Source organism: Coregonus lavaretus (assembly GCF_964263955.1).
Source record: "Coregonus lavaretus genome assembly, chromosome: 8".
NCBI lineage: Eukaryota > Metazoa > Chordata > Actinopteri > Salmoniformes > Salmonidae > Coregonus > Coregonus lavaretus.
In genome coordinates, this window is record NC_139995.1 from 17,449,672 (window position 1) to 17,593,850 (window position 144,179).

The 144,179-nt window shown below is 43.1% G+C and overlaps 6 protein-coding genes and 1 pseudogene across 11 annotated transcripts; 3 read left to right on the forward strand and 4 right to left on the reverse strand.

Annotated features, from left to right (window-relative positions):
- Positions 1 to 57,062: 57,062 nt before the first annotated feature.
- Positions 57,063 to 69,359, forward strand: LOC311133173 (host cell factor 1-like). The gene is made up of 28 exons (XM_084166616.1): positions 57,063 to 57,170; positions 58,337 to 58,531; positions 59,378 to 59,526; positions 59,677 to 59,837; positions 59,966 to 60,174; positions 60,291 to 60,375; positions 60,515 to 60,621; positions 60,859 to 61,038; positions 61,176 to 61,412; positions 61,687 to 61,835; positions 61,928 to 62,107; positions 62,242 to 62,466; positions 62,847 to 62,954; positions 63,061 to 63,277; positions 63,365 to 63,495; positions 63,890 to 64,028; positions 64,172 to 64,380; positions 64,539 to 64,874; positions 65,025 to 65,457; positions 65,547 to 65,683; positions 65,928 to 66,189; positions 66,340 to 66,651; positions 66,761 to 66,855; positions 66,966 to 67,100; positions 67,182 to 67,367; positions 67,520 to 67,817; positions 67,948 to 68,011; positions 68,136 to 69,359. The coding sequence occupies exons 2-28, from the start codon at positions 58,342 to 58,344 to the stop codon at positions 68,173 to 68,175; spliced, it is 4,974 nt and encodes a 1,657-aa protein (XP_084022742.1). The 5' UTR covers positions 57,063 to 57,170; positions 58,337 to 58,341; the 3' UTR covers positions 68,176 to 69,359.
- Positions 69,360 to 71,403: 2,044 nt separating this feature from the next.
- Positions 71,404 to 76,029, reverse strand: LOC311133449 (ras-related protein Rab-7a-like; annotated as a pseudogene). Its single transcript has 4 exons — positions 76,022 to 76,029; positions 73,807 to 73,938; positions 73,469 to 73,664; positions 71,404 to 72,717 (listed from the first exon to the last, which is right to left on the reverse strand). The product of its transcript is annotated as a ras-related protein Rab-7a-like (transcript).
- Positions 76,030 to 77,313: 1,284 nt separating this feature from the next.
- On the forward strand, positions 77,314 to 83,969 carry LOC311133182 (GATA-binding factor 2-like). 5 transcript variants are annotated; one of them, XM_084166630.1, is made up of 7 exons: positions 77,314 to 77,417; positions 78,405 to 78,470; positions 81,124 to 81,634; positions 81,784 to 82,287; positions 82,431 to 82,576; positions 82,743 to 82,868; positions 83,166 to 83,969. In XM_084166630.1, the coding sequence occupies exons 3-7, from the start codon at positions 81,421 to 81,423 to the stop codon at positions 83,451 to 83,453; spliced, it is 1,278 nt and encodes a 425-aa protein (XP_084022756.1). In that variant the 5' UTR covers positions 77,314 to 77,417; positions 78,405 to 78,470; positions 81,124 to 81,420; the 3' UTR covers positions 83,454 to 83,969. The 5 variants fall into 5 exon arrangements, with proteins under 5 accessions (XP_084022756.1, XP_084022753.1, XP_084022755.1 ...); XM_084166627.1 differs by lacking the exon at positions 77,314 to 77,417 and having other exon boundaries at positions 78,336 to 78,470; XM_084166629.1 differs by lacking the exon at positions 77,314 to 77,417 and having other exon boundaries at positions 78,336 to 78,470; positions 81,137 to 81,634.
- Positions 83,970 to 99,630: 15,661 nt separating this feature from the next.
- LOC311133187 (bcl-2-like protein 1) lies at positions 99,631 to 103,726 on the reverse strand. The gene is made up of 3 exons (XM_084166635.1): positions 103,571 to 103,726; positions 100,655 to 101,324; positions 99,631 to 100,402 (listed from the first exon to the last, which is right to left on the reverse strand). The coding sequence occupies exons 2-3, from the start codon at positions 101,168 to 101,170 to the stop codon at positions 100,259 to 100,261; spliced, it is 660 nt and encodes a 219-aa protein (XP_084022761.1). The 5' UTR covers positions 101,171 to 101,324; positions 103,571 to 103,726; the 3' UTR covers positions 99,631 to 100,258.
- Positions 103,727 to 104,062: 336 nt separating this feature from the next.
- On the reverse strand, positions 104,063 to 111,088 carry LOC311133176 (activity-dependent neuroprotective protein a-like). The gene is made up of 4 exons (XM_084166621.1): positions 110,724 to 111,088; positions 107,512 to 107,628; positions 107,216 to 107,308; positions 104,063 to 106,978 (listed from the first exon to the last, which is right to left on the reverse strand). Exons 2-4 carry the CDS (start codon positions 107,617 to 107,619, stop codon positions 104,717 to 104,719), a joined length of 2,463 nt encoding a protein of 820 aa, XP_084022747.1. The 5' UTR covers positions 107,620 to 107,628; positions 110,724 to 111,088; the 3' UTR covers positions 104,063 to 104,716.
- A 1,449-nt stretch (positions 111,089 to 112,537) lies between these two features.
- LOC311133183 (DEP domain-containing mTOR-interacting protein-like) lies at positions 112,538 to 115,928 on the reverse strand (the record flags this gene model as incomplete). Its single annotated transcript, XM_084166632.1, has 9 exons — positions 112,538 to 113,212; positions 113,308 to 113,412; positions 113,521 to 113,591; positions 113,879 to 114,019; positions 114,161 to 114,373; positions 114,527 to 114,705; positions 114,959 to 115,082; positions 115,342 to 115,520; positions 115,879 to 115,928. The coding sequence occupies 9 exons, from the start codon at positions 115,926 to 115,928 to the stop codon at positions 113,087 to 113,089; spliced, it is 1,188 nt and encodes a 395-aa protein (XP_084022758.1). The 3' UTR covers positions 112,538 to 113,086.
- Positions 115,929 to 117,136: 1,208 nt separating this feature from the next.
- LOC311133110 (transcription factor MafB-like) lies at positions 117,137 to 119,238 on the forward strand. Its single transcript, XM_084166546.1, has one exon. The coding sequence runs from the start codon at positions 117,458 to 117,460 to the stop codon at positions 118,448 to 118,450; it is 993 nt and encodes a 330-aa protein (XP_084022672.1). The 5' UTR covers positions 117,137 to 117,457; the 3' UTR covers positions 118,451 to 119,238.
- The last annotated feature ends 24,941 nt before the right edge of the window (positions 119,239 to 144,179 follow it).

Below are 144,179 nucleotides of genomic sequence, written 5' to 3' on the forward strand. Positions count from 1 at the left end.
GGGCGGCTGAACTCACCGATTCTGCATGTTTTTGTGCTGTTCTTTAAGAAAAATGAGATTTGGGTCTTGGAGGTGTGGTTCGATGTGGGTGTGTTATGTTCACTATATTGTACCCTGGCAGTTATTGTTGTTTGTCCCTCTTGAGGCACGTTAGCAACATTTTGCCCTCAAAATAGTAAGACAATTAAAGATAAATCAAGAAATCGGTAATTTTGACATTTTTGCAGAGGAGGTCTTAGTCACACAATTTTACATCTAGCTAAGGTGTTTGGTGCAGTGTTTCTCAAGTTTACATGAAAACTAGTAGCGCACTGCAGACAGTATCGATTCAGCTGCTGCTGCACTGGATGAAAATACCATCAGATTAATGCTGACAGTCTGCACTTTAACCTCATAGTCATTGTTTGTTTTCAAATCCAAACTTATGAAGTATAGAGCCAAAAGAGAAACAACTGCTTTACTGTCCCAATAATTACGGAGGGCACTGTATTTGTGTGTGTGCGAACTTGCGTATGTGGGGTTTTTGTACACAAAGAGAGAGAAAGAGAGAGAGAGAGAGATAGGGGTGATCGATGACCCTGACCTATTCCAGCTAAACAAAGGGGGAAGACTGGTAGCCAACACAAACACCCAAGTGACTGAACAGCCAATAAATGCATGGATGCTCTTAAATTGAAAGTTACCAACAGGCTTGCAAATAACCAACCATCTCTCAAACGCCATTACTGAGAGAGACCATAAGCTCACCATACCTGCAATGACACATATATGTTTTAATATATATCATTTGTTTTCCCACTACCAATATCTAATAACTGCAAATATCTATTGCATTATAAAGAACAAAAACTAATTCAAAATGCGTTAATTGCCTTGTGTCTACCTCAGGAGCTCTAAAGTTGATCTGAAGCCCTAATGGGGTCTAAGTGGACTTTTTGAAGGCCTTCAGAGAAATATCACAGTACCCCACCCTCAAATGAAGGATTTCAAGTAATTTCCTCAACACACACATCCTCTCCCACAACCACACACACGTACACTACCAGTCAAAAGATTGGACACACCTACTCATTTAAGGGTTTTTCTTAATTTTTACATTGTAGAATAATAGTGAAGACATCAAACTATGAAATAACCAAAAAAGTGTTAAACAAAATATATTTTATTTTTCAGATTCTTCAAATAGCCACACTTTGCCTTGATGACAGCTTTGGACACTCTTGGCATTCTCTCAACCAGCTTCATGAGGTAGTCACCTGGAAAGCATTTCAATTAACAGGTGTGACTTCTTAAAAGTTAATTTGTGGAATTTCTTTCCCTCTTAATGCGTTCGAGGCAATCAGTTGAGTTGTGTCAAGGTAGGGGGGGTATACAGAAAATAGCCCTGTTTGGTAAAAGACCAAGTCCATATTATGGCAAGAACAGCTCAAATAAACAATGAGAAATGACAGTCCATCATTACTTTAAGACATGAAGGTCAGTCAATCCGGAAAATGTCAAGAACTTTGAACGTTTCTTCAATTGCAGTCGCAAAAACCATCCCGAGTGGCGCAGTGGTCTAAGGCACTGCATTGCAGTGCTAGCTGTGCTACTAGAGATCCTGGTTCGAATCCAGGCTCTGTCGTAGCCGGCCGCGACCGGGAGACCCATGGGGCGGGGCACAATTGGCCCAGCGTCGTCCAGGGTAGGGGAGGGAATGGCCGGCAGGGATGTAGCTCAGTTGGTAGAGCATGGCGTTTGCAATGCCAGGGTTGTGGTTTCGATTCCCATGGGGGGCCAGTATGAAAAATAAAAAAATTATGTATGCACTCACTAACTGTAAGTCGCTCTGGATAAGAGCGTCTGCTAAATGACTAAAATGTAAAACGTAAGCGCTATAATGAAACTGGCTCTCATGAGGACCGCCACAGGAATGGAAGACCCAGAGTTACCTCTGCTGCAGAGGATAAGTTCATTAGAGCTACCAGCCTCAGAAATTGCAGCCCAAATAAATGCTTCACAGAGTTCAAATAACAGACACATCTCAACATCAACTGTTCAGAGGGGACTGAGTGAATCAGGCCTTCATGGTCAAATTGCTGCAAAGAAACCACTACTAAAGGACACCAATAATAAGAAGACACCTGCTTGGGCCAAGAAACACGAGCAATGGACATTAGACCGGTGGAAATGTGTCCTTAGGTCTGGAGTCCAATTTGGAGATTTTTGGTTCCAACCGCATTCCAGGTGAAGCTGGTTGAGAGAATGCCAAGAGTGTGCAAAGCTGTCATCAAAGCAAAGGGGGGCTATATGAAGAATGTCAAATATAAAATATATTTTGATTTGTTTAACACTTTTTTGGTTACTACATGATTCCATATGTGTTATTTCATAGTTTTGATGTCTTCACTATTATTCTGCAATGTAGAAAATAGTAAAAAAAACTAAAAAAAAACTTGAATGAGTAGGTGTGTCTAAACTTTTGACTGGTACTGTATATAAGACACTCTCTGAACGTAATCTTCTTTCTGTGCACAAACAGCTGGATAATAAGGATGATACCATTTACATAGAGAGCAGTTCAGTGTTACTGCAGCCAACTAATCTGATTGCCAATGCTGTTAAGGTGGCTAATCGTACGCATTTCAGCATTTGTAATCCGCTCTCTGCTGGTTTAACTCTGGCTTTGTGCTGGATGTCTTGGTCTTTAGAGACTTAATCCGTAAATGCTTTTGACTGAGTAATCCTGCAGTGCCATCAATGCTTTATTTAGAAACAGAGGACTGGATCGCACAAACAATTGAAATAGGGTATCATAAAAAATTATAATCTTGAGCCCCTTTCACACAGAGGTCTTTGGTGTTTATGTAATAAGAAGTCCTGATTGTTTGTAATCTTTAAACATTGGTGAATGACTTTTAGACAAGTTCGTACACTTAAATGGAAGTTTCCCACTGGGCAAAGATGTAATTTCAATGTCTAGTTTTGATTTACATTTGGTTGAGACTAAATTCCCTTACGTTCAGGGACGCAACTTTGGTTTTAGAAGTGGGGGGGCATAACTTTTATGAAATGTAAAAAAAAAAAAGATCAGCTTTAATATTGCAGATAGATTGTGGCTTCCATCAATGTCATTGTCTGCATCATTTCCAATCCCCCATATGTTTTTTGTAAATATATATACAGTGCATTCGGAAAGTATTCAGACCCCTTGACTTTTTCCACATTTTGTTACGTTACAGCCTTATTCTAAAATGGATCAAGTTGTTTTCCCCCCTCATCAATCTATACACAATACCCCACAATGTCAAAGCAAAAACAGGTTTTTAGAATTTTTTGCTAATTTATAAAAAACTTAAACTGATATCACATTTACATAAGTGTTCAGACCCTTTTACTTGGTACTTTGTTGAAGCACCTTTGGCAGCGATTACAGCCTTGAGTCTTCTTGGGTATGAAGCTACAAGCCTGGCACACCTGTTGTCACGACTTCCTCCGAAGCTGCCTCCTCTCCTTGTTCGGGCAGGCTACGGCGTTCGTCGTCACCGGCCTTCTAGCCACTGCTGCTCCTCATATCTTCATTCCATTTGCTTTGTCTTGTTTATTACACACAGCTGGTTCATATATCCTCATCAGTACCTGTATAAGTGTTCCCTCTGCACCCTTGTCTTTGTGTGTGATTGTTTATTGTAGAGGAGATTATAGCTTGGTGGAGCTCGATTCTATTGTGTATCGCTAGGTTATTCACCCTTGTGCCTTTATTTCCCCAGTGCGCCGTTTGTCGGCACTGGTGTGTATTACGCATTGCTGCGTACCTCTGTTTATTGATTAAACCATTTATTCCGTGATTTCCTCTCCTGCGTCTGACTCTGTCCAACATCACCCGCTACACCTGTATTTGGAGAGTTTCTCCCATTCTTCTCTGCAGACCATGTCAAGCTCTGTCAGGTTGGATGGGGAGCATTGCTGCACAGCTATTTTCAGGTCTCTCCAGAGATGTTCGATCGGGTCAAGTCCAGGCTTTGGCTGGGCCACTCAAGGACATTCAGAGACTTGTCCCGAAGCCACTCCTGCATTGTCTTGGCTGTGTGCTTAGGGTCGTTGTCCTGTTGGACGGTGAACCTTTGCCCCTGTCTGAGGTCCTGAGTGCTCTGGAGCAGGTTTTCATAAAGGATCTCTCTGAACTTTGCTCTGTTCATCTTTCCCTCAATCCTGACTAGTTTCCCAGTCCCTGCTGCTGAAAAACATCCCCACAGTATGATGCTGCCACCACCATGCTTCACCGTAGGGATGGTGCCAGGTTTCCTCCAGACGTGACGCTTGGCATTCAGGCCAAAGCATCTTGGTTTCATCAGACCAGAGAATCTTGTTTCTCATGGTCTGAGAGTCCTTTAGGTGCCTTTTGTCAAATTCCAAGCGGGCCTTCATGTGCCTTTTACTGAGGAGTGGCGTCTGGCCACTCTACCATAAAGGCCTGATTGGTGGAGTGCTGCAGAGATGGTTGTCCTTCTGGAAGGTTTTCCCATCTCCACAGAGGAACTCTGAAGCGCTGTCACCTCCCTGACCAAGGCCCTTCTCCCCCGATTGCTCAGTTTGGCCGGGGGGCCAGCTCTAGGAAACTTATTCTATTTAAGAATGATGGAGGCCACTGTGTTCTTGGGGACCTTCAATGCTGTCTAAATGTTTTGGTACCGTTCTCCAGATCTGTGCCTCGACACAATCCTGTCTCGGAGCTCTACGGACAATTCCTTCGACCTCATGGCTTGGTTTTTGCTCTGACATGCACTGACAACTGATCTTAGTGACAACAGTACAGCAGACCCCCAGGGCCAGGACTGAGCAGCCCAGCAGCTAGGGATTTCCTAAATAGGTATCTCCCCTGACATGGGCATGTTTTCAATACAGACTCCTTTTATCGTACAGTATTCCATATAAGGCATCCAGACCTTATGAAAGTTGCACAGTATACCCTTAATCTTAAAACAAATCTAGTGATACTGTACATAACATGACATTTCTTCCATAAATTGTGGGAGGATAACCAACCTTCCAATTAATGGCAATGGATGTATTAGCCACTATAAATGCTAGGTTACACAGTTTCTTCTGATTACAGTCTCCAGTATCAATATTTCCAAGCAAACAAAAACAGGGAGAAGGGAGAATCTGTAGACCCACCAGCCTTCACAAGACCACAGCATATGCAAATATGTCCCCTTTTGTGCTTTACACCTCCAGCAGAATAATACAATTTCAAAGTGCGTGATATTCAGTTTCACTGGCATATACAGTGGGGGAAAAAAGTATTTAGTCAGCCACCAATTGTGCAAGTTCTCCCACTTAAAAAGATGAGAGAGGCCTGTAATTTTCATCAACTATGACAGACAAAATTAGCATTTTTTTTCCAGAAAATCACATTGTAGGATTTTTTATGAATTTATTTGCAAATTATGGTGGAAAATAAGTATTTGGTCAATAACAAAAGTTTCTCAATACTTTGTTATATACCCTTTGTTGGCAATGACACAGGTCAAACGTGCAGATGACCTGTGCACAAATCCTCCATGCAGATCTCCTCTAGAGCAGTGATGTTTTGGGGCTGTCGCTGGGCAACACGGACTTTCAACTCCCTCCAAATATTTTCTATGGGGTTGAGATCTGGAGACTGGCTAGGCCACTCCAGGACTTTGAAATGCTTCTTACGAAGCCACTCCTTCGTTGCCCGGGCGGTGTGTTTGGGATCATTGTCATGCTGAAAGACCCAGCCACGTTTCATCTTCAATGTCCTTGCTGATGGAAGGAGGTTTTCACTCAAAATCTCACGATACATGTCCCCATTCATTCTTTCCTTTACACGGATCAGTCGTCCTGGTCCCTTTGCAGAAAAACAACCCCAAAGCATGATGTTTCCACCCCCATGCTTCACAGTAGGTATGGTGTTCTTTGGATGCAACTCAGCATTCTTTGTCCTCCAAACACGACCAGTTGAGTTTTTACCAAAAAGTTCTATTTTGGTTTCATCTGACCATATGACATTCTCCCAATCCTCTTCTGGATCATCCAAATGCACTCTAGCAAACTTCAGACGGGCCTGGACATGTACTGGGTTAAGCAGGGGGACATGTCTGGCACTGCAGGATTTGAGTCCCTGGCAGCGTAGTGTGTTACTGATGGTAGGCTTTGTTACTTTGGTCCCAGCTCTCTGCAGGTCATTCACTAGGTCCCCCCGTGTGGTTCTGGGATTTTTGCTCACCGTTCTTGTGATCATTTTGACCCCACGGGGTGAGATCTTGCGTGGAGCCCCAGATCGAGGGAGATTATCAGTGGTCTTGTATGTCTTCCATTTCCTAATAATTGCTCCCACAGTTGATTTCTTCAAACCAAGCTGCTTACCTATTGCAGATTCAGTCTTCCCAGCCTGGTGCAGGTCTACAATTTTGATTCTGGTGTCCTTTGACAGCTCTTTGGTCTTGGCCATAGTGGAGTTGAGTGTGACTGTTTGAGGTTGTGGACAGGTGTCTTTTATACTGATAACAAGTTCAAACAGGTGCCATTAATACAGGTAACGAGTGGAGGACAGAGGAGCCTCTTAAAGAAGAAGTTACAGGTCTGTGAGAGCCAGAAATCTTGCTTGTTTGTAGGTGACCAAATACTTATTTTCCACCATAATTTGCGAATAAATTCATAAAAAATCCTACAATGTGATTTTCTGGAAAAAAATGTCTCAATTTGTCTGTCATAGTTGACGTGTACCTATGATGAAAATTACAGGCCTCTCTCATCTTTTTAAGTGGGAGAACTTGCACAATTGGTGGCTGACTAAATACTTTTTTTCCCCCACTGTAGTACGTTCTATGGATTGTCTCAAACTGCAGTAATTGATGTCTGAGATTATATGAACATGACTGGGCATTCTAACATTTCTATATCCATTCATCATCATCAATAGCATCACCCAGGTCTTCCTCACATTTCTGTTTTACATGTTTTGTGTCATCGGGAAAAGCCTCTATCAACCCTTGATACTGTTTGGAAATCAACTTTGGAGGTTTGTCAGACTGCCTTAAAATAGCATCTGGCTTGTCCAGTGTTTGCTGGACAGAGAGAATAAAGTGTTGTATCTGCAAAAATTCACCTCACTTCTGTCACAGACTGGTCTTCCCTGGCTGTCTGACCCTGCTGAGACCCCTGTCACCATCTGATCCTCCTAAAGTGAGGCATGACAAATAATTACCTTGGTGTACATTTATACATTATATTATCCAAGAATATAATAAATGGTTCAATAATTGAAATGACCATTATTCCCAGATCCCAGACTGTAGCTTTAGCTGCTGTCCTGTAGCTACTGTAGGTCTACCCATCAATTCAAGATGGAACTTTGTATCATTCACTGAATATACTGCAAAATTCACCTGAGCTCTGTAGACTGGTCTTCCCTGGCTGTCTGACCTTGCTGGGACCCTCACCATCTGATCCTGCTAAGACATGATGAGCATAGTGTTGTGTACTGACTGAACTAGAGATCTTTGTGGCGCGGTCAGCATTTTTCATGATGCAGGTGGGAGCGGGCAGTCAGACAGACGACTTTGGGATTAAAATATTTTTGTTGTCCCACAGATTATTTGGTAACGGTCCTCTCTCTGCTTTGTATGTGTTAGCCTACCTATTGTATTAAAAGCACATATTTTTCACATTATTCACACTCAGAATTCGAATGATTAGACTGTAGTTCACTACAGTGTCTGTAAATAAATACTGATAATGAAAAGAAGTGGAGGCCGCTCAACCAACGTGAGTCGAAGTGCATTAAAAAAATGTAATCATCATTGAAAAGGAAAAGGCACAACGTGTACATAGGTTAGGCTAATATGGCGAACGAACGTTGCGCCTTTTCATTTTCAATAAGTATGGATTACCCAATTATTTGTCTCTGCCTGCAAATCGTCCTCATAAAAAGGTAGGCTATAGCCTATAGAACTATACAAAACGTAGCAGGTGTCACTGTCATCATTCTTGCTGCTTCCAGTTCATTAGCCATACCTGCGAGATCAGGTGCACGTTTGGTCTCAATTAAATAAAGTAGGCTATAGCCTATGTATACATGGGTGGAGAAGCACGGGGCAGTTATCTTTTCAAGGAAATGTACTTCTTAAATAGGCCTCTGATTAGGCTATAGTTTACTACATTGCTTAGAAATAGTCCTAAATATTGATCACCCATATTTCTCTGTCTGAAAATCTTCCCATTCCTAAAAGGTAGGCTATAAAAATAGCTCAAGAGAAGTCTCTCCAACTCTGCTCTCTTCAAACTACATCTAGCATATTGGCTGATACAGTATAGCCCAGTAATACAATATAAGGGCCATGTGAGAATCTCTGGTAATTTAACCTATTTCTTAAGTTATTTTTGCGCATTTGATATTGCCTATAGGGCACAAAATTGCTGGGACCATGGCTGGCAAGTGAGCTGCGTCACATACGCCTAAAATAACAATGCGGGACTGTGGTTGGGTTTGGGACCAGTTCTTGTGGTAGCGGGTGTGAGTCAGACAGAAAGCCAGCGGGTGCGGGCGGGAGCGGGGTGAAGAAATCGGTCCCTCGCAGACCTTTACTGTACACCATGACAGTAAAGCCTGTAACGTTAGAGCTGTTTATTACTGTGTCAGTGTGAAAAGTAGGGAATTAGCTAGGGAAACTGACAGATCAATAACGTTACATTGCCATACTGACTAATACAACTCACATTGCACAAAAAAAATGTCAGAATATCAATCTTCAATCTTTTGGCCAATGGTTTCATCATTTGATTCAGGTCTAGTTTGATTGAGACAAAAATAATAGCTAATGTAAACCAACTTTTGGCCAGCTCTCTCTCTAACGGTAGATCAACTTGTGAAAGCTTGCCAAGTTCAATTACTTCTGAAACGTGACAAAACAAAGGCTACAAAAACATTTCCATACAAACAACTGCTGTTAGATAGCGATATGAGGTGGCCATTATTACTATCTGACAGATAACTAGAGGCTAGAGCTGACCTGGCTGTGGTAGCTACTCACTAGCATAGCTTATTCATTTACCTCAGTTGAAAGGGGATGAAACATTAGCTAAAGTTACATGTCAGTTAAAATACTAGCTCAGCACTGCGAATAAACACTAGTTTAGTTTTCTGTTAAGTAAACAAAGAGCGCAACGCGTACACACTCAACTATGCTCAACTGTCCCGTGCTGGTACATCCAGCCTTCCAGAAGCTTTGCCTTGCCTGTCAGCCCTCTCTGTGGTGTCCGCGTGGTCCTAAATCCAGTCAGTTAAACACTCCAAACAGCCCACCCGACCGCTCGGAGGCGTCCGCATGTTCCTAAAGCAAACCGGCACCTCGTTTTGTATCACATTCCAATTATAAAACTGGGGGGACAATGGGTTAGTTGCTAATGTTTACCTCAAATGTTGGCTTGAGTGTTGACTGTATGATCAATCCTTAGTTTTAGGTTAACAAACATTTGCAATAAAACACATTTCAGTTGAATGCATTCAGTTGTACAACTGACTAGGTATCCCACTTTCCCTTGCCCTTCGCTTTCTGTCTAATGAATTCCTGGAAAATATTTCTGTCCATTTAGAGGACCCTTTTTGGCTCAAGAGGCAAATATTCCATATAGAATTCACGCTTGAGCAAACAAAGGAAAGTAGGAGGACTGATCAACAACAATGACAGGAATCTAAGGATAGGGCTTAACCTGGAAAAACTTCCAAAAAGGACTAATGGTAAACAGGTGTTGGAGCAGGCATATACTGTATATATAACTATTTTTACGCTCAGGCATTATTCCATTATGAATACAGGTTTATATGAAATGTAATGATTCTGAGAATTTTCTAAAATGTTTGCCGCTTTGGAGTAATTCTCATGGATAATGTTATGATGATTTGTGATACAAGATTCATTAATGTATGGAGAGATCATAATCTGTATGTGGACAGAGAACAAGGACAAGCCATGTGTTATTGGTGTCACGAGTGAGTAACAGAAGGTCAGTGTGCCAAGATAGATTGGGGGCCACTGTTGCTAATCTTAGGATGGGTGCGTGATGGAATGGCATGGCTAGGGTGCCACATGACACCAAGGAGGTGGATGATATGGTGGTAGATAATAATATAAATATGCCATTTAGCAGACGCTTTTATCCAAAGCCAACTTACAGTCATGCGTGCATACATTTTTGTGTATGGGTGGTCCCGGGGATCGAACCCACTACCTTGGCGTTACAAGCGCCGTGCTCTACCAGCTGAGCTACAGAGGACCACATAGATGAGTGACAATCAATGATGGTTAGCAACTGTGTAAGATAAAAGTAGATTGGAAGGGCGTTATATAAGCTGAGACATTTTGTATGGAAGTCATTCAGATGGCAGGAGGCTATGTCCGTACCCCCTGTCATTGAATCCAATATTGTGACCATTAAATAATGACTGAATCCAATCTCCATCTGTGTAACTGCTCTCTTGCATCCTGAACTTCTCAATACCAGAAACTCATCATCACAGATAATAAGTATGAAGAATACAGGCCCTGACCTATGACCCAGCCACACGTAGAAAAAACATTGGCTGGCACAATCCACATACAAAATGTTTTATGGGGCTCTTAGGGCGCTTCCAAACTGTAACAATATAATTCTGCAGCCAACTCAATGGTTTTAAATGAGAGCAATGCGTTGGGGGAGGGCCTATGTTGTGCAGTGGAGGCTGCTGAGGGGAGGACGGCTCATAATAATGGCTGGAACGGCGTCAATGCAATGGCATCAAACACATGGAAACCATGTGTTTGATGTATCTGATACCATTCCACTAATTCCGCTCCAGCCATTACCAAGAGCCCGTCCTCCCCAATTAAACGTGCCACCAACCTCCTGTGATGTTGTGCTACCACGTAAATGGGAAACTTCACCGCTAGACACTATTTGGGGTGTTTTTCCAGTCTCCCTACATAATTACGAGTAATGAGAGGTGTTCCATACATAATTATGCACCATAGCGGTATATTTTCAATTTATGCGCCGGGAAAGTTCAACCAATGATGTTGTGATAGACATTTTAATGTTGGTGCTTTTCTATTCTATACATTTCTATGCTCTATGTGTGTGCTGTTCTATTAACCAATGTATGTGTTCAAGCAAGTGACTGATTGGACGAATCCTCACTTATCAGTATCTGCAATTTGGCAGTATGCCCAGACCTTGTTTTGAGAATGGAAGATATCTCAGTTTCAAGGTCTCAGCTTAGAGAGAAGAAGCCTCGTGAGGTATTGGTCTGTCACATGTTATGAACCCGTATTGGTCGGTCACTGTCACGGTTTCGGCCGAGGCTGCTCCTCCTCCTGGTTCGGGCAGGCTTCGGCAGTCGTCGTCCCCGGAGTACTAGCTGCCACCGATCTATGTTTCATGTTCGTTTGGTTTTGTCTTTATGTTGTACACCTGTGTCTTGTTAGTCCTCGTTAGTGTCCTATTTAGTTCTCGTTGGTTGTGTTTGTCTTTGTGTGTGATTGCTCTTCTGTTTTCGTGTTGGAGCTACGTACTTCCCTCCAGTGTTTTGGAGAGGTTTTTCGCACATGTTAGTGCGCCGTTTGTTTGACGCCTGTGTGCGCCGTGATTTCGCCTTCGGGCTAATTGTGCTTATTTTCTACGTGAATATTGCACTAAAGTCTTTTGGACTGAGCTTCTGCGTCCTGCACTTGATTCATGCACCACACCCACCTTCAGCACCCCTTGACAAAATCACACACCAGAATGGAATCAGCAGGATCTGCAGTTACGCCTGAGTCACTCGAGGAGCATGTCCGCGGCCAAGATGACCAGATACGACAACTGGGGACCGCTCTACAGGACGTCATCAACACCTTGCACCGATGGGAGGCCAGCGGGGTACCCACGCCTCCACCTACCCTGTCAACCCCATCGGCCGGTCCACCAGTCCCAGGTCCGGAACCCAGGGGGATTCGGCTCTCGCTCCCGAGGGCGTATGACGGTACAGCTGCCGGGTGTCAGGGGTTCCTCCTGCAGGTGGAGCTCTACCTGGCCACTGTACACCCGGTGCCCTCGGGACACGAGAGCGTTTCCGCCCTCATCTCCTGTCTCACGGGCAAGGCGTTGGAGTGGGCTAACGCCGAGTGGAGGAAGATGGACGCCAACACCATCTCCTACGCCGAGTTCTCCCGTCGCTTCAAGGCCGTGTTCGACCATCCACCTGAGGGCAAAGCGGCGGGGGAGCGTCTAGTCCACTTGAGACAGGGGAGGAGGAGCACACAGGCGTTTGCTCTAGAGTTCCGGACTCTAGCGGTGGACGCAGGGTGGAATGAACGGGCCCTCATCGACCATTTTCGATGTAGCCTACGGAAGGACGTTCAACGTGAGTTGGCCTGCAGGGATACCCATCTTACCTTCGACCAGTTGGTCGATATGTCCATCCGTCTGGACACCCTGCTGGCCACCCGTGGGCGTCCCGAGGGGGGTCCGTCCATTCCGCCCTCCGGCACCTCCGAGCCGAGCCCTATGGAGCTCGGGGGTGCCGGCGCTAGAGAAAGGAGGAGGAGGAGCCCGAGGGGGCCTGTCTCCTGCACCAAGTGCGGTCGTGGAGGGCACACTGCGGCCAGGTGCTGGGGAGGGTTCTCCGGGGGAGAAGACAACAGGCCACGCACTGGGGGGGCCTTCCAGGTGAGTAGACGTCCCACTTACCCAGAGCTTTCTGTTGCGCACTTTTGTATACCTGTTTGTTTTCCACAGGTTGCACCTCATTCCCAGCATAAGGCGCTAGTAGATTCAGGCGCAGCTGGGAATTTTGTTGATCGGAAGTTTTGTTTAAATTTAGGGATCCCTCTCCTACCTGTTGACAAACCTTTTCCCGTTCATGCCTTAGATAGCCGCCCGTTGGGGTCGGGGTTGATTAGGGAGATCACAGCGCCACTTAGGATGTGTGCGCAGGGGGGTCATGAAGAGACTATACAGCTGTATCTGATCGACTCTCCTGCGTACCCAGTGGTGCTGGGAATTCCCTGGTTAAGCACCCATAAACCTGCTATTTCGTGGCAACAGAGGGCTCTCGATGGGTGGTCTGCTCAGTGCGAGGGGCGATGTCTGGGTGTTTCCGTGGGGGCGACTTCGGTGGAAAGTCCAAACCAAGTGCCCGCACTGCACATTCCGCCTGAATATGGGGATTTAGCTCTCGTGTTTAGCAAAACTAGGGCGACGCAGTTGCCTCCTCATAGACAGGGGGATTGTGCGATTGATCTCCAGGCAGGAGCAGCGCTCCCACGGAGCCATGTGTATCCTTTGTCTCAAGAGGAGAGAAAAGCTATGGAGACTTACATAGCCGAATCTTTGAGACAGGGATACATTCGGCCCTCCACCTCTCCCGCCACCTCCTCGAGCTTATTTTTTGTGAAAAAGAAAGATGGAGGGTTGCGCCCGTGCATTGATTACCGTGGTCTCAATCAGATTACTGTGAAATACAGTTATCCACTCCCTCTGATTGCGACCATGACTGAGTCATTGCATGGAGCGCGGTTTTTCACAAAACTGGATCTCAGGAGCGCGTATAACTTGGTGCACATTAGGGAGGGCGACGAATGGAAGACAGCGTTTAGTACCACGTCAGGTCATTTCGAGTATCTTGTCATGCCATATGGGTTGATGAATGCTCCATCAGTCTTCCAATCCTTCGTAGATTACATTTTCTGGGATATGCAGGGACAAGGGGTGGTCGTGTACATTGATGATATTCTGGTGTACTCGTCTACCCGAGCCGAGCATGTAACCCTGGTGCGTTGTGTATTGAGGAGGCTGTTGGAGCACGACCTATATGTCAAGGCAGAGAAATGTCTGTTTTTCCAGGAGTCGGTCTCCTTTTTGGGTTATCGGTTGTCCGCGTCAGGGGTGAGAATGGAGGTGGATCGTGTGTCCGCTGTGCGTAATTGGCAAACCCCAACCACTGTAAAAGAGGTGCAGCAGTTCTTGGGCTTTGCGAATTACTACCGTAGGTTTATCCGGGGTTTTGGACAGGTGGCAGCTCCCATCACTTCCCTTCTGAAAGGGGGTCCGGTGCGCCTGCAGTGGTCAGCTGATGCGGACAGGGCCTTTGGGAGACTGAAGGACCTGTTTACGTCGGCTCCGGTGCTGGCGCATCCGGATCCCGCATTACCCTTTCAGGTTGAGGTGGACGCGTCTGAGGCAGGTATAGGGGCCGTTCTCTCTCAACGGTCCGGCTCGCCACCTAAACTCCGCCCCTGTGCTTTTTACTCAAAAAAGCTCAGCCCGGCGGAGCGTAACTATGACGTTGGGGACAGGGAGCTGTTAGCTGTAGTTCAAGCCCTTAAGGTGTGGAGGCATTGGCTTGAGGGGGCTCAACACCCTTTCCTCATTTTGACTGACCATCGGAACCTGGAGTACATCCGGGCAGTGAGGAGACTGAACCCTCGCCAGGCTCGATGGAGTATGTTTCTCACCAGGTTTGTATTTAAAATCACGTACATCCCTGGGTCCCAGAATGGTAAGGCAGATGCACTGTCCCGGCGGTATGACACGGAGGAGAGGTCCGTTGAGCCTACTCCCATACTACCGGAGTCTTGCCTTGTGGCACCGGTGGTGTGGGAGGTCGATGCCGAAATCGAGCGAGCGTTGCGTACCGACCCCAGCCCTCCACAGTGTCCTGAGGGTCGGAATTACGTTCCGCTCGAGATTCGGGATCGACTCATTTACTGGGCTCACACGTCACCCTCCTCTGGACATCCGGGTATTGGCCGGACAGTGCATTGCCTTAGCACTAAATACTGGTGGCCTACTTTGGCTAGGGATGTGAGGGTTTGTCTCCTCCTGCTCGGTGTGCGCCCAGTGTAAGGCGCCCCGACATCTGCCCAGGGGTAAGTTACAACCCCTGCCCGTTCCACAACGACCATGGTCCCACCTCTCGGTGGATTTTGTAACAGACCTTCCCCTCTCTCAGGGGAATACCACCATCCTGGTCGTTGTGGACCGGTTCTCTAAGGCCTGTCGTCTTCTCCCTATGTCGGGTCTTCCTACTGCCCTACAGACCGCTGAGGCCCTATTTACCCACGTCTTCCGGCATTACGGGGTACCCGAGGATATAGTGTCTGATCGAGGCCCCCAGTTTACCTCCCGTGTTTGGAGAGCGTTCATGGAGCGTTTGGGGGTCTCTGTTAGCCTTACCTCAGGGTACCACCCAGAGAGTAACGGGCAGGTAGAACGTGTCAACCAGGATGTGGGTAGGTTTCTGAGGTCGTATTGCCAGGACCGGCCTGAGGAGTGGGCACGGTACATTCCCTGGGCCGAGATGGCCCAGAACTCTCTCCGCCACTCCTCTACCAACCTAACCCCCTTCCAATGTGTGTTAGGTTACCAGCCGGTTCTGGCACCGTGGCAGCAGAGCCAGATCGAGGCCCCTGCGGTGGATGATTGGATGAGGCGCTCGGAAGAGACGTGGAACGCTGCCCACGTCCACCTGCAGCGGGCCGTCCTTCGTCACAAGGCGAGCGCCGATCTCCACCGCAGTGAGGGGCCGGTGTACGCACCCGGAGATCGAGTCTGGCTCTCTACCAGAAACCTACCCCTCCGCCTGCCCTGCCGGAAGCTGGGTCGGCGGTTTGTGGGGCCCTTTAAAGTCCTGAGAAGATTGAACGAGGTGTGTTATAGGTTACATCTACCTGTTGAGTATAAGAATATTAACCCCTCGTTCCATGTGTCTCTTCTCAGGCCGGTGGTAGCTGGTCCACTCCAGGACAATGAGATAGGAGAGACTCCTCCGCCCCCACTGGACATCGAGGGGGCTCCGGCGTACACCGTTCGGTCCATCTTGGACTCCAGACTCCGGATGGGGGGTCTCCAGTATCTCGTGGAGTGGGAGGGGTACGGCCCGGAGGAGCGGTGCTGGGTGCCGCGGAGGGACATCCTAGAGCCATCTCTCCTGTCGGAGTTCCACCAAAACCATCCCGCGCGCCCTGCTCCGCGTCCTCCTGGTCGTCCCCGAGGCCGGGGTCGGCGCACGGCTGGAGCCGCGCGTCAAGGGGGGGGTACTGTCACGGTTTCGGCCGAGGCTGCTCCTCCTCCTGGTTCGGGCAGGCTTCGGCGGTCGTCGTCCCCGGAGTACTAGCTGCCACCGATCTATGTTTCATGTTCGTTTGGTTTTGTCTTTATGTTGTACACCTGTGTCTTGTTAGTCCTCGTTAGTGTCCTATTTAGTTCTCGTTGGTTGTGTTTGTCTTTGTGTGTGATTGCTCTTCTGTTTTCGTGTTGGAGCTACGTACTTCCCTCCAGTGTTTTGGAGAGGTTTTTCGCACATGTTAGTGCGCCTTTTGTTTGACGCCTGTGTGCGCCGTGATTTCGCCTTCGGGCTAATTGTGCTTATTTTCTACGTGAATATTGCACTAAAGTCTTTTGGACTGAGCTTCTGCGTCCTGCGCTTGATTCATGCACCACACCCACCTTCAGCACCCCTTGACAGTCACATGAATGAAACAAAACGGTAATGATGAATTAATTATGCTAAATCATACAAAAATAACTTCTCTGTGTATAGCCGTATATAAGATAACTGCTGGGACTGCCCGGGCAGAGCTCCTGATTGACATGTGTACAATGGTGCATTGAGTTGGTTGGAACCTCTCCAACACGCTGACAATAAACAATTATTCATTTAAGATTGACTTAGAGTGTCCCTGTGTAAGAATTCCCACGACAATTTAGCGTCAACGAACAGGATGATTGATTCTGCCTGCGGAGCTTTCCAGTGGGGGTCTGCAAAGAAAACCAGTGGCGCATTTTATGAAGCATGAGGGAAATTCCTGTCTGACCAAAAGAGGACGAGGACCCGCCCAGACCAGACCCTTACTGTGAGCTGCCCAGGAGGAGACACATCATCCGCAAACAATTGAGGGACAGCAACTGATTTCAGTAAGTCAATTGAAATGAATTTCTATTTTTTTAAATATATAAAACCAATGAAACTAAACATAAAGATGTAGAAGAGGGTACCACAAGCCTTAAGTAATAACATGAGGTGCTATTCTATATGTATGGGAAGCGGCAAGACTATGGAGTCTATAGAGACCATAGCATTTATGACTTTATAAACTATTGATACTATGGATGCTGAGGGACTGCAGATACTGAGGGAATATAGATGCTGTAGGGACCATAGATGCTATTGGGACTACAGATGCTATTGGGACTACAGATGCTTAGGGACTACAGATGCTCAGGGACTATAGATACTGTAGAGACTATGGCGACTGTAGAGACTATAGCGGAACCGCAGAAGATACATATGATGTGGAAGAAGGCTAGAGCTGGTTTAGAGAGAAGACTAGAGCGAGGGCAAGTAACGGTACCATGGCCCGTAGTCATTTAGTCATTCCGTAGTCATTTATAAGAGAAACATCTACGTGGTCTGCAGCCACTGGTAGAGAATAGCATAAGGTGCACTCTGTGCTATTTTATATGTATAGTGAAGATACATATGGTGCATAGCAAGTAACGACAAGAGAATCGTTGACGATGCACATGGGGTAATGTGGGAGATTATGGGTGCGTGAAAGAATGGATACCCCAGCCAGTTCTGTGAGCTTTTAGATCTATAACATTATCTAGGGGTTCTGTCTACCACCGGCCATCGATATATACGGGTAGTGAGCACTGACAGGAGAAGCCATTGAAATGTTTGAGAGGGTAACAGCTGAGATGAGTAAGGGCTGAACAATGAAGTTCATTGATGCCCCTGGACACTAAGATTTCCTTGAGAAAGATACAGTTGAAGTCAGAAGTTTACATACACTTAGGTTGGAGTCATTAAAACTCGTTTTTCAACCACTCCACAAATTTCTTGTTAACAAACTATAGTTTTGGCAACTCGGTTAGGACGTCTACTTTGTGCATGACACAAGTAATTTTTCCAACAATTGTTTACAGACAGATTATTTCACTTATAATTCACTGTATCCAGTGTAATTCCAGTGGGTCAGAAGTTTACATACACTAAGTTGACTGTGCCTTTAAACAGCTTGGAAAATTCAATGTCATGGCTTTGGAAGTTTCTGATAGGCTAATTGACATCATTTGAGTCATTTGGAGGTATACCTGTGGATGTATTTCAAGGCCTACCTTCAAACTCAGTACCTCTTTGCTTGACATCATGGGAAAATCGAAAGAAATCAGCCAAGACCTCAGAAAAAACATTGTAGACCTCCACAAGTCTGGTTCATCCTTGGGAGCAATTTTCAAACGCCTGAAGGTACAACGTTCATCTGTACAAACAATAGTACGCAAGTATAAACACCATGGGACCACGCAGCCGTCATACCACTCAGGAAGGAGACGCGTTCTGTCTCCTAGAGATGAACGTACTTTGGTGTGAAAAGTGCAAATCAATCCCAGAACAACAGCAAAGGACCTTGTGAAGATGCTGGAGGAAACCGGTACAAAAGTATCTATATCCACAGTAAAACAAGTCCTATATTGACATAACCTGAAAGGCCACTCAGCAAGGAAGAAGCCACTGCTCCACTTCACAAAATAGATGGCATCATGAGGAAGGAAAATTATGTGGATATATTGAAGCAACATCTCAAGACATCAGTCAGGAAGTTAAAGCTTGGTCGCAAATGGGTCTTCCAAATGGACAATGACCCCAAGCATACTTCCAAAGTTGTGGCAAAATGGCTTAAGGACAACAAATTCAAGGTATTGGAGTGGCCATCAAAAAGCCCTGACCTCAATCCTATAGAAAATGTGTGGGCAGAACTGAAAAAGCGTGTGCGAGCAAGGAGGCCTACAAACCTGACTCAGTTACACCAGCTCTGTCAGGAGGAATGGGCCAAAATTCACCCAACTTATTGTGGGAAGCTTGTGGAAGGCCACCCGAAACGTTTGACCCAAGTTAAACAATTTAAAGGCAATGCTACCAAATACTAATTGAGTGTATGTAAACTTCTGACCCACTGGGAATGTGATGAAATAAATAAAAGCTGAAATAAATCATTCTCTCTACTATTATTCTGACATTTCACATTCTTAAAATAAAGTGGTGATCTTAACTGACCTAAGACAAGGAATTTATACTAGGATTAAATGTCAGGAATTGTGGAAAAACTGAGTTTAAATGTATTTGGCTAAGGTGTATGTAAACTTCCGACTTCAACTGTATGTTTACCTCTCGGCCTGCTGCGCTGTGATTGTTGCTGTCGTTTGGAGGTGAAACCCTAAAGATTTATAACATTATAAAGGGATTCTGTATGGAGATATGAAAGGAGAAAGTATTATTTCCGAATATGCTGTTACATAGAACACTAGTGAATATTTAAACCCCTGTATGAATAGAACACTGATGTAGAGGAGGAATTTGTGATGTAGCACAAATGTATAATGGGTTACTAGAGATCTGATGAAGTAACAATATAAATAATAATAATAATATACAACTTGCACACCCACACGTAGACGTACATAAGTGGTGTAAAAAGTATTCTGTTCAGAGTGGTCCCTTTATGGATCATTTGATGAAAATGAGGTTAAAGCATTGTAAGGGACTTGATTTACCCCTAACCAATAAAACTATACACGCTTATGAGATTTCCTCCACCCTGGTAATACATTTTGAAATAAGCCCATACCCTTTTAAATAGAACCAATGATTTTCTGTATTCACCTACTCAACCGTTTAACGTGCTAGGTAAATACTTATTATGGACAGAGCATGCCATCTACAGGGGACTGATAGACAGTTAATACATATTGATCCCTCCAAAGCATTACATATGAATCTTAAAATAATAGACATTTAATAAATATTGAAGCAGAAAGTGAATATCCAACAGAGATTGGTACTAACAATATAGAGTAACTTTTTGAAGGTATACTAAAATGAAAACAATGCCTTCCAATATGGAGAAAGTTATATTGTTTTGTTTTGTTTTAAATCTTGAAATAGGGGGAAAAGCAGAATGTTGTTTGAGAGTGATCCATGTGTTTAAGTAGTAGTGATTGAGTTCTTCCTATATGGAAGGAAGTCCAAGTTGAGGGAAACATATGGAGACTAGTGAAAGTAACAAAGTGAATGGTAATTGGCTTTCAGATAGCAATCCAATAATGCAATATCTTAGTAATTTGAAGAAGTAAGAAAGAGGGATTGAGCATTGTGACTTAAATTAGAGGCCACTCACTCTTCAAAGCCTGGTCCACTGCTCTCGTCTTTAAGCCATCTGGTGTTTGGGTTAAGAGATAAGCTTCCTGTGGAACAATAAATAGCCACCAGTACACACTCAACTCAAACAAGCTGTAAGAGAGACAGTGGGAAATTTGGGACAGAGGTGAATAACTGAATAAGACACGTTTTTGGGTAGCACCAGGGATTTAAGAGGGGCTCTGGGATTGTTTACTTTAGAAGGTGCCTAATTCAGCTTTAAGGGACACCATTTCATCTGATGTTTCTGAAGTATAAGTGTGTCTGAAGTATAATTCTGTATACGCATGGGTTTATTAAGACTCCCTGCTCAAGATGCAGTAAACTCGATTATGTTTATTTTCTTTCTTCCAGGACTGATGAATGTCCGCTACCAAGTTTTTTAAAACATGTTTATCAATGATTCTGTATCTCTCCCTCTGAAAGGCTTCCTGAGGCAGATGCCTTAGGAGAGCAGTCAAAAGTACCCAGATCCAGCTGTTAAGGGAGCTCCCAAATTAAGCAAGGCCTGCATGTTTACCCTACGATTTTTGCCACACACACGCCAGCACCCACCCACAACACACCTGTTCATTAATATTTGTTAGTGGTTAATACTCTGTTTGATTTAGAAGTGTGGGGTCTTTTTATTTTTTGGTTTTAGTGGGGTTTTCACAGGTTAGAAAGGATGCTGTACACAAATGAAATGTTCTGAAGTTTCTATTGTCTGAGTTTTGGGTGCACACATGTACATTCTCTTGATTAGAAGAAATGTACTGAAAAACCCAATGTAAACCTGATGCACAAAATGTTTGAAATGTTTGAAATACCTTGAAATAATGTCTGAGGTACAGGAAAACAAACACTCACTTAATAAGGCTGACTGACCTCTGACCTCTGTTCTGACTTCCTGGTTAGGCCTGATCACCCTCACTAGAAAGACAGGATACATTATTTTTTTTGGGGCTATGTAAACACTAAATAATTAGGAAGAAGTTTATAGTTTAGCAATAGTCCTATGTGTGATGAATGAGGGACACCTGTCTCTAGTCTATTTTACCATTACCTTATGGGATACAATAATTTCCAGAGTTGTAATTCTAATTTGATTTATTTTAATTTGTTTATTTTTGATTTAACAGGCAGTGTTGTTGTTTCTTTTGGGCGCAAAGGGGGAATTACCAGTCCCCTGGGGCCCTTTGGTAAATATAAAAATTGATGTTCTTCACATGCCTGCCAGTAAAAGGAAAAATATATGTTGGTAATGGTTGACAGTTACTTCAAACGGATTGAAGATTTCCCACCTCTAGGTTTATATAAAGAAGTATATTGCTGTTGTTGTGTTTGTTTGTTTGTTTTTGTCTTGCTTCAATACAAATCTCACCAGATTGGGTCTGCTGGATGGTCGGGATTTCTCTCTAAGGATTAGCCCTCCAACTCCCTGACCTGTAACTCTGCAGTGAGATCGCCATGATGATAGGGCAGTATAAGCCAATTTGGAAAAATAAAAATAAAATGTTTCAACTGTGTTGTTATTTCCTTTGACATTTGTTTTAAAAATCTGAATTTCCTGAATCAGGTAGTAGTAATAACTTGTCATACAGTAAATCATTTGTCTGGTTTTCCTAAGTCAGAAATGCCCTAAACTAAACTGTTGTTCTGTTCTGTCCGCTCTCGAGGTTATGGTGAAGGTGACCACAGATGGTATCTAGATGCATGGAAGATAATTCGGCTGAAAACAGTGTGAACCTCAACCCCCTCTAACTGGCTGAAGTAATGGCGTTCGCTATGGTCCTTCAACACATGGAACCTGAGTCCGAGCCAGCAACCTGTACACAGCATCCAGTCGAAGCTATCAACTGCCTTTTCTCTCATGCCTTTTCTCTCAGAAGTGCGACATGGGTCCACGTGGAGTGAGCATGGAGAGAGATCCCATACAAGCTCCTCACATGCTGCTGGTGTTCTGGTAGGAAAATGGACAAAGACATAATGGACTGGAAAGGACAGTAGCGGCTCAGGTGAGAGACATTATCAAGGGCCATCCACTTTGAACATGTGCCATTAAAAGGACGAACTGAAACACTATCTGAAGAAGAACATGAAGAAACGCCAGAAGGATGAGTGCCGGGACAGAGGGGGGTGGTCAACCGTGCCTGTAATTGATTTAGGCTTATCCAAAATTGTTTATTTGGGGAATTGGGTTGATTGTGGAGGTCTGCACACTGCGAAATGTATAGTAATTTAAACTAAGAATGCATTGAGATACCAATCTGTCATTACCACAAGTGATGAGAAAAGTTAATGCTAGAAATGATGAGATTAATATACTGTATGAAAATGTAAATGTACATTCTGCCAGTATCGGTGTGTGCTAAGTTGAGGGTCTTAAATTAAAGTGATAGAACCAACGTGAAGCACTAAGGACTGTCATTCTAAATTTGGGTTGGATAATTTAACAATAGTTATAATTATGATTTGGAAAGGCGAGGCTTTTATGCCCCTAAAATGTGAGGAGAGCCACTGGATTGGAGCTTGGGCTAACCTTGCCCCAATCTCATTCTTATTAAGGTTGGTTTGAAACTGTTATAACGTGTTATCTCTTTCTTCCCTGTGAAATATTATTAACATGCTGTAAGGTGATCTGTGCCTCTCTGGCTGATAAGATTTCAGCAGCTATCATATGTTCTGCTCCTCCAGAGGATGGTGAAGCTAATGAGCTGCCAACTCAGGATGAGCTCCCATTTCCCCCTGTAGATACGGACGATGAGTAATGATTGAAGGTTGTTTTTGTTTAACAAGTTCAGGGTAAGGTCATCTAAACCCTTAACCTGTTTACATTATGTGGAACACTGAGCTGATGAGCCAGCATCAACCTTTTGAAGGTCTTAGCAAAATTGTTAAACAACAGGGTTTATATTTTGACTAAGTTGATGTCCCAGGGACAGTTAGTGAAAAACATAGGTCAATCCAACCCGATTGTGATATGGAAACAATGGTTAACATTGAAAGTTTTCTTCACCTCTAAATCTACAGATCCCTTGTGTATGTATGTGTATTTTTGATACTCACTCCCATTAATAGAAATATAACCTTTATTATGATTATAGTATTACCATACTAATTGGATTGTACAACCCAGAATGAAGGGTTTGAAATGATGAAGTGTCTTTTTTTCTGTGTTGATTTCCCTTACTTTAATAGGAGTATAGAATATTTTGATAGAACCTACTTTGTGGGAAGCTAAAATCTAAATGATTACATTAAAATGTAATTATTATTATCACACAAGTGAATGTTAATGTTGGTGCTTTTCTATTCTATACATTTCTATGTGCTATGTTTGTGCTGTTCTATAAACCAATTTCTGTGTTCATGCAAGTGACTGATTGGACGAATCCTCATTTATCAGTATCTGCAATTTGGCAGTACACCCAGACCTTGTTTTGAGATAGGAAGATATCTTAGTTTCAAGGTCTCAGTTTAGAGAGAAGAAGCCTCATGAGGTATTGGTCTGTCACATGTTATGAACCAGTATTGGTCGGTCACATGAATTAAACAAAACTGTAATTATGAATGAATTATGCTAAATCATACAAATATAACTTGTCTGTGTATAGCCGTATATAAGACAACTGCTGGGACTGCCCGGGCAGAGCTCCTGATTGACATGTGTACAATGGTGCATTGAGTTGGTTGGAACCTCTCCAGCGCTGACAATAAACAATGATTCATTTAAGATTGACTTCGAGTGTCCTTGTGTAAGAATTTCCACGACAATGTCATTGGTTGATTGAGCCTGCTGTCTGATCTAAAAATGAATGGAGTCATGTTTTGTATCAATTATTGTGGCCTTTGTGTTTCACCGATTGCACAATCACGCTATTAGCGAGTAGATATGGTTGTCCTTGTTCAACAGAGCTATTGGACTTGTCTCAACGATGTTCTTATCTGCCACGTCATTGCAGGATATCTAGGTTGACCTATTTTCCCTGGCTTTGTAAAGACTCCAGCCCTAATTCCTTGTCCAATTGTGTTCCCACACTCGAAGGCAGGCTTTTCAAAACAGGGGCGGTACTAGTTTCTACAGGTTCACGCGAGCTATGTTACCATTAACTATCTATCTGAGATGGCTAGCTAAATAATTACAATGGCTGCTTCTAGTGATCCCTCTTTCCAAGAAGAGCTGGACGACAAAACAGTTTTTGATGATCTTTTACATACTAACATAGGAACATACTGCCCTATTTACATTTACATTTTAGTCATTTAGCAGACGGTCTTATCCAGAGCGACTTACAGTTAGTGCATTCATCTTAATATAGCTAGGTGGGACAACCACATATCACATCAACATTTTCCTCAATAATGTAGCTGTCAATGGAGTTAGAAGGTGGGGTGGGATCAAGTTATGGTTAAGTGTTTTTGTTTTTTTGAGGAGGAGGATTATTTAAGATACTGTTTAAAGAGGTAGGGTTTCAGATGTTTTCAGAAGATGGGCAGGGACTCTGCTGTCCTAGCTTCAGGGGAAAGCTGGTTGCACCATTGGGGTGCCAGGACAGAGAAGAGCTTGGACTGGGCTGAGCGGGAGCTGCCCTCCCGTAGGGGTGGGAGGGCCAAGAGACCTGAGGTGGCAGAATGGAGTGCTCGGGTTGGGGTGTAGGGTTTGAGCAAAGCCTGGAGGTAGGGAGGGGCAGTTCCTCTTGCTGTTCCGTAGGTAAGTACCATGGTCTTGTAGTGGATGCGAGCTTCAACTGGAAGCCAGTGGAGTGTGCAGAGGAGTGGGGTCACATGAGAGAACTTGGGAAGATTGAAAACCAGGCGGGCTGCTGCTTCTGGATAAGTTGCAGGGGTTTGATGGCACAAGCGGGGAGCCCAGCCAACAGCGAGTTGCAGTAGTCCAGACGGGAGAGGACAAGTGCCTGGATTAGGACCTGCGCCGCTTCCTGTGTGAGGTAGGGTCGTACTCTACTGATGCTGTAGAGCATGAACCTGCAGGAGCAGGTCACTGCTTTGATGTTTGCAGAGAAGGACAGGGTGTTTTCCAGGGTCACGCCAAGGTTCTTTGCACTCTGGGAAGGTGACATTGTGGCGTTGTCAACCGTGATGGAGAGATCTTTGAGCGGGCAGGCCTTCCCGGGGAGGAAGAGCAGTTCCGTCTTGTCGAGGTTAAGCTTGAGGTGGTGGGCCGACATCCAAGTTGAGATATCTGCCAGGCATGCAGAAATGCGTGTCGCCACCTGGGTGTCAGAAGGGGGGAAGGACAAAAATAGTTGTGTCATCTGCATAGCAATGACAGGAGAGACCATGTGAGGATATGACGGATCCGAGTGACTTGGTGTATAGAGAGAAGAGGAGAGGGCCTAGAACCGAGCCCTGGGGGACACCAGTAGTGAGACAACATGGTGCAGACACAGATCCTCTCCACGTCACCTGGTAGGAGCGGCCTGCCAGGTAGGATGCAATCCAAGTGTGTGCATAGCCTGAGAAGCCCAGCCCTGAGAGGGTGGAGAGGAGGATGGTTCACGGTGTCAAAGGCAGCGGACGGATCTAGGAGGATGAGAACAGAGGAGCGAGAGTCAGCTTTGGCGATGCGGAGAGCCTCCGTGACACAGAGAAGAGCGGTCTCGGTTGAGTGACCTGTCTTGAAGCCTGACTGGTTAGGGTTCTTACTGGAGAGGGTCAATGTAGACCCCATGGAACGTGTGTGTGACAGACCATCGAAGTTGCGACGCACATATGGATAGATGTTGTGCTGGAGATGTTCTTCAGAACCTCCAAGATCAACTGGCGGCAGCAGTCTAGACCAGCTGGACCAGGAGGGCAAATGACAAACGAGTAAGCTAACTAGCAATATAGCTAAGCTCTCTTTTCACACGAGGCAGTGTTGTTCAGTACAGTATAATTTTGTGATCGATTCGGCCATAACAGGGCTTGCTAGTACTTCTACAAGCCAAGCTAGCTAGGTTTGTTTGCTATACCTAAAATGTACTGTAGCCTAATGTTATAGCTAGCTAGCTAGCTAACATTAGCTAGCTAGCCTACCTAGCCTCAGTGCATCTCATTAGGAGGACTGGGAGCAAAACTGGAGATATGTTTTGATGATGATGATGAAGAGTATAGGAATGACAAATATTAGTCTTTCAGTAACTATACCTGTGTGTTGTAGCTAGCTAGCTAACGTGTGTCTGTGAGATGTGTAATATTCTACACCATGCTGCTACAGTAGGAATACAGACAGTACACAACGATTGCCCATGAAAGTCTACTAGTGTTTTTGTCATTCTCTTGTCATTCGCTTAGTGCCCTACAGATGCTTTTTGGAGTTTGTTCTATCTGGGGAGAAGCTAGGCACAGGACACCGAATCTCCTTGCCTGCGTGTGTTGTTGGGGCCATTCGAGCAATTCAAGAGATGTGAAAGGTCCATAACAACAATCTCCCATTGTATCAAAGTGACTCTGAACACCTCACTGCACCCCACAAACACACCATAAGATATGCAAGTATTCCCTTTGTAGACATGTAGTATTTATTATAAGCATTAGTACTATGTTTCTTCTACTGTATATATGTCATACATTGTCTTGAATACAAGCCATGTCTTATTTGCTACATTGACAGACTAATCTGTTTTATTGAAATATGTTTACTTGCCAGCAAATGAAAGTTGAAATGATACACCAACTCCCTGCATCATGTTTTACCAGTAGAACTGTAGCTAGTTACTTCCAAATACACTGCTCAAAAAATAAAGGGAACACTAAAATAACACATCCTAGATCTGAATGAATGAAATAATCTTATTAAATACCTTTTTTCTTTACATAGTTGAATGTGCTGACAACAAAATCACACAAAAATGATCAATGGAAATCAAATTCATCAACCCATGGAGGTCTGGATTTGGAGTCACACTCAAAATTAAAGTGGAAAACCACACTACAGGCTGATCCAACTTTGATGTAATGTCCTTAAAACAAGTCAAAATGAGGCTCAGTAGTGTGTGTGGCCTCCACGTGCCTGTATGACCTCCCTACAATGCCTGGGCATGCTCCTGATGAAGTGGCGGATGGTCTCCTGAGGGATCACCTCCCAGACCTGGACTAAAGCATCCGTCAACTCCTGGACAGTCTGTGATGCAACGTGGCGTTGGTGGATGGAGCGAGACATGATGTCCCAGATGTGCTCAATTGGATTCAGATCTGGGGAACGGGCGGGCCAGTCCATAGCATCAATGCCTTCCTCTTGCAGGAACTGCTGACACACTCCAGCCACATGAGGTCTAGCATTGTCCTGCATTAGGAGGAACCCAGGGCCAACCGCACCAGCATATGGTCTTCAGGCTACCTCTGGCGAGCACATGGAGGGCTGTGCGGCCCCCCAAAGAAATGCCACCCCACACCATGACTGACCCACCGCCAAACCGGTCATGCTGGAGGATGTTGCAGGCAGCAGAACGTTCTCCACGGCGTCTCCAAACTCTGTCACATGTGCTCAGTGTGAACCTGCTTTCATCTGTGAAGAGCACAGGGCGCCAGTGGCGAATTTGCCAATCTTGGTGTTCTCTGGCAAATGCCAAACGTCCTGCACGGTGTTGGGCTGTAAGCACAACCCCCACCTGTGGACGTCGGGCCCTCATACCACCCTCATGGAGTCTATTTCTGACCTTTTGAGCAGACACATGCACATTTGTGGCCTGCTGGAGGTCATTTTGCAGGGCTCTGGCAGTGCTCCTCTTGCTCCTCCTTGCACAAAGGCGGAGGTAGCGGTCCTGCTGCTGGGTTGTTGCCCTCCTACGGCCTCCTCCACGTCTCCTGATGTACTGGCCTGTCTCCTGGTAGCGCCTCCATGCTCTGGACACTACACTGACAGACACAGCTCACATTGATGTGCCATCCTGGATGAGCTGCACTACCTGAGCCACTTGTGTGGGTTGTAGACTCCGTCTCATGCTACCACTAGAGTGAAAGCACCGCCAGCATTCAAAAGTGACCAAAACATCAGCCAGGAAGCATAGGAGTGGTCTGTGGTCACTACCTGCAAAACCAGTCCTTTATTGGGGGTGTCTTGCTAATTGCCTATAATTTCCACCTGTTGTCTATTCCATTTGCACAACAGCATGTGAAATTTATTGTCAATCAGTGTTGCTTCCTAAGTGGACAGTTTGATTTCACAGAAGTGTGATTGACTTGGAGTTACATTGTGTTGTTTAAGTGTTCCCTTTATTTTTTTGAGCAGTGTACATTTCAGCCCTGATTCCAACCCAAGTTAAGCGTGCATAAATGGAACGTAATTCCCTTTTATGCGCTTTTCTATCTATGCGTATTCTGATCTTGAGCATATTATTCACCCACTATTCATTTGAGGTGGAGCTCAAATAAATGAAGGTGTGGCAGAGGTGTCTACAGACACGCCATATTCTGACCTTGGCTTAATTTCCTCATAATTCCACCACCTTTACGTGCGAGGAAACCATGAGTAAGGTCTATCGAACCTGCTGGTTCCAAGTGGATTTTATTTTTCAGATAGAAATAACAGCATTCTCCATGCACTGTAATTTATCAATTGATAATAGCTATTGATAAGAGCTAGGCAAATGGGTAATCAATTTGGAGAAGGGGATTGTAAATAGACAGCAATGGTTTTAGATGATTTTTCCTTATGATCCCTGGAGACTAATGTGAAACCAGCCATATGGAAGCAAACTGAAAATCATAACACAGTGGGGATGACACTTTTCCACAGTGAAATAGGATATAAATAGCTATGCCGTTATTCCGAATTTTAATTGTGTGTCCTCATAATTTGTGTGGATGAAATTTGGAGACCCAAGCTATACGCTTCTGTAAGGCTGAACCTACCGAGTTGATGTATACACATTAGAATGTTTTGAATATATGCCTTTCTCCATTTTATATTACAATTTGTAGCATGTTAAATATTAGCCACTATCGGGAGCCACCGTCAGTAATAACCACAGACATGTATTTTAGCATCATGCCATTCCATTCCGTTTACCTTTCTCTCCTCTGTCACGTCGTTGTAAGTTGTTCCTGGGGGTCGCTAGCATTAGTGGATCATATTAGGCTAACATTGCACAATAATTTGGGACCTGTAAGCTATTTGAATCATTATGGAATTCGGACCACTGGACCACATGTAGCAGGTTAAACCTGGAGCATGGCGCACGGTTCACAACGACTGGACTGTTGTCATACTGTCACGCCCTGTCTCTGGGGACGCTTGTATGTTGAGCCAGGGTGTGAGTGTTCTTTGTTTATTCTAGTTCATGTATATCTATGTTGGCCAGAGTGGTTCTCAATCAGAGGCAACGAGTGTCAGCTGTTGCTGGTTGTCTCTGATTGGGAACCATATTTAGACAGGCTGTTTTCCCACAGTGTTTGTGGGATCTTGTTCCTGTGTAGGTTTGTGTTTTGCACCTTTGGACGTCACGTATCGATTTGTTGATTTGTTCGTGTAATCATTTAATAAATAAGTATGTTCACCTTCCACGCTGCGCCTTGGTCCTCCTCCTTCAGCGAACGTGACAGAAGATCCCACCTAGACTGGACCAAGCAGCGTGTCCAGGAGCCAACGCCAGAGGTATCGCTAAAGGACATCAACCTCGACTGGGTCAAGCCGCGGGAGGAGGAGAGAGGCTGGACTTGGAAGCAGAGGAGCGAAAGTCTGGCGAGAGCTATGGAGGCCTGGCCCACGGGGAGGAGAGACCCCCAGAATTTTTTTAGGGGGGGGCTCACACCGTGGACGACGGGGCAGCAGGAGGCCGCGATAGAGCGGTCCAGCGGGTTTGCAGAGGAGGCCGCCAGGTTAAGGGGGCCACTGGTCACAGAGGAGAGGGAAAGTGTAGAGGCACGGCGAGAGGTACTGGGGTGTGTTACCAGTCCGGTCCGGCCCGTTCCTGATCCCCGCGTAGGGCCAGTGGTGTGTGTCCCCAGTACGGTCCGGCCTGTTCCTGTTCCTCGCATCGAGCCTGTGGTGCGCGTCGTCAGCCCGGCCCGGCCTGTTCCTGCACCACGCACCAAGCCTATAGTGCGCATCGTCAGCCCGGTTCGGCCCATTCCTGCTCCCCGCACCAAGCCAGTGGTGCGCGTCGTCAGCCCGGTTCGGCCCATTCCTGCTCCCCGCACCAAGTCAGTGGTGCGCGTCGTCAGCCCGGCCCGGCCCGTTCCTGCTCCCCGCACCAAGCCAGTGGTGCGCGTCGTCAGCCCGGTCCGGCCCGTTCCTGCTCCCCGCACCAAGTCGGTGGTGCGCGTCGCCAGCCCGGTCCGGCCTGTTCCTGCTCCCCACACCAAGCCAGTGGTGTGCGTCGTCAGTCTGGCACAGCCCGTGCCTGTTCCACCGGTGCCTGGTCCGGCACCGGTCAGCTGCTCCACGCCGGAGCTAGAGCAATCCGCTCCACCGGTGTTCAGTCCAGCTCCTGCCAGCAGGGGCAGACCGGACCAGGGGTACTTTGGGGGGTTAGAGAGGGAGTGGGAATCATGCCCGGAGCTGGATCCGCCGCCAAGGCGGAGTGCCCACCCGGTCCCTCCCCTGTGGTATTTGGTTGGCGCGGTCGGAGTCCGCGCCTTTGGGGGGGGGGGTGTACTGTCACGCCCTGGCTCTGGGGACGCTTGTATGTTGAGCGAGGGTGTGAGTGTTCTTTGTTTATTCTAGTTCATGTATATCTATGTTGGCCAGAGTGGTTCTCAATCAGAGGCAACGAGTGTCAGCTGTTGCTGGTTGTCTCTGATTGGGAACCATATTTAGACAGGCTGTTTTCCCACAGTGTTTGTGGGATCTTGTTCCTGTGTAGGTTTGTGTTTTGCACCTTTGGACGTCACGTATCGATTTGTTGTTTTGTTCGTGTAATCATTTAATAAATAAGTATGTTCACCTTCCACGCTACGCCTTGGTCCTCCTCCTTCAGCGAACGTGACACATACAGTTCCATGATTAGTGAGAATTAAGGTAGATTTATAGGATTATTGTTCAACACCTATTGTAGAATTTTTTCCACCTTCCAATATTTTATGGCTTACATTTGAATATAACAACATTCAGGATGAATCAAACCACTGTGTTTTTTTTATTCAGCAATATATTTTGTGCTAAGGCTCTGCAAACCGTTTTTTTTTTTTTATTCAAACATACATTCCTAAACCTAAAATTTGCCTAAATAATCTACAAGATCAGACTATTTTTAAATCTACCAGTTGGTGCTGAAACAGAGACAAATATGCATAGATGGCTTTCTTTCATTGATCCCTATATTCTGACCCCATTATCTCAATGTACTCTATTGAGTCTGTCGACAAAATCCTAATTAAAGGTACACCATATTTAAAGGTATGGTTTAAGATAAATGTATTGAAAACCCCATTGAATGAAAACTCCACGAGAAAATATGATGGCCAGGAAGTGGGAGGGTTTTCAGCGGTGGAATTACATATATTCATAGTGCGCAAGATAGCCACATCTGCAGAGCACGTTACGTGACTGAAAAAGGTAAGTCTGAATACCAAATACTGAGAAGTGCGTAGGAAAGGCATAAATTAATGAATTGGGGTTGGGCACTTCATGAATATCACAATGAATTTATCCAGAAGTTGAATCAACACTTTATTGGTTTCTAATGCAACTAGAATAATTTAGTCACTTGTCAGTACATTTTATATCTAAACAGTGCATTCGGAAAGTATTCAGACCCATTGACTTTTTCCACATTCTGTTACATTACAGCCTTATTGTAAAATTGATTAAATCGTTTTTTTCCCCCATAATGACAAAGCAAAAACAGGTTTTTAGAAATGTTATCAAATGTTTTTTTTGTGTGTTTTTTTTTTTACATCTATATGCAGACCCTTTACTCAGTACTTGGTTGAAGCACCTTTGGCAGCGATTACAGCCTCGAGTCTTCTTGGGTATGACGCTACAAACTTGGCATACCTGTATTTGGGGAGTTTCTCCCATTCTTCTCTGGAGATCTTGTCAAACTCTGTCAGGATGGATGGGGAGCGTCACTGCACAGATATTTTCAGGTCTCTCCAGAGACGTTTGATCAGGCTCAAGTCCGGGCTCTGGCTGGGCCACTCAAGGACATTGAGACTTGTGTGCTTAGGGTCGTTGTCTTGTTGGAAGGTTAACCTTCGCCCCAGTCAGAGGTCCTGAGCGCTCTGGAGCAGGTTTTCATCAAGGATCTCTCTGTACTTTGCTCCGTTAATCTTTGCCTCGATCCTGACTAGTCTCAGAGTCCCTGCCTCTGAAAAACATCCCCACAGCATGATGCTGCCACCACCATGCTTCACCGTAGGGATGGTGCCAGGTTTCCTCCAGACATGACGCTTGGAATTCAGGTCAAAGAGTTCAATCTTGGTTTTATCAGACCAGATAATCTTGTTTCTCATGGTCTGAGAGTCCTTTAGGTGCCTTATGTCAAACTCCAAGCGGGCTGTCATGTGCCTTTTACTGAGGAATGGCTTCCGTCTAGCCACTCTACCATAAAGGCCTGATTGGTGGAGTGCTGCAGAGATGGTTGTCCTTCTGGAAGGTTCTCCCATCTCCACAAAGGAACTCTAGAGCTCTGTCAGTGTGACCATCGGGTTCTTGGTCATCTCCCTGACCAAGGCCCTTCTCCCCCGATTGCTCAGTTTGGCCGGGAGGTCAGATCTAATAAGAGTATGGGTGGTTCCAAACTTCTTCCATTCAATAATAATGGGGCCACTGTGTTCTTGGGGACCTTCAATGCTGCAGAAATGTGTTAGTACCCTTCCCCAGATCTGTGCCTCGACACAATCCTGTCTCGGAGCTCTACGGACAATTCCTTCGACCTCATGGCTTGGTTTTTGCTCTGACATGCACTGTCAACTGTGGGACCTTATGTAGACAGGTGTGGACCATTCCAAATCATGTCCAATCAATTGAATTTACCACAGGTGGACTCCAATCAAGTTGTAGAAACATCTCAAGGATGATCAATGGAAACAGGATGCACCTGAGCTCAATTTCGAGTCACATAGCAAAGGGTCTGAATACTTATGTAAATAAGGTATTTCTGTTTTTCATTTTTAATACATTAGCTAAAATTTCTAAAAACCTGTTTTTGCTTTGTCATTATGGGGTATTGTGTGTAGATTGATTTGGGGAAAAAACAATTTAATCCGTTATAGAATGAGGCTGTAACGTAACAAAATGTGGAAAAAGTCAAGTGGTTTGAATACTTTCCGAATGCACTGAATATCATGTTGTGAGCTACACACTTGGCTTTGCTGTTTTTCTTATTCACACTTTACAAATCACAATAAAGACTACCATAATGGCTAGACCCTCAATCAATGGCACCGAAGGGGATTGCTGCCGTTTTACGTGCTCCTAACCAACTGTGCTATTTTATTTGTTTGTAACTTATTTTGTACATAAAGTTGCTGCTACCGTCACTTATGACCGAAAATAGCTTCTGGAGATCAGAACAGTGATTACTCATCTCGAACTGGATGAAGATTATTTCTTTAATGACTCCGACGCGAAGGATATACTGCTCTCCAGAGACAATGCCCAAATCCCTATCATTTGCGTGAAGAAAAGGCGGAGATACAGAGGGAGAAGGTCGGGGTGCCTTGTTAGGATTCGTAGGCGAGTGAGTAAATCGCCATTACCTTCAGTTCTACTGGCCAACGTGCAATCACTGGAAAACAAACTCGATGATCTACGGTCGAGACTATCCTACCAACGGGACATTAAAAACTGTGATATCTTATGTTTCACTGAGTCGTGACGACACGGATAATATAGAGCTGGCTGGGTTTTCCATGTATCGGCAGGACAGAGCAGCTACGTCTGGTAAGACGAGGGGTGGGGGTGTGTGTCTATTTGTCAATAACAGCTGGTGTGCGATGTCTAATATTAAAGAAGTCTCAAGGTATTGCTCGCCTGAGGTAGAGTACCTGATGATAAGCTGTGGACCACACTATCTACCAAGAGAGTTCTCATCTATATTATTCGTAGCCGTCCATTTACCACCACAAACCGATGCTGGCACTAAGACAGCACTCAACGAGCTGTATAAGGCCATAAGCAAACAAGAAAATGCTCATCCAGAGGCGGCGCTCCTAGTGGCCGGGGACTTTAATGCAGGCAAACTTAAATCAATTTTAACTCATTTCTACCAGCATGTCACATGTGCAACCAGAGGAGAAAAAAAACTCTAGACCACCTTTACTCCACACACAGAGACGCATACAATGCTCTCCCTCGCCCTCCATTTGGCAAATCTGACCATAATTCTATCCTCCTAATTTCTGTTTACAAGCAAAAACTAAAGCAGGAAGTACCAGTGACTCACTCGATATGGAAGTAGTCAGATGATGCGGATGCTACGCTACTGTTTTGCTAGCACAGACTGGAATATGTTCCGTGATTCATCCAATGGCATTGAGTAGTATATCACCTCAGTCACCGGCTTCATCAATAAGTGCATTGACGACGTCGTCCCCACAGTGAACGTACGTACATATCCCAACCAGAAGCCATGGATTACAGGCAACATCAGCACCGAGCTAAAGGCTAGAGCTGCCGATTTCAAGGAGCGGGACACTAATCCGGACGCTTATAAGAAATCCCGCTATGCCCTCAGATGAACCATCAAACAGGAAAAGCGTCAATACAGGACTAAGATTGAATCCTACTACACCGGCTCTGACGCTCGTCGGATGTGGCAGGGCTTGCAAACTATTATGGACTACAAAGGGAAACCCAGCCGCGAGCTGCCCACTGACGCGAGCCTACCAGACAAGCTAAATGCCTTTTATGCTCGCTTCGAGGCAAGGAACACTGAAGCATGGATGAGAGCACCAGCTGTTCCGGATGACTGTGTGATCACTCTCCCCGTAGCCGATGTGAGCAAGCCCTTTAAAAGAGGTCAACATTCACAAGGCCGCGGGGCCAGAAGGATTACCAGGACGTGTACTCAGAGCATGCGCGGACCAACTGGCAAGTATCTTCACTGACATTTTATACCTCTCCCTGACCGAGTCTGTAATACCCACATGTTTCAAGCAGACCATCATAGTCCCTGTGCCCAAGAATGCGAAGGTAACCTGCCTAAATGACTACCGCCCGTAGCACTCACATCGGTAGCCATGAAGTGCTTTGAAAGGCTGGTCATGGCTAAAATCAACACCATCATCCTGGAAACCCTAGACCCACTCCAATTCTCATACCGCCCCAACAGATCCACAGATGTCGCAATCTCAATCGCAAAAGGAACACCTATATGAGAATGCTGTTCATTGCCTACAGCTCAGCATTCAACACCGTAGTGCCCACAAAGCTCATCACTAAGCTAAGGACCCTGGGACTAAACACCTCCCTCTGCAACTGGATCCTGGACTTCCTGACGGGCCGCCGCCAGGTGGTAAGGGTAGGCAACAACACATCTGCCACGCTGATCCTCAACACCGGTGCCCTTCAGGGTTGCGTGCTTAATCCCCTCCTATACTCCCTGTTTACCCACGACCGCGTGGCCAAGCATGACTCCAACACCATCATTACGTTTGCTGACGACACAACAGTGGTAGGCCTGATCACCGACAATGATGAGAAAGCCTATAGGGAGGAGGTCAGAGACCTGGCAGTGTGGTGCCAGGACAACAACCTCTCCTTCAATGTGAGCAAGACAAAGAAGATGATCGTGGACTACAGGAAAAGGAGGGCTGAACAGGTCCCCATTAACATCGATGTGGCTGTAGTGGAGCGTGTTGAGAGTTTCAAGTTCCTTAGTGTTCACATCACCATCACACTATCATGGTCAAAACACACCAAGACAGTCGTGAAGAGGGTACGACAACACCTTTTCCCCCTCAGGAGACTGAAAAGATTTGTCATGGGTCCCCAGATCCTCAAACAGTTCTACAGTTGCACCATCGAGAGCATCCTGACCGATTGCATCACCGCCTGGTATGGCAACTGATCGTCATCCGACCGTAAGGCGCAACAGAGGGTAGTGCGTACGGCCCCGTACATCACTGGGGCCAAGCTTCCTGCCACCCAGGACCTATATACTAGGCAGTGTCAGAGGAAGGCCCAAAAAATTGTCAAAGACTCCAGTCACCCAAGTCATAGACTGTTCTCTCTGCTACTGCAAGGCAAGTGGTACCGGAGCGCCAAGCATAGGTCCAAAAGGCTCCTTAACAGCTTCTACAGCTTCTACCCCCAAGATATAAGACTGCTGAACAATTAATCAAATGGCCACCCGGACTATTTACATTGAACACTTTAGTTTATTTAGTCAATATTTTCTTCACTTTATTTCTTGAACTCCATTGTTGGTTAAGGGCTTGTAAGTAAGCATTTCATGGTAAGATCTACTACGCCTGTTGTATTCGCTGCATGTGACAAGTAAAATTTGATTTTATTAGATTTGAAGACATTTACCTAGCCTTGTGTTGTGTAGTGGCCTTTGAATGGAGACCTTCCTGTTTTGGTACATGGGTGAGAATGAGTGTCCAGCTGTAGACAATAAGGACAGACCCCCAAGACATTAACCTAATCTACATAGCTAATGTACAAAGCAGTACAAGTTTACTGAGTGACTGATTCAGAACAGTAATATTTTATTCCCAAGTATAAATAACCATACAAATAGTTCAATAACAATTTAATACACAGGTGACAAGTGTGATGAAATGGGAAATCTGAGATAAAACACAAATTAAACACCAGTAACATGTGAATTAGGAAATAAGTAAATAATAACAAAACATGGAGAAAACCCCCCAGTAAATTACCCACCACCCTAACGTGTGAATAAGAAAAGCACACAACAGTTTTGGGGATGAGACAGGGCTCTGTCTCACTCGAGAGCGGACGGCATACTGATCAATAGTCCTACGAAAATACATCGTCATGTCCCTGACAAATGGGTGACATTGATCAGCAGGAATAGACACCATCCATGGTACCATGACGTCATAGACTGCCTTTGCTGGACATCGCTGCTGTTTGTAACTCCTGCTGCCGTTTCTTTAAGTCATCCACCCGCTGCATAATGTCAGTGTCCAAAGGATCCTCAGCAGTCTTCCTCTTCCAGCCATTGAAGCTCGGTTTGGGAGATGGTGGTTGATGGAGTTGCAGGGCAGAGAGCAAGAGTAAACCTGAACAGTGCATTGGGTGTTGGTGAGAATGGCCTGGGCGTTGGGGAGAAGGGGAGGTGATGAACCAGTCCGGGGAGATGAATGAACCAAGGGGCGATGAACCAACTGTAGATGGGCCTACAGGGCTCAGCTCTGTCTCTGCGCTGTCCAAAACACCAGTTGTGGAAAAAGTACCCAATTGTCATACCTGAGTAAAATTAAAATGACTCAAGTAAAAGTGAAAGTCACCCAGTAAAATACTACTTGAGTAAAAGTGTAAAAGTATTTGGTTTTACATACAGTGGCTTGCGATAGTATTCACCCCCCTTGGCTTTTTTCCTATTTTTTGCCTTACAACCTGGAATTAAAATAGATTTTTGGGGGGTTTGTATAATTTGATTTACAAAACATACCTACCACTTTGAAGATGCAAAATATTTTTTATTGTGAAACAAACAAGAAATTAGACAAGAAAACAGAAAACTTGAGCGTGCATAACTATTCACCCCACCAAAGTCAATACTTTGTAGAGCCACCTTTTGCAGCAATTACAGCTGCAAGTCTCTTGGGGTATGTCTCTATAAGCTTGGCACATCTAGCCACTGGGTTTTTGCCCATTCTTCAAGGCAAAACTGCTCCAGCTCCTTCAAGTTGGATGGGTTCCGCTAGTGTACAGCAATCTTTAAGTCATATCACAGATTCTCAATTGGATTGAGGTCTGGGCTTTGACTAGGCCATTCCAAGACATTTAAATGTTTCCCCTTAAACCACTCGAGTGTTGCTTTAGCAGTATGCTTAGGGTCATTGTACTGCTGGAAGGTGAACCTCTGTCCCAGTCTCAAATCTCTGGAAGACTGAAACAGGTTTCCCTCAAGAATTTCCCTGTATTTAGCGCCATCCATCATTCCTTCTATTCTGACCATTTCCCAGTCCCTGCCGATGAAAAACATCCCCACAGCATGATGCTGCCACCACCATGCTTCACTGTGGGGATGGTGTTCTTGGGTGATGAGAGGTGTTGGGTTTGCGCCAGACATAGCATTTTCCTTGATAGCCAAAAAGCTCAATTTTTGTCTCATCTGACCAGAGTACCTCCTTCCATATGTTTGGGGAGTCTCCCACATGGCTTTTGGCGAACACCAAATGTGTTTTGCTTATATTTTTCTTTAAGCAATGGCTTTTTTCTGGCCACTCTTCCGTAAAGCCCAGCTCTGTGGGGTGTACGGCTTAAAGTGGTCGTATGGACAGATACTTCAATCTCCGCTGTGGAGCTTTGCAGCTCCTTCAGGGTTATCTTTGGTCTCTTTGTTGCCTCTCTGATTAATGCCCTCCTTGCCTGGTCTGTGAGTTTTGGTGGGCGGCGCTCTCTTGGCAGGTTTGTTGTGGTGCCATATTCTTTCCATTTTTAAATAATGGATTTAATGGTGCTCCGTGGGATGTTCAAAGTTTCAGATATTTTTTTATAACCCAACCCTGATCTGTACTTCTCCACAACTCTGTCCCTGACCTGTTTGGAGAGCTCCTTGGTCTTCATAATAATAATATAATATGCCATTTAGCAGACGCTTTTATCTAAAGCGACTTACAGTCATGTGTGCATACATTTTTACATATGGGTGGTCCCGGGGATCGAACCCACTACCCTGGCGTTACAAGCACCGTGCTCTACCAATTGAGCTACAGAGGTGCCGCTTGCTTGGTGGTGCTCCTTGCTTAGTGGTGTTGCAGACTCTGGGGCCTTTCAGAATAGGTGTATATATACTGAGATCATGTGACAGATCATGTGACATTTAGATTGCACACAGGTGGACTTTATTTAACTAATTATGTGACTTATGAAGGTAATTGGTTGCACCAGATCTTATTTAGGGGCTTCATAGCAAAGTGGGTGAATACATACAGTATGCACGCACCACTTTTCCGTTATTTATTTCATTTCACTTCACCAATTTGGACTATTTGGTGCATGTCCATTTCATGAAATCCAAATAAAAATCAATTTAAATTACAGGTTGTAATGCAACAAAATAGAAAAAACGCCAAGGGGGATGAATACTTTTGCAAGGCACTGTACATTTCGTCGACAGCTGAGAAGTGAAGCAATACCATCTATTTTTTTTCCTTCACAACAAAACCGAAGATTCTCAATTTGTATTTGTATTTATTATGGATCCCCATTAGCTGGTGCCAAGGCAGCAGCTACTCTTCCTGGGGTCCAGCAAAATTAAGGCAGTTAAACATTTTAAAAACATTACAATACATTCATAACAGATTTCACAACATTAAGTGTGTGCCCTCAGGCCTCTACTCTACTACCACATATCTTTAACACAAAATCCATATGTACATGTGTGTATAGTGCGTTTGTTATCGTGTGTTTGTATGCATGTGTCTATGTTTGTGTTGCTTCACAGTCCCCGCTGTTCCATAAGGTGTATTTTTATATGTTTTTTTAAATCACATTTTTACTGCTGACATGACTGATAAAGAAATGTGTGAGTAAGATATTACTAAAATGTCACACCCTCAGTTAAACTAATAATGTATGACTATTAGAAGACTAGAGCTTAGAGAGTTAATCATATGTCATACTGCTGTAATTCTTGTAAAGGGCAGAGAATGATTATCAAAATCCAGTAAGACTTGCCATCGCGTTTTTAGACGTTTATCTAGAGAAAACCCAATGCGCCAGTATTCTAGATAAATATAAGATACGAGTGGTATAGCACAGGAAGGAAGTGGGTCCGCAATTGACTCAAGGTAATAGGCCTACCAATATAAACTAGGTAATATTGAGATTGTACAAGATATAGTCTTTACAATATAACCAGGAAGGAAGGAAGTGAACTTCTGGGTTTTTAGACGTTTATCTAGAGAAAACCCAATGCGCCAGTATTCTAGATAAATATAAAACGGGGGTGAAACTTCAAGGAGGGAAAGTCATAAACAGCTGTAGATTTGCCATAACTCTATCCGTTTCATGAAACTGGAGCCTTACAAACTCCGGGTACCGATAGTGTTAACTAATAATCATATAAGGTTGTATACGTGTGAGACCTAATGATCCATCGAAAGTCACGATAATCAATTGTTTCAAGGAAGGGACTAAAATAGGTTGCGTGAGAAAGAATGGTTGTCCCATCCATTTCATGAAACTGGGGTCTTAAAACACTCTGGGTTACGGGTTGATTAATTTAAATGGTTAATTACAAAAGTTGATCATAACATTTGCTCAAAAGTCGCACCTAATAATAAGTCCAAAGGAGAGTAATTATTGAGTGACAACAGGGGGATTTCTTATTTTACCATCATGGGAAGTAAATCCTCAAAGGAGGTCCTGGAGTTAACCGGGGATTAAAGGTATATGGGGTCAAGGGATAGAATAAACCTCCATTATGGAAATCAGTTGAGGGAGCGGTATGGATTCGAGGGGTGTCTGGACGCAGACCAACTCGAATCCATGGTAAAACAGATGCACAAGGTGTGTAAAGGCAGAGCAGAGAGAGAGCGAGTGGAAGGGCTAGATACGGCCAGGGTGTGGCTCTCTGACGCTCAAAAGAGAGAAGAGGGTGAGAGACAGAAAAAGGAAGTTAAAGAGAAAGAAGCAGAAAGTAAGAAAGGAAGGTTTAAAATTGAACCCACAGCTCCCCCTGTAGAATGGTCTGGATCCAGAGTATACCCCTCCTTGGCAGATCAGGCCTGGAGGGACAATCCAGACGATGAAGTAGTGGTGATAAGGGGAAGGGTGCCACAGCAGGCTGCTGCTCTGGAGCTTCCACCCCCTTACCAGAACCAAGGGGAAGCTGAGGAAGGACAGGGAGGAGGTGAGGATAAGGTAAAGGAAGAAAATACAGTTGAGGTTATTAAGAAACTTCTGGAAGAACAGCAGCGAACCCAATTGGAACTGCAGAAATTAAAGAGAGAGAGAGAGGGAGAAGAAAAGAGAAGGCTAAGGAAGTAACTACAGTACTAAGGTACAAAAAGGGGATCAAGGGACAGAAGGGTGGAAGACCCATGTCCCTGAGGAAACTCGAACCCCACAACAAAAGTCCAGTTAGGAGGGAGGAACAGGAGGACTCAGAGTTGAGCTCAGGAGAGAGTCAGTATGAGTCAGGAGATGAGGAAGTGTGTGTGTGGGGGGGGGGGGCAGTACCCAATGATAGCCTTACCTAATCCATTGGCAGGGAATGATGGAGCCCCAGCAACCTTAGATGTATACAGGCCATGGACACAGAGGGACGTGGCCCGAGCGGTAGAAGGAATGACCCACCCCAAAACAGGAATAGAAGGGTTTAGAAGGGATCTGGAGCAGAATAACAAACAGGACCGAGCCAAGAAAGAGCAGAAGGGAGCAGAGTACCTAATTGCCACTCTGGGAGAGATGGCGGGTAGGAGTAGAAACCCAGGAAAGAGGGAGGGCTACAACAGAGGGAATAAGTGCTTTAACTGTAGCCAGGAAGGGCATTTTGCTAAAGAGTGTGAGGCGCCATGCAAATACTGTAAGAGAACAAGCCACAACCATCGAGATTGCAGATAGTGGTAGGAAAGGATTGGGCAGCTGTGAAGGGAGACTGGACAGAGTTATTTTACAGTGGGCCGTAGACGGAGAGTATTGAGATAAACTTAATCAACTATGTAACAATCTCAGAGATTACTACCATAGACATGCTGATTTTTCTAAAATCCATGAGTGCAAACAGGTAGAAGATGGGCAGTATCATCAACAATTAAAAATAGCCTTTTTAAGCGGAATGAGGCTTGAAATTTCTCAAACAATAAAAAAGACCCTGATTGGCTGGGGCATAGCAACATTGATTGAGGTTAAAAGGTATGCCGTTCACCATGAGCAGAACGGGAGAGAAAAGAGGAGTAAGAGAGACCTGAAGGGAGTTGAGTATCTCATGCCAACTCTCTGGGAGATAGGAGGCCAGAACAAAGGGGCAGTGTCCTGGAAATCACAGTCTGTTTTTTGTCGGTTCTGCTGGGAGTATATTTGATTAAGGGGATTTGTGTTGAATGAGAGGCTAGAGATTTCAGAAAATAATAATTGGAATAATAATTATATTAACTTGCTCACCCAAATGTAGACATAAGTCATGGGTGAGACATAATTAATATGGGTTTACTGAATAAACTGACCATAAGTAATGTGGTTAAAGACGTAAGTTATAATATTGTACAAAGCCAATTTAGGGTTTCCATTAAGGAACGTCATTTTGAATCAGATGGTAAGACGACAAACCATTGTAATTGTGATAGTAGTGGGATTTATTTGTCATTTTAATCGCATAGAGTGAATAAATCTGGCTTTATGATCTGGATTTGAGAAGTAGTTGACTTCAACCATTGAGATAACAAAATTCTCGTGACAATGAGTTACTTGATGTGGAATAGAGTTTCATGTAGTCATGGCTCTATGTAGTACTGTGCGCCTCCCATAGTCTGTTCTTGACTTGGGGACTGTGAAGAGACCTCTGGTGGCATGTCTTGTGGGGTATGCATGGGTGTCCGAGCTGTGTGCCAGTAGTTTAAACAGACAGCTCGGTGCATTCAACATGTCAATACCTCTCACAAATACAAGTAGTGATGAAGTCAATCTCTCCTCCACTTTGAGCCAGGAGAGATTGACATGCATATTATTAATGTTAGCTCTCTGTGTACATCTAAGGGCCAGCCGTGCTGCCTTGTTCTGAGCCAATTGCAATTTTCCTCTTTGTGGCACCTGACCACACGACTGAACAGTAGTCCAGGTGCGACAAAACTAGGGCCTGTAGGACCTGCCTTGTTGATAGTGCTGTTAAGAATGCAGAGCAGCACTTTATTATAGACAGACTTCTCCCCATCCTAGCTACTGTTGTATCAATATGTATTGACCATGACAGTTTACAATCCAGGGTTACTCCAAGCAATTTAGACTCCTCAATTTTCTCAATTTCCACATTATTCATTACAAGATTTAGTTGAGGTTTAGGGTTTAGTGAATGATTTGTCCCAAATACAATGCTTTTAGTTTTTGAAATATTTAGGACCAAATTATTCCTTGCCACCCATTCTGAAACTAACTGCAGCTCTTTGTTAAGTGTTGCTGTCATTTCAGTCGCTGTGATAGCTGACGTGTATACTGTTTAGTCATCCGCATATATAGACACACTGGCTTTACTCAAAGCCAGTGGAATGTCGTTAGTAAAGATTGAAAAAATTAAGGGGCCTAGACAGCTGCCATGGGGAATTCCTGATTCTACCTGGATATTTATTATTATTATTATTATTATTATTATTATTATTATTATTATTATTTTACCTATATTTAACTAGGCAAGTCAGTTAAGAACAAATTCTTATTTACAATGACGGCCTACCCCGGCCAAACCCGGACGACGCTGGGCCAATTGAGCGCCGCCCTAAGGGACTCCCAATCACGGCTGGATTGTGATACAGCCTGTGATACAGCCTAGTGATGCCTCCAGCACTGAGATGCAGTGCCTTAGACCGCTGCGCCACTCGGGAGCCCCAACTGGATTTTGTTGGAGAGGCTTCCATTAAAGAACACCCTCTGTGTTCTGTTAGACAGGTAACTCTTTATCCACAATATAGCAGGGGGTGTAAAGCCATTACACATATGTTTTTCCAGCAACAGACTATGATCGATAATGTCAAAAGCCGCACTGAAGTCTAACAAAACAGCCCCCACAATCTATTTATCATCAATTTCTCTCAGCCAATCATCAGTCATTTGTGTAAGTGCTTGTTGAATGTCCTTCCCTATAAGCGTGCTGAAAGTATGTTGTCAATTTGTTTACTGTAAAATAGCATTTTATCTGGTCAAACACAATTTTTCCAAAAGTTTACTAAGGGTTGGTAACAGGCTGATTGGTCGGCTATTTGAGTCAGTTAAGGGGGCTTTACTATTCTTAGGCAGGGGAATAACTTTTGCTTCCCTCCAGGCCTGAGGGCACACACTTTCTAGTAGGCTTAAATTGAAGATATGGCAAATAGGAGTGGCAATATCATCTGCTATTGTCCTCAGTAATTTTTCATCCAAGTCGTCAGACCCCGGTGGCTTGTCATTGTTGATTGACAATAATACTTTTTTCACCTCTTCCACACTTACTTTACGGAATTCAAAATTACAATGCTTGTCTTTCATAATTTGGTCAGATATACTTGCATGTGTAGTGTCAGCGTTTATTTCTGGCATGTCATGTCTAAGTTTTCTAATCTTGCCAATGAAAAAATAATTAAAGTAGTTGGCAATATCAGTGGGTTTTGTGATGAATGAGCCATCTGATTCAATGAATGATGGAGCGGAGTTTGTCTTTTTGCCCAGAATTTCATTTAACGTGCTCCAAAGCTTTTTACTATAATTCTTTATGTCATTTATCTTTGTTTCATGGTGTAGTTTCTTCTTCTTTTTATTCAGTTTAGTCACATGATTTCTCAATTTGCAGTACGTTTGCCAATTGGTTGTACAGCCAGACCTATTTGCCATCTCTTTTGCCTCATCCCTCTCAATCATACTTTTTTTCAATTCCTCATCAATCCACTGGGATTTAACCGTTTTTACAGTCATTTTCTTAATGGGTGCATGCTTATTAGTAACTGGGATAAGCAATTTCATAAATGTGTCAAGTGCAGCATCTGGTTGCTCATCATTACACACCACAGACCAACAAATATTCTTCACATCAACAACATAGGAATCACTACAAAACGTATAGTATGACCTCTTATCCACAATATTAGGCCTTTGGAACTTTGGTTTTCCTAGATATGGCTACTATATTGATATCACTACATCCGATGGATTTGGATACTGCTTTCAAACAAATTTCTGCAGTATTAGTAAAGATATGATCAATAGTTTGCGCTGTTCTGTGAAGGGAGTAGTACACAGCGTTGTATGAGATCTTCAGTTTCTTGGCAATTTCTCGCATGGAATAGCCTTCATTTCTTACAACACGAATAGACTGACGAGTTTCAGAAGAAAGTTATTTGTTTCTGGCCATTTTGAGCCTGTAATCGATCCCACAATTGCTGATGCTCCAGATACTCAACTAGTCCAAGAAGGCCAGTTGTATTGCTTCTTTAATCAACACAACAGTTTTCACCTGTGCTAACATAATTGCAAAAGGGTTTTCTAATGATCAATTAGCCTTTTAAAATGATAAACTTGGATTAGCAAACACAACGTGCCATTGGAACACAGGACTGATGGTTGCTGATAATGGGCCTCTGTACGCCTATGTAGATATTCCATAAAAAATCAGCCGTTTCCAGCTACAATAGCCATTTACAACATTAACAATGTCTACACTGTATTTCTGATCAATTTGATGTTATTTTAATGGACAAAATAATTGCTTTTCTTTCAAAAACAAGGACATTTCTAAGATACCCCAAACTTTTGAACGGTAGTGTATATTATCAAGCATTTCACACATGCTATCCAGATACTGACTGTTAGCACTTGGAGGTCTATAGCAGCTTCCCACCAGAATGGGCTTTAGGTGAGGCAGGTGAACCTGTAGCCATATTACTTCAACAGTATTTAACATGAGATCCTCTCTAAACTTTACAGGAATGTGGTTCTGAATATAGACCACAACACCGCCGCCGTTGGCATTTCTGTATTTTCTGTAAATGTTATAACCTTGTATTGCTACCACTGTATCATCAAATGTATTATCTAAGTGAGTTTCAGAGATTGTCAGAATATGAATGTCATCTGTTACTAGCAAATTATTGATTTCATGAACCTTGTTTCTTAAGCTACGTATGTTAACGTGGGCTATTTTTAACACTTTTCTGGGAGGCTTTATAATTTTTCTTGCTTTACTAGGAAGCTTAGCAGAGGTAGACATACTCAGGTTATTTTTATTAGTGCAGGGTGAGCTGCACACAGTGGACTTCCTACTAGGGCACACCACCTCAGTGCTAACAGTATTACTCTGGTTCATAGGCATATGATTACTGCATACAATAGCTGTAGGATCAGCAGAGGCATTCCGGGCAGTAAGAGGGACATAAATTATGTTATTTACATTGTGTCTTCCAACGCCCCTAGGATAATGTACATTTGCTGAAGCATTATGACAACTCAGTGACACAATGGTAGGGATTAAATGAGCTGGACTTGGGTCATTGATAAGTCATTGTCTCAACGCAGCCTTGTAATGCTGTGAAAGGATCCAGGAACCCAAATGATTTAGGTGGATCCCATCCTCCTTATAATACGAGCTTTGTTTCCAGAAGGTATCAAAATTGTCAATAAACGTTACACCCACAGAGCTGCAATAGTCTCGTAGCCAGTTATGGAGGGCTAAAGGTCTGCTGAACTGTTCAATGTCACAATTTAGGGAGGGCAGAGGGCCAGATATTATGGGGCGTTTGTTGGTGTCAAGTAGAGACCTAATCAGTTCTTTAAATTCCATCTTCAGTTGTTCTGAGCTGCCCTTCATAATGTAATTTGAACCCACATGAACCATGACAGTATCAGCCCCCGGTGACTGACTCATAGCCTCGGGAAGCAACCTGGTGGTATCCTGAACTTTTGCCCAAGGAAAACACAAAGTCTTTGCCTCAATTAGAGGTAACTTAACGTTAGGTAGCTTGCTAGCCTAGCTGGGTAAGTTAGCTAGCTAGCTAACATTACAGTCCTGTATTGAACTCTGAAAGCCATCACCTACTGTAAATCATATAGCTATCTTTTGGTATACACACTGTCAATCAATTTTGCCTTTGCCATGGTAGTCACTGCTATACTAGTAGCTACCTTCAGCAGAGTAAACATGTTTGTTTGTTCATTCTATCTTTGACTGACGTTAGCTAACGTAAGATAGCTAATGTTATCAAAATAAAGAGTATCTCAAACTGGTAGCCATCTATTTCACCCGTATCTAGAAAACCCTAAGTTACTAAAAATAGAATTGTCGATATAGCTAACTCACTCTCTGTTTGTTGGCCGATCTCGACAAACCATTTCTGTATGGACCTCGCTTTGTGCACGGGGGCATTGTCATGCTGAAACAGGAAAGGGCCTTCCCCTAACTGTTGCCACAAAGTTGGAAGCGATAACACAATATAAAAATGCTTATTTAGATTATAGTTTTTTTTACAGAATAAAGATGCAATGCCATCTTAGAAAAATGCCAGCCTTGTATATGTAGTGAATTAATGTCAAATTAGAAATGTTGAAATTGTATTGATTTTAGGCAACCAAAGCCTATCAAAGTTTGAATAAAAAAAGATTACAAAGCATCTGTGGAAAGAATTAACAATAATTATTCTAATTATAATAATTATTTCCAATTATAATAACTAAAGATATCTGTCTTGTTCACTGAAACTCAGGATGCCATGGTCAAGATGTTTCATCAGACTGTGTCCCTTTGAAGTCTATTAGCGTACCATACTTTTAATTATGTTAATCGGATAATTAGTTAATTGGTGAATTAGTTAATTCGCCTCCTCCCCCGCACATCACAAAGCTCCATCTCTCACACATAACCTACAAATGTTCAAAGACACACACTTTTTTCTTTACCTATGCAGTTCTTGAACAACCATAAGATCATACATGTTTTAATAAGAGATCTGCACACATAACTGTTAGTTGCATGTGCATATCTATTTGGCCAATAGTGAGTAGCCTGACGGAGCAATTTTGTTTAAGACCTAACCTTTTTTTTGTTTTTGTTTGTGTGTCTACTTCACAGATAACATACTCTAATAGACCTACATCATAAAGGTTTGCTGCATTATAAAGTCCAAATGGTATATTGTGAAAGTAATGTAATATTTGTGTGTAACCTGGTTCCTTGGTAGGTCAATATAATCAGCAATTCCCTCCCTACTGCCCCATTCACCTCCTCCTCCCTCCTTTGTCTTAATCGTTGGGACTCTGGACTTGTGTGACCTGTTGTGATCGCTTTAGCTGCTCAGCTCTTTCCAGAAACATTCCTAAAGCTCTTAACAGGGACAGTGGAAAGCTGCTAGGTCTGATACCTAGGGTGAGGATGCCTCACCTTGTGTAACAATCCTGTCTGAGCTGCATTCCCATCCGGAAGGAGGCACATTTTTATGCTCATTTGTATGGTGAATAGCTTAGAATAATCAACAGCAACAACATGATGTGACGATGGTAAAGGTTAGAAATACATGCTTGTCATACTCGAAAATACAGGTGAAAGTGCTGGGTGGTTCATACATCACACATACTGTAGGAGCTGTCTGTGTGCTATAGGGTGTAGGTAGGTCTCTGGAAGCCTTATCAAAGATATTATGTGGGGAAGAAAATATGTACGTACAAGAAGCAGACCTACAGTCTTTACCCACTGTTCCTGACAAACGATCAGCTATCACTGCTAAGCTTATCCAGTCCAACTGATCATCTTCCAACACTAAACCCATTGCGATCTCCAACCTGTCAACGCATGGGGCGGCAGGTAGCTTAGTGGTTAAGAGCGTTGTGCCAGTAACTGAAAGGTCACTGGTTCTAATCCCTGAGCTGACTAGGTGAAAAATCTGTTGATGTGCCCTTGAGCAAGGCACTTAACCCTAATTGTTCCTGTAAATTGCTCTGGATAAGAGCGTTTGCTAAACGACCCAAAAAAAAACATATGCAATTAAAACATCTATTCTAAAGCTAAGACTACCCTCCATTCCTGAAAGACATGTTCCAAGTCTGAATCATTTTTGTTCAGATGCCTGATTATCTGGCTGTCACAAAATGTTGTCATCATAATATGTTTGACATATTTAAAAAGCAAAATAACAGCAACTGGTATCAGACAGGTTTACTTCTCTTTTTCTTGAGATTAGAAGTCATATTTTACTAGTCATTTTATAAAGCAAAGTAATGCTACCTTTTCCATTACTCTTGTGCCATGCACTCTTTAAAAATACCATGCACTTGTCAATTTAAAATGTTACCTTTATTTAACTAGGCAAGTCAGTTAAAAACAAATTCTTATTTACAATGACGGCCTACACCACTGGGTCAATTGTGCGCCTCCCTATGGGACTCCCAATCACTGCCGGTTGTGATACAGCCTGGAATCGAATCAGGGGGTCTGTAGTGACACCTCAACCACTCAAGCATTGAGATGCAGAGCCTTAGACTGCTGCGCCACTCGGGAGCCCAATGTCTGCATATACTACGAGCAATATACAAAAATGCACATAAGTGCAAATGTATATTGCAAATGTATGTTGTTTCACATCTTAGATTATATGACAGAGGAAAGTTCAAATTTAGGCTAATAGAAAAACAATCAGATAAGTCAAATAAGAAAAGAGTGTAATTGGTATATCCATTTTAATTCAATCACTTTTTAACAGCACCTCTTTTGATTAGAAAGAAACCTTCCATACATATTTGCCCATTGTAGAAGTGCTCAGAAAGTAACTTTTTGGGCCTGAATGCCAAAACATTCAAGAGATAAAGGTTGTCAGAGTTGACCTATTTTGCATACCCCACCATACCATGAGACATCCAGTTGCGTAGCGCAGTTTCGCAGGGCACCCAGCAAGGTCCGACCAGGGCACCCAGCAGGTTTTTTTGTGTATTTTTCTTTTTTTCATGGAGCAGAATGGGACAAAATGTGCAGTATTATAGCTAATCTCATGCTATTTTAAAAATTTTGCCATGAGGCTGAGAGAAAATGTTGCGGCTTTAGAGCGGGACAATCAACAAAAAATATATATATATATTTGTCTTAAAATTAACAAAATGTGAAATATATACTTTGATAGACCAAAGTATTAGCTATCACACCATGTAAAGGAACAACCTCCAAATGCTTTGGGTTTTTTTGTTCATAAATTGCAACTAACTGGATTTATGTCAACTCTGTCAGACACCATAAAAGGCATTACATTTTTACAATTATTGTCCTAGAAGTGTTTAAAGGCCTTGATTGTTTAATTCTAACATTAGATTGTTCAGATATGTAATACAAAACTCTAAACTTATTTTTGTTTTGTTTTATAGCACTATTAAATGCTCCAGGGCTAATTTCGTTAGCATTTTGGAATGTCTTTCTAGATTTTGAACATAAAACAACATTTATAAAGCAAACATTATCCCTTAGGTCTAGCACAGCAAATACTTAACCATTCTATCAGATCTTTCAGCACTCTGAAGGAGTTGACGTTAGAAAAAGATCTGACGGAGCTGATGTTTTACGGAGTTAACAAAAATAGCATTTTCCTTCGTCATTCAAGTGGTATACACAGTAGCAATTTTGTTTTTCCTCTTGCTTTACTCTAAAACCTAATAAAATGTAAAATATTTGAATCAAAACTCATATTCTATTAGGCAGATGGTTGTGACCATAGTGATTCCAATATTGTTTGTTTAAATATATAAAAAGTGGAGAACTTTACAGACCATGAGTGGACTACAGGGATGTAGCTCAGTTGGTAGAGCATGGCTTTGCAATGCCAGGGTTGTGGGTTCGATTCCCACGGGGGGCCAGTATGAAAAATTTAAAAATAATGTATGCACTCACTAACTGTAAGTCGCTCTGGATAAGAGTGTCTGCTAATTGACTAAAAATGTTTTTTTTAATGTAATGAGGACATGAATATGGGGTCCTTATGGTATAGCTGACCCTGCTCATTCCTGATTAATTTAGGATTTTAGACTAATCTGACAGAGTTGACCAAATCTCCAGACACATCTTTTAGGAATCAAAGTTTTGAGAGAAATATTATTTAAAGTCACATAGGACTATTGCAAGAATCTACATAATAGAATTTTAAACATTTTTTTTTGGAGTTTGAAATTGGTATCCTTTGCTCCGGACAAGGGCATTTCCAGGCATAGAGCTGACATGGAAATGAATAATATTGAAAGTATTTTGAAAATTCCCAAAACAAATATTTTCCCTTATAGAATTGCCTAAATGTACATTTTAAGCGCAAATAATGCAACAAAATAATTTTATATGAAAATAATTATTTCCTGCCGGTCAAGTATTGTCCCGACTTTCAAGAATCTCTGAGCTAATTCCCTGCTATTCTACACATTTTGCCATGAGGCTGAGAGAAAATGTTGCAGTTTTAAAGCTAATTTCCTGTAATTCTAAACATTTATTTCATGGCTTATGGCGTGTTCATACGCTAACTGGGGGACCCCACCATTTTTTTTTCTTCATGTTCGCATATGTTGTAGCTTATACCCTATTTTATATCATCTGAGGTTTTTGTGTTGTGCCCGCCATCAGTTGAGACACAACATGCTATACAGGGTGGGGTCAACTTGAATACAGGGTGGGGTCAACTTTCATATGGTAGCATAAAGATGGTTGGAGGTCCACACATCAGAGAATGGGAATATCTGTTGTTTTAAATTAAATCTGTTGTTTGAAATTATACTGTCAATACTCCATAGAAACCTATTGAAATCGTAGAAATATAGATAATAGAATAGACATGCCCAATTAGGTTGACATTCGACGGTGGGTGGACCGGCGGCCATCTTTGTGGTAGAAATTAGAAGTTAAAATTGAAATGTCAATTGTGCACCAGCTAAATTGCAGTGGTCTGAAGGGATAGGTCCATTCTATGAATTATATTTCTATGATTGAAATAACACCCACCCTGTATTCAAGAGCATGTTTTCTATCAACTGATGGTGGGCACAACACAAAAACCTCAGATGATGTAAAGTAGGGTCTAAACGACAACATATGCGAATGTAAAAAAAATGGAGTTTACGCATTTTCAGATAATTGATGTCAAAGGTTAAAAAAAAGTCATAATTCTTATAAAACTACACTGAACAAAAATATAAATGCAACATGTAATGTGTTGGTCCCATGTTTCAACAGCTGAATTAAAAAATCCCAGAAATGTTCCATATGCACAAAAAGCTAATATCTCTCAAATTTTGTGAGGAGTATTTCTGTCTGTAATAAAGCCCTTTTGTGGGGCTTTATTGGCTGGGCCTGGCTCCCCAGTGGGTGGGCCTATGCCCTCACAGGCCCACCCATGGCTGCACCCCAGCCCAGTCATGTGAAATCCATACATTATGGCCTCATTTATTTATTTAAAATTGACTGATTTCCTTATATGAACTGTAACTCAGTAAAATCTTTCAAATTGTTGCATGTTGCGTTTATATTTTTGTTCAGTATATATTTTTTTAAATAAATTATTAAATAGTTTGAAAACCCTGTTTGAAAGCTTTTCAATAATTTCAATCTCAACCATTCATATTTTCCAGTGATGAAGACATGGATGTCTCATGGTATGGGCCATGCAAAACGGGTCAAATTTGAGCACCTTTATCTCCTGAATGTTTTGGCATTCAGGTCCAAAAAGTAACTTTTTGACCCCTTCTTTCACAGGCAAACATATATGGAAAGTTTTGTTTAAATCAAAAGGGATGTTGTCAAAAAGTGATTGAATTTAAATGGATTTACCCTAATAAGAAATCCTTAGACAAAGAGGACCAGGTCAGATAAGGATTTTGAACACTGAGGTGGAAACAGAGGAATCGAAGCCAAATGCAGAGAAAGGAGGAGTATCTGCTTGCTATAAAGAAGAAGAGTGCGAGTGGGTTGGCTGGCAGAAATGTTGCTCTGTAATGCTCTCTGTTCCTTCAGCTACATTGTGTGAATTAACTTAACAAATCCCTGTTCTAACTACCTATACATTTCCCATACAGGACTGCACGGGCAATGTGAAAAGGTAGACTCATTTGCACTGTACTCAAATTGCAATTGAGTGCAAAGCATCATGTTATAAGTAAAGCATGCTGGATGCCTAACAGGGATTTGTTTTCACATTTCATGTAGATGAAGGAACAGAGAGGATGAAAGAAAGAACTCTCAGGAGGCACCTGAGACATTTTGCTATGTTAGACTGCCCCCTGCCAACCTTTTGCAAGAACAACAGAAAATGCAGTTCTGTTCCATAGAGGAAAGCGCCCCCATCAGGCAGATGGTTAGAATGTAGACCAAAAGAGCAACAGTCAAAATAGTAGCAAAATGTCTCAGGTGTAAAGGCCTACTGAGAGTACTTTCTTTCCTCCTCTCTGTTCCTTCATCTAAATTTATGAAATGTGAAATGAAATCCCTGTTAGGCATCCAGCATGCTTTACTTACACCATTGAAATTCCATTTCAATTCAATAATTGAAAAGGAATTAATTTTCAACTCTTGAGATTTAATTTCAATTCACTTTATGAATTTACCCTACATCAAATGTATGCTGTTCATAGCCAGGCCTATCTACCTATGCATAAATAGCCTACTGACAGAATAACCTAAAATAGTCCTACCCCCTAGCTGGCTCTTCGAATGTAGACATGTTTTATCTATGTTCCTCAGCATTTTTGTTGGAATTATGTTTTAATGTAAGAAAATAAACACATACCAAAAACCACAGATGAAAATGCTTATCCGTTGCAATAATCCCTTATTGGTCATGAACAGTCAAAATCATGTTTTTCATGAAATTGGACAATATTTTAAGGAAACCAGATCAAAGGATGATGACCAAAATATGAAAAATGACTGTTGCTTCTACATTGACAAAGTTTGATCAAAAAGTTACTGGTCCCCTGCCCCATAATTAAAAGTTTACCCTGTTCATCTATGGCAAAGATACGTTACCCCTTTGATCTGTTTCTGATGTTAGGTAGTTACTGGCTAGCCAGCAAGGGAAAAAAGGGGGAAAGGGTCATTCAAAACTCAGACGCAGTTGTCAAGTCAACACATCTGCCAGTGCTGCGGTGAACCGCATCACAAGAGACATGCCAAACGGGAGATGTACAGTGCATTCTGAAAGTATTCAGACCCCTTGACTTTATCCACATTGTTACGTTACAGCCTTATTCTAAAATTGAGTCAAATTATTTTTTTGCTCATCGATCTACATTTTACATTTACATTTTAGTCATTTAGCAGACGCTCTTATCCAGAGTGACTTACAGTTAGTGAGTGCATACATTTTCATACTGGCCCCCTGTGGGAAACGAACCCTCAACCCTGGCGTTGCAAGCGCCATGCTCTACCAACTGAGCTACAGGGGAAGCCCATGTACAGGGGAAGCCCAATCTACACACAACACCCCATAATGATAAAGCAAAAACAGGTTTTTAGGAATGTTTGTAAATTTAACTGAAATATCACATTTACATACGTTTTCAGACACTTTCCACTGACCACCTTCCGGAGACACTTGAAACCCTACCTCTTTAAGGAATACCTGGAATAAAATAAAGTAATCCTTCTTCCCCCACCCCCCATTTAAAAAAAGGAGGTTGTCCCACTGGCTATCATAAGTTGAATGCACCAATTTGTAAGTCGCTCTGGATAAGAGCGTCTGCTAAATGATGTAAATGTAAATATACTTTGTTGAAGCACCTTTGACAGTGATTACAGCCTTGAGTCTTCTTGGGTATGACGCTACAAGCTTGGCACACCTGTATTTGGGGAGTTTCTCCCATTATTTTCTGCAGATCTTCTCAAGCTCTGTCAGGTTGGATGGGGAGCGTCACAGCACAGCTATCTTCAGGTCTCTCCAGAGATGTTCGATCGGGTTAAAAACTGGGCTCTGGCTGGGCCACTCAAGGACATTCAGAGACTTGTCCCAAAGCCACTCCTGCGTTGTCTTGGCTGTGTGCTTAGGATCGGAACCCTTAAGGAAGGTGAACCTTCACCCCAGTCTGAGGACCTGAGCGCTCTGGAGCAGGTTATCATCAAGGATCTCTGTTCATCTTTCCCTCAATCCTGACTAGTCTCCCAGTCCCTGCTGCTGAAAAACATCCCCACAGCATGATGCTGCCACCACAATGCTTCACCGTAGGGATGGTGCCAGGTTTCCTTCAGATGTAATGCTTGGCTTTCAGGCCAAAGAGTTCAATCTTGGTTTCATCAGACCAGAGAACCTTGTTTCTCATGGTCTGGGAGTCCTTTAGGTGCCTTTTGGCAAACTCCAAGCGGGCTGTCATGTGCCTTTTACTGAGGAGTGGCTTCCGTCTGGCCACTCTATCATAAAGACCTGATTGGTGGAGTGCTGCAGAGATGGTTGTCCTTATTGAAGGTTCTCCCATCTCCACAGAGGAACTCTGGAGCTCTGTCAGAGTGACCATCGGGTTCTTGGTCACCTCCCTGACCAAGGCCCTTCTCCCCCGATTGCTCAGTTTGGCCGGGTGGCCAGCTCTAGGAAGAGTCTTGGTGGTTACAAACGTCTTCCATTTAGGAATGATGGAGGCCACTGTGTTCTTGGGGACCTTCAATGCTGCAGAAATGTTTTGGTACCCTTCCCCAGATCTGTACCTCGACACAATCCCGTCTCGGCGCTCTACTGACAATTCCTTCAACCTCATGGCTTGGTTTTTGCTCTGACATGCACTGTCAACTGTGGGACCTTATATAGACAGGTATGTGCCTTTCCAAATCATGTCCAGTCAATTGAATTTACCACAGGTGGAATCCAATCAAGTTGCAGAAACATCTCAAGGATGATCAATGGAAACAGGATGCACCTGAGCTCAATTTCGAGTCTCATAGCAAAGGGTCTGAATAGTTATGTAAATAAGTTATTTCTGTTTTTTATTTTTAACACATTTGCTAAAATTTCTAAAAAACAGTTTTCTCTTTGTCATTATGGGATATTGTGTGTAGATTAATTAGAATTTTTATTTATTTAATCCATTTTAGAATAAGGCTTTAACGTAACAAAATGTGGAAAAAGTCAAGGGGTTTGAATACTTTCCGAATGCACTGTATAATACTAAATTGATATCATTGACACAATTTCAATGTTGTTTGAGTTGCTTTGTATATCACCAAATTAGCTTGAGATTATTTTACTGTGACACTGCTCACTGCATCCAAGTTGTTTCAAAGTGCTGTCAGTCAAGGCGAGCTCATGAATATAAGCCCATTCAGCATGTGTTTTCAAACGTCCAGGTAGTTAGCCATGAGAGAAAACGTGCTTTTCAGAATGACTGTTCAGTACCTTTAAGCCCTTTGAAGCTACAGAGTCATGTCCATTGGTCAGTCTTGTGCTTTGGGTCTAGCATTTTCCCATGCAGCATGTGCATGCATATACTATCTCTGTTTTTCCCCTCATGTGTTACTTTGCATACAGACAAGAACAAGAAGGGTGAATTGCATTTTTGCAATATTAAAGTGACTGTCTTTATATGGCTTACTGTGTACCGGTAGGTTATTAGCCTTTTTGATGCCTTCATGCATACATTCATGCAACATTGAGATACACCAAAACACTTGTGTGTAGGTTTGGTACCACACTATCGCTTTACTGAAAGTGGGGGCGTGGCAATTAGCATCCAGTGGGTTGTTGAATGGGACTGTAAAGTCCCCCAAAACAAAATGTTCATAATTCCACCGTTGATTGTGTGTTTTGTTATAAGTAATTTAGAGAACATAAATAGCACATCTCTTATATTTGCTTAATCGTGTACTAAACTGATATAAATATGTGTTAATCGCCATCTTTAGTAAGGGACAATGTAGCCCGTGCAAGTATGATACCTTCCAACGAAATAAAGGAAATGTTTCAGATGTCCAAATGTAAATGCCCATTTCAAATATATAAAACTAAATTACGTAGGTTGTTTTGAAGTCAAAACGCACGTTTAGTTTACTCCAATATGCATTAATTGATAGCGGTTCTATACTAGTCGCCATGTTTGTTTTGGGTGACGCCAAATCGCTGTATTTTCCTCCCCTTTTGGTTGTCAAGAAGATGGCAGCTTCCAGGCAGGCATGAGAGGGAATACTTCTTCACAAATCGAATGAACTTGGGCTAGTGATTCAAGAGTAGACCCCCAAATCGTCTTATTGGAAATAGTGCATCGAAAGAAGTAAGTAATATGTCTTACGGACGTCAGATTTTGTGAATATAGGTGTTTTGTTGTGGCGGACTGTACGGCCATTTTTCTTGAGGGAGCTTAAAAGTAGGCCGATTTTCGAAAAGATGGCTGATTCCAGAGACGGCATGATAAATAACAACACTTTATTTGAAATGTAACATATTGAATTGCATTACACTGGCTATATAATACATGTATATTTATGTAACTGTATTGTATGTAATCGGTACATGACGCTGTGCTAGTAAGCCTCCCATGCTAACATTGTGAGCCAGCTGGCTACGTTAGTCTATTAGCCATAACTATGTAGTGCACGCGCGGTTTTCTAATTGATGTGTTGTAAAAGTTTGACATTTCACGTGATATTGTACATCTGACAGAAATTACATTCGATTACACTTTAAAGATGTATAAACGTTTAATGAAACGCATAAGTGGCGATAGATTGAATGAATGTGACAAATATGGCGACTCACAGAGAAGCATGAAAATAGCAATCCACAGTAAACGGGTCTAATTACAAATGCTTTGCGTCTATTTGTGGTACACTTCATCCACATATTTAGTAATAGGACTGTAGTGGCATATGGCTAGTGCACCTTATTGTTGAAGCAGTAGGTTAAAGCTTAATTTAGCTAACACAAGTATTTGTCTTTTTAATTTGTATTCTCTTCCGCCATTTTTCAGACTGGCGGAGGTTTGTTTGGTTGTAATACAAGATGGCTGCTCCCATAGAGAGGCACTCTAGGGTTGCTTCAAAACTTTAACTGCAAGATGCAACGGCAAAAAATGACATTTCCAAGGACGCGCAATATAACTTTGTTATGTCGAATACATTTGTATTCTCTTTAGAGTGAGTAGCTATTAGGTGTATCATGATTCATTATAATAATAGCCGGCTTTTTCCCTTTTTGCGAAGCGTCGGTAAAATGGCGGCTTCCCTGGAGTTTACAATTACAATATAATTTTTTCACATCTACGCTCTCAATGCATCGCGTTTGGGCCCATCAATCGATTGCACGTGCAGTCTTCACTTTGCACAATTTGTCTTAGTTTTAGCCTCAATTCGCAAGTATCAATAGACCTGGTCATCAATCTTGCTTTGGAGTTCTCATTTTCTTGTTTAAACAAACATTTTTTATTTATTTATACTGAAGAGGACATGACTGGTTCCATGGTGTCTGGGACCACTGGTTCAACTCTGCAGCCACGATGGAAGCGGGTACTAGGATGGTCTGGACCTGTCCCTCGGCCCAGACATGGTCACAGAGCCGTTGCTATAAAGGAATTGATGGTTGTTTTTGGAGGAGGAAATGAAGGAATTGTGGATGAATTGCATGTCTACAACACAGGTAAGATAACTTAGTTTAAAATGTTAGCCATGCAGCCGAATCTGCATATTGCCACCAACTCTCCATACACTAATTTAGTTTATGTAATCAATTACTGTAGCAGGTACGTCTTTCATTGACAGATACTTTCTGGCTTCTAATCCGATGGGCCCCTCTATATGGTCCATTCGCCCGCTGTTGTCACGAATAGTAGTCTGTTTTGTGTGGTGTGCTGGAGTCTGATCAGATTTAGGGGGAAATGTAGCCTGACATATTCCCCGACAAACTGTCGCCGTCTGGTGGCACAGAACTGAAAGCGCACAAATGAAAATGGCGCGCTAAAATAAAATGGACGACAGGAGCACTGTTTTGAACATTGGATTATTGGATGCACGCAATTTCTGTTCACTGTACTGATATTGTCCCGAGTAGCAAAATTAGTTATTTCAACATTTTGTTCCCAAGAAAGACAGAGTGCAGCAATTCCCTACCTTATTCTATTATGACTTATGCAGTCAACATGCACAGTTATAAAAGTGTTAAATTATAATTTTCTGTTACGTTTTTATGAGAGAGCAATGATTGTTACAGTTGAAATTTCAGTTGATGTTTTTAAACTTTGGGTTATGCAGATATAAGTACAATGCATAGGACATACGTCATGCACTTCTCATGTGACACTTTCAAACAGACCTGGCCCGAAGAAGATGCAGGTTGCATTTGTCAGAGATGCTTGGATCATGCTCGAGTAAATATTTACTCAAAATAGCATTTGCTTCACATCTCACATCATAGGCCTACCTAGCACTTGACCACCCAACAATGTCTACCAGTACACACAGACTAATCTCTATTTATTTAATCTAGCAACAAACCAATGGTTTATCCCTGCGGTTCGTGGTGATATTCCCCCTGGATGTGCTGCATACGGTTTTGTTTGTGATGGCACCCGGCTTCTGGTGTTTGGTGGAATGGTGGAATATGGAAAATACAGCAATGATCTCTATGAGCTACAGGTAATTGAATGCTTACAGCACACTCTTGCTCTAAAGATTGGTAGATATAAAGCCAGGGATAAAATGGCTGTCTAAGTATTTATAAATAGATAATGATTACAGCATGCTATCATCTTTTGCATATGTCTGTCTATGCTTTTTCTTGTTCAGGCCAGCAGATGGGAATGGAAAAAGTTGAAAGCTAAGACCCCAAAAAATGGCCCACCTCCCTGTCCTCGACTTGGCCACAGTTTCTCGCTGGTGGGCAACAAGTGCTACCTGTTTGGAGGACTGGCTAATGACAGCGAGGACCCCAAAAACAACATCCCCAGGTACCGTTTCCTTAAGAAGGAAACGTGGGGTAACAGGATAAACTGATGCTGTGGAATGGAAGCAAACGGATAGTTTGTATTAAGCAATTAGAAAGACATTCTGACTGAAATCTCTCTTTTGTCACTAGATACCTGAATGATCTGTACACCCTGGAGCTTCGTGCTGGCTCCAGTGTTGTGGGCTGGGATATACCAATTACTTATGGCGTTTTGCCGCCTCCTCGCGAGAGCCACACTGCAGTAGTGTACACAGAAAAGGACAGCAAAAAATCTCGCCTGATCATCTATGGAGGGATGAGTGGCTGTCGTCTGGGAGATCTATGGACCCTTGACATCGGTAGGCTCCTTAGTTAACAGTATTGCCATATTATTGTATATAATCACTCTTTGTCTCTTACTCGCATTAATCAGTCTTGTCAATGTATTATCTAAATGATCTTGCTCTGTCTGCAGACACCCTGAACTGGACTAAGCCATCAGTGAATGGCACAGCACCTCTGCCCAGGAGTCTCCACTCTGCCACCACCATCACAAACAAGTGAGATCTCCCCGAATACCTGTTGGAATTATATTATGATCATTTAGATCTCTGGAATAACAATTGGTTAAATCTCTCAGCGGTAGCCTATTTATGATGACTGCTTGATTCTCATTTCTTTGTCTACTTATCATTGTAGGATGTTTGTGTTTGGGGGATGGGTTCCCCTGGTTATGGATGATGTGAAGGTGGCCACACATGAGAAGGAATGGAAGTGCACAAACACACTGGCCTGCCTAAATCTTGGTTCGTCTCCCCATTTTCAGTTATTGGTGCTACTACTTGCATTAAACCTTACACACTGAATAATGTTTATCTAGATTTTATTTGTGTGTTATGAATTGATCTACTTCAACAAACTCTGTCTAAGTGAAAACATTCACTGTGACACTTCCATTGGTAAATGGCACAGTGTCACCTGGTGGTCAAATTATATTGCTGTCAAAAAATAAAATGTAACCCTCATGTTTCTTTTTACCCCAGACTCCATGGCCTGGGAATCAGTGGTGATGGATACTCTGGAGGACAATATCCCAAGGGCCCGGGCAGGACATTGCTCTGTGGCCATCAACTCCAGGTTGTATGTCTGGAGCGGCCGTGACGGTTACCGTAAAGCATGGAACAACCAAGTCTGCTGTAAAGACCTCTGGTACCTTGAGACAGGTGAGTCACCTCTATGTTGCTCATTTACACTGGTAAAACAAGCCGACAGTATTTGCTCAACTGTGCTCTTGGCAAGGCTTACTCTGCTTCTGTTGATTGCTTATAAGAAATGTGACCATTTTGTGTTTTGGTTACAGAGAGGCCACATGCTCCCTCGAGAGTGCAGCTAGTCCGTGCCAACACCAACTCCCTGGAGGTAAGCTGGGGTACTGTGTCCACCGCAGACACATACCTGCTGCAGCTGCAGAAGTACGACATCCCAGCTGCCACTGCTGTCACCTCGCCGGCCCTCAATGCCACCTCCTCTCTGCCAGGGAACTCGCCTAAGAGCCCAGCCACAGCTGCTCCCTCTGCTCAGAACCTACCACACACAGGTATCACTATTGTGCCCCAGGCTTCCTCCCCTACTATCCTTCCCAACATGCCCAGAATCCCGCTGGCTGCCTCCACAGCTCATGGGCCAGGTAAAACCATGGATGTCCTTGTTCTGTGGAGGTTGTTTGTACCATTTTATGGACTATTGTCACAGATCGTTTTCATTGTTCACTTTTACAGCCCATTGTATTTCGATAACCGTATACCAAAATGATATGTAAAAAGCAGACCTCGAAGGCTCCAGACTGAGCCGGTTTTCTGTTGTTTTGACAGCTATCTTGAAGGTTGCAGCGCCGCTGTCTGGCACGGGTACCTCCCTTGTCACTGTGCGACCCAACCAGGCTGGGAAATCCCCTGTCACTGTGACATCACTTCTTCCAGGAGTTCGCATGGTTGTTCCTGCCCAGAACGCCCAAGGAACAGTATGGACAATTGTGAAATGGTTTTGTTATTCAAGGTTAAAGAGTAATGTAAAGAGTATTGTCTCACTCAGGACTGTTTGTTTTCCTTTTAGCCAGTTGGCAGCAGCCCTCAGATGAGTGGCATGGCAGCTTTGGCTGCAGCTGCAGCAGCCACACAGAAGATCCCACCCTCTTCAAGCACTGTACTCAACATTCCAGCAGGTGCCACCCTTGTCAAAACCATGGCTGTCTCCCCTGGCTCCACTACAGTCAAAATGGCATCTCCTCTCATGGTAAAACCTATCAAATATCGGTCTGTAAAAAAAAATAAACTCAATGGCAGAATGTGTCCATTTGTCAGGCAGTCTCTGTCATGGCCCAGTTTTGAATTTACACCCTAAACACATTTTGTTTTTTCTGCATCCAGGTTAGTAACCCAGCCACTCGCATGCTGAAGACAGCTGCAGCTCAGGTGGGCACAGCAACCGTATCGTCACCTAACTCTCCCAACAGACCCATCATCACTGTCCACAAGTCAGGCACGGTTACTGTAGCCCAGCAACACCAGGTGGTTACCACCATGGTGGGAGGAGTCACCAAGACCATCACCCTGGTCAAGAGCCCCCTCACAATGGGAGGCAGCGGCACTCTGGTGAGAGAACTAGACAGTCTTACAGAACACGGAGGGGAGGGAGTACAGGGAGAAGGCTGTGAGAAATGTCTCTCCTTATACAAGATCCAACTTAAGAATTTTATATGCATGCCGTGAACTTAGAAATTGTTTTTCACACTTTAGAAATCTTATATGGCCTAGGCATGAACCTGTGATTGAAGATGTGGCTGTGGAAAACGCCAAGAAAAGGAACAGCTTGAGTTCATAGATCTGCACGACTGTCAGGGTCAGTTAGATTGGCCACACTCACAGGATAGCCGTACTCACAGTTCAGTTGTCCACATGACACTGATCTCCTGATGCCAAATACTGTGATGTTTTCTGGTGACTCATAAACTTGAGTCTCTCTCCTATGTCAGCAGATCTCCAACCTTGGCAAGATGATGTCTGTGGTACAAACCAAGCCAGTGCAGACATCGGCTGTTACAGGCCAGGCTTCCACTAACCCTCTCACACAGCTCATACAGGTCAGCTATCTGCATGAGTGCAGGAAAAGGAGGTAGCTAAAACTCCATGGACAGGCTCAGCCGGCTTTCAGTTGATCATGCTCATAATCCACTTTGTCTCCCGTAGACTAAGGGTACTCTCCCTGCCGGCACCATACTGAAGCTGGTGACCTCAGCGGACGGCAAGCCCACCACCATCATCACCACGTCCCAGGCAGGAGGCACAGGGAGCAAACCCACCATCCTGAACATCAGCGGCATGTCGCCCACCACAACCAAACAGGGCACCACCATCATCAAGACCATCCCTATGTCTGCTATTATGACCCAGCCTGGAGCCACAGGTCAGAACCAACTGACTTAATGTTTCAGGGACAATACAGCACAATACAATAGGACCATATGCTGACAGTTGTTTTTGTCGCTAACAGTGACCAGCAGCACAGGGAAGACGCCCTACACCATCCTCACCACCAAGATGATGACCACTGGCACGCCAGGCAAAATCATCACTACAATGCCCAAGCTTGGCACTGCAACTGGCCAGCAGGGGCTGACACAGGTACCTCACAGAAATGACCCTTCCAAACTCTTGTAGAATATGCATTATTGATATGTTTATGCATAATATTTATAGGCTATGTGAAACAATTGTAGATGTTTCAGTTTTGACATTGGTGCCCTTTCCCTTAAAAAAAAAAAAAAACGTTTAAATATCACCTGGAATTTTATATTTAGTTACATTTGATAAATATCATACGGCTAAGTACAGCAAAGCATTTGGAGCAGTTGAAATGCATGCATACTTCTGGGGACTATATTTGGATCTGCTCTGTTGATTAGTGCTACTAATACTGTACATTTGGCTGTATCAAATGTCTTGCCCCAGTGGATGAGTGTAATAGTGCCCCCTAGTGTCTCAATTATATTATTATACCTACACCTTGGTTTTTTAGGTGGTTTTGAAGGGAGCTCCGGGCCAACCTGGAACCATTTTGCGCACTGTACCCATGGGTGGAGTCCGACTCGTCACCCCTGTTACGATGTCTTCTGTCAAGCCCAATATAACTACACTGGTCGTCAAGGGAACAACTGGTGTGGATAACGTTTCATAATTACACCTTGATTAAAAATGGCAAACAAGTGCTGTCTGTTCAATTCATAAGTAAGCAGTTACATTTTATCAACCGAAGTTCCAGCTGTCTGCCCCTTGTTGATTAGTGCTTGGTTTCCACTAGGTGTCACCACTGTGGGAACAGTCACAGGGACGGTCTCCTCCAGCTTGGCAGGGGGCATTGTAGCCAGTGCTAACGCCTCTCTGGTAACTCCCATCACCACCTTGGGCACCATCGCCACCCTGTCCAGCCAAGTTATCAACCCCACTGCCATCACTGTGTCAGCAGCCCAGACCAGTCTGACCACAGCCACTACCCTTTCCACCTCCATGGTAAGACAGCTCTGTGCTATTCTTTATACAAAAATGTAGATGTAGCTTCAATTATGTTCTTGAGAATTGGAACATGAAATGTCATGCTGCACAATGTGGTTAACTTTTTGATTGGGTTTTCTCAGTCATAATCAATACCTGATGTGCTCTCATTTCAGTCGGCAAACCAGCCAACCCAGGTGACTCTCATCACCACCCCCAGCGGGGTTGAGGCCCAGCCAGTGCAGGACCTGCCTGTGTCTTTCCTGGCCTCCCCCACCTCTGAGCAGCCCTCCTCCACTGAGGTCGGGGATGCCCCTGGTACTGTCACCATGGTCTGCTCTAACCCCCCTTGTGAGACCCACGAAACAGGAACCACCAATACTGCAACCACAGCCTCCTCCGCTATAGGTGGGGTGCAGAGGGTCTGCTCCAACCCTCCCTGCGAGACCCACGAGACTGGAACCACCAACACCGCAACGACCGCCTCCACCGACATGGGCGGGGCAATGAGGGTGTGTACAAGCCCTCCGTCAGAGACCCACGAGACGGGCACCACTAACATCTCAACCATCGCCCACTCCATCATGGGGTCTAACCAATTGGGCACTGTCCAGAGTAGCTCATCCTTTCACCCCTCATCTCTGTCTGCCTCTCCCCCTCAGATGACCACCTCTACTTCCCCTGGAACCTCCACAGGCAACCAGGGACCAGAGAACCTGAGCACTGGCACCACCTTCACCCACACCACGGCACGCTCCAACATGGGCTCAGCCCAGACCGGCACCGTGCAGAGTCCCAAGCCAGCCGTCAGCTCTACGGTCTGCTCTAACCCGCCCTGCGAGACACATGAAACGGGCACAACCAGCACTGCCACTCAGTCCTTGTCCAGCATGGGTAATGGGCAGACTGGCACTGTGCAGAGGGTGTGCTCAAACCCACCCTGTGAGACCCACGAAACAGGGACCACCAACACCCCGTCCCAGGCCAGCTCCAACATGGCCGGGAACCAGACAGGGACGGTGCAGAGGGTGTGTTCCAACCCCCCCTGTGAAACCCACGAGACTGGCACCACCAACACGGCAACTACTGCCACAGGTATACCGCTAGAATAGATACTTGTTGTTTTTAATGTTTTTATTTTAATGTAGGTTTATATTTCATGCCATGTGTTGTGTTTCCTACAGCAGATGGAGCAGACAGTGCCACCAGCAGTACAGAGACTCCCTTCACCACTGCATCAGGAACAACCCCAGCCGCCACCCAGAGCAGAGCCATCACTTCTGTGACCCAGTCCACACCAGCCCCGGGGCCCTCAGTACCTGTAAAGAAACCCCTAACTGAACTAACAATGCTTTGCCAGTCTAGACTCTACTGATACACTAGAAATTCCACAATTGTCATAATAAGAGTTTAGTTCTAAATTACTCACTGGCATGGTTAGGCAAATTATCAGCAACTAATGCCAAAAATAAATGGATTATATGGAAATAATTAATTAATCTTGTCCATTTGAGAATTTGCACTCATTAATTTCTAACATTTTTTATTATTTTTTTTACCTCCAGTCCATTTCGTCGATCACTGAGGGTGCAGCAGGTTCCACAGAAGAGCCCATGCAGACAGACGCGGCTACGGAGGGGGGAGGCACAGCTATGGAGACTGAGCTGTCCCCAGAGTTGTCAGAGGGACAGATGGGGACAGGTCTGTCTGCAGAGGAGCTGGCTGTGACTGCAGCGGCGGAGGCAGCGGCGCAGGCTGCAGCCACAGAGGAGGCCCAGGCCCTGGCCATCCAGGCAGTCCTCCAGGCAGCACAGCAGGCAGTCATGAGTAAGTATGGCCCTCAGATTGGCAGTGTATTACCAGGCAATTGTTGGTAAATGATAATGGATTAATCTCAAAATACTTTCAATGTGTGTGAAGACGAGCGCTACCCAACTGCAACAATCTCACAATCAAACTGCTTCTCTGCATGCATAGACGAGGGTGATTCTGGCTCGGCCAGACAGCAGGCCACCACAATTCCCATCGTCCTGACCCAGCAGGAGTTAGCAGCCTTGGTCCAGCAGCAGCACCAGCTCCAGGAAGCTCAGGCCCGGGCTCAGGCCCAGGCTCAGGCCCAGGCTCAGGCCCAGGCCCAGCAGCAAGGAAACGCTCAGGCTCCGCCCACGGAGGGCCTTGCCCCCGCAGACAGCCTCAACGACCCTGCGTCTGAGAGCAACGGACACACCGAGATGGCTGCAGCTGTCTCCAGCGCTGTGGCATCACTGCTGCCGCACACATCCACTGAGAGTAAGTATTTCTTTAAATGATCTTTTAGGAGTGTAATTCTTTGTTCTTACTAATAGTGTTTCTCCAGGTCTTAAATTGACCTCTCCCTCTTGTCCCCTTGAATCTGCAGCCCTGGCCCCCTCAAGCACATTTGCTGTTGCCAGTCCAGCAAAGCTGCAAGCTGCAGCTGCTCTAGCAGAGGTGTCCAATGGCATTGAGGGTGGTGTGAGTACTCATAATGTCCTGCTTTTATCCTGCCTGTTTGATCAGAATTTGAGAGGAACGTTGAATGGAACACCATGTTCTAAGTCCCTTTATGTCGTGGTCATATACAGAAGCTAAACCTTCAACCAGCCCCTATCAAGACTCTTGTAAAAAAAGAGAACCAGTGGTTCGACGTTGGCATCGTCAAGGTGACAAACATGGTGGTTACGCACTTCTTCATCCCAGGGGACGATTCTCAAGTAGAGGTAAGCCTCAAAGCTGGATTCATGCCTTTTATGGCATAGAGATCAGAGTTCAGTGCAGCACTAACAATGTGTGTGTTGTAGGATGACTCGGGCGCCATCCCAGACTATAACCAGATGAAGGAAATGGAGCTGCAGCCTGGCACAGCCTACAAGTTCCGTGTCGCTGGCATCAACGCTTGTGGTCGTGGTTCCTTCTCAGAGATCTCTGCTTTTAAGACCTGTTTACCAGGCTTCCCTGGAGCACCTTGTGCCATCAAAATCAGCAAGGTAAAACTGCAAACTAGTCATGGAACAATTACTGTATTAGGGCACCCTTAACAAATAATCACGGAGGTTGTCGTTTTTCTAGTCTTGATGGAATGTGGATTGTATTTCTGCTGGTTTTGCGTTAAAACAACGGTTCCATCTTTACCCCTCAGAGCCCAGATGGTGCCCACCTCACCTGGGAGCCTCCCTCGGTGACATCAGGGAAGATCATTGAGTACTCTGTGTACCTGGCCATCCAGAGCACCCAGACAGCTGAGCCCAAGGCCTCCACCCCAGCCCAGCTGGCCTTCATGCGGGTGTACTGTGGGCCCAACCCCTCCTGTCTGGTGCAGTCCTCCAGCCTCTCCAATGCCCACATAGACTACACCACCAAGCCCGCCATCATCTTCCGCATAGCCGCGCGCAACGAGAAGGGCTACGGCCCTGCCACACAAGTCCGATGGCTGCAAGGTGGGTAGACTTTCATTTAAATTCTGCTGTTCAGCAAAATGGAGCAGCGTCTTGTCGATTATAATTATGGTTGTACTTGTTTTAAGTGTTTAACTACGGTTTCTCTTAAATTGATTTTTCCTCTTTTTAGAGTCCAGCAAAGATGGCGCCTTGGCAAAACCTGCCCCAAAAAGACCAGTTTCCTCACCTGATACGTAAGTACCTGGTTCCATCTAATCTAGCCTACATTTCACACACATTATCATCACTAACTGGTTGTGGATTAACATGGCAAATTATCTTTAAAATAAATGGTTTGCTTTCTGTCTGTCCCTGCAGTAAGGCTGCTGGTCAAAAGAAAGCAAGAACGGACCAGTGAGATCGCACAGATGACCTCCCCCCACTCGCTGTCATGTTTGACCAGGAAGACTCATCCCTCCATCTCTTCATCCTCATCCTGACTTCACCCCATCCTCAAGTTAACCTACATCCAGCCAGCAACATAAGCAAAATGGCAGCAGAAACCCTAGATGAAAGTAAATAAGAGATATGGTTCTGTAGGCAAGACTCCTTTTTCTATAGGTCATACTATTTCTAGAGCAACACAAATTTAAAAAAGCACATTATAGCTTTTACTTCATAATTCTTTTTTCTTCTTTCCCCCCTAGCTACTTTTATTATACATATTTTTGGCTACTTTCAGTAGTTGAGCAGTTGTAGAGAAACATTTACAGCTTCCAAGCTGTGAGCCGGCCTGAGCTTAATGTTACTTTAGTTTTTAGTTTTATCTTTGGGGAATGTAGGGAGAGACTACATGAGATGATGTACAGTTTGAGGATGTGCTGAACAGGAGGCAGTGGTGGCGTTTAGTTTAGATGGTAGGAACAATCAAAATGGGAAAACAAACAAAGGGGGACATTTTTCCCTCAAGCAGAAATGTGCTTCATTTAAGAAACGAATCTATACCGATATCATACTGGACTCCAGTCTCCTAGTAATCTCATCAGTGTGCTTTCCCCCCAAGATGAGGACTGAGGGCTGATGCTATGAAGTGGACAAAGGATCGAATGACGAAGGAAAACATTTGTAGAGAGGGACCGACTTTTCTAGGACTGAAACTTGCAGCATACACATGACACCTTGCAAAAATCTTCCCCAGAAATTAGCAAGCACTGATGCAGAAGATCTTTGTAGTTTATTTTTGTATTTTTTAAGCTTTTCCTTGTGTCACCGTGCATTTTTAAATCGTCAACAACTTTTTTTTATTTTTGTTTACTATTGTTAATCTCCATCGTTTTCAAGTGTTGGTGGGAAGAGGGGTGGCAGTGCTGAGGTAGCCACTAGATTTTTAAATCTTGGTTTGATCAGTTGTAAGTTCATGTTGTATCAGAGGGTATGAAAAATAAAGATTTTTGTATTTGTTCTGACTAGGACCCCAGATGTAATAGGACTGAAGGGAATTTGAAACTGACACAGGCTTTTACTTTGTTTACTACATCTTTCAATGCTTGTGTCACTGTGTGTATGCCAAACATGGAAAATGAATGAATATAATGAACAATCTGATCAGTTCTCAAATTCCTTCCCTCTTTCCCCCCACATTTATTTTAGACCAGGGATGCCCAACTGGCGGCCCACGTTTTCTGAGCCAAAAATAATATATATATAGAGTACCAGTCAAAAGTTTGGACACACCTACTCATTCAAGGGCTTTTCTTTATTTTTTACTATTTTCTACATTGTAGAATAATAGTGAAGACATCAAAACTATGAAATAACACATGGAATCATGTTACCAAAAAAGTGTTAAACAAATCAAAATAGATTTTAGTTTCTTCAAAGTAGCCACCCTTTGCCTTGGTGACTGAATGCACCAATTTGTAAGTCGCTCTGGATAAGGGCGTCTGCTAAATGATGTAAATGTAAATGACTGCTTTGCACACTCTTGGCATTCTCTCAACCAGCTTCATGAGGTAGTCACCTGAAACAGGTGTGCCTTGTTAAAAGTTAATTTGTGGAATTTCTTTCCTTCGTAATGCATTTCAGCCAATCAGTTGTGTTGTGACATGGTAGGGTTGGTATACAGAAGATAGCCCTATTTGGTAAAAGACCAAGTCCATATTATGGAAAGAACAGCTTAAATAAGCAAAGAGAACTGATTGGCTGAAACGCATTACAAAGGAAAGAAATTCCACAAATTAACTTTTAACAAGGCACACCTGTTTCAGATGAAGCTGGTTGAGAGAATGCCAAGAGTGTGCAACGCTGTCATCAAGGCAAAGGGAGGCTACTTTGAAGAATCTCAAATATAACATTGATTTGTTTAACACTTTTCTGGTTACTACATGATTCCATATGTGTTATTTCATAGTTTTGATGTCTTCACTATTATTCTATAATGTAGAAAATAGTAAAAGTAAAGAAAAACCCTTGAATGAGTAGGTGTGTCCAAACTTTTGACTGTTACTGTGTGTATATATATATACACACTACCGTTCAAAAGTTTGGGGTCACTTAGAAATGTCATTGTTTTTGAAAGAAAATAAATTTTATTGTCCATTAAAATAGCAAATTGATCAGAAATACAGTGTAGACATTGTTAATGTTGTAAATGGCTGATTTTTAATGGAATATCTACATAGGCGTACAGAGGCCCATTATCAGCAACCATCAGTCCTGTGTTCCAATGGCACGTTGTGTTTGCTAATCCAAGTTGATCATTTTAAAAGGCTAATTGATCATTAGAAAACCCTTTTGCAATTATGTTAGCACAGCTGAAAACTGTTGTGCTGATTAAAGAAGCAATAAAACTGGCCTTCTTGTGACTAGTTGAGTATCTGGAGCATCAGCAATTGTGGGTTCGATTACAGGCTCAAAATTGCCAGAAACAAATAGCTTTCTTCTGAAACTCGTCAGTCTATTCTTGTTGTGAGAAATGAAGGCTATTCTATGCGAGAAATTGCAAAGAAACTGAAGATCTCGTACAACGCTGTGTACTACTCCCTTCACAGAACACCACAAACTGGCTCTACCCAGAATAGAAAGAGTGGGAGGCACCGGTGCACAACTGAACAAGAGGACAAATACGTTAGTGTCTAGTTTGAGAAACAGACGCCTCACAGGTCCTCAACTGGCAGCTTCATTAAATAATACCCGCAAAACACCAGTCTCAACGTCAACAGTGAAGAGGTGACTCTGGGATGCTGACCTTCTAGGTAGAGTTGCAAAGAAAAAGACATATCTCAGACTGGCCAATAAAAAGATTAAGATGCACAACACTTTTCAGCTCACATAATTGCAAAAGGGTTTTCTAATGATCAATTAGCCTTTTAAAATGATCAACTTGGATTAGCAAACACAACGTGCCATTGGAACACAGGATTGATGGTTGCTGATAATGGGCCTCTGTACGCCTATGTAGATATTCCATTAAAAATCAGCAGTTTCCAGCTACAGTAGCCATTTACGACATTAACAAGGTCTACACTGTATTTCTGATCAATTTGATGTTATTTTACTGGATAAAAAAATTGCTTTTCTTTCGAAAACAAGGACATTTCTAAGTGACACCAAACTTTTGAACGGTGGTATATATATATATATATTTTTTTTTTTTTTTCATTGTTGGCCATAAGACTAAAAACATCAGGAAATCAGCTCTAAGTGATTTTTAATTCAGGAAATCTGTTCCAAAGTATTTCCACGTATAATAGAGAGACGTGATTGTATACAAATGTAAGCAAGGTTTGAAATGATTGTTTAAGTCATATATCTGGTTGGGCTTCTTGCGGTCAATTTGCAGTCTACAAATGATTTGTTATTAAATTCCGGCCTCCCGACCATCCACTTGAAAAAATCTGCCCGCGGCTGAATCGAGTTGATGATCGCTGTTTTAGACTATGAAAAATTATATTGGTAGACTTTCTTTCCTTATACTGTTAAGAACCACCAAATACAATGAAACATTTTTTAAGGCTCTATTTTAACATCTATAGAGGTGAGGTGTGCAAGTTAATTGTGAAAGGTATACCTTTAAATTGGGATGTCTTGGTGGGAAGGAAGAAGCATAGCCAGAGTTTGGACTCGCTTGTAAATTAGTTCCTCCATAGCAAGAATAAAATAACATCTTGGCCTTTTTATATAATTACCTGTACCAAAATGTTTTTACATGTTGGTCATTTCTCGATTGCCTTTTGTGTCTTGACTTGTAAAAAAACCTACCATCTCCCTGATTTAATTGCTATGACTTGCATTTATTAAACATATTTGCAAGTCAAACACAGCAAGGTTCATTACCAAAACATTTGGATTCAGGATAAATCACACTTGGAGTTTTATAAAGAGGGAAATCTTGGGAGTGGGCATGACTGTATTCAGTAGTTGGTGAAATAAAGAGTTTTCAGAATGGAAATGGCCAGAGAAGAAGTGAAGCCAAGGGAGAATGTGTTACCTCTCTTAGGATTGTAGTACTTGCACCTTGGTTTAATTTCTTCTCTGGCCATCACCTTAGTCTCCAGATTCTCCTGATTTACTTCTATAATGAAACCCCTATTTCATATACATCCATGATTTTGTATGTGTCAGTGTCTGTTGAGCAAAACTAGACATATGCATGCAACCAGTGTATTTTAGTAGTGATGCCTTAAGTTTGACCATAAGGATCTAAAAAATTAACAATGAGTTTGTTCCTTTCCATGTGGTATACAAATGTGTCCTTTTCTTCCACAGTACCTTTACCGGGTCACTATTTTTGCACCCTTATTAGGTCGGTCATCAGCAGTACCGAGGTCTTTCAGAACTTTTCCTCCCACACTGGGGCAGGTGCTGGTCTTAGCACTGACACTTGTCGTCGCGAGTTTCTTTCTGGCTGTTTGCAGGTTATCTGGAATTGTCCTGTATTTTCCGATGTGTGTTTTTTGTACTGTAGGGAGTAATGTAGCCTTTATCATCAAAATAAACATGTTAAACATCACATTATTTCCAGTCATTGTGGGATAGTTTGATACACTAGCAATACTCTGCACACATTCATAATGCACAGTGATTCGTAGTTTGTTACATTTATTATTCCATAGTTTGGATAATAAACTACTGAATAAACACCAGTCCTAGTGGCTGCAGTCATAATCACTTTCACAACTGCAATCCCCAAAGAGACCTAACACTGACTCACTCACCTGTTGTAAAGCTGTGCTGGCTGCATTTGAAAAGGGCTTTGCCACATCAATGTCCCCCTTCGCTCTTCCCTCACAGTACTGTGCACCTATCTCTTCACAGCACAGCTTGCTTCCAGCACACCTGCAAGAAAGGAAAATACGCTTGTTCTGGACAGATAGCTATTTTTAATGGTGACAGAAATCAGGCTGAGGACAACATTTCCACCAACAATGCATTTCAATTGTCTCCAGTGGCTTCCTCTCATCTTCCTTCACCTCCGCTATTGTGAAATAACTGAAGTAATTTCTAGTGAAGTCAGACACGTTTCAGTGTCAACCTTCTTCAGTGTGTGTATAGTGAAGGCAAATATCTGGTAGGTTAGCCTTGGGTCAGGGCATTCGCTGCTACTGTTTTCCCCTATCTTGTGTTTTCAGATCAGTGTCAATACAGGAAGGAGAAGATGAGGAAAAAACACTGAAGATCATTAAGATGTACCCTAATGTTTAGTGACTGACCTCACGTTTGTTGCTCAGCTCAGTCTTGTTACCTATCACAATGAATGGAAAGTCAGTCAGGTCACTCTTTCTCCAAACCTCCAGAGCAGAGAAAGAGGTCTCTGATGTAATGTTAAACATAATTAGGCAACAGTGAGAGCCCCTATACAGGGTCGTACCCAGAGACTGGAAACTCTGCCCCGGCAGTGTCCCAGATCTGAATGAAGGGAGAGACCAATATCAGTCTGGTTATGAGTTGAGACAAGACAGTAGCAGCCACTGTCGACAGCTATTCAATTACTTAATGTGTTGGGACAGATTGGACATAATTAAGATAAGTTCCACAAACAAGTACTCACCTGCAGAATGACTGCACTTCCATCTAGGCTCAGTTCTTTGGTGAGAAAGTCAGTCCCAATGGTTGCTCGGTACATGTTAGTGAAGCGATGATTTACATACTGTATCTGTTCATGAAGGAGGATTTTCCCACCCTGAGCACACACTGAGTTCCCCTTTCACCTCATTTTGGGACTGGGTCACACACAAAATTGAATGACAGTTCACTTTACACAACAGTGATATGGATGCAATTATCATTGATTAATTGAATTTATGATATGAACATTATTTGATACTGTGCTATCATAAACAATAGGCTATAGGCCTACCTTGTCCAAAAACTATTACCTTTATAGTAATTTGACACCGTTTTTATTTTTTTCCAGTAGCCTAATTTGACCCTATGTTGCATCTCAGAAACAAAGGAGGGGATTCCCAAAGATAAAGTGATCTACCCTTTACAAGCTCCTTTCCAGAGAAAAGTCGCACTATGGGGCACATATGGCAACTATAAATAATGACAAACATACATTGGCCAGCATTGTCTAATATAATTTTTCGGACTTATCCAGAATTGCAGAGATTTTCAAATTCTGTCATGAGTTCAGCTGTCTCGTAGCGGATCCTATCTGAAAACAGCCTGACTGCCTGCACCTTTCCCTGTCTTCAATTTACCTGCTATGTATGTCCCATCAAATTCTGTAAACATATTCAACAATGGCAACAACTTTGGTTAAAGGTTTTAAAAAATCCAAGATCTGAGGTAATTATAGATTTACGTTATAGATTTTATCTCACGTTTGTCTTTGGTTCTTATCATTTACAACTGCGACCTGGCCAAGATAAAGCAAAGCAGTGCGATAAAAACAACAACAACACAGAGTTACATATGGGGTAAAACAAAACGTACAGTCAATAACACAATATAAAAATAGAACATCTATATACAGTGTGTGCAAATGTAGTAAGTTATGGAGGTAAGGCAATAAACAGGCCATAGTGCAAAAATAATTACAATTTAGTATTAACACTGGAGTGATAGATGTGCAGAAGATGATGTGCAAATAGAGATACTGGGGTGCAAATTAGCAAAATAAATAACAATATGGGGATGAGGTAGTTGGGTGGGCTAATTACAGATGGGCTGTGTACAGGTACAGTGATCAGTAAGGTGCTCTGACAACTGATGCTTAAAGTTAGTGAGGGAGATAAGAGTCTGCAGCTTCAGAGATTTTTGCAGTTCGTTCCAGTCATTGACAGCAGAGAACTGGAAGGAATGGCGGCCAAAGGAGGTGTTGGCTTTGGGGATGACCAGTGAGATATACCTGCTGGAGCGCATACTACGGGTGGGTGTTACTATGGTGACCAATGAGCTAAGATAAGGCGGGGATATGCCTAGCAGTGATGTATAGATGACCTGGAGCCAGTGGGTTTGGCGACGAATATGTAGTGAGGGCCAGCCAACGAGAGTGTACAGGTCACAATGGTGGGTAGTATATGGGGCTTTGGTGACAAAACGGATGGCACTGTGATAGACTACATCCAATTTGCTGAGTAGAGTGTTGGAGGCTATTTTGTAAATGACATCACCGAAGTCGGTAGGATAGTCAGTTTTACGAGGGCATGTTTGGCAGCATGAGTGAAGGAGGCTTTGTTGCGAAATAAGAAGCAGATTCTAGATTTAACTTTGGATTGGAGATGCTTAATGTGACACCTAGGTATTTGTAGTTGTCCACATATTCTAAGTCAGACCCGCCGAGAGTAGTGATTCTAGTCGGGCGGGTGGGTGCAAGCAGCGTTCGAAACACAATGTTCCTCCTTTTTTGTCCACATTTATTTTCTTCATTTATTCAGCTGGTTATTAACTTGAACAATTTGTACTAAAGTTTCTTTAACAATACATTTTTGTTTTTTTTATTCCTGAGATTTCAATCTTGCATTCACTGCGGTGCAGACAATCCCATCCCAGTGCAGTAAGCTACTAGAAGCCTGGCGCCTTGGCAAGTGTTTCAACAACGGAGTCAATTACATGAAAGTGAATGAAGCCAATTAACCATTGAATGAAGACAACTTGAAATGAAAGAACCCCAGCCACTGAAACAATTCCACCACCAGAGGGTGGTCTGTCATATGATGTAATATATGGGCCTACACAAGGATTTTAGGAATCTTGCTAGGGTTCTATCAGCTCTCTCTGTTCCTAGGTGTGCTGAACGTCACCATCACCATCATCACCATGCCATGATTAATCAAGATTGCATATCATATTATACACTCAAGATTTGATCTTATTTTTGATAAATACATTCAACATTTTATATCATTATCATAATATTTGTAAAAGACGGGGCTAACAGAGTATCAAATAAGAAATATCTTATCTTTTCCAATAGGAAATATAAAATTAGACAGTAAAAGGGTATGTTATGGTGTTTCAAGCACTTGCAACAGTAGAACAAATCTTTGTTGTTCTGATTTTTATATTTAGAATAACAATTGCTAATTGGAGAACAAAAAAAGTTTTAAAATATATTAAAAACAAAGCTCTGTGAATATGATCTTTGGCTGTTGCTAAGATGTGCTCTTCTCTTCCAGGGCCTGTGTAAGACATACATATCTTGCATTTATCAGATGAAGCGCAGACATTAGCCTTGCTTAGAGTTCTTTACACACAAATATGTTGGGGTGTGTCAGGGTTTTATGACAGTTGGGGTGTGGTACCAGCCTATAATTTGTGATCGACCATTATTGAGTAAATATTTAATTAGTAATAATTTAAATGATTTGTGTAATAATACCAGTTTTTACTGTTATAACTGTGTAGATGCCCTAGGCTATGTTTCTCTGACAGCGCACACTTCATGTATTTCATGTACACAGAGAGGGGGGGGGGGGGCTGTAGTCCCGGGTGTATACTAGTGTCTGAGAATGGCTCAGCAGCCTCTGTGTGGTAAAGATAAGACTACTGCATACATAGAAGACGGTTTCTTGGGAATTGGAGGTCTGACCCCAATGGCCACCCGCTGTCTCCCCTGCACCCCCCATCATAATTTCATAACCATATGATAGAACTGCTTAACTGTATAATATAGGTTATACTTTTTCCATTACATATATATTTCTGTGTGTGTGTTTTTACTGCACATGCCAGTGCAAAGACAGAGATGTATATTTGTGTGTGTAATTTTGTTGTTGTTGTTGCTCATGTACATATGTATTATGAGTGGCATGGCTTTGCAGGGTGCCTTTGTTCCTCTGTGTTTGCTGGGTGACAGTGTAATTCCTGGCCTCCCCCTTTCATCTTGATAACCTCTTATCAGAGACAAGCAGCTCGCTGACAGACTACCACCAGCCACATCCCTCGCCACTACTCTCCACCACTCTCCTTTCCTCACACAAACCCAGCTGAACACAGTCAGGAGGACCTCATCCTCTCTCTCTCATCTTCATTGTTTATCTCTTTCTTTGAGTGAGCCATAAGGCTGAAAAGGATCTCCCCGACTTTGGATTTAATGCTTCATTCATCAATCGATACTGTATATTTCCTCAGAATTGTTTTAATTTCAATATTGTGTATTTGAATGCTCTCTATCACCATGGTAGGAACAGGGACTATACAGCAGTTGTTCAGGTAAAGTCTGTTCCACTTCAAAAAGACAGTTACAAGCAGTGAGCTACAGTAGGATGCGTTTCTCGTGCAATTAAAAGGTTCACTTCTCTCTAACTCTCTCCTAATTTCCCTGAAAACTGTAAATGAACAAAGGAGGAGGAAAGTGGGGGATGCTTTGACTACCAAATGACTGTGAGTGAGGCCTGTCTGAAGCATGCCTGTGTCCAGACCATATCTCTCTCAATGATTGCAGCACCTCTCCCGATTTGCATTACTGTCCTCCACTCTAAGCTGTGCTGAACCACAGAGAAATGTATTCTTTGCATTTTTTATTTGCTTTGTTTAAATGCCCGTCTCCTTTTTCCATGTGGGTCTGGTCTTATCAGCATTGTATGCATATCCATCAACAGACAAAAAAGTCCCTGCTCTAAGCTGACTGCATTACTCAATAAAGATTGTAATTCAGGAGCAAATACTGAGAAGACGTTTCAAAGCACCGAAGTCCAATGGAGGCAGTGAAATTCTGACTTGCATATCTTATTATTCCAAGATATTGGTCTAGATATAACTGAAACAAGTCACATTAATACACACCTGTCATTTTAATACCTGTCAACTCCCCTTTTTTATACAACAGTTCCATGACATAAATCGTATAAAAATAATGTAAAAAAGTTCATGTTTACCAATCCTGTCAATAACATAGAGGTAAATAATGATGAAAAGGAGTTTCTGGGTATATATTTGCTGACAATTTCTAGTTGTCACTGACTGTAGTGAGTCTACCCTAGCAGACAAATTAGATGTCTCTTGGTATAGCTGGACCAGGAGGTGTGTCTTTCAAAAGAGTTCTCCCTAACCCCTCCCATCGCTCCCTTTCTAACGTTAACCTCAGTCAGTTTTTCGAGGGGTACTAGACCTCAGTTATTCTTCTGGTGATTTGCCCACACAGACATAGATACAGACACTGGAACCTCAGGCTGTGCTTTCTCTCAACCTCTCACCTAGCTGGGTATCCTGTACTGCAGCCCTACTCTACTCACCTTTGACATCCACTCCTCACAAGGACCTCAGGTAGGTGCAGCTTTGCTGTCACATTACAGTGCCACTGTACACTCTTAGAAAAAAGGGTTCTAAAAGGGTTCTTCGGCTGTCCCCGTAGGAGAACCCTTTTTGATTCCATGTAGAACCCTTTTGGGTTCCAGATATAACCCTTTTGGGTTCCATGTAGAACCCTCTGTAGAAAGGGGTTATTCAAAGGGTTCTCCTCTGGGGACAGCCGAAGAACCCTTAAAGGTTCTAGATAGCACCTTTTTCTAAGAGTGTACACACTATCAGCCTGAATGATAGTGGATGATCACACGTGTAATGGTGTGAACCTGAAACCTGTGGAAGTTAGCCTTCTGCATTACTCCAGACCGTTAGTTGTTTGATTGGCTGCAACAATATGTGAGATAGTAGTGCTGAGTGGCAATGACCTCTTTAGATAATTTTATATTTTGGTAACTCTACAACTGTAATCCTACAGTTACAGTCAATGAGGAGATGGTTGAATTATTTCTACACAGACAAGTGTACACTTATCAACATGTGTTGTGGAGTAATGGTGTATGGATGTTCATGCATGTGTCTTTATTGCTAATACCTATAGTACTTTTCTTCATCGTGAATAGTACTTTGAGTTGGATGTGAATTTATCAAGCTTTTTCATTTAATTTATTTACTTTTTAATTTGAACAATTTTACTTTACAACCTTGACATCTATTTATTTTTGCCATAATGGCTGGTATACAATGAGAGTAAATTCCATTGCAAAATGTCACTATTTTCCTAATGTGATTATTAGAGGAAATTGTTTTGTTGTTGTTGTTGCAGTGATAGCATTGATTTATTCTGCACTATTTTGTTATTAAGAGAAGTTAGATGACAGTGGTTTTATATGGTCCGCTGGCTGTTCGTCAGCAGTAATTGTGTGACAATAGATTTCTATTAATCAGATGAGATTAGGGTTGGTGTTCCGTCGTATCACTGGTGCTGAGTATATTTAGTTTGACAATAATGTGCTCTATCTGATTTTCTCAGACTCTATCAGACCCTATCAGGCTCCTCTTTCCTCTTATCACAAGTTAATAAAGATATGGTACAACATTGTCTCTACTACAAACAACATGCACTGTGTGTTACAGAGCAGACACTACTTCTGTTATTTTCAGAGCTGTATCATTTGTTTTGGTTAGAAACACTCTCAGTTACATTATATCATCAATTACCCACTACAGTGAATGTGATAATGTTGTATACAGAAGATAGCCCTATTTGGTAAAAGACCAAGTCCATATTACGGCAAGAACAGCTTAAATAAGCAAAGAGAGACGACAGTCCATCATTACTTTAAGACATGAAGGACAGTCAATACGGAACATTTCAAGAACTTTTAAAGTTTCTTCAAGTGCAGTCGCAAAAACCATCAAGCGCTATGATGAAACTGGCTGTCATGAGGACCGCCACAGGAATGGAAGACCCAGAGTTACCTCTGCTACAGAGGATAAGTTCATTAGAGTTAACAGCCTCAGAAATTGCAGCCCAAATAAATGCTTCACAGAGTTCAAGTAACAGACACATCTCAACATCAACTGTTCAGAGGAGACTGTGTGAATCAGGCCTTCATGGTCGAATTGCTGCAAAGAAACCACTACTAAAGGACACCAATAATAAGAAGAGACTTGCTTAGGCTAAGAAACACGAGCAATGGACATTAGACCAGTGGAAATGTGTCCTTTGGTCTGGAGTCCAAATTTGAGATTTTTGGTTCCAACCGCCGTGTCTTTGTGAGACGCAATGTGGGTGAACGGATGATCTCCGCATGTGCATTTCCCACCGTAAAGCATGGAGGAGGAGGTGTTATGGTGTGGGGGTGCTTTGCTGATGACACTGTCTGTGATTTATTTAGAATTCAAGGCACACTTAACCAGCATGGCTACCACAGCATTCTGCAGCGAAACGCCATCCCATCTGGTTTGGGCTTAGTGGTACTATTATTTGTTTTTCAACAGGACAATGACCCAACACACCTCCAGGCTGTGTAAGGGCTATTTGACCAAGAAGGTGAGTGATGGAGTGCTGCATCAGATGACCTGGCCTCCACAATCCCCCGACCTCAACCAAATTGAGATGGTTTGGGATGAGTCGGACCGCAGAGTGAAGGAAAAGCAGCCAATAAGTGCTCAGCATATGTGGGAACTCCTTCAAGACTGTTGGAAAAGCATTCCAGGTGAAGCTGGTTGAGAGAATGCCAAGAGTGTGCAAAGCTGTCATCAAGGCAAAGGGTGGCTATTTGAAGAATCTCAAATATAAAACATATTTTGATATGTTTAACACTTTTTGGGTTACTACATGATTCCATATTTGTTATTTCATAGTTTTGATGTCTTCACTATTATTCTACAATGTAGAAAATAGTAAAAATAAAGAAAAACCCTTGAATGAGTAGGTGTTCTAAAACCTTTGACCGGTAGTGTATATCAAATTATCTAGATGCTGAACATCTAGATTATTTCCATCTAATGAACCTTTTTTTCAATTTCCTTTTTACATTTGGATTTCCTTTCCTTAGAACTCACATTCTGTTTTGACAAAACTTATAATAGGAATTTCTATAAAGGTCATTGGTTGTAAGCAAACGTTTGTTCACTGTTTGTAGTTACAGATAGGCCTATTTATTTTTAGGGTCTACTTTCAGCCACAGTCAAATGAGGATCCTTGAAAGGGAAGTTTGAAAACCTGCTGCTGTCAAGTGACCTTCATGTCTTGAAGTTACGTGTGTTTCTTTAAAATGTCAGCCTCACAAACAACAGTATTTGTAAACACTTGACTGTAAATCACATCAGCCTACTGAGATGCTGGTACTGTCTGGTTGTTGCTATAGGTCCTAATCAGGTTCCAACTAGGATCTATTCACTGTGACTGCCTAGGTTTCTCCAAATCCTTTCTGTTGTTTCAGAGTCAGTGGTTATCTCTGTAAGCATGGAGGATTCCTCTGAACAGTCTCACTGGGTGTCTCCGGCTCTGCTCAGCTCTGATCCCCTGGCCAGCTTCTCCTCAGAGCCTGGCTTACTACCTCCAGGAGAGGAGGGAGAGCCCTTCTTATCCAACCCTGAGACTGACTTCACCAGCCTGCCCTCCTACTTCTCCAATCCCAGCCACAGCAGGGCTCCAACAGCCTACAGACAGAGCTCAGGTCAGAAGCGAGGAACATAACATAACTTTAAAAAATGTATGTTGACCTTTCATAGTGTAAATTCATATTGAATATAAAATAATGCACAGTTTCTGTAATCAGGGACTCCCCTGAAAACTGTGGCCTTCTATTGTATTTCTCTCATACAGTTCGCCAGGTGTACTCCTCGCCCTCTCTCCTGAGCAACCTCCAATGGCTGGACGGGCCTGGCAGCCACTCTCTGAGCTCTCCATACAACCCATCATCCTCTACCTGGACCAGTAACCCTTTCACTAAGACTCCTCTGCACCCATACACCCCAACCTCCCTTTATGCCTCCAGCGCCACATCCACGTTCACCTCCAGAGATGGGTACTCCTCTCCAGGTAGGGATGGCAACGAGAGTCCCAGACTTCAGGAGGCCCTGAAGGCCGAGCGCTTGAGTCCTTTGGGTGGAGGTGGTGGAAGCAGTTTTCTGAATCTGACTTCAGCTGCTGGGAGTGTGTGCACACCATCTCCCCACTCCCACTTGCACATGCTGGGCCCCTACAGCTCGTACATGACCTCTCCACAGGACTACAGCACGGCAGGCCTCTACTCCTCCCCAGGGGCATGGATGAGCCCCTCCTCCTACTCCCCCAAACTACGTAATAAGATGAGGCTGCCCCCACCAGGTGAGTGAGCATCATGCATCATATCCATGCTATCCCATCTAAGTAATTTTACTCTGTCCTCTGAACGTCCTGTGGGATTCCAGATAATTATTTGGGAGCATATGAACAGGAGACTGATGTAGTGTGTCTGTGATTTGTGGCAGAGGCCAGAGAGTGTGTCAACTGTGGGGCCACTGCCACCCCTCTATGGCGTCGAGATGGAACAGGACACTACCTCTGTAACGCCTGTGGGCTTTACCACAAGATGAATGGCCAAAACCGTCCCCTGATCCGGCCAAAGAAAAGACTGGTGTGATACGGCATAAGGATTGGATAAGATATGATAATAATAATTTGTAAATTCCATGGTGTGGACATGCCAATCTATTGATCGAAAAACACAATGAATCCAAATAAACATTGGAGCTTATCTTTAATCCACAGAATTGACTTATCTTTCTCTCTCTCTGTTTCAGATTGTCAGCAAGCGGGCCGGGACACAATGTGCCAACTGTCACACCAGCACCACCACACTGTGGAGACGGAACGCCAGGGGTGAGCCCGTGTGCAACGCCTGTGGACTCTACTTCAAGCTGCACAACGTGAGTCAATGAACAAGATACAGTGACTGTTCTGGATTAGCTAGAGAACTACTATTACCAGCTTGTAGCTAGCACCGCCTCAGTGGTTGAAAAGGCAAAACCCCACACAACCCCAAGCTACTGATTCTGAACCCAAGTCATTGAACTTAAACTCTAACCTCAATAGAGAATCCAAGGGGTACAGAGTTTTTTTTTTTTTATCTACCTCCTTTAGTATAGTAGTATCAGGGTAATACCGGAGAAAGAGAATGTACTAACTTAAGTATGTGAATTTAAGGCACACTTGTCTGTTGACAGGTCAACAGACCCCTTACTATGAAGAAAGACGGTATCCAAACGCGAAACCGTAAAGTGTCCAACAAGAACAAGAAGGGCAAGAAGAGCGCCATGTTAGAGCATTACCCTGACCTTTCAAATGGTCCCCCCCTCAATGACCACGGGGGCGCCTACTCCCTGGGTCCAGGGTCAATGCTCTCCTATAGCCACACCCCTCACTTCCTCCCCCCACCCTCCGGCCTGCACCCGTCTGCCAACCTGTCCTACACCAATCACCCAAACACTGGCATGGTGCCCACACTGGTGTGAAACAGACCTGGGCATATGCAGACCCATAAAGGCAACATACAGCATATACAGTGCAGACACACACTAGCCTACTGAAGAGTAGCTTCTTTGTAGCAATGGATGCCTTGTACATAAATGCATTTATACTTTTTTCCTTCCAATTTTGTGTGTGAAGTTATCTTGTCTAAACACTGGACATAATACTGCGCATTTTTACAAGATCAAAAAAGAAAAACTTTTATGGAAGAATTTGACTTTATTTTGTTAAAGGCATATACTATTTTTATGAAAAGTAAAACTTTAAAAGTAAAGTTTAAACTTCCCACTGTAATCATTGATACGGGTAATGCTGGTATGAACTTGTAGCTGTATTTTGTAAATACGTACCGAATTTACTTAAATTGCCATATCCCTTTTCAAATATTTATGATTTTAGTAGAAGGTGAAAGGGCATTAAAATGTGAAATTGTTTTTTATTTGCTACATTTCTATATTTTGTAATTTCTTACAAGCTCCACATAAACAATAAAACATGAATGGTAAAATTAAGACAACTTCTATATACTGTTTCTGATTATTTACTATACAAATACCTGGGCTTGAGGCACAAGTTTATCGTTTTGAATGTGTAAATGGTATTTAAATTATCTGCACTCTTTCAGGTGCTGTGGTGAGTCTCACCATAGTGGCATTGTACTCTCACTTGCTGGGGTATAATGGTGTCTTTGTCCAGGCTCTGTTGGGGGTAAGGATGCAAATCCTCCATTTTCCATTCAACTGCAGTAAAGTGACAAAACATTAAACTGAAGTGAGAAACTTGTGCCAGGTTCTAAATTTAGATTGATGTGGCATTATCTACCATTAGGTCAACAAAAATCGACACACAAGCTGGTACACACACACATGCACACACACACACACAACTAAAAATAACTATATGAAGAACTGTAATATTCTATGTTTCACGGAGTCGTGGCTGAACAAGGATATGGATAATATACATCTCGCTGGCTTTTCCATGCATCGTCAAGACTGGTCGGCAGCCTCTGGTAAGATGAAGGGGGAGGGGTGTGTCTCTTTGTTAAGAAAAGCTGGGGCGTGATCTCTAATGTTAAGGAAGTCTCACCTGAGTTTTTGCTCACCTGAGTTAGAAGACCTCATGATAAGCTGCAGACCATACTATTTACCAAGAGACCTCTATAGGGCCATAAGCAAACAAGAAAATGCACACTCAGAAGCGGTGCTTCTCGTGGCCAGTGATTTTAATGCAGGGAAACTGCAATTTGTTTTACCTCATTTTTTACCAGCATGTCACCTGTGCAACTAGAGGCGACAAAATTCTAGATCATCTTTACTCCACACACAGAAACGCATACAAGACTCTCCCTCGCCCTCCCTTTGGCAAATCTGACCATAAATATATCCTCCTGATTCCTGCTTACAAGCAAACTCAAACAGAAAGTACCAACATGGAAGTGGTCCGATGAAGCGGATGCTAAACTACAGGACTGTTTCGCTAGCACAGACTGGAATATGTTAAGGGATTCATCCGATAACATTGAGGAGTTTATCACATCAGTTACCGGCTTCATTAATAAGCGCATCGACAACATCGTACATACATATCCCACTCAAAAGCCATGGATTACAGGCAACATCCACACTGAGCTAAAGGCTAGAGCTTCCGCTTTCAAGGAGTGAGACACTAATCCAGACGCTTGTAAGAAATCCCGCTACGACCTCCGACGAGCCATCAAACAGGCAAAGCGTGGGCAGGGCTTGCAAACGATCTCAAATTACAAAGGTAAACCGAGCCACGAACTACCCAGTGACGAGTGCCTTCCAGACGAGCTAAATGCCTTCTATGCTCGCTTTGAGGCAAGCAACACTGAACCATGCATGAACAGCACCAGCTGTTCCAGACGACTGTGTGATCTCCCACTCTGTCGCCAATGTGAATAAGATCTTAAACAAGTTGTGGTCCTCTGTAGCTCAGCTGGTAGAGCACGGCGCTTGTAACGCCAAGGTAGTGGGTTTGATTCCCGGGACCACCCATACACAAAAAAATAAAATTATGCACGCATGACTGTAAGTCGCTTTGGATAAAAGCGTCTGCTAAATGGCATATTATTATATTAAGTTAACATTCACAAGGCCGCAAGGCCAGACGGATTACCAGGACGCGTACTCAGAGCATGCGCTGACCAGCTGGCAAGTGTCTTCACTAACATTTTCAACCTCTCCCTGACCCAGTCTGTAATACCTATATGTTTCAAGCAGACCACCATAGTCCCTGTGCCCCAAAACGCCAAGGTAACCTGTCCAAATGACTATGGCCCCCTAGCACTCACATCTGTAGCCATGAAATGCTTTGAAAGGCTGGTCATGGCTCACATCAACACCATCATCCCAGACACCCTGGACCCACCTCAATTTGGATATCGCCCCAACAGATCCATAGATGACGTAATATGTATTACACTCCACACTGCCCTCTCCCACCTGGACAAGAGGAACACCTATGTGAGAATGCTGTTAATCGATTACAGCTCAGCATTCAACACCATAGTGCCCTCCAAGCTCATCACTAAACTCAGGACCCTGGGACTGAACATCTCCCTTTGCAACTGGATCCCGGACCTCCTGACGGGCCGCCCCCGGGTCATGAGGGTAGGCAACAACACATCCGCCACTCTGACCCTCAACACGGGGGCCCCTCAGGGGTGCGTGCTTAGTCCCCTCCTGTTCTCCCTGTTCACCAACGACTGCGTGGCTGCGCAAATCTCCAACACCATCATTAAGTTTGCTGACGACGCGACGGTGGTAGGCCTGATCACCAACGACGATGAGACAGCCTACAGGCAGGAGGTCAGTGACCTGGCAATGTGGTACCAGGACAACAACCTATCCTTCAACATCAGTGAGACAAAGGAGCTGATTGTGGACTACAGGAAACGGAGGGCCGAGCACGCCCACATCCACATCAACGGGGCTGTAGTGGAGCAGGTTGAGAGCTTCAAATTCCTCGATGTCCACATCACTTAGGAATTAATATGGTCCACACACACCAACACAGTCATGAAGAAGGCATGACAACGCCTCCTCCCCCTCAGGAGGCTGAAAAGATTTGGAATGGGCCCTCAGATCCTCAAAAAGTTATACAGCTGCACCACTGAGAGCATCTTGACTGGCTGCATCACCACTTGGTATGGCAACTGCTTGGCATATGACTGCAAGGTGCTACAGAGGGTAGTACATATGGCCCAGTACATCACTGGGGCCAAGCTCCCTGCCATCCAGGACCTCAATACCAGGCAGTGTCAGAGGAAGGCCCTAAATATTGTTAAAGGCTCCAGCCACCCAAGTCATAGACTATTCTCTCTGCTACCTTAGAGCAAGCCGTACCGATGCACCAAGTCTGGAACCAACAGGACCCTGAAAAGCTTCTACCCCCAAGCCATGAGACTGCTAAATAGTTAACCAAATAGCTACCCGGACCATCCGTATTGACCCTTTTTGCACTCTTTGAACTCTTCTGACTCATCACATACGCTGCTGCTACTGTTTATTATCTATCCTGTTGCCTAGTCACTTTACCCCTACCTATATGTACATATCTACCTCAATTGCCTCATACTCCTGCACATTTACTCGGTACTGGTATCTGTACATATAGCCAAGTTATAGTTAATCATTGTGTATTTGTTCCTTGTGTTATAATTATAATTTATTCATGTTTATTTTTTATTTCTGCATTGTTGGGAAAGGCCTGTAAGTAAGCATTCACTGTTCATCTACACCTGTTGTTTACGAAGCATGTGACAAATAACATTTGATTTGACACACACGCACAAACGCCTGCATGCTCATGTATGTTTCATGTATAACACAATTTCCCCTCTTTTTGCTATGATGCGTGAATGTAAAAAGGTAATGTACAAACAACAATCATAACTTACTTTGTAATGAATCAGAGACAAATATGATATGAAAGTTTGATATACTGATTAACATTTGCTTACAGATGTAGCCAAAGGCAAAATCTAACTGTAAGTCGCTCTGGATAAAAGAGTCTACTAAATGACTCAAATGTAAAACCATAGTTTTTGGTTTGTTACATGGCTGAACTAGACTAAATTATACAGATTGGTATGGACAAGTACAGCCCAATATAATGTAGAAGTTGTGACCTCGAAAGTGTATTTTTCTGCTCCGTGGTGGGGAGTGGGGTTGGGGTGGTTCAGTACAGTGGCTGTCTGACTACTGATAACTTATCACTGAAGCCACACACTGTAAACCAACCACCTGCTGCCAAAAGCCACTCATCCACACTCCCCCCCAGTTACTCACTCAGAGGCTCTGCAGAGCACACAGGTACTAAGCCCAACGCCCATGCATGCTTAGGCCTAATCAATGCAAATAGTCCAGGTAGCCATGATTAGCTGTTTGGGAGTCTTATGACTTGGGGGTAGAAGCTGTTAAGAAGCCTTTTGGACCGAGTTTTGGCGCTCCGGTACCGCTTGCCGTGCAGTAGCAGAGAGAACAGTCTATGACTAGGGTGGCTGGAGTTTTTGACCATTTTTAGGGCCTTCCTCTGACACCGCCTGGTATAGAGGTCCTGGATGGAAGGAAGCTTGGCCCCAGTGATGTACTGGGCCGTACGCACTTCCCTCTGTAGTGCCTTGCGGTCAGAGGCTGAGCAGTTGCCATACCAGGCGGTGATGCAACCAGTCAGGATGCTCTCGATGGTGCAGCTGTATAACTTTTTGAGGATCTGAGGACCCATACCAAATATTTTCAGTCTCCTGAGGGGGAATAGGCTTTGTCGTGCCCTCTTCACGACTGTCTTGGTGTGTTTGGACCATGATCATTTGTTGGTGATGTGGACACCAAGGAACTTGAATCTCTCAACCTGTTCCACTACAGCCCTGTCGATGAGAATGGGGGCATGCTCAGTCCTCTTTTTTTCCCTGCAGTCCACAATCATCTCCTTTGTCTTGATCACGTTGAGGGAGAGGTTGTTATCCTGGCACCACACGGCCAGGTCTCTGACCTCCTCCCTATAGGCTGTCTCATCGTTGTCGGTGATCAGGCCTACCACCGTTGTTTCGTCGGCCAACTTAATGAAGGTGTTGGAGTCGTGCCTGGCCATGCAGTCATGGGTGAACAGGGAGTACAGGAGGGGACTGAGCACAGACCCCTGAGGGGCCCCAGTGTTGAGGATCAGCGTGGCATATGTGTTGTTACCTACCCTTACCACCTGGGGGCGGCCCGTCAGGAAGTCCAGGATCCAGTTGCAGAGGGAGGTGTTTAGTCCCAGGGTCCTTAGCTTAGTGATGAACTTTGAGGGCACTATGGTATTGAACGCTGAGCTGTAGTCAATGAATAGCATTCTCACATAGGTGTTCGTCTTGTGTAGGTGGGAAAGGGCAGTGTGGAGTGCAATAGAGATTGCATCATCTATGGATCTGTTGCGGCGGTATGCAAATCAAATCAAATAAAATTTTATTAGTCAAATACACGTGTTTAGCAGATTTTTTATTAATTTTTTGTCATTTAGTAGACGCTCTTATCCAGAGCGACTTAAAGTTAGTGAGTGCATACATTTAAATTTTTTATACTGGAATCGAACCCACAACCCTGACGTTGCAAATGCCATGCTCTACCAACTGAGCTACATCCCTGCCGGCCATTCCCTCCCCTACCCTGGACGACGCTGGGCCAATTGTGCGCCGCCCCATGGGTCTCCCGGTCGCGGCCGGCTACGACAGAGCCTGGATGTTATTGCGGGTGTAGCGAAATGCTTGTGCTTCTAGCTCCGACAGTGCAGTAATATCTAACAATTTCACAACATATACCCAATACACACAAATAATATATACAAATATGGACAAGCAATGACAGAGCGGCATGGACTAAGATACAGTAGAATATTATAGAATACAGTATATACATACTGTATGAGATGAGTAATGCAAGATATGTAAACATTATTAAAGTGACTAGTGTTCCATTTCTTAAAGTGGCCAGTGATTTCAATAGGCAGCAGCAGCCTCTAGTGTACTGGTGATGGCTATTTAACAGTCTGATGCCTTGAGATAGAAGCTGTTTTTCATTCTCTCGGTCCCATCTTTGATGCACCTGTACTGACCTCGCCTTCTGGATGATAGCGGAGTGAACAGGCAGTGGCTCGGGTGGTTGATGTCCTTGATTATCTTTTTGGCCTTCCTGTGACATAGGAATGCCATTAGGTGTCCTGGAGGGCGGGTAGTTTGCCCCCGGTAATGCGTTCGGCAGACCGCACCTCTTTGGAGAGCCCTGCGGTTGCGGGTGGTGCAGTTGCCTTACCAGGCGGTGATACAGCCCGACAGGATGCTCTCAATTGTGCATCTGTAAACGTTCGTGAGGGTTTTAGGTCCTGAGGTTGAGTGGGTCTAGGGTTTCTGGGATAATGGTGTTGATGTGAGCCATGACCAGCCTTTCAAAGCACTTCATGCTACGGGTCGGTAGTCATTTAGGCAGGTTATCTTAGTGTTCTTGGGCACAGGGACTATGGTGGTCTGCTTGAAAAATGTTGGTATTACAGACTCAGTCAGGAACATGTTGAAAATGTCAGTGAAGACACTTGCCAGTTGGTCAGCGCATGCTCGGAGTACACGTCCTGGTAATGCGTCTGTGAATGTTGACCTGCTTAAAAGTCTTACTCACATCGGCTAGGAGAGCATGATTACATAGTCATCCGGAACAGCTGATTCTCTCATGCATGCTTCAGTGTTGCTTGCCTTGAAGCAAGCATAGAAGTGATTTAGCTCGTCTGGTAGGCTTGTGTCACTGGGCAGCTCGTGGCTGTGCTTCCCTTTGTTTTCTGTAATAGTTTGCAAGCCCTGCCACATCCGACGAGTGTCAGAGCCGGTGTAGTACGATTCAGTCTTAGTCCTGTATTGACTCTTACCTGTTTGATGGTTCGTCGGAGGGCATAGCGGGATTTCTTATAAGTGTCCGGGTTAGAGTCCCGCTCCTTGAAAGCGGCAGCTCTACCCTTTAGCTCAGTGAGGATGTTGCCTCTAATCCATGGCTTCTGGTTGGGGTATGTACGTACGGTCACTGTGGGGATGACGTCATCAATGCACTTATTGATGAAGCCAGTGACTGATGTGGTGTACTCCTCAATGCTATCGGAAGAATCCCAGAACATATTCCAGTCTGTGCTAGCAAAACAGTCATGTAGCTTAGCATCTGTGTCATCTGACCACTTCCTTATTAACCGAGTCACTGGTGCTTCCTGCTTTAGTTTTTGCTTATAAGCAGGAATCAGGAGGATAGAGTTATGGTCAAAATTGCCTAATGGAGGGCGAGGGAGAGCTTTGTACGCATCTCTGTGTGTGGAGTAAAGGTGGTCTAGAGTTTTATTTTCCTCTGGTTGCACATTTAACATGCTGGTAGATATTAGGTAGAACGGATTTAAGTTTCCCTGCGTTAAAGTCCCCGGCCACTAGGAGCGCTGCCTCTGGATGAGCGTTTTCCTGTTTACTTATGGCCTTATACAGCTCATTGAGTGCAATCTTAGTGCCAGCATTGGTTTGTGGTGGTAAATAGACAGACCGCCACCCCTTGTCTTACCGGAGTCAGCCGTTCTATCCTGCCAATGTAGTGTATATCCCGCCAGCTGTATGTTATCCATGTCGTCGTTCAGCCACAACATTTCTGAGCATCTCTCTGCATAGTGTTGTTACTTCAGTATTACTGTATATTCCTTGCACTTCACACTACATGTCATGCTCTTAACCTACACATGCTGTGGACACAAATCCACTAAAATAGATTCAATGGACCAGATCTAGATGTAAACATTCATTTGCATAGTTGTGTCTCTACAACCTTTGCATCCACGCTTGACTGACGGTCACATGGAGAATCAGGACCTTTATTTATGCAACATTCTGTTTCAGCCTTGTCAGCACACCACCCTGTTGCAAGAAGAACCATTGAACATCTGGGGATGCCACCTAGGCTCAAGCTTACATCCACTTTCATTATGAGAGGGGTCATAATCATCTTTAGCCTGCTTTTGAAGAATGCATATCCAAAAAATAAACTTCATACAGTATGACTTCCAGGACTCTCGGATGTCCAGGGATCTGACCATAGTGTCAAGCTAATGTATAGCAGGGTTGGGCTCAATTCAGAATTGAATTGAGAATGCCTCATCAATTCCAATTAAATTATTGAATTTGAATTGAAGTAGTCAACAGGATACAGAATTGCAATTTGAATTTGAATGAAAGAAAATATAATTGAATTCAGTGAAATTCAATGAAATTCAAATGCCTCTTCTAGGTGTAGTCTATACAAATATACATCTTGTACATAAAACATCAAACATGTCGTTATATACAGTACCAGTCAAAAGTTTGGACACATCAAGGGTTTTTCTTAATTTGTACTATTTTCTACATTGTAGAATAATAGGGAACACATCGAAACTATGAAATAACACATATGGAATCATGTAGTAACCCAAAAAGTGTTAAACAAATCAAAATATATTTTAGATTCTTCAAAGTAGAGTTCCCACATATGCTGAGCACTTGTTGGCTGCTTTTCCTTTACTCTGCGGTCCAACTCATCCCAAACCATCTTAATTGGGTGGAGGCCAGGTCATCTGATGCAGCACTCCATCACTCTCCTTCTTGGTCAAATAGCCCTTACACAGCCTGGAGGTGTGTTTTGGGTCATTGTCCTGTTGAAAAAGGTGGAAGTTGGGAGAGTTATATTTGGGTGTTGTGGTGAGGTAGGTCCCGCTCTTTCCTTTCCCAGATGTTTAGTTCATTTCATTCCGATCTCCTTTGCATTATTGTAGCCATTTTCTGCAGCCTGTCAACTATGCCTCTGTCTATCCCTGTTCTCTCCTCTCCGCACAGGCTATACAAACGCCTCACACCGCGTGGCTGCTGCCTCTCTAACCTGGTGGTTCCAGGTCTCAGGCAGCCTCTGGAACTGCCGTTCTGCTGCCAACAAGGCAGAGTTCATCTCAGCCTATGCTACCCTCCAGTCCCTCGACTTCTTGGCGCTGACGGAAACATGGATTACCACTGAAAACACTACTACTCCTACTGCTCTCTCCTCGTCTGACCATGTGTTCTCGCATACCCCGAGAGCATCTGGTCAGCGGGGTGGTGGCACAGGAATCCTCATCTCTCCCAAGTGGACATTCTCAATTTTTCCCCTGACCCATCTGTCTATCTCCTCATTTGAATTCCATGCTGTCACAGTCACTAGCCCATTTAAGCTTAATATCCTTGTCATTTATCGCCCTCCAGGTTCCCTTGGAGAGTTCATCAATGAGCTTGACGCCTTGATAAGTTCCTTTCCTGAGGATGGCTCACCCCTCACAGTTCTGGGGGACTTCAACCTCCCTACGTCTACCTTTGACTAATTTCTCTCTGCCTCCTTCTTTCCACTCCTCTCCTCTTTTGACCTCACCCTCTCACCGTCCCCCCCCTACTCACAAGGCAGGCAATACGCTTGACCTCATCTTTACTAGATGCTGTTCTTCTACTAATCTCACTGCAACTCCCCTCCATGTCTCCGACCACTACTTTGTATCCTTTTCTCTCTCGCTCTCCTCCAACACTACTCACTCTGCCCCTACTCAGATGGTAATGCGCCGTCGCAACCTTCGCTCTCTCTCTCCCGCTACTCTCTCCTCTTCCATCCTATCATCTCTTCCCTCTGCTCAATCCTTCTCCCTCCAATCTCCTGATTCTGCCTCCTCAACCCTCCTCTCCTCCCTTTCTGCATCCTTTGACTCTCTATGTCCCCTATCCTCCCGGCCGGCTCGGTCCTCCCCTCCAGCTCCGTGGCTTGATGACTCATTGCGAGCTCACAGAACAGGGCTCCGGGCAGCCGAGTGGAAATGGAGGAAAACTAGACTCCCTGCGGACCTGGCATCTTTTCACTCCCTCCTCTCTACATTTTCTTCATCTGTTTCTGCTGCTAAGGCCACTTTCTACCACTCTAAATTCCAAGCATCTGCCTCTAACCCTAGGAAGCTCTTTGCCACCTGCTGAATCCTCCTCCCCCTCCCCACCCCTCCTCCCTCTCTGTGGATGACTTCGTCAACCATTTTGAAAAGAAGGTTGACGATATCCGATCCTCGTTTGTTAAGTCAAATGACACTGCTGGTCCTGCTCACACTGCCCTACCCTATGCTTTGACTTCTTTCTCCCCTCTCTCTCCAGATAAAATCTTGCGACTTGTGACGGCCGGCTGCCCAACAACCTGCCCGCTTGACCCTATCCCCTCCTCTCTTCTCCAGACCATCTCCGGTGACCTTCTCCCTTACCTCACCTCGCTGATCAACTCATCCTTGACCGCTGGCTATGTCCCTTCCGTCTTCAAGAGAGCGAGAGTTGCACCCCTTCTCAAAAAACCAACACTCGATCCCTCTGATGTCAACAACTACAGACCAGTATCCCTTCTTTCTTTTCTCTCCAAAACTATTGAGCGTGCCGTCTTTAGCCAACTCTCTTGCTATCTCTCTCAGAATGACCTTCTTGATCCAAACCAGTCAGGTTTCAAGACTGGTCATTCAACTGAGACTGCTCTTCTCTGTGTCACGGAGGCTCTCCGCACTGCTAAAGCTAACTCTCTCTCCTCTGCTCTTGTCCTTCTAGACCTGTCTGCTGCCTTTGATACTGTGAACCATCAGATCCTCCTCTCCACCCTCTCCGAGCTGGGCATCTCCGGCGCGGCTCACTCTTGGATTGCGTCCTACCTGACCGGTCGCTCCTACCAAGTGGCGTGGTGAGAAGCTGTCTCCGCACCACGTGCTCTCACCACTGGTGTCCCCCAGGGCTCAGTTATAGGCCTTCTCCTATTCTCGCTATACACCAAGTCACTTGGCTCTGTCATATCCTCGCATGGCCTCTCCTATCATTGCTACGCAGACGACACACAACTAATCTTCTCCTTTCCCCCTTCTGATAACCAGGTGGCGAATCGCATCTCTGCATGTCTGGCAGACATATCAGTATGGATGACAGATCACCACCTCAAGCTGAACCTTGGCAAGACGGAGCTGCTCTTCCTCCTGGGGAAGGACTGCCCGTTCCATGATCTCGCCATCACGGTTGACAACTCCGTTGTGTCCTCCTCCCAGAGTGCGAAGAGCCTTGGCGTGACCCTGGACAACACCCTGTCGTTCTCCACTAACATCAAGGAGGTGACCCGATCCTGTAGGTTCATGCTCTACAACATTCGGAGAGTACGACCCTGCCTTACACAGGAAGCGGCACAGGTCCTAATCCAGGCACTTGTCATCTCCCGTCTGGATTACTGCAACTCGCTGTTGGCTGGGCTCCCTGCCTGTGCCATTAAACCCCTACAACTCATCCAGAATGCCGCAGCCCATCTGGTGTTCAACCTTCCCAAGTTCTCTCACGTCACCCCGCTCCTCCGCACACTCCACTGGCTTCCAGTTGAAGCTCGCATCTGCTACAAGACCATGGTGCTTGCCTACGGAGGTGTGAGGGGAACGGCACCTCCGTACCTTCAGGCTCTAATCAGTCCCTACACCCAAACGAGGGCATTGCGTTCATCCACCTCTGGCCTGCTGTGTCCCCTACCTCTGCGGAAGCACAGTTCAAGCTCAGCCCAGTCAAAACTGTTCGCTGCTCTGGCACCCCAATGGTGGAACAAGCTCCCTCACGACGCCAGGACAGCGGAGTCACCCACCACCTTCCGGAGACATTTGAAACCCCACCTCTTTAAGGAATACCTGGAATAGGATAAAGTCATCCTTCTACCCCCCCCCCCCCCTTACCCCAACCCACCCCCCCAAAAAAAACAAAAAAACATTGTAAAGTGGTTATCCCACTGGCTATAAGGTGAATGCACCAATTTGTAAGTCGCTCTGGATAAGAGTGTCTGCTAAATGACGTAAATGTCAATGTAAATGAAAAAGAAATAATAGTCCAATTAAGCGCAAACCAGATGGGATGGTGTACCGCTGCAGAATGCTGTGGTAGCTATGCTGGTTAAGTGTGCATTGAATTCTAAATAAATCACAGTGTCACCAGCAAAGCACCCCACACCTCCTCCTCCATGCTTCACGGTGGGAACCACACATGCGGAGATCTTCCATTCACCTACTCTGCGTCTCACAAAGACACGGCGGTTGGAACCAAAAACCTTACAATTGGACTCATCAGACCAAAGGACAGATTTCCACCGGTCGAATGTACATTGCTCATGTTTCTAGGCCCAAGCAAGTCTCTTCTTCTTAATGGTGTCCTTTAGTAGTGGTTTCTTTGCAGCAATTCGACCATGAAGGCCTGATTCACACAGTCTCCTCTGAACAGTTAATGTTGAGATGTCTGTTACTTGAACTCTGTGAAGCATTTATTTGGGCTGCAACCTGCAGCTAACTTTAATGAACTTATCCTCTGCAGCAGAGGTAACTCTGGGTCTTCCTTTGCTGTGGAGGTCCTCATGAGAGGCAGTTTCATCATAGCGCTTGATGGTTTTTGCGACTGCACTTGAAGAAACTTTCAAAGTCCTTGAAATTGTCCATATTGACTGACCTTCATGTCTTAAAGTAATGATGGACTGTCATTTCTCTTTGCTTATTTGAGCTGTTCTTGCCATAACATGAACTTGGTCTTTTACCAAATAGGGCTATCATCTGTATACCCCACCTACCTTGTCACAACACAACTGATTGGCTCAAATGCATTAAGAAGGAAAGAAATTCCCCAAATTAATTTTTAACAAGGCACACCTGTTAATTGAAATGCATTCCAGGTGACTACCTCATGAAGCTAGTTGAGAGAATGCCAAGAGTGTGCAAAGCTGTCATCAAGGCAAAGGATGGCTACTTTGAAGAATCTCAAATATAAAATATATTTTGATTTGTTTAACACCTTTTTGATTTTGATGTCTTAACAATTATTCTACAATGTATAAAATAGTAAAAATAAAGAAAAACCCTGGAATGAGTAGGTGTGTCCAAACTTTTGACTGGTACTGTACATGCATATAAAATATTGTTGAAACAATTGATTTTCAGGACATGAATGGTCAAGGAAAACAAAACCTGTATGCGACTATTCTAAATTATTATATTTCATTAATCACTTACATTTTGTTCAATATGGGGAAAATACTAAATTTCCCAGAATGCATTCGTTTAACCCTCAGGTTGACCCCGAGGCCTTAAAAAAGAAGCCAAACAAATGAAAGGGTTGGTGTAAATATAATTGGCTATTCTAAGCACTAAGGTTAAAAGAGTATATGAATATTGTTTCCAGAAAAAAGTGCTATATTCTTTGGTATCTGGAAGTGTGACCTGTCAGATTCAATGAAACTCTCATGTGCTATGACTGAATTTCATCGAGTTTCACGGAACTAAATTCTTCTTCCTGTTACTAAAACTCAAATTCTACATCCTGTGGGGTGTGGCCAATTCGAATTTCAACTCGTGAGTTGAGTGGGGAGTCAATTCCAAAATTCTGAATTGAGCCCAAGCATGATGTACAGTGGGGAAAAAAGTATTTAGTCAGCCACCAATTGTGCAAGTTCTCCCACTTAAAAAGATGAGAGAGGCCTGTAATTTTCATCATAGGTACACGTCAACTATGACAGACAAAATGAGAAAAAAAATCCAGAAAATCACATTGTAGGATTTTTTATGAATTTATTTGCAAATTATGGTGGAAAATAAGTATTTGGTCAATAACAAAAGTTTCTCAATACTTTGTTATATACCCTTTGTTGGCAATGACACAGGTCAAACGTTTTCTGTAAGTCTTCACAAGGTTTTCACACACTGTTGCTGGTATTTTGGCCCATTCCTCCATGCAGATCTCCTCTAGAGCAGTGATGTTTTGGGGCTGTCGCTGGGCAACACGGACTTTCAACTCCCTCCAAAGATTTTCTATGGGGTTGAGATCTGGAGACTGGCTAGGCCACTCCAGGACCTTGAAATGCTTCTTACGAAGCCACTCCTTCGTTGCCCGGGTGGTGTGTTTGGGATCATTGTCATGCTGAAAGACCCAGCCACGTTTCATCTTCAATGCCCTTGCTGATGGAAGGAGGTTTTCACTCAAAATCTCACGATACATGGCCCCATTCTTTCCTTTACACGGATCAGTCGTCCTGGTCCCTTTGCAGAAAAACAGCCCCAAAGCATGATGTTTCCACCCCCATGCTTCACAGTAGGTATGGTGTTCTTTGGATGCAACTCAGCATTCTTTGTCCTCCAAACACGACCAGTTGAGTTTTTACCAAAAAGTTCTATTTTGGTTTCATCTGACCATATGACATTCTCCCAATCCTCTTCTGGATCATCCAAATGCAGTCTAGCAAACTTCAGACGGGCCTGGACATGTACTGGCTTAAGCAGGGGGACACGTCTGGCACTGCAGGATTTGAGTCCCTGGCGGTGTAGTGTGTTACTGATGATAGGCTTTGTTACTTTGGTCCCAGCTCTCTGCAGGTCATTCACTAGGTCCCCCCGTGTGGTTCTGGGATTTTTGCTCACCGTTCTTGTGATCATTTTGACCCCACGGGGTGAGATCTTGCGTGGAGCCCCAGATCGAGGGAGATTATCAGTGGTCTTGTATGTCTTCCATTTCCTAATAATTGCTCCCACAGTTGATTTCTTCAAACCAAGCTGCTTACCTATTGCAGATTCAGTCTTCCCAGCCTGGTGCAGGTCTACAATTTTGTTTCTGGTGTCCTTTGACAGCTTTTTGGTCTTGGCCATAGTGGAGTTTGGAGTGTGATTGTTTGAGGTTGTGGACAGGTGTCTTTTATACTGATAACAAGTTCAAACAGGTGCCATTAATACAGGTAACGAGTGGAGGACAGAGGAGCCTCTTAAAGAAGAAGTTACAGGTCTGTGAGAGCCAGAAATCTTGCTTGTTTGTAGGTGACCAAATACTTATTTTCCACCATAATTTGCAAATAAATTCATAAAAAATCCTACAATGTGATTTTCTGGATTTTTTTTCCTCAATTTGTCTGTCATAGTTGACGTGTACCTATGATGAAAATTACAGGCCTCTCTCATCTTTTTAAGTGGGAGAACTTGCACAATTGGTGGCTGACTAAATACTTTTTTCCCCCACTGTATAGAGAAGAGTCCTTGTGAAATAAATCACTGAGAATTCAGCCATCTTTATTTCCCATAAATATCACTCCTCATATTATATACAGTATATTCCCTATACATATTCTCTATAATAATATAGTTTTGAATATACAACTCTGCTTCGGCTTCTTCCTCTCACAGTTTTGTGAGCTTTCAAAAAGAAGCAAGATTCAGAGGTAGGGAATATGACATGAGAATATGACGAGTAAGAGTTAGATTCTCTGAGAAGCTGGTGTTTCGATAATTTATTTGTCTTTCCTTAACTGGCTTTATCCTCTGGTGCGGCTAGCTATGGTTTGCGGAAAAGGCAACAAATGACAGGGAGAGATTAGCAACCACAGGCTCTGTATAGTCCTTCCATATCTGTCATCTGTCTATTCCATTCACACTTTCAGCCTTCTTCTTTGAGAAGTCATCTCTTAGTGTGTTTTGAATATCATAGGTTCCAATGAACAGATCCAGTAGTATGTTATTATCAGGATATACCTAAAAGTTTATCAGCCTATGTGATTCTTCTTCAGAGTAATACATCAATAAACTATTCTGTATGTGCTCTTGAATAAAAGTGTATGTTGAAAAAAGTATTGACTATATTGTGTAGGATGAGAAAAGGAAGTATCCATTATTTACAACTACATACTACAAATATGAAATTCAAAGGGATTACAATGGCTTCTTTTAATTGTGCAAGGGTAGCAGGACTATGATTCCAAACCAAGTTGGATGTTTCACTGCCATCAGTGCTGTAAGCAATTTCCAAACTTTACTAGCGAAGACCTTCTAGAGACAATGTGACATTGGCAGTATATTAGAGATACACTTTTCAGAGCAACAGTCTCTGGGAAACAGGAAAAGGTATTCCTGATATGTTGCACTGAGAGTTGAGGCTGAAAAATAGTCACTCCAGAAACTGTATTTGTTGAGCACATGCACCCCCTAATGGCATATGAGAATGCAGCGTGGCCAATCTGGATTCATTACTTTTTCTGTGTTCTCACTCTTTGTGTGGTACTATTGTCAGTGAATCACATAGAACAAAAACACTTAAAACATAAATATGTTTTATTATTTAGAGCATGCCTGAAACTTCAGCACATTAAGGAACAGAACATTTTAAGAAAATGTCAAATGAAAACAGAGGTTTGGTTTAACATCTTGGAGCAAACTAAATAAAAACAATATTTTAGAATCTTCTATGTAATTGGTCAAATGTCCATTTGGAAAGAATGTCTGTAGTTGGTCCTAGGGTATACAGGGTATCACACAAACCTAAAAACACGAAAACAATCTATCACACCAGCTGCATTTTTCCCATTCACTCTTAGCTTATCAGGTCCATTTAAAGCATCTCCAGTCTCGAATGCAACACCCTTTACCAAGGTAAAGAATAAAAAATAAAACCAATAATATGAAAAATATCATCAAATGTTATTTTACATATCACTTTTAAAATGTAAAAAGAAGGGCGCAGGACATGAGACGCAATCAGTAAAACAGCTCACCAAGCTACATATTGATTGCCCAAAAACTGCAATAGCCAGGGCTATTAATCAGGTTTCTGTCAGTGCACAAGCAGACTGGGCTTATGTAAACAAACTATTAAGTTCTATTTTCATTGATTTTGCGTTTATATGTGCTGGGGGTAAAGCAGATGTTGCTTGTATTCCACCACTCACTGGCGTTTCTTCATGATGAGAGTGCCGACCAGTACTCCTGAAAGCAGCATCACCCCAACTAGCAGCCATTTTCTTAAGCTCTCCTGGGACCGTCGGATGTCTGCAGCTGCATCTCTGCCGAAGATCTCCGCAAAACAGTCCTTTCAGGGAACAGAGACAGAGGAAGATACATACAGTGAACTATGTGTTCACAACCCATCAGTGTGCCCCCATACCCCACTGTAGCTTCTCCCTTTAGTGTAGTCTATCATAGTATCTTCAATTTCTCTGAGTGGGTGCAGCAAAGGAGGCACACACACACACACACCATAGTGTTGACAATGAGAATGTATTACTAAATCCTGTAACAAGGATGTATAATGTTTGGATGTATAGTATCAGCTCTAACCTACCCATCCTCCTTGGCTCTGGATCCAGGGCTGGATATGGTTGTCCAGGTAGGTGGCCATCCAGTCTGCGATGCGCGTCACCAGGTGGCTCATATCCTTCTCAACACACTCAATGCACAGGGCCCCGCCGAAAGCAAAAAGGCCCACCACGCGACCCCAGTTGACCCCGTCCCTGAACACTTCGTCCATCACGCTCTCAAAGCTGTGGTAGGCTGTGGCAGGGGTGATGTGGAGCTGGGAGGAAAGGTCACTGAAGGCGCGGGTGTAGCGCAGCTCAAACTCATCCACTGAGTCCCGTAGTGCTGCTTTCACTGCCTCAATGCCCCCCTGTGGAGATGAAGGCTTACCCAAATTGCTTCTGCCATTCCTGTTGTTCCCCAAAGACCCATTTGCAATGGCTTCTTCCCCCTCAGTCCGTCCACTTGCACCCTCCAGCACCAATTGACAACATGGATAATTTCTCTGGGACAGTTTATAGCTTATAAAAAACACCACCAGTTCCCTGTTACTGTAAGACATATTTTCCACCTTCTATGCACACTCTTTATCCATTGACTCTACACTATTTGGATTCCCAGGGCTCTCCTGCCATACCTAACACTGTAACTGGGATGTCTGGAATGAAGGCTTGCCGTCTGGCAGTTTCCTCTGGGCTGCAACAAGTAATCACACCCTGGAAGAAAAACACACACTCACACACAAATTCTCAGATGCAGAACACATGAAAACACGGTGGATTCTATTGGTCATTGTCATTAATAATGAAACTCTCTGCCCCAGCAGCATCACAATCACCTAGAAATAGTGTAATTCAATGTTACGATCTCCTAGTCCTTACATAGACCAATATAGAAAGAGTCTTGCTAAATCCAGGTCTGTTGGGTAAGGTAAAAAAACAAAAAAACATGCATCTCCAAATAAGCCGCTGACACATGTATGAAACTAATTACGCAATTAATACCATTGATGTCAGGTAGCAAGCCAGCTGTCTTTGCTAACTAAATGCAGTGGAGGCTCCTCAGAGGAGGAAGGGGAGGACCAGCCTCCTCAGTGCATTTCAGATAAATCTCAATCATGAAACATTTAAAAAGTTATCATTTTTAGATAAAACTATACTAAATATATTTACATGTCACCAAATTATGTATTAAAACACACTGTTTTGCGATGAAGGTCTACAGTAGCCTCAACAGCACTCTGTAGGGTAGCACCATGGTGTACCCGGAGGACAGCTAGTTTCTGTCCTCCTCTGGGTACATTGACTTCAATCCAAAACCTAGGAGGCTGATGTTTCTCACCCCCTTCCATAGACTTACACAGTAATTATGAGACCTTCCGGAGGACGTCCTCCAACCTATCAGAGCTCTTACCGCATGAACTGACATGTTGTGCACCCAATCAAAGAATCAGATAATTAATCTAATACTGAAAGCATAAGCTACAGCTAGCTAGCACTGCAGTGCATGAAATGTGGTGAGTAGTTGACTCAAAGAGAGAGAAAGACAATAGTTCAACAGTTTTGAACAAATTAATTTCTTAATTCTTAAAAGAGAGAGCTAGCTATATATTTCACTTTCACTTACTTAGCTAGCGAATGCAGCTAGATAGTTTAGCCTACTCAAACAGATAGGGATGCTATGTTAGCTAGCTTGCTGGCTGTGGCTTTCCAACAATGGAACTCTTCCAAGTCAAGGTAAGCTTTTGGTTTTATTAATTTATTGCTACCGGGGCCCGCCGGTGTAACTGCTAGCTAAACTGCTTCCTGACTGTACACTCACTGTACTGCATGATTGTAGCGGGCTTACTAACGCGTTATTTCTATTAGCTATGTTGACTATGAAGTTAGCTAATATGGTGACAATGTAGGCTGTGTGTAGCAGTTATGATATGAAGGTTAGGCTTGGAAAGGTTTTTTCGCCTGGTCACAGGCAGCTGATGTGTTGTACACTGAAGTCCACACGTGAAATGAAAAGGTGAGAGGAGGAGAACGCGTAGATGCAAGAAGGAATTATACAAGAGCAAAGTGATCATGCTGCTTGTATATGGCTGCTATGAAAGTGAACTGTGTTTGCGTGTGATCAGATGTGTATTCATTTAGACGATTCTGTTGAAAAACGTTTCTTAAACGGAAGCAAACGTAACAAAACGGGAATAAACATAACTGAATTTGTCCAATAGAAACACTAGTTTGCAACTGGACTAATGATTACACCCTAGATCAGCTAGATGCAGGCAAGTGTGCAAGACGGTATTGAATGTGTCACGGTCACCTTGATTACTCACATTTTTCTCTCAACATGTGCACCTACGTTGTAAACTTTAATTCATAGGCTAGGTTGTAGCAACCTCGTGATGGGTATAGAGAAAATTCGAGTATCATGTAGTAGCCTAAACCTATCGATGTTACATTGAGCTGGGTGAATGGAATACGAATGGCAGTCGTCCAATGTGCTGTAATAGTAATAAGGCCATGCTCATCTTAAACGGCACCGACCGCCACTGATCTAAAGCGTTTTTCCACCAAACAATGCAGTTACTTCGCTAGATACAACGAAACAGCTATTGTTTACATTATGGCACGTTTGACAAGTGCATAACCTAGCTAACAGTAACAAATTGTCAAAATGTGTTTGCTTTCATGCTGCGCAATAGCCATATACATTGATTTCACAGCTCGAAAACAAACCTATTGAGATTAAGTTCATATCACCTGGAGCAAAAGTGACAACCAAGCAATAATTTCTCAATACGGTATGCATAAAATAAGTGAATGTATGTAGCGAAGTTATACGTATCAAATTAGCATCGTTGCTAGCAAGCTAGAAATGACAGCTTCATATCTTGCTGTACAAGCTTCCCATCTCCATAGTAATATTTTCTAACCTAATCATAAAAAATACCATGGTCTGTCATACTTACAATTGCAAGTAAGACTGAAGTACCTTTCAAGATAGAGGTATCGATTTTTTCAAAAGTGGATTCCTTTTTGTGCATAAAAGCATACAAAATTTCGACATATTTGCAGCAGCGAAAAGGCTAATAATGCACGTTGGCCATTGGCCAGTTTTCTCATGTAGATCGGATGTTCTGCCTTCTCACAAAATAAACAACCAATCAGACTAGGCACAACGGAAGTTGAGATTTGTGTTCAAAATGTCACAGGGCAGATATTCCGTGTGTTCTGATATTTATGTCAATGTATTCCCCCAAAGATTTTGTACAAATATTTCTCTCAATAAATAATGTACTTATCATTTAATTGAGGGACTATTACTGACTTGACCTTTTCAATTTACCAAACATTTAAACCAAATGTAACAAACATTTTTACTTTAATAAATTAATTGTACAATGGAGTATATTTGTATAACAAGAGGGGCACAATGACATGATACTAGTGTTGGTCAAATGTGAAGGTTAATTGCAAACAGCTTTATTAAACCAATTGTTATTTATTTATACAAAAGTGAACATAGGCATACATGTTACCCTGCTATCTCTAAAATGTAAATGACAATAATACATCATATGGGAGGACAATCCATATGCCTATATGAAGAGTGAAAGTTTTTTTATTTCACTTAAAACTGTGACATACATATTAGTCTGAATGTATGCATAATCTAATGTGGGCCTACTAAATATGTACAATGTTACTGCCAAAATTAGTTACAGACGCCATACATTTTCTTTTTCACCATTGTTTAGCTCACTTCAGCAAACCTTTATCTGGAGCCAGAAGTTTTAATAGTTTGTTTCTATACTTGTGTAGTTCCTAATTCATGAATGAGTCATTTTTCTTTACTTAAACTGCGCATCCCACTGACTTTATGAAGTCTTAATTTGTCCTGTCAGTCTCTCATACCTTTCCAGACTATCCTATAACCGAAGAACTGTAATGTGCAAGAATTACCTGCACCAAACCCTCGTTATACTTCCCATGTACTGCAGGTCTTTTAGGCTGCTCTCATTTTGATGCCTCATGTTACCAAGCCAAGGCACCTTCTCCTCTCTTGAAGGCCCATCAATGCTTGGAGATCTCTCTTCTGGCAGGTTTGATTTCTCTTAAGATGTGACATCCACAGATTTGTGTGTGTCAACTTCCCCATTCTCAATGGAACAGTCCTCTTGTTCTGACTCATTATCAGACGAGTCAATAGATATGGGTTCTGTCACTTCTGTGTAAGTACTTAGCTTGAGGGTACAGTTAATTGTCTCGCATCGTTTGCTTTGGTCTGTGTTAAGTGCCGGCCTAGACTTAAAGGCTTTCTCCACTGAGGTGACAGTGAGCTTGGTTTTCTCCTCAAAGTCCATGTCATGCTTCAGTCCCTTGAGTGCCTGCATGTCAAAGCCAAGTAGCACTTTCAATTTCCTGGTCTCACAGTCCCTCTCACATGACCTCCTCTGGTGAGCGAAGTGACTGGCAATGTCGGACTTCCAGAGCCACAGGCTTGCAGACAGCTTCTCTTCTTCCTGTGAGGTTAGATAGGGGCGACGATTGAAATAGGCTGAGAGGAAGGCTTTTCGTGCCTCATAGGTCTTGTGCTCATAGCTCCTTGGGTCCAACACTAGATCCACAGCCTCCCCTGGCTTGTCCATGGTCATGGGGTAATATCCAACATCATTGTTCATCTTCATCCTCTTGGAGTCAGACATGCTTTGGGTGGGTAGCTGACGCTTTAAGAACCCTGCACCAGAAGAGTTAAGTGTTAAGGCAGACTTTGGTCCCGGGCCCTTCTGGGCCTTGCCCACAGCTCGGCACTGCACAAGGTGCAGAGTGATCGTAGAGGCCACCATGTTGCTGGTGTAGACGCCCAAACAGTGGATGCACTTGTACGTCATCTTCTTCTCCACAGGGTGCATCGTCTGAAGCACTTGGTGTCGTTCCCTCAGATGCTGTGCCAATGCATCAGAGATAGGACCCTTCAGGATGGTGAAACACAGTGGGCATAGGGTCTTGCCAACCTCATTGCTTCCAGATACAGTGGCTTGACTTCTGGCAAGCATGTCATTCTTTCTTTCTGGCATCTTTGAAGGCAGACTCTTCACTGAAGCTTGGAAGCTGTTCTGAGCATGGGAAGCCATAGACTGCTCCTGGGTAGCTACAGGTTCCTTCATGTTATAGGTTATAACAATAAGCTGTATGATCTTGTTCTTAGCCTGCCCAATCGTGAGCTCAAAGGTAAGCGGGGAGGCAGCTGGAGGACCAACAAAGTCATCTGGGTGAGCCTGCCCCACATGATCCAGCATTTTCTCCACATTATTGAAGCTGGCATGACACTGTGAGCAGGTGAGCCCATGGATCAGCATGTGGTTAAGCAATGTGTCACTGGGCAGATATCGGTTGCAAAGCAAACATTTACTGGTGAAGTTGTGGATCTTCATGATGAACTTCGCAATTGCCCATACCTTCTTAGCCTTGTGTGCCTTCTCAAAATGAGCACTGTACAGGTTTTCAGGGAAGAGCTCATTGCAGACCGTGCATATCTTCCACTTCTGTGTTTGGGATGTAAGACTAGCGTTAGCACCAGAAACCTGCTTTCCTGAGGGTGACGTTAAGTTATTGGATAAGGAGGATCTGCCTTCTCCCAACCCACTATGGCCAGGAATGGTCAAACGCTGGCCAGCAATAGAGGACTGACTGGTCATATTCTTCAGTCCAGAAGCCCCCTGCTTTTGATGGGACCCCACCATATGGCTAACCTGTTCAGACGTCAGAGTACGACCCCCAGTCACCACAGAACCCTTCTGGGCCATCCCATAGCTTTGGGGTCTAGACACCACAACATTAGCATGTCCAATCATGGTTGTCACCTGAGAGCCAATGCGCTCATGATATTCAATGACATGCTGCACTAACGCCTCATAGCTACGGGTGGAGAACTGACAGCGCTTACAGAGGATGTTGTTACCATTGACAGCATTAGCCCCATTTTTTACTGATGTTTCTGAGACCATGGCAACATAGGGTGAGACCACATGCTGGAAGTGCTCCCTGTAGATGTGCCGTCGCACAACATTGTACAGAGGGTCCCGGTAGGTACACTTCTTGCAATAGTACATTGCCCTCTCCACCTTGTTATTTGCCCCCACAGCAGCCCCCTGGTAGGCGCCCAGACCCTGACGCACCACACTGGATATGTGGAAGACCTTGACATGTGTTTCCATAGTCTTCTTGCTCGCAGTGAAGGTGCAGTAAGGGCAGTTGAGCAGGATGCGGCTCTCAAAATTGTTCCTGTGGACATTTCGGAAGTGGTTCTTGTAGCCTGAGTAGTACTTGGAAGAGAAGTGGCACTCGGTGCAGCAGAAAGGCTTTGACCGGTACTCCTGTAAGACACACAAATACCCAGGAGAGTTTGAGAATGGGACACTGCACCACATTTTTGTTTTATCTTTCTTTGTTATCACAACAGTTAGAACATTTTAATGATTGCTCCCTCATCCAATGCTAGTTTTATTTATGATTGTGACAAACAAAGAAGAAGCACTATAATCATTACAAGCCCCAGAATAAGTGGTAATTTAATAACCAATCTTTTAAATTGCCTAGTGTGAGTGATTTACCTGTGTTTTGGAGAATGACGGATCCCATGAACAAAGTTCCAGGCAGACAGTATTCTTCACATAGTTCTCATCTGGGCAAAATTCTTTGAGGTCCTATGTGAGAGGGAAGAGCATTTTGATCAGAAATCACAGAGCTGTATGCTGGATCTTGTCAAATTGGATTATATGCCTATTTATTTCTACCACCACAATGTTTTCGAGAGCACAAGTGACTACAAAATTATGAATGAAACACTCACGGAAGTCACAGACACACTTCCACAAAACCTTAGTTCTAGGTAAACATTTAAGCTCACCTCTGCTTGCTCCTTGCAGTACTCCAGTCCAATGTCACTAAGTGCCTTCTTCACCTGTTTCCTTGCTCTTCGTATGCTAGTGAGGTTGTTCACAGGGAGCTGATACATCTTTCTAGTCTGCAAGAAGAATAAATCAGGGAGAATTCTATTAGTACTCATGTCAAACCTATATGGCCTACATCGTTACAGTTGTTGGTTAGCTGCTAGCAAGCACATTTGAGGCATATTAGCATAGACATGACATCAGTCAAAACAAGACATGATAAAACTAGCTGAAATGAGCTACCTACGATTCCCTGCATGGCAGCTTCATGTCATTGTTGCTAGCTATCTGGCCATCCAGAATCACAACACACAGACTTTTGCCACATTGAATAGTGCGCAGCGTTTGTGACGTTGTCAGCTAACCAGTCTATCAATTTTCTTACATTAATTTATGAATATTGAAAATATTCTATAAATTGTTGAACATAATACAATCTTGTCTACAGGCATATCAAAGTTCCAGAGTGGGATCTCTGCTAGTTAAAAATGATAACGTATGTCCCACATAGTAGGCAATGCACGTTTTAGATTGATTGGTAACTGGCTAGACTAACTTATCTAAACTTGTATTAATCATGGCCGAATACCGACCGGGCACGCACAGCAAGTGCCCAGGGGCGCTGACCTCCAGGGGGCACCCATTGAATTTGATAGTCACTCTCTCTCAGATATCATTAACATAGCATACGTCATGGCAAAATCTGTAGTCCCGTGACACTTGACTTGTGGGGGGGGGGGGTCGTTGTGCAAAACTGAGAACACCATTGTGTTCGTGAGTCTCCCCTTTCCATATTGTGCTAATAACAGTTTCTAGGCCAAACCGTTCAGACCCTACAGACTTTTTTGTGAGAAGACCGATTTTCGGGATGTCTCATGGTCTGACAAACACCGCTGTAGCCCGGCCACCTTACACTACAGATGCAGAAGACCAACATAGGCGGATGCGGTGGAAAACCTGATATCTCTAGCTTAAACTGACGGATTTTGATGGGGATTTTTTTTTTTTATGTTACTTAGACTTAAGGATTAAAACTGCAAAAATGTATCTCTGCCCCATGGCAAAATGAGTAGAATTGCTTGAAATGTGTTATAAAATGGAAACATTTTCTCACCGCCCCCATGGCAAAATGTGTAGAACTGCAGAAAACGTGCTTTAAAACTGCAACAATTTCTCTACGCCCCATGGCAAAATGTGTAGAATTGCAGTAAATTAACTTTCAAACGAAAATTTATCTCCGTGGTCAAGAGGGGGGACACTATATTTTAAAAAGTCCCAATTAGAGCCTCCAAAAAGCTAGAGCCGGCCCTGCCTACAGATGAAACATTATGGAGTCTTTAAAACCTCTTAGATGCAAGGGACCTGCGTGTTTCTGGTACCGGTTCCGACCAACATTTTCAATTATAAATCGATCTGTGGACACCATAGATCGAAATGGCTTGCATCGAGTGATAGCCCTGGTTCCCACAGACACAGTAGTATTTTTTTCTGAGCCTGTGAAATCTGAAACCACTTGAAGCTGGGATGTCCCTCCTACCATTTCATTTGCTTTTTCGACTGTCCATCAACTCCTGGTTGAATCCTACATCACAGCCACCGACAAAGCACATGACTGCAATCCTTACATCATAGTGCAGCAGGGGAGAGTGGTTTCATCACGGTAGCACATTCAAAAGTCAATTTACAGCCACTACTCTAAAATAATTCATACATGTTAAACAAAAAAACCTTTCTGTTTGTCATAGACGGACAAGATTAATGAGATGAAAGCCGAATTCCTAACGAGTTCAGGAAGCCATGCTAGAGCCCTGTGAGACATTCACAGCTATGGGGGAAGACATTTTGATCAAGAGACCTCCAGAAAAGATTCACATTTTGTCTAACACTAAACATACAAATATGCATTTTACAGTTATAAGGAAGGTGAAATCTTAGTCGTTTTATAATTTGATTATGCTATATTTAGAAAGCATTTAAGTCATTTCAAGCCCTTTTCATACAGTTTTGTTGAATAGGAAATACATTATTAAATATTTCATATTTTCATCATATTTGTACTGGGTACTTGAGCTTCTGTCCTCAAAAGTGACTACACCTCAGCAATTTTTACCAGAAAGGTGAGATTTTAACCTTTCTTTGAATATGCAGTATTACTAGTTGTTGTTTATGACCCTCTCATGATAAATAATTACTTTTGGGGATAACGTAGATGACACTTTCGATTACATTCAGTTACATTTAACTGGTTTAAAGGAGGCCTGGGTAAGGCCAAAACCTCATTAACATACCAACTTGTATTAATTATTTCGCAATTACGCTTTTAGATGCAATGTCAAATATATGTCAACAATCGTTCCTCCGAAAAGGACCATTCTATGGATTACATTTCATGAAAATTCCAAAAAAAGTCATGGTATTTTTTATGCCCAGGTTTCGTGAAGAATCACTCTGATGCCTTAGCTATAATGTTAGTTATGATTCTTTGCAGTTGAAGATCATAGCTAAGTCACAAGAAAGCCGCATGGATGGCACACAAGTGATGGGACTTCAGTTCTGGCACAACATGATTTATTTTCAACAAATCTATTTGCTTCCTGTATCTATGGGCCTAGCTTGCTAAGTAGTGATATCGTGATTAAAGCAAGCTAAACGTGGTAATGGTAGCGTTCAGTCAAAGATTTTGGGACGACTATCTAGCTAAGTTAGCTAGCTAACTTGGCTTAGTTGTGCCTGCAAGGTAGGCTTTTGAATTTACGGTAGCTAAGCTAGCTAGTTAGGTACATTGTTAACAGTAAAGCTAGCTATTCTTTTCAAAATGTAGTGCACTGAAAAGCATGGGTAGTATATAGCTAGCTATTGTTACCGTGAAAGGGCATCGTTTTTAGCAAGCATAAAAGCCAGCTAACTAACGCGGGACTGAGGAAGAAAATACACAATGGATGCTAGTTACCATTTAACTTACTTGTTAGCTGACGTCTGGGGTTAAGCTTAGTAGAAAGCGAGCTGGCTAGCATGCAGTAGTTAGCCAACGTCTAATCGACCAGCTAGCTAGCGCAGCCGTTTGGTAGCCATGCATGTTTGTTAACTATTTAAACGTCAGTTGCCTCACATACCGCGTAGCTAGCTAATTATGAAACAAATGTTGATTGTTTCCTCCAACCAAACTTACCTGGTATGTCTCCGAACCCGACCACACAAAAACTGGGAGCCCAAATGGTTTACTGAGATCGTATGCTAGCTAACAAGTAACGTTAGCTCGCTAGCTGGCCAACGATTGAATCCAACTCAATGATGCAGTTGTTGTTCGTCCTCGCCAAGCCGGTGTTGCTGCTTAGCTAGCTAGCCGAATCTCTGTGCCATCTGCAATACGTTAGATTAATTTCTAACAGCCAAAATATTTGTGATACATGCTAGTGCATATTAGAAAGCATACATGGCACATTGGACTGTTACAATAAACTCCGATAATCATCAATCGATCCTTCTCTCTCGAATGTTACCAACTAACCCCCAGCCAAATCAACAATTCAATCCAAAATGGCGAGGAGAAAAAGACGGAAGTGAATGTTTAGGGAGATAAGTTTTTAATGTACGATTTTTTCTGAGATACGTTCCTTCTTTAGCACTGAGTATGTATTTGTTTCAAAAGTCTCACCAATGTTTCTTGAGTGTCAAATGAAGGAAAGTTTCATTACAAATATGTTTTACTTGAACTGGACCCACCCACATAATCCACGATATATGGGCCCATAGAATACTGCTGCCTTTTTTATATATACTGAACAAAAATATAAACGCAACAATTTCAAATATTTTACTGACTTACAGTTCATATAAGGAAACCAGTCAATAAATGAATTAGGGCCCAATCTATGGATTTCACATGACTGGGAATACGGATATGCATCTGTATCCCAGTCAGTATCTGGTAGTGGCGTGGATCAGAAAACCAGTCAGTATCTGGTGTGACCACCATCTGCCTCATGCAGCGCCTCCTATGCATAGAGTTGATCAGGCTGTAGATTGTGACCTGTGGAATGTTGTCCTACTCTTCAATGGCTGTGCGAAGTTGCTGGATATTGCCGTGAACTGGAACACGCTGTAGTACACGTCGATCCAGCGCATCCCAAACATACTCAATGGGTGACATGTCTGGTGACTATGCAGGCCATGGAAGAACTGGGACATTTTCAGTTTACAGGAATTGTGTACAGATCCTTGCGCGACATGGTACGGTGCGTTATCATGCTGAAACATGAGGTGATGGCGGCGGATGAATGGCACGACAATGGGCCTCATGATCTTGTCACGATATCTCTGTGTATTCAATTTGCCATCGATCAAATGTAATTGTGTTTATTGTCAGTAGCATATTCCTGCCCATACCATAACCCCACTGCACCATGGGGCACTCTGTTCACAACATTGACATCAGCAAACCACTCACCCACAAGACGCCATACACGTGGTATGTGGTTGTGAGGCCAGTTGGACATCCTGCCAAATTCTCTAAAACAAAGTTGTTGGCGGTTTATGGTAGAGAAATTAACATTACATTCTCTGGCAATAGCTCTGGTGGACATTCCTGCAGTCAGCATGCCAATTGCACACTCCCTCAAAACTTGAGACATTTGTGGCATTGTGTTGTGTGACAAAACTGCACATTTTAGTGCCCTTTTATTGTCCCCAGCATTTTAGTGCCCCTTTTTTGTGCATATGGAACATTTCTGGGATCTTTTGTTTCAGCTCATGAAACATGGGACCAACAGTTTACATGTTGCGTTTATATTTATTTTCAGTATGTATTTTTTCTCTCTCTAGGCTAGCTACTGTAGCTACATCATGAATAGACGTAATAATATTTAACAGGCCGAATCTACAACTCAGCGATCTACAGCCATTGATGCGCAACAACAAAGCCATGCACTGCGATAATTTTTATTTCAAGACATAAGAAATTGGAAGTAGTTTACAGATCTCTTTGTAGGCTACAAGGGCTGGGTTTAGACAGGCAGCCCAATCCTAATCTTTTTTCAGTAATTGATCTTTTGACCAATCAGATCAGTGCTGAAAAAGCTCTGATGTGAAAAGATCTGGTTTGATTGGTCAAAAGTACACAGTACTGAGAACATAATACAGATGATGTGGCTACCCTAAGATAGGCTTGTCCTCTGCAAGGGCACTTGTTCCTACGAGATAGAGACCCCCCAGGGTGAACAAAGTAGTTCTTACTGCTCATACAATCGTTGTCCTCGGATGAAGACGTTCACCTCGGTGTTAAATGGAAATGTGCCATCATCCTTAAGGAAACGGTACAGCAATTTTGCATCCTTGAACATAGGGTGCTTGTCACAAACTAAAGAGATCAGAGTGGAAGAGAGACCAATTAGTGGATAAGATCATCATTGGGCTGCCTGTCTAAATGCAGCCAAAGATACCACAACTTTCCCATTTGGCACACAGCACACAATAGTTTAGTTAGTTCAGGAGATTTTGGAGGCTGATTTTGGAGGATTTTGAAGGCACTTCAAGTCACCCCAGTGGTTCCATGACCTCCAACACAACAGTGCGAGGTCCGGTCATCACCAATCTGGTGACCTGGCGGTAATCCAGGTGAAGAACGCTTCGCCCATTCACCTGGCAAACAAACTGACGCACCTAGGCATAGAATTAGAATAACAGGAGAATGTGAAAATAAATACATAGTCATATATTACTGTGTGTGTAACTATTTTTGTGTGTGTTTGTGTTACCTTAACCCCTGCTGCAGCAGCAGGGCTTCCAGGATCAACTGCCTGGACGTAAACTGGAGCCATACCTCTGATCACAAAGCCCCAGCCCACTGCATCTCCCATCACCTGAGATGCAAAACACTGGTATGAGGGGACTAAATACATATTTACTTCCCCAATAGAGAAAAGACTACAAAGAGGATGGACATACAGTATATTTGCCTTATAGCTCACCGTCAACACTCTCTTGATGAAGGGTGCACCAGGGGACAGTAGCTCCTCACATGTCACATTCCTCTTAAGCACTGTCAAAACCGATGTAGAGTTTTCATTTCAGTGTTTAAATACATTATTTTATCAATAGCATTGATAAACCATGTTGCCCTCTGGGAGACTTAACAGGTCAGAAAAAAGTAGGTGCTCTTGCTCAATATATATATATATATATTTAAATGTTGTTATACTTTTCGGTTAAAACATTATGTTTTGGCCCTAATGGCTTTCATCAGAAACGAACTGCTTAGGGAGACTACATCGGTGTAAGCCTGAACAGAATGAATGATGTCAAAAAAGAACAGAGGGACGATCTGACCTGATTTTGGATTGCATCTCACCACTGGGGCAGAGGAGAGTGTGGCAGGGGGTAAATATCCACTAGCATGTAGCTGCAGAGAATTCAAACTGGCCTGATGCACATTGGATATCATCTTCAATGGTTTATTGGGCTGCACTGCTATGAGAGGTCAGACATAAATGCATGCATGTATGCATATACAGCTCATCCACTGTGTCACAACAGTATAGACTACCATGGAATAATTTTTGCATATAAAGTATTTTAGAGCTCTTGCTTTGTTTTTATGTTTGCATTTACCAGATTGAAACCCACTGCATTCCTCTTGTGGGGGGATCTTGGGCAGGACAAAGGGGCTGTCTGCATGGTTGTCCTCCAGTGCATGCACTGATACGCCTTCCTTTTTGTCTCGCTCAGTTTCATTCAAGAGCTCAGACAGGTGGCGCCGGCGGCAAAAATTGATGCAGAACTGATACAGTAATCTACTGTCAAAGAAGTCGTACTTCTTTGCCACTAATGGGAATTGGGAAGAGGAGAGAGAGGAAAAGCATAGCACTAATTGGTTATGATAGAAGTAATTTGAGTAGGCGATCAACTGTGAGAGGCTAGGGAAACAGTATTACCTCCAATGTTATTAGCCAAAGGTTAAAAGGTAACATAACTCACCATGCTGAATGATGCCATGCTCCAGCAAAGCACGGCAGAACTCCAAACCCTGGCGCCTGCTCTCTGTCTCTCCATTCTGTAACAACCAGTCGATCAACTGGCAGCCAGGGATGGAGCGCTGGTATGCAACACCTTGCTCCTCCCTTAGTTGCAGAATGGAGTCTCTGCCAGTTATTAGACTGCAAAACACAGACACACACAAAACAGGTCACATCCATTTTGCACTCCAGAGACAGAATTAATGGAACAATTACACACAAACTTGTGTATACATTTGGTAAAGTTTGAAGTTTCAGTCCATAATCACCAAAACCAGCACATACTGAGAACATAATACAGATGATGTGGCTACCCTAAGATAGGCTTGTCCTCTGCAAGGGCACTTGTTCCTACGAGATAGAGACCCCCCAGGGTGAACAAAGTAGTTCTTACTGCTCATACAATTGTTGTCCTCGGATGAAGACGTTCACCTCGGTGTTAAATGGAAATGTGCCATCATCCTTACGGAAACGGTACAGCAATTTTGCATCCTTGAACATAGGGTGCTTGTCACAAACTAAAGAGATCAGAGTGGAAGAGAGACAAAGGAAACGTCCTGAGAGTGTCTTCACATTGCCCTACTTTATGGTTCAGCATTTTGGATCTCCCATATCAATTATCAATGTTAGTATCTTGGCAAAGCTCTTATGCTCTTGTGAGAAAGTGCATTATAGGAGTTGGATATACACTTTGTCCTGTGTCAGGGCTATAGGCTCTTGGAAAAGCTCCTACTATGCATTTTATATCCCCTGAGAGATGCTATTGTGGTGCCCTACCATGGTGCACAATGTCATGGTCCATCAGGTGTTGTATGAGGCAGACCGCTGTGGCCCGATCGGGAGCTTCCTTGTTGCTGATCAGCCAGTCTGTAAGCTCTTGGGCCACAAAGCAGTTGGGGTAAGTGCGCAGATGGTACCGTCGATCCTTGATCAGTTTGCCATCATGTAGCCTCAACCTTGCAATGAGGTAAAACTTTGAATAAAGCAGCTATAACGACTATAAGTGGACAAGGGCACATTAAGAAATATATTCAAACATGAATTGAATCAGTTTCAGTTGACATTTCTATATGATATATTGTATCTCTTATAATTAAATGTTTACATTAAATTGGAAGATCAGCTGAAGGAAATATGCGAACTACTATATCTGAAAGAAATGTAAAAAAATGGAAGGAGCTTGTCGGATTTCCACACAGTATGTTTCAACAGGTAGCATAACCATAAAGAAAGCCAATCTCTCTTCTCTCTCTCTCTCTCTCTCTCTCTCTCTCTCTCTCTCTCTCTCTCTCTCTCTCTCTCTCTCTCTCATACCTCAGTTGTTCTCCAGCAATCATAACTTTAGCCTTGTGCAGTCTGGCCATTGATTTTCTGTTCATGTCCATTTTATCCATGTTCCTTTACTGTCACTGGTCTGAAAAAACTACTCATTTCATTAGAAGCCTGTATGTTTACTAAATAACCAGTGCCCAGCAGCACCCTCTGACCAGGTGGGATAGATGTTATCTATAAACACACACACACAAACAGAGGGAGAGAAGGCTACAAGAAAGTACAATATGTGATATGCTGAGGAAATCACAAGCCACCATTATCATACTTACTTGGTATAGGCTACTGTGCATACTCTGTACATTCTTTTGGCAAGGTCATTATAAAAAAGCCAATATACACATTGTTTTTCATGAAAAAATAACAGGGTAGCTATCAGACAATAATACCACACTAGCTTTCATTCACAGTTCAGTATACTCTGAGACAGGCAAGAATGAAGTTTTACCTCATATCACCTCAAGGGGTCAGCATAGATCCATATAATATTTGGCTACCAACTAAGGAGAAACCCCATAGAAATACAGTTATTTAGAATTAGCCTATTTCTAGCTCTATGATCAACCCATTGTGCTTTTCATATAATATAAGGAGAAATTAAATAATAACACATGCAAGAGGAATATAAAAATGTATTTTCAATGGACTACTCATGGATTAGAGAGAGGATAGGCTATTTGTTTATTATGGGTGGTGTTGGATTATTCAAAATGCACAACAGCTCGATTAGAATTCTGAATTATGTTTTTGCACCGTTGTCCAAATATAATTGTGATTTTTAAACCGTGATGCTTTTATGTTAATTATATGGAAAGTCAGATGGTCATTTAGGGCGACTAAATGTTTATTTACTCACCCTATTGACTACAATATATCCCTGGACATATATGCCACATAATTAACATAGCCTATTTAGTCCTCAGATGCTTTTCATTCCAGCATCAGTTCCTAGATGGTCTTTCACAATAAACACTTTTAATACATCAATTGGCAAGGGAAAGTGTGAAAGAAAGAGAAACGTATGCACAAATTAAAGAAAGAAGTAGGCCACAGTAGCCTAGAAAACGTGTACAATACGTCTGCAGGTCTATGTAAAAAATGTGGGCACCATTCTACATTCAACCTCTGTTGGATTGTCAAAACACATACATCAGCTATTATGCAAATTGCCCTTCTCGCCGTCTTTTTATTGGAGAGGAGCATGGAGGTGTAGTCTATACCGTGTGACATCATGCAACGGTTCTTTATGAAGAAAGTGTGCTCGCAAGCATAAACCAGTAGCGCTACACACATGCAAAGAGCTCTTGGCCCCGCCGTGGACTCAGAGCACTTTTCTTCTGTCCGATTAATAGGCTACTGTATGTGTTTCTAAACTTTTGAGTGAAGAGGACGGGTTTCTTTCAATTTTTGCGCACGCGTATTTTCACTGTAGATTTCATTTGACGGATTTACTGATTGTATAAAACGTCTTATCAATAGTGAAATTGTTGCAAAAGACTGCATGAGAGAATTGAGTTTTGTGACCCTTGGAAGTGGCCAAGACAAATAGATCCAGAAAAGAATGACCGCCGAATCGCATACAAATCTGGGTCTTCCCAAAAACCCTTTGGGTTATGTCAGTGAGTTCGACTTGATGAAGTTTGATGTGAAGAAGGAGACAATGCAGGGGATAGACCGCTCATTCTTTGGGCCGTGTAGCGAGCTCCAGAGACCAGACTCAGTCTCCTCCACCCCGGTCAGCACCCCTTGCAGTTCGGTGCCCTCATCACCGAGTTATTATCCGGATGAGCAGAGGAACCCTGATGATGATCTTTACTGGACACCCAGCACTGGAGGTTATTCTCAGCAAATGTATCCCAACACTTTTGGCCTGACACCTGAGGATGCAGTGGAGGCCCTCATCGGTAACACAGTCCACGGGCACCAACCCACTCCACACGGTCACCAACAGGCTCTCCAAGCGGAATTCGAAGGGTACGGGGCGGCACATAACCTCAACGGCCATGCCCAGCAGTACCCTGGACTTAACCGTCAACCCGACGCACTCTCGGGTCTCCCTGATATGCAAGATATGCACGGCCAAAATCAATATAACCACAACAAGCACGACCTCGACTGCTCGGCTCCGCACTCACCCGACTCGCAGCTAAGTGCGCACCACCTCCATCAGCAGAATCGCCACGACAGACGACTCAACGTGGAGAGCGCCTTCTCGGACGACCAGCTGGTGTCTATGTCAGTGAGGGAGCTCAATCGGCACTTGAGGGGTCTGACCAAGGACGACGTGATGCGTCTGAAGCAGAAGCGCCGAACCCTGAAAAACCGCGGCTATGCACAATCCTGCCGCTACAAACGTGTTCAGCTGAAGCACGTTCTGGAGCATGAGAAGACCAGCCTCGTCACACAGGTGGAGCAGCTAAAGAACGAGCTCAACCGGCTGGCACGCGAGAGGGACGCATATAAACTCAAATGCGAGAAATTGACTGGTTCGAATGGTTACCATGAAACTGGGTCTACCAGTGACAATCCTTCCTCGCCCGAGTATTTTATGTGAGTTTATTCTTTGTAACAGCTACAAAATCTATTTTACTGATTTTTTTTATTGATAGGCTTATTTGTTTTAACAATATTAATGATTTTTCATACCAGTTCTTGATGCAAACCTATTATCTAATTCAGCTTTTAAAATTATTACGATAATAAGTCAGATTTGTAATATTAATCTATAATCAATCATGCATGCTGGACATGTATGGAACTGTCTATTTAGTAGGCCTAAACTTGTCTGTTGTAGGCTACTTTGCCACACAAATCTTCATGAAAATACTTGAAATAGTTCCTCTTACTTTTGTTAAATTGAATAACCAGTCTGGTTTATGAAATGACATTACATACAAGAATGATAATATTACTTTTGGCTTCGTGTAGGCTTCTAGGTCTACTCTCAATTGTGTCTTAAATTGATTCATCCATCAAAACACTTTGAAATGGTTTTACTTTTTTGTGTTCAAATCTTCACTCAAATGCTTTTCTGTGATAATTCTATTCTAACAAATAGAATGAATACATGGGTGATGATGATGTATCTATCTCCTTGTGCTAGATATCCTTTTATGTCGTATTGCATTTTGAGGACCTGGTTCTGCTGGCCAGATGCGTCTAATATTGTGTTGTTTTTCTTTCACATGCATTTTTGTTAATTGTACAAGAAAAGGAGCCAGATTTCTAAAAAATATTGTTGATGCATTATTGCCTGCAAATAACCATCATTTTTTTGTTAAATGTCCAGCTGTGTTGAAATCATTTGTCATCTGCTTTAGATCAATAAAGCCATTAATACTTTTTTGTGTTTAATCTGTTGAGTAATTGTTGGACCCATTTATAAACATTTTCCTGGCTCACTTATGTATTCTTTCATTGATTACCTAAATAGATCATGGAAGCCAGTGGCTTTAACATTTCATCATATTTTCTTTCTCCAGAATATATATTTTTTATAGAGAAAAAGGTTTGCTTTATGTGGCCATATTGTTTTAACACTTAGCAGTATGATAATTATTTTTCTCATGTCTGTATAAAGGAGAAGTGTAGTGCGACATGCAGATAAAATGTAAAGGAACGTAAGTCATCTTGCTCACTTTTAATTAGGCTAATTGATGTGGAAAGAAAGACAGTCATTACAACAAGACGGAGCTCCATAAAACACCAAATTCAAAGCTGTGACAAATGTGTTTTATAAAAAGGGTTATTGAGTGACTGATTGATTAAAACAAATGTCTCTCCATTTACACTCCTTTCTTTCACCACACTATACCTTCTATGATTCATTCCATCTGGGAAAACACGTGCAAACTTTGCACCTGGTGCAAACACGTTGTAAATCAGGCTCCAAGAAAACTGCGGAAGCCTTTTTAAAAGTCTGGTCTGTGCATACACTAAATCACACAAACAGACCATGATGCATAATACACCATTTATGATCACTAAGACATAATCCTTCACCATCTTACGCATTCACCTGTGTGCAATAAAGAGCAGTGAAAGTCCCAATGTACAGTATAACGTTCCAGGTTATTGGAACTGTGATTTAACAGGAACAAGTTTATTGGCATTTATTGTGAAAATATCAAATTGTATGTATTTATATTTTACAAACAGTTATTGCATTTTACACACAGTCAACTGACTTGATAGAAAATAATAATAATAATAATAAAAAAAATAGGCCTAATAATAAACACTCTTGCATACAAATGCACTAATTTGGCTTGTGACAAATGAAAGTGGAGTGTCTCTTTTTTCTCTCTGCTAACCTTTGACCTTCGTTGATGGCTTCTTCCTGAGGGACCACTGGATGTGAAGACACTGAAGACTCACTGGCTGGGTCTATCTGGTGGAGATAATGCCCATTTCAGACAGAAGATGTGGTATATTACCTGTAAAATGTTTATATGACCCCCTTTCAAACAGCCCCTTATTTACCACTTTCTTGCAGGTATATCCCTTTTATACATATCAGTGGGTAACTGGCAAAATGGGAGGGGTGGGGGGTGTCAAATTAGGGAGGTGTTAAACAATGGAAGTGTAAATGAATTTACAGTGCCTTCAGAAAGTATTCAGATCCCTTGACTTTTTCCACATTTTGTTACGTTACAGCCTTATTCTAAAATTGATTAAATAAATACAAATCCTCAGCAATCTACACACAATACCCCATAATGACAAAGCAAAAACTGGTTTTTAGACATTTTAGCAAATTTATAAAAAATTAAAAACATAAAAACCTTATTTACATAAGTATTCAGACCCTTTGCTATGAGACTCAAAATTGAGCTCAGGTGCATCCTGTTTCCATTGATCATCCTTGAGATGTTTCTACAGCTTGATTGGAATCCACCTGTGATAAATTAAATTGATAGGACATGATTTGGAAAGGCACACACCTGTCTATATAAGGTCCCAAAGTTGACAGTGCATGTCAGAACATAAACCAAGCCATGAGGTCAAAGGAATTGTCCGTAGCCGGCCGCGACCGGGAGACCCATGGGGCGGCGCACAATTGGCCCAGCGTCGTCCAGGGTAGGGGAGGGAATGGCCGGCAGGGATGTAGCTCAGTTGGTAGAGCATGGCGTTTGCAACGCCAGGGTTGTGGGTTCGATTCCCACGGGGGGCCAGTATGAAAAAAAAATAAAAAATATACAGTGGGGAAAAAAGTATTTAGTCAGCCACCAATTGTGCAAGTTCTCCCACTTAAAAAGATGAGAGAGAGGCCTGTAATTCTCATCATAGGTACACGTCAACTATGACAGACAAAATGAGGAAAATAAATCCAGAAAATCACATTGTAGGATTTTGAATGAATTTATTTGCAAATTATGGTGGAAAATAAGTATTTGGTCACCTACAAACAAGCAAGATTTCTGGCTCTCACAGACCTGTAACTTCTTCTTTAAGAGGCTCCTCTGTCCTCCACTCATTACCTGTATTAATGGCACCTGTTTGAACTTGTTATCAGTATAAAAGACACCTGTCCACAACCTCAAACAGTCACACTCCAAACTCCACTATGGCCAAGACCAAAGAGCTGTCAAAGGACACCAGAAACAAAATTGTAGACCTGCACCAGGCTGGGAAGACTGAATCTGCAATAGGTAAGCAGCTTGGTTTGAAGAAATCAACTGAGGGAGCAATTATTAGGAAATGGAAGACATACAAGACCACTGATAATCTCCCTCGATCTGGGGCTCCACGCAAGATCTCACCCCGTGGGGTGAAAATCCCAGAACCACACGGGGGGACCTAGTGAATGACCTGCAGAGAGCTGGGACCAAAGTAACAAAGCCTACCATCAGTAACACACTACGCCGCCAGGGACTCAAATCCTGCAGTGCAAGACGTGTCCCCCTGCTTAAGCCAGTACATGTCCAGGCGCATCTGATGTTTGCTAGAGTGCATTTGGATGATCCAGAAGAGGATTGGGAGAATGTCATATGGTCAGATGAAACCAAAATAGAACTTTTTGGTAAAAACTCAACTCGTCGTGTTTGGAGGACAAAGAATGCTGAGTTGCATCCAAAGAACACCATACCTACTGTGAAGCATGGGGGTGGAAACATCATGCTTTGGGGCTGTTTTTCTGCAAAGGGACCAGGACGACTGATCCGTGTAAAGGAAAGAATGAATGGGGCCATGTATCGTGAGATTTTGAGTGAAAACCTCCTTCCATCAGCAAGGGCATTGAAGATGAAACGTGGCTGGGTCTTTCAGCATGACAATGATCCCAAACACACCGCCCGGGCAACGAAGGAGTGGCTTCGTAAGAAGCATTTCAAGGTCCTGGAGTGGCCTAGCCAGTCTCCAGATCTCAACCCCATAGAAAATCTTTGGAGGGAGTTGAAAGTCTGTGGTGCCCAGCGACAGCCCCAAAACATCATTGCTCTAGAGGAGATCTGCATGGAGGAATGGGCCAAAATACCACCAACAGTGTGTGAAAATCTTGTCAAGACTTACAGAAAACGTTTGACCTGTGTCATTGCCAACAAAGGGTATAAACAGTGGGGAGAACAAGTATTTGACACACTGCCGATTTTGCAGGTTTTCCTACTTACAAAGCATGTAGAGGTCTGTAATTTATATCATAGGTACACTTCAACTGTGAGAGACGGAATCTAAAACAAAAATCCAGAAAATCACATTGTATGATTTTTAAGTAATTAATTTGCATTTTATTGCATGACATAAGTATTTGATACATCAGAAAAGCAGAACTTAATATTTGGTACAGAAACCTTTGTTTGCAATTACAGAGATCATACGTTTCCTGTAGGTCTTGACCAGGTTTGCACAAACTGCAGCAGGGATTTTGGCCCACTCCTCGATACAGACCTTCTCCAGATCCTTCAGGTTTCGGGGCTGTTGCTGGGCAATACGGACTATCAGCTCCCTCCAAAGATTTTCTATTGGGTTCAGGTTTGGAGACTGACTAGGCCACTCCAGGACCTTGAGATGCTTCTTACGGAGCCACTCCTTAGTTGCCCTGGCTGTGTGTTTCAGGTCGTTGTCATGCTGGAAGACCCAGCCATGACCCATCTTCAATGCTCTTACTGAGGGAAGGAGGTTGTTGGCTAAGATCTCGCGATACATGGCCCCATCCATCCTCCCCTCAATACGGTGCAGTCGTCCTGTCCCCTTTGCAGAAAAGCATCCCCAAAGAATGATGTTTCCACCTCCATGCTTCACGGTTGGGATGGTGTTCTTGGGGTTGTACTCATCCTTCTTCTTCCTCCAAACACAGCGAGTGGAGTTTAGACCAAAAAGCTATATTTTTGTCTCATCAGACCACATGACCTTCTCCCATTCCTCCTCTGGATCATCCAGATGGTCATTGGCAAACTTCAGACGGGCCTGGACATGCGCTGGCTTGAGCAGGGGGACCTTGCGTGCGCTGCAGGATTTTAATCCATGACGGCATAGTGTGTTACTAATGGTTTTCTTTGAGGCTGTGGTCCCAGCTCTCTTCAGTTTATTGACCAGGTCCTGCCATGTAGTTCTGGGCTGATCCCTCACCTTCCTCATGATCATTGATGCCCCACGAGGTGAGATCTTGCATGGAGCCCCAGACCGAGGGTGATTGACCGTCATCTTGAACTTCTTCCATTTTCTAATAATTGCGCCAACAGTTGTTGCCTTCTCACCAATATGCTTGCCTATTGTCCTGTAGCCCATCCCAGCCTTGTGCAGGTCTACAATTTTATCCCTGATGTCCTTACACAGCTCTCTAGTCTTGGCCATTGTGGAGAGGTTGGAGTCTGTTTGTTTGAGTGTGTGGACAGGTGTCTTTTATACAGGTAATGAGTTCAAACAGGTGCAGTTAATACAGGTAATGAGTGGAGAACAGGAGGGCTTCTTAAAGAAAAACTAACAGATCTGTGAGAGCCGGAATTCTTACTGGTTGGTAGGTGATCAAATACTTATGTCATGCAATAAAATGCCAATTTTAATTACTAAAAAATCATACAATGTGATTTTCTGGATTTTTGTTTTAGATTCCGTCTCTCCCAGTTGAAGTGTACATATGATAAAAATTACAGACCTCTACATGCTTTGTAAGTAGGAAAACCTGCAAAATGGGCAGTGTATCAAATACTTGTTCTCCCCACTGTAACAAAGTATTGAGAAACTTTTGTTATTGACCAAATACTTATTTTCCACCATAATTTGCAAATAAATTCATAAAAAATCCTACAATGTGATTTTCTGGAAATGTTTTTCTCATTTTGTCTGTCATAGTTGACGTGTACCTATGATGAAAATTACAGGCCTCTCTCATCTTTTTAAGTGGGAGAACTTGCACAATTGGTGGCTGACTAAATACTTTTTTCCCCCACTGTATGTACTCACTAACTGTAAGTCGCTCTGGATAAGAGCGTCTGCTAAGTGACTAAAATCTAAAATGTAAATGTCCGTAGAGCGCCGAGACAGGATTGTGTCAAGGCACAGATCTGGGGAAGTGTACCAAAAAATGTCTGCAGCATTGAAGGTCCCCAAGAACACAGTGGCCTCCATCATTCTTAAATGGAAGAAGTTTGGAACCACCAAGACTCTTCTTAGATTCTCTGGTCTGATGAAACCAAGATTGAACTCTTTGGCCTGAATGCCAAGCCTCACGTCTGGAGGAAACCTGGCACCATCCCTACGGTGAAGCATGTTGGTGGCAGAATCATGCTGTGGGGATGTTTTTCAGCAGCAGGGACTGGGAGACTAGTCAGGATCGAGGGAAAGATGAACGGAGCAAAGTACAGAGAGATCCTTGATGAAAACCTGCTCCAGAGTTCTCGGGACCTCAAACTGGGGCGAAAGTTCACCTTCCAACAGGACAACGACCCAAAGCACACAGCCAAGACAACGCAGGAGTGGCTTCAGGACAAGTCTCTGAATGTCCTTGAGTGGCTCAGCCAGAGCCCAGACTTAAACCTGATCGAACATCTCTGGAGAGACCTGAAAATAGCTGTGCAGCAACGCTCCCCATCCAACATGACATAGCTTGAGAGGATCTGCAGAGAAGAATGGGAGAAACTCCCCAAATACATGTGTGCCAAGCTTGTAGTGTCATACCCAAGAAGACTTGAGGCTGTAATCACTGCCAAAGGTGCTTCAACAAAGTACTGAGTAAAGGGTCTGAATACTTATGTAAATGTGATATTTCAGTTTATTTTTTATTTTTATAACAATGTCTAAAAACCTGTTTTTGCTTTGTCATTATGGGGTATTGTGTGTAGATTGATGAGGGAAAAAAACAATTTAATCAATTTTTGAATAAGGCTGTAACGTAACAAAATGTGGAAAAAGTCAAGGGGTCTGAATACTTCCCGAAGGCACTGTACCTGCAAAAAAGGGCAAGGGAAAGTGGGATACCTAGTCAGTTGTACAACTGAATGCATTCAAGCAGAGCCGATACCTGTATTTTGGTTACAGGGTCTGTATAAATGCAGGAATCATGACTAGCTCTTTAATGTCCCATGTTTTTTACCCCCTATATACGCAAAAGCAGGTAAAAAGAAGCAGGCATGGTAAATTAGTGGGATCTGTCTGTATATGATAGGGGTAATCAGGCTTCCCGTCTGCTCTCTCCCTCAGACAAACAGGTCACCTCTGCATTCATTAACAGAGCAAAATTAAAACACCAACCACAGCACATTGTTGCTCACTCATCTCTTTCGTTGAACTCTAGAGGTTATTTTTCATTCGAAATGTTCCAACCTTTTTAGTTATTTTCAAGTTTTGGTAAAAGTTTAATAGGATGAAAGGAGAGTCCAGTCTTACCTTGGTAACCATTTCTGCCTGCTAAACAGTGCTGAAATGCACAGAACCAACCGTATTCACAATACCTGCAGTGAATGTATTTTAGAATGTCTCTTCATAAGATGTCCATGAGATGGTGGCAATCATTTAATAATTTCTGCAGTTCTAAAAGTCCAATGTACAGTGCCTTGCAAAAGTATGCATCCCCGTTGGCGTTTTTCCTATTTTGTTGCATTACAACCTGCAATTTAAATGGATTTTTATTTGGATTTAATGTAATGGACATACACAAAATAGTCGAAATTGGTGAAGTGAAATGAAAAAAATTACTTGTACATAAAAAAAAAAAAAAAAAATGGAAAAGTGGTGTGTGCATATGTATTCACCCCCTTTGCTATGAAGCCCCTAAATAAGATCTGGTGCAACCAATTACCTTCAGAAGTCACATAATTAGTTAAATAAAGTCCACCTGTGTGCAATCTAAGTGTCACATGATCTGTCACATGATCTCAGTATATATACACCTGTTCTGAAAGGCCCCAGAGTCTGCAACACCACTAAGGAAGGGGCACCACCAAGCAAGTTGCACCATGGAGACCAAGGAGCTCTCCAAACAGGTCAGGGACAAAGTTGTAGAGAAGAACAGATCAGGGTTGGGCTATAAAAAAAATCAGAAACTTTGAACATCCCACGGAGCACCATTAAATCCATTATTAAACATTTTTAAGAATATGGCACCACAACAAACCTGCCAAGAGAGGGCCGCCCACCAAAACTCACGGACCAGGCAAGGAGGGCATTAATCAGAGAGGCAACAAAGAGACCAAAGATAACCCTGAAGGAGCTGCAAAGCTACACAGCGGAGATTGGAGTATCTGTCCATAGGACCACTTTAAGCCGTACACTCCACAGAGCTGGGCTTTACGGAAGAGTGGCCAGAAAAAAACCATTGCTTAAAGAAAAAAATAAGCAAACACGTTGGTGTTCGCCAAAAGGCATGTGGGAGACTCCCCAAACATATGGAAGAAGGTACTCTGGTCAGATGAGACGAAAATTGATCTTTTTGGCCATCAAGGAAAACGCTTTGTCTTGCGCAAACCCAACACCTCTCATCACCCCGAGAACACCATCCCCACAGTGAAGCATGGTGGTGGCAGCATCATGCTGTGGGGATGTTTTTCATCGGCAGGGACTGGGAAACTGGTCAGAATTGAAGGAATGATGGATGGCGCTAAATACAGGGAAATTCTTGAGGGAAACCTGTTTCAGTCTTCCAGAGATTTGAGACTGGGACGGAGGTTCACCTTCCAGCAGGACAATGACCCTAAGCATACTGCTAAAGCAACACTCGAGTGGTTTAAGGGGAAACATTTAAATGTCTTGGAATGGTCTAGTCAAAGGCCAGACCTCAATCCAATTGAGAATCTGTGGTATGACTTAAAGATTGCTATACACCAGCGGAACCCATCCAACTTGAAGGAGCTGGAGCAGTTTTGCCTTGAAGAATGGGGGGGGAGGGGGGTGAATAGTTATGCACGCTCAAGTTTTCAGTTTTTTTGTCTTATTTCTTGTTTTTTTCACAAGAGAAAATATTTTGCATCTTCAAAGTGGTAGGCATGTTGTGTAAATCAAATGATACAAACCCCATTTTAATTTGAGGTTGTAAGGCAACAAAATAGGAAAAATGCCAAGGGGGGTGAATACTTTAGCAAGCCACTGTATGTGATGCAATTACAAACTGCAGTAGTGCAAACTTGTTCGGATTAAGCCGTATATGTATCTACATTGGCTTTAAATGTAATTTAAATTGTTGGCTATTGTCCCACTTTATATTAAGTGTTGTTAAAACATATATTTATGTTGTAGTTACAAACTGTAGGCAGGTGTAATTTTATATGACTGCTTAATTACACATTATATACACATTTGTACAACATGGTTGGTGTGACTGCACATTGAGTATATATATATATGTATATATATTTTACATCCATTACATTTGCAAACAAACTTAAATTGATTGTATTGAACCTTCCCTCAATGTTTATCACACTAATGTTATTGTAAATCTCTGAAATTGGGCAAGTTTCAAAGATATTGAACATTTGTAAGTACTACGTAACAATGTGTAGCCACACTGTACCAGCCAATGTATTTACCATGTAGCCTAAATAGGCTTATATCATTTTTGCTAAACTTTGTAATAAAGTGGGAGAAAAATGTGTAGTTGTTTTTGGTAAGATATTTACATTTACTCACTGATGGCTGTTTAGTAGACACAATAAAATAGCATCCAAGAGAGAGATTTTCAATAGATTGAATGTTGAAAAAAAGTGTTGCCTCAGTGTTGTGTTCTTTTTTCCTTTAACTTTTTTTCTCAAGAGATCAGATGAGCAGGTGTGGTACTAATGGCTCTAACTTTTAACCTGGCTGACTGTTTCTGCTCCACTCATATATGACCTCACAGTGTTGACCTTACCCTCTGTGCAGTGTGTGAACTGCCTCAGAAACAGAGCACAGGTGCAAAAGCACTTTCCCACTGAAAACAGCAGGCAGATTCCCGGAAGGTCATTCCACTGCCCAGGGTGAGGATCAAGTGGTCTGTTTGTAGTGTCTTCTGCTTGCCGTCACCAATGGGACACACAGGAGCAGGAATATGTGAATCAGGCATGGACCCACTCCCAAGATCTGAATACATAGCAATCCTTTGATTTACATCTATTTACTGTAATAACCAGCGCAATTACAGTGTATTTGTGTGCGTGTGTGCTTGTGTGTGCTTGTGTGTGTGTATGTATGTGTGTGTGTGTGTGTGTGTGTGTGTGTGTGTATGTGTGTGCATGCGTGCTTGCTTGCATGTCTGCCTGCATGTGACAGTCACTGTGTTTAGTATGAAGTAGATTGTTGGAAGAGAGGAGACAGCGGTTTGTGGTCCTGTAACACAGCTTGCAGGACACCATTCTAAAAGCCATTAGCCAGCTCTTTTTCATTGCATGTGATAGGCTAGTGTGCCTGATGTGGGAGCCAAGCACTTCCCCCTCCTTGCTCGCTGCCACCAACACCCCCACCCCACACCCACTGCCTCAGGCTGATTACTGAGTCAGCAGGATGAAAAGGTGTCTGCTTCTCTGTGGCGTCAGCGAGAGAGAGTTGAAGAGAGACGGAGAGAGTGGAGAGAATGGTGGATAGAGAAAATAGACAAAAGATGGAGAGAAGGAGATAAATGGTTTATAAACACAATATAGGGATGGAAAGAACTAGAGAAACAGAGAAATATTGAGAGAATTGAGAGCAAGAGTGGTTGAGAGGGAGGAAAATATAAAGAGAGGAGGAGGGCAAGCATCATCAGTCACCTTTACTCCTTTCAATGTCACAAACAGTTGACCTTCAATGATACCAGTAGGTCATCACAGTAGATTAGACCATTTTAAAGTGTCATCCTCAGTTATTACTGTTGGTTTAGTTATATTTGTAATGTAATACACCTAAAGGGATTGTATAACTTTAAATTCTATTGCTCAATAAAAATTTGTAAACGCAGGTGACAACATGAATTTAGGGTACTGTTCTTGGTTGTAGTGATGGTGACCGTGTGGTGGGGCAGGCAAATGGAGTCCTGCTCTTGGAGCTTTGTGCTGGTTCGCAGAGGCTTGGCTGCTCCACAGACAGTGGGCACAGACATAGGAATGTCAGGGATGTGCACCATTGTGTGGGGAGAGGCAGTGTCACCAATGAACACAGCCAGGGGCGTCAGTAAGGGAGGGGTGCGGGGCAAAAGGGGCCTTTTCTACTCAAACTTCAAGCCAATCCACCGTCAAACCCATCCTTTACAGATGTAGGATCTTAATTTGATCACCCTGTTGCAGGTGTACTTTCCTGCAATGCAGGAAAATGTCAAACTTGTAGTATATTTGAGGTTTAAAAAGGCTTCTGAAGTTTGTAATTTCCACTTTGAAATAACAGACTTGATTTCTCCTTACGAAAAATGTATTAAACCCTACAGAAATGTCCATTAAATATAATCCACATAAAATAATTCACATTTCCTGATGCTGCAGGATTCTTTTCCTGCTGTAGCAAACTGGATCAAATTAAGATCCTACATCTGTAGCTAACCCCATACAACAGCAAGGCCAGGGGTATAATATTTGACACAGCCGTCATTATCACTAATGCCTCTCCTGCCAACAGTTCCAGTAAAAGTATGATTTTTCATAATTCACCTGCTTGCTGAGGATATTTCCATGATAACACCATCCACTGACCAGACATTTGACCTCTACAGCAGCAGGACGTTACCAGTCAGAGCCAGTTATTTCCAACGTAACTATTGTTATTGTGCAATGGATGACCTGTCTATCTGTGGTTTCACGTGAACAGCACAGCAAAGAGTGGAATAGAGGATGGGATGGGGGGGGGGGCTTCCTCTTTCACTTCCTATATGAGGGTCCAGTCAAGTGACTCTTTGAGAGAGTGGGTTGTGTGGTGCAGGAAAATGCAGCTCGGGCAGCCGTGGTTTCCTTTCAGGATGTCCAGTCCTATCTGTGCAGAGTTGTGACAGTCTGAATCATGCACAGATTACACATGCACACACACAAACATGTTCAAAAACATGCACATTAGGATCATTATTGAAAGTACTGCATGATCCTAAATGTATTAGTCAAGTCTCTCAAGTCTCAAGTGACACTGTTTTGCCTTGTTTTTATCTAATCCCCTGGGGCTACAATAAAATGCACGTCTTCAAGCCAAGATGGCCACATCTTGAAGGGTTGTATTGTAATTATGATGGCACTGCCGTAAATTACCCAGGTTATAACGGCAGGTTTCAGCAGAGGTGACTCGTGATCCAGATTAATGTGTAGCTCCAGTGCTATAATAAAGGTGGCAAGCTATCTGGTTTGATGTAATAGAGCACCAGGAGACGGTCCTGTGTTCTGCGTGTTTGCAGGCATGAGTCACAGAGGATCTGATAAGGATCCCCCATGATAAAGCAGCAATCACGTTTCTCTGAGCACTACTGAGAGGAATGTGACAATTACTGACCTTGGACTTTGGAGACAGAGCAAAGGTGATGCTCTGCATATAATAATTCACAGTTTAAATGCCCTCAACAACTGTAACAAGAATTCAGTGGAGTTTATGTACAGTTGAAGTCGGAAGTTTACATACACTTAGGTTGGAGTCATTAAAACTTGTTTTTCAACCACTCCACAAATTTCTTGTTAACGAACTATAGTTTTGGCAAGTCGGTTAGGACATCTACTTTGTGCATGAAACAAGTACTTTTTTCCAACAATTGTTTACAGACAGATTATTTTACAGAAATGTACATACACTAAGTTGACTGTGCCTTTAAACAGCTTGGAAAATTCCAGAAAATGATGTCATGGCTTTAGAAGCTTCTGATAGGCTAATTGACTTAATTTGAGTCAATTGGAGGTGTACCTGTGGATGTATTTCAAGGCCTACCTTCAAACTCAGTGCCTCTTTGCTTGACATCATGGGAAAATCAAAAGAAATCAGCCAAGACCTCAGAAAAGAAATTGTAGACCTCCACAAGTCTGGTTCATCCTTGGGAGCAATTTCCAAATGCCTGAATGTACCACGTTCATCTGTACAAACATTAGTACGCAAGTATATACACCATGGGACCACGCAGCCGTCATACCGCTCAGGAAGGAGACGCGTTCTGTCTCCTAGAGATGAACGTACTTTGGTGCGAAAAGTGCAAATCAATCCCAGAACAACAGCAAAGGACCTTGTGAAGATGCTGGAGGAAACAGGTACAAAAGTATCTATATCCACAGTAAAACAAGTCCTATATCGACATAACCTGAAAGGCCGCTCAGCAAAGAAGAAGCCACTGCTCCAAAACCGCCATAAAAAAGCCAGACTACGGTTTGCAACTGCACATGGGGACAAAGATCGTACTTTTTGGAGAAATGTCCTCTGGTCTGATGAAACAAAAATAGAACTGTTTGGCCATAATGACCATCGTTATGTTTGGAGGAAAAGGGGGATAGCTTGCAAGCCGAAGAACACCATCCCAACCGTGAAGCACGGGGGTGGCAGCATCATGCTGTGGGGGTGCTTTGCTGCAGTATGGACTGGTGCACTTCACAAAATAGATGGCATCATGAGGAAGGAGAATTATGTGGATATGTTGAAGCAACATCTCAAGACATCAGTCAGGAAGTTAAATGGGTCTTCCAAGTGGACAATGACCCCAAGCATACTTTCAAAGTTGTGGCAAAATGGCTTAAGGACAACAAAGTCAAGGTATTAGAGTGCCCATCACAAAGCCCTGACCTCAATCCTAAGAAACATTTGTGGGCAGAACTGAAAAAGCGTGTGCGAGCAAGGAGGCCTACAAACCTGACTCAGTTACACCAGCTCTGTCAGGAGGAATGGGCCAAAATTCACCTAACTTATTGTGGGAAGCTTGTGGAAGGCTACCCGAAACATTTGACCCAATTTAAACAATTTAAAGGCAATGCTACCAAATACTAATTGAGTGTATGTAAACTTCTGACCCACTGGGAATGTGATGAAAGAAATAAAAACTGAAATAAATCATTCTCTCTACTATTATTCTGACATTTCACATTCTTAAAATAAAGTGGTGATCCTAACTGACCTAAGACAGGACATTTTTACTAGGATTAAATGTCAGGAATTGTGAAAAACAGAGTTTAAATGTATTTGGCTAAGGTGTATGTAAACCTCCGACTTCAACTGTATATCATTTGAATATTAGCTCAAAATGAGCACAATGTAACAGTTAAATCAATTGTACAATTCAGAGACCTAAAATCACCTAATGTCCAACTCCCACACTTTCTCTTTTTTCTATTCATAGTGGTGACATAGCAGTTTATTGGCAGAGAGGGGAACATGCAAGTTAATCCATGTAGTGCTTAATAAACAGAGCGCAGCAACAGTACGCTGGAGGTCAAAGATTGAAACTGGTCATGTGAGAGAGACAACAGCGAGAAGAGAGAGAGTAGAGTTGAAGGAGAGAAGAGAAACGACCAGGAGTTCCTCTCTCCTTCACTCTCATTTCCCTGCTAGGATTTCCTGCTCTGTTTTATGGGGGTCACGCAGCTGGCAGGCGCCCTCCTGTTTCAGTCCGTAACGATGACAGGCGTCCATTAGTGCCCCGTAGAAACATGAGCCACAGAGGTTAACTCAGGCTCTTCCCCACTGACTGCCTCTTCCCTTTTCACAGCCTCTGGCCCCTGGCACTTGTTCAGTATCTGGATGGCAAGGGAAGAGTTGGAGCTCTCAGTAATGTTAGCAAAGCACTGCCGATTAAGGGTCATCCCCCATTCAGACGCCAGTCTGCACCCTGTTGAGTTCAACACAAACTGCAAGTCCCGAACTGTCTGGCTGTATGGACTGCAGTTTTGTGTTTGAAGTAATGAGACCGGCATCCTGAAGTCACTGAGGAGATTGGTTATTGGTAAGTAGGATGTTGTTGTAAAGTGAAAGAGCTGTTTCCTCATGGTTCAATAATAAAGCAGGACTCTGATTAAGATTAGGATGATGTGAGAGTGAGAATGAATAAGGTAGTGTCAAAACAAATGTTAGAATGTGTGCCTTGCATATGTACGTGTGTGACTGCCTGGCGTATGTACGTGTGTGACTGCCTGGCGTATGTACGTGTGTGACTGCCTGGCGTATGTACGTGTCTGACTGCCTGGCGTATGTACGTGTGTGACTGCCTGGCGTATGTACGTGTGTGCATGCTCGCACCTGTGCATGTCTGTTAGTGTGTTTGGAACAGGGTTACATCCTTCTCTGCTGCTGGGGTTGGCTATCCTGGATGCTGGGCAAAATGTATTGTGTGTGAGTTGTTTATCCTAAAGGCTACATTCACATATACAGTACGTGAACACTAAGAAGCCTAGTCACAGGCGTCATTTGATTTGTATGACCAACCCCAGATTTAGGGAGGACTTCCTTTAAAGAGCAGATTGTGCAATTTAGAAGTAAAGAGGAAACTTGATCACCATCTGCCACTCTTTGGAAGAAACAAAGGTGATATATATATATATATATATATATATACTACTGGTCAAAAGTTTTAGAACACCTACTCATTCAAGGATTTTTCTTTATTTTTACTATTTTCTACATTGTAGAATAATAGTGAAGACATCAAAACTATGAAATAACACATAAGGAATCATGTAGTGACCAAAAAAGTGTTAAACAAATCAAAATATATTTTATATTTCAGATTCTTCAAATAGCCACCCTTTGCCTTGATGACAGCTTTGCACACTCTTGGCATTCTCTCAACCAGCTTCATGAGGTAGTCACCTGGAATGCATTTCAATTAACAGGTGCCTTCCTAAAAGTTAATTTGTGGAATTCTTAATGCGTTTGAGCCAATCAGTTGTGTCGTGACAAGGTAGGGGGGTATACAGAAGATAGCCCTATTTGTATCCTTTGGTCTGTAGTCCAAATTTGAGATCCGCCGTGTCTTTGTGAGATGTGGTGTGGGTGAACGGATGATCTCAGCATGTGTATTTCCCACCGTAAAGCTTGAAGGAGGAGGTGTTATGGTGTGGGGTTGCTTTGCTGGTGACACTGTCTGTGATTTATTTAGAATTCAAGGCACACTTAACCAGCATGACTACCACAGCATTCTGCAGTGATACGCCATCCCATCTGGTTTGGGCTTAGTGGACCATCATTTGTTTTTCAACAGGACAATGACCCAACACACCTCCAGGCTTTGTAAGGGCTATTTGACCAAGAAGACGAGTGATGGAGTGCTGCATCTGATGACCTGGCCTCCACAATCCCTCAACCTCAACCAAATTGAGATGGTTTGGGATGAGTCGGACCGCAGAGTGAAGGAAAAGCCAACAAGTGCTCAGCATATGTGGGAACTCCTTCAAGACTGTTGGAAAAGCACTCCAGGTGAAGCTGGTTGAAAGAATGCCAAGAGTGTGCAAAGCTGTCAGCAAGCTTTGGCTACTTTGAAGAATCTGAAATATAAAATATATTTTGATTTGTTTAACACTTTTTTGGTTACTACATGATTCCTTATGTGTTATTTCATAGTTTTGATGTCTTCACTATTATTCTACTATGTAAAAAATCGTAAAAATAAAGAAAAACCCTGGAATGAGTAGGTGTGTCCAAACGTTTTACTGGTACTGTATGTGTCATATATCTCCCTCCATTTTTCATCAGAAGTTTGTTTTTCTCAGAAGAGCCAAAAAGATATCAAGGCCACTCCTCCCTCTGGTTTCTTCTCGACATCTTTCTCCTTCCTCTTTCTCTTCTTCCTACACAGTCATAACAGCTGAAAGGGTTGCTTTTCCCTTCACACACCCATTCTTTGATTCCAGACACAGTTTTCTCACCATTGTTAAAGCCTGGCTAAAACAACTAAAGCAACCAAAGACGCAAACCAACTCTGTGCTGTGGTCTAGCTGCATGGAGGAGGGTTTTCACTGACACAGCATAGAGCTTATAAGAGTTATATTTAACGCTAAGCCATCCTTTATACAGTACACTCATGTACAGTGCATTCGATAAGTATTCAGACCCCTTGACCTTTTCCACATTTTGTTACGTTACAGCCTTATTCTCTAATGGATTAAATTGTCCCCCCCACCCCCACACTCATCAATCTGCACACAATACCCCATAATGACAAAGCATAAAGAGGTTTTTAGACATTTTTGCAAATGTATTAATAATAAAAAACAGAAATTTGACATTTACATAAGTATTCAGACCCTTTACTCAGTACTTTGTTGAAGCACCTTTTGGCAGCAATTACAGCCTCGAGTCTTCTTGGGTATGAGGCTACAAGCTTGGCACACCTGTATTTGGGGAGTTTCTCCAATTCTTCTCTGCAGATCCTCTCAAGCTCTGTCAGGTTGGATGGGGAGTGTCGCTGCACAGCTATTTACTGGTTCAAGTCCTGGCTCTGGCTGGGCCACTCAAGGACATTCAGAGACTTGTCCCGAAGCCACTCCTGCGTTGTCTTGGCTGTGTGCTTAGGGTCATTGTACTGTTGGAAGGTGAACCTTTGCCCCAGTCTGAGGTCCTGGGCGTTTCTGGAGCAGGTTTCCATCAAGGATCTCTCTGACCTTTGCTCCTTTCATCTTTCCCTCAATCCTGACTAGTCTCCCAGACCCTACTGCTGAAAAACCTCCCTACAGCATGATGCTGCCACCAACATGCTTCACCATAGGAATGGTGTTGGCCAGGTGATGAGCGGTGCATGGTTTCCTCCAGACATGATGCTTGGCATTCAGGCCAAAGAGTTCAATCTTGGTTTCATCAGACCAGAGAATCTTTTTTCTCATGGTCTGAGAGTCCTTTAGGTGCCATTCGGCAAACTCCAAGCGGGCTGTCATGTGCTTTTTACTGAGGAGTGACTTCCATCTGGACACTCTACCATAAAGGCCTGGTTGGTGGAGTGTTACAGAGATGGTTGTCCTTCTGGAAGGTTCTCCCATCGCCACAGAGGAACTCTGGAGCTCTGTCAGAGTGACCATCGGGTTCTTGTAAAATTGCTCAGTATGGCCAGGCGGCCAGCTCTAGGAAGAATCTTGGTGGTTCCAAACTTCTTCCATTTAAGAATGATGGAGGCCACTGTGTTCTTGGGGACCTTCAATGCTGCAGAAATCCTGTCTCGGAGCTCAACTGACAATTCCTTCGACCTCATGGCTTGGTTTATGCTCTGACATGCACTGTCAGCTGTGGGACCTTATATAGACAGGTGTGTGCCTTTCCAAATCATGTCCAATCAATTGAATTTACTACAGGTGCACTCCAATCAAGTTGTAGAAACATCTCAAGGATGATCAATAGAAACAGGATGCACCTGAGGTCAATTTCGAGTCTCATAGCAAAGGGTCTGAATACTTTTGTAAATAAGGTATTTCTGTTTTTTATTTATAATACATTTTCTAACATTTCTAAAAACCTGTTTTCTCTTTGTTATTATGGGGTATTGCGTGTAGATTGATGAGAAAAAATAATAACTTAGTCAATTTTAGAATAAGGCTGTAATGTAACAAAATGTGGAAAAAGTGAAGGGGTTTGAATATATTCCGAATGCACAGTACATTGTTCTGGGATTTTAACAACAGAAAGAAGAAAAAACCCAAGCAGTAATTTCCCAGAGTAGGAAAACAAATGAGAACATTAAAAGTTGAATGACCATGTTTTTTCTAAGTGGTAAACAGTGTTTTGTGGTGTCTAACCATGAAATATACCAAGGGGAAACAATTGAAATTGTCATGCAATGTTTGCATATCATTAAACACTATGCATCCTCTATCTTCTCTCATTCATTTTTATTTATCTCCACTGTCCACTTTTCTTTTCGTATGCTATCTTACTTGATAGCATGCACATACACAAGACACACAGCCTCATACGTGTTAATATAAATATGTTGACATGGCAAAGGACGTGCTAGAAGAGGGAAGGGAGAGTGAGGTCTGTGTAAGTGGATGCAATGCCCACATGTGGCCGAGCAGTGAGCCTGCATCCCTAACAGACAACATGTTGTGTAACTGTGTAACAGGGGTTTACAGACCCCTGACATGTGACCCCACACCCTTTGACCTTAACCTATTCCTGTCAGTTGTTCCGGAACGCTCAAGAGGGCTCCATTGTTGTGGGAATTTCCCAACTGTCTGTCTCCCGTACACTCAGTTAACCTGACACACACAAATTATGTCCAAGAAGTCAGCTACAGAGAGATATTGTATTATGACCAAATCAGCACGTGATAGAATGTTTCCAAGACAGAACAAAAGACCAACAATGTAAAGGCTTCGTTAAGAAATTGCTTATATCAAAGAAATGTCATGTGTGTCTCTCTAACTTAATTAGGAATGTCACATTTCTGTTGAGAGTTCCCAGCTAGCACATAACGTTCTGAGAACCATATGTATCCAGTGGCGTGTATTCATGGATGCCAAGGGAATCCAGGCTCCCCCAAAAAATTGACCAAGTAAAAAAGAAAAAAACGTACTAAATAATTTATCTTTCGACTCTCTGTGTTTCATAAATGTCCTTCAATTCGCAAGAGGCTAAATGTATCTCACCGGAGAAAGCATGCGAGCAAACGAAACAGCGCCCCTCTGTCTCAGTATGTGTAGCCCGTCTATCTGATTCTGTCTGGTCAAAAAGAGTATGCCATTGTTGTCACCCATAGTGTTGAATGCAAGGGAATCCAGCGAACATTTGGCCTCCCTTGATAAGAAATAAAAAATTATAATAGCCAATCAGCGTAGAGCTGAACTGAGTGAGTTCAGCTGTGAATGGTCCTGGCGCACCCAAAAAAGTGTCAAGGGAAGCCAGTTTGGATTTGGCTTCACACCAATCACATTACATCAGAAGCCAAACGTCATTGACAGAAATAAAAAAATTTGAGTTGTTGCATCTCGTTGTGTCGTTGTCCTCCGGTGGGTAGCTAGCTAAAATTGTCCCTTTCCTAAATTAGCTATGGATGGAGATAGGGATTTGGACTTGTGGTTTTACTTAATTATCTGTAGTGTATAACCACAAATTTATACATTGTACCCCTGGCCTGAGAGGATGGAAGTTTAACATGTAGCTAGATGTAGTAGGTTAAAGTTAACTAGCTGGCCTGGCGCATTGTTGCCCATAAAAGTGAGCAAGCAAAAACTAAAAGTGTGTACTGTATGACAGAGTCATAGATCGTTTAGGCAACATGAAAGAGGAGGATGGCATTGTCGTTTCTCTACAAGTAGGGTGAGTCATGGGGTCTGTTTGAGTAGACTAAAATAAACAGCTTTGTATGAGTTAAAGTGGTGCAGTGGACTAATTCCATGGATAGAGAACGGAAGATTATAGGTTCGAATTGCACCGACGCCGTGACGCAACAAAAAATAAATGTGTTTGCATGATTGCTTAAGCAAATTAATGTGTCCCAACTGTTCTCAGAATGTTAATTAAATCTCCCAGGAAAACTTTCAGGGAACCATAGTAAAATGTTCTCAGAACCTCCCTGCAACCAAAAAATGTATGTTCCCAGAACAGGTGACATTTTCACTCCCGTTCTTAGAACGTTTCAAAAACCTTCAGTTTTACCGGCCAGGAAACGTATGGCTTCGTTCCCAGAACCAATGGGTAACCAAAAATATACGTTCCCACAACTTCCAAGAAACCAAATGTGCTAGCTGGGTTGTACTATGTTGGTGAAAACATTCTGGGTAGTTGTCTGTTCAAAGTCTCCTTTGTGCAGTTGAGTAAAGGTGAAAAGGTCATGCATGATAACACTCTCTGACAGGGGACATGGTGGTGAGGGCTATATCCACTATGTATACAAAAGTATGTGGACACCCCTTCAAATTAGTGGATTTGGCTATTTCAGCCACACCGGTTGCTGAGAGGTGTATAAAATCGAGCACATTGCCATGCAATCTCCATAGACAAACAGTGGCAGTAGAATGGCCTTACTGAAGAGCTCAGTGGCATCATCATAGGATGCCACCTTTCAAACAAGTCAGTTCATCAACATTCTGCCCTGCTAGACCTGACCCTGTCAACTGTAAGGGCTGTTACTGTGAAGTGGAAATGTCTAGGAGCAACATCGGCTCAGCCGCAAAGTGGTAGGCCACACAAGCTCACAGAACGGGACCGCCGAGTGCTGGAACACGTAGCGCTTAAAAATCGTCTGTCCTCGGTTGCAACACTCACTACCGAGTTCCAAACTGCCTCTGGAAGCAACGTCAGCACAATAACTTTTAGTCTGGAGCTTAATGAAATGGATTTCCATGACCAAGCACCCACACACGAGCCTAAGATCACCATGCGCAATACCAAGCGTTGGCTGGAGTGGTGTTAAGCTCGCCGCCATTGGACTCTGGAGCAGTGGAAAGGCGTTCTCTGGAGTGATGAATCAGGCTTCACCATCTGGCAGTCTGACAGACAAATCTGGGTTTGGCAGATGTCAGGAGAACGCTACCTGCCCGAATGCATAGTGGCAACTATAAAGTTTGGTGGAGGAGGAATAATGGTCTGGTGCTGTTTTTCATGGTTTGGGCTAGGCCTCTTAGTTCCAGTGAAGGGAAATCTTAACACTAAAGCATACAATTACATTCTAAACGATTCTGTGTTTCCAACTTTGTGGCAACAGTTTGGGGAAGGCCCTTTCCTGTTTCAGCATGACAATGCTCCTGTGCACAAAGCGAGGTCCATACAGAAATGGTTTGTCGAGATCGGTGTGGAAGAACTTGACTGGCCTGCACAGAGCCCTGACCTCAACCCCATCAAACACGTTGGGGATGTATTGGAACACCGACTACGAGCCAGGCCTGATCGCCTAACATCAGTGCCCGACATCACTAATGCTCTTGTGGCTGAATGGAAGCAAATCCCCGTAGCAATGTTCCAACATCTAGTGGAAAGCCTTCGCAGAAGAGTGGAGGCTGTTAAAGCAGCAAAGGGGGGACCAACTCTATATTAATGCCCATGATTTTGGAATGAGATGTTCGACGAGCAGGTGTCCACAGAGAAAGGAATGGCTCTGACTCACATGAGTACAGCATCCCCTTTCCAGTCACAATAACGCAACACCTCTACTGCTTGAGATGCTTAATACAAACCTCACCAACCCACATAAAGCTATATGCTGTTAGTGTTATCTGCATGTGTGACAAAGACCATGAATGGCTCAATTTGTTTGGTGGCAGCCTCTAAACAAAAAGTATGCTAAATAATTTGCTGTGGGACATAACATGTCAGCTATGGAAAGTTCTGTCTTTGTTTACAGTCCATATTTGAAGCTCTAATTTTAAACGTGGATGTCAAGAAAGTGGTCATGCCTCGCTTCAAGATCATATTAGGCTCCTTTACCTACTTTACATGTTTCTCACATGAAGATAAAAAAATACATATAGGGTGGCAGGTAGCCTAGCAGTTGGTTCGAGTGGACAAGGTGAAAAATCTGTTGATGTGCCCTTGAGCAAGACACGTCACTCTAATTTGCTCCAGGGGTGCTGTACTACAATGGCTGACCCTGTAAATAAAACTATGATGACTGGATTTGTGAGTTGTGGTTTCTGGTGGAAAGCAGGGACATTGGGCTTTCCCACAGGATCAGAGGAGATACTTTGAAATAGGAGCAGTCTCTGAACTTTTATCTAGCACTGATCATTTGATAAACCTGTCAAAATCAACCCAGAGACTCCCCCCACAAGTAGTTGTGAAGCCTGAGAAACAGGGGAGCACTCAGTCCTCAGTCTCACAGATAGGGGCTGTCAACTCAGCAGTGACTCCCTTGGCTGTGTTATTAACACTGTTAAACTGTGTTTGTTTGTTTTTGTCACCGGAAAGGTGGCAGGAGGAGCCTTCCCACAGGAGTGGAGAGAGAGCTACAGTCCCATACCTTCCTCTCCTCACTCCCCGGCCTGACAGGTGACTTATCACTACCTCAATCTACAGGGCAGATCTGGGTTTGTTTGGCCACTCCACATAGGCGTTTGGGGATTAAAGAGAAGAAACTGCACCCATTGTGGTGTTTATTACAGTTAAAGGGCCTGTTAGGGCTTTCTGCTTGTGACCCAAGACAGTTCTCTCCTAAATGCTGTCATCAATGCTAAAACCTCCTGCTCAAGTATGGACACACAGTACAGATACTGAAATTGTGCAGCCTCAAAAGTAATGCATTATTCAGTGCTTCAACAACAAAACCCCCAAACTGATATTTGGGATATTAGCCTACTGTGTGAATGTGACAATATGTTACAGGGAGCTGTGACAGACAAAGACAGAAAGCAGACACTTATCATCAGATCATCCCACTGGCTATAATGAACTAGCTTTGAATTACAAATGGATGCAAATTATTCATTTTTTACCAGCACTACATTAAATCACCATTCTCCTTGGCCTTGGCTTGAGTTGTGGGGAAAAGATGTTCGTTTATAACTCAAGCAACTACAGACAGTACACACAAACACGCTCACAGTCTAACATTTGATTCCAGCAAAATGCATCATTACATTCCAACAAGAGGACAATAATGGATCAAAGAGAAAGGAGAAAAGTAACATTTAACTGTGTGTTGCACTAAGTTCAGAACGTTCCAATAGAGAAACCAGCGGCATCATCAAAGCAGCGATTCCAACTTTCCTAGTCACCCGCCATTATAAAGAAGAGTTGACCTTGCCTTTGGCCTCTTGGCTGTCTGACAAAGCATTCCCCATGCTCTAGTGCAGTGTGGCTGTCCTCTAAATGAAAGTAGCTGAAAGGGGAAGGGCAGCGAGGCCTTTGGAATATCAATATGTGATGCTCTCAATTAAGATTAAAGCTTCCAATAGACGCCTATGGAGCCGCATCCCTGAGAGATGGTTGATATCGCACCCTTGCTGACTCTGTACAAAATCATTGAGTCCAGATCCACGACTACTACTACCAACTACGACTACTTCTATTGCCTGTCCCTCCTCGGCTACCTCTCTATTTTGCTGGATTCCTGGAATTAATATTGATAGTCACACTTATTAGATAGATGTAAAATTGATCATTTTACTGCTGGTGGATGATAAGAATATTGAAATATGAGAAATGTTTGGATCAGCAAAATGACAAACTGGAAGGAAAATACGAGGCAATCAGAATAAACCTTCAGGCACAAACAAACATCCCTGCAGGTAGATGGAGGGGGGAGGTAGGTTGTTGGGAAAGGTTTTCCTAAAATGTCGTATTATTCTGTACGTAAATCTGAGACTCGCCATTTTGCATGATATGTTACATTTCGTATGGTATGTATTAATTTGTGGATGTCCATCACCAATTTCATATGATATGTTACGAATTACAATTTGTATTATGAATTTGCAAAATGTACAATATGTTGCACATTTTTGTAACATCCAATATGTTACGAATTTGCTAAATGTATGATTTGTTACAAATTCTAGCTAGGTGGCTAATGTTAGCTAGCTAGCTAACGTTAGCTAAGCTAGGGGTTAGGGTTAAGGTCAGGGTTAAGTTTAGGAGTTAGGTTAAAGGGTTATGGCTAGTGTTAGGGGAAGGGTTAGCTAACATGCTAAGTAGTTGCAAAGTAGCTAAAAAGTAGTAAGTAGTTGGCCGTGTGGTGCCAGGATAACAACCTCTCCCTCAACGTGATCAAGACAAAAGAGATGATTGTGGACTACAGGAAAAAGAAGAGGACCGTGCACGCCCCCATTCTCATCGACGGGGCTGTAGTGGAGCAGGTTGAGAGCTTCAAGTTCCTTGGTGTCCACGTCATCAACAAACTATCATGGTCCAAACACACCAAGACATGGTCCAAACACACCAAGACAGTCGTGACGAGGGCACGACAAAGTCTATTCCCCCTCAGGAGACTGAAAAGATTTGGCATGGGTCATCAGATCCTCAAAAAGTTATACAGCTGCACCATCGAGAGCATCCTGACTGGTTGCATCACCGCCTGGTATGGCAACTGCTCGGCCTCCGACCGCAAGGCACTACAGAGGTTAGTGCGTACGGCCCAGTACATCACTGGGGCCAAGCTTCCTGCCATCCAGGACCTCTATACCAGGCGGTGTCAGAGGAAGGCCCTATAAATTGTCAAAGACTCCAGCCACCCTAGTCATGGACTGTTCTCTCTGCTACCGCACGGCAAGCGGTACCGGAGCGCCAAGTGTAGGTCCAAAAGGCTTCTTATCAGCTTCTACCCCCAACCCATAAGACTCATGAACAGCTAATCAAATGGCTACCCGGACTATTTGCATTGTCCCCCCCACCCCCCCTTTTACTGCTGCTACTCTGTTGATTACGCATAGTCACTTTAACTCTACCTACATGTACATATTACCTCAATTACCTTGACTAGCTGTGCCCCTGCACATTGACTCTGTACCGGTACCCCCTGTATATAGCCTCGCTACTGTTATTTTACTGCTGCTCTTTTATTATTTGTTATTTTTTACTTATCTATTTTTTACTTAACACTTATTATTCTTAAGACCGCATTGTTGGTTAAGGGCTTGTAAGTAAGCATTTCACTGTAATGTCTACACCTGTTGTATTGGGCTTATGTGACAAATCAAATTTGATTTGATTTGAAAAGTTGCTAATTAGCTAAAATGCTAAAGTTGTCCGTGATGAGATTCAAACTCACAACCTTTGGGTTACTAGACGTTCCCATTATATGCCTACCCATCCACCCTGACCAGTCCTCCTACTTTAGTTTTTGCCTTAAGTAACCATCTGTCTTATGTAACCATACCAAACGTAACATTTTGAGAGTCCCAGATTTATGTTTGCGATGTTAAGTGTAGTCTATGAGACCAGGCTGAAAATGTCTCTGTCTCCTTGTGACAAACAAGAATACTAGTATCAGACCTTCCACCATAAAGGATAGCCACAGTATTTATGCTAAATATTGTTGACAGAGGCACATTTGCAGTAGATTAAGGCCTTTAATCAATTGATATATTAATGATGTGCTTGCTAGG

Coding starts and splice junctions, on each gene's coding strand:
- LOC311133182 (XM_084166630.1), top strand. CDS start 81,421: ATGGAGGATTCCTCTGAACAGTCTCACTGGGTGTCTCCGGCTCTGCTC. Junction 82,288..82,430: donor GATGAGGCTGCCCCCACCAG/GTGAGTGAGCAT, acceptor GATTTGTGGCAG/AGGCCAGAGAGTGTGTCAAC. Junction 82,869..83,165: donor TCTACTTCAAGCTGCACAAC/GTGAGTCAATGA, acceptor GTCTGTTGACAG/GTCAACAGACCCCTTACTAT.
- LOC311133110 (XM_084166546.1), top strand. CDS start 117,458: ATGACCGCCGAATCGCATACAAATCTGGGTCTTCCCAAAAACCCTTTG.
- LOC311133187 (XM_084166635.1), bottom strand. CDS start 101,170: ATGTCTTACAGTAACAGGGAACTGGTGGTGTTTTTTATAAGCTATAAA. Junction 100,403..100,654: donor TCCAGAGCCAAGGAGGATGG/GTAGGTTAGAGC, acceptor GTTCCCTGAAAG/GACTGTTTTGCGGAGATCTT.
- LOC311133173 (XM_084166616.1), top strand. CDS start 58,342: ATGACTGGTTCCATGGTGTCTGGGACCACTGGTTCAACTCTGCAGCCA. Junction 58,532..59,377: donor ATTGCATGTCTACAACACAG/GTAAGATAACTT, acceptor TATTTAATCTAG/CAACAAACCAATGGTTTATC. Junction 66,856..66,965: donor CCAATGGCATTGAGGGTGGT/GTGAGTACTCAT, acceptor GGTCATATACAG/AAGCTAAACCTTCAACCAGC.
- LOC311133176 (XM_084166621.1), bottom strand. CDS start 107,619: ATGTATCAGCTCCCTGTGAACAACCTCACTAGCATACGAAGAGCAAGG. Junction 107,309..107,511: donor ACTGCAAGGAGCAAGCAGAG/GTGAGCTTAAAT, acceptor CCTCTCACATAG/GACCTCAAAGAATTTTGCCC. Junction 106,979..107,215: donor CGTCATTCTCCAAAACACAG/GTAAATCACTCA, acceptor TGTGTCTTACAG/GAGTACCGGTCAAAGCCTTT.